A 126,932-nucleotide genomic window follows, 5' to 3' on the forward strand; every position below is an offset into this window, starting at 1 on the left:
CTGAAAAAAATTTACTTCTAATTTAAAAAATCCATACCTTTGGTGTACGTCCAAATAATATCCTGGATACATCAACCATACACATGTAGGAGTAGGACCACATAAGAGGTATCAATGCGTGTCACCTGAATTTTTATTTTATTTTTATATTTAATTTAATCATTAAACTATTCTATTAAAAAGAAAATAAAGTCAGAGTCTCAATTTTTTTTTCTTTTTTCTCTACTTCTACTTATCTTTCCCCATTTCTCCTTTTCTTTTGCCTCTCCTCTCTCCCTGATCTTCTTCTATCCCCCACCACCGTGCACCACCATCTCTCCACCGCAGGCAACCGCACCACGTCACCGCTACCACCACTCCACTATGTCGCCGTCACCGACCAAGGTCACGGCATCTCCACCCACCCCTTTCACAAAATATATAAGCGTTACGAAATGGGGCCCCAGTTGGAATCGCTGAAGATATGATGCTCCGGCCAGATTTCGATGTCGAATACTTCGATGGTGATGTCAGATCTGTAGTCAATTTCTGACCAGAGGTCGCACTAGTTTCCGAGACAAGCGAACTGAGGGAGCTCATAGTGTGAAGGTCGCAACGACAGTCCTCAAAGACGGCGAACATGGAGGGTGGTTGTCCGAGAGAAGCGACTTGTTGGTGCGTAGAAGCCGTGGAAAACTCAGTGTTTATTTAGTTAGATATGTGTTTTATTTTGATAGATTTGAGAATGAAAGACAAATATATGTTTAATTTTGTTAGATCTATGTTTTGTTTTGTTAGATTTATGCGATTTGGGTTTTATCTTTGTTAGATCTGTGCGATGCAGGGCATGCCTTCCACCGACGCCACAGTGTCGTGAAGTAACGGCAGAGCCAGTCGGAGAAGATAAAGGTGGACGCCATCGGGAAGTCGTCGTGCCGAAAACAGCTCCAGCGGTCAGAGACCTTGAAGCGAAGGGAGAGTTCACAGGAAATTTTGTACCCATCTCCTTTCTTTGTTCACGCAGCGCTGCTTCTCTAAAAGACCTGAAACACGTCTAGGGTTTTCTTCATTTTTCCTTTAAAATTATTTCTATTACACGTCTAGGGTTGATATTACATGTGTAGTTTCTACTCTTTGCTTGATTCTTTATGTATTGAGATTTATGGTTGTATTCACCAATACTGAATTGGGTCAATGTAGCATTGTAATGATTCTGTTTTTTTTTCCTACTGTATTTGTTAGTATATAGTTTCCATGTAAGATATACTTGTATTTGTTTTGCCTAGACACTTAGTTTATAAAGGCTTGATGGTGCTTCCCTTCTCTGTCCCCAAAGGTGAAGGATTCAAGGTGATTAAAATTGTTCTGTAAATTGGGTCGATTTATGGTGGATTCAGTGTGTTATATGGTTGAAGAGAATCATTTGTTCGGGACTTTGGCTTGGATCATGGGTGGGTTTGTGTGAGAGATCGGAGAGCTGTTGAGAAGGGTAACATCCCGTTTTTTTAAAATAAAAAAAAAGAATTTTATTTAAAAATTAACAGAATTTTTAGAAATTAAATAAATAATAAAAAAGGATTTTTTAAAATTAAAATAAAGGTTTCATAGCATTAGAAAATAAATAGAGTAAAATGATATTTTAGAAAATAAAGAGATGTTTTAATTGGTTATTTATTTAATAAAATATTAAAATAAAGTTTTTTTTTATAAAATATAAAAATAGAATAAATAATATGTTCAGAGTATTTTATTTATAAACAAATATATATTAGATCAATTTTTTATATTTACAATGTTTTTATATTTTTTCTTCTTCTCAAATTCGATTTTTTTTCTCATAAAATCTTTATTTTTTGCATATATTTAAATCTGTCTCAGTAAAATTATGATCTTGGCATTTTCACTGTTGGGATTTGTAAAATAATATCTGGAAAAAGAGAAATTCATTCACTTTGTGTGGAGACTGGGAAATTTCTTCTTTCTAACACTTGAAAATTCTCATAACAAGAGAAAAAGTTTGAGGAATCTGAGAGAATTGCTAGACGTTATTGCTTTTCGACTACACACGAGTCCGCTTAAAGGTAAGAAATGAGTATATTGCAATTAGGGTTAAAGTGAACATATATAAGATCTTTAGATTATCAAATTAGAGTTAATTTTGGGGTGTTTATGCGTTTTAATTTTGAGCGTACAATGATAACTACGAATTGTTCATGTTTGACGGATCAATTGATGTCATGATGCGAATTGAATAATTTAATTAAGTGTTTGGCTTTGAATGCTAGAAACCTATAAATTTGGGAATTTTTTATTCTTGCATGTTTTCTTGAAATTCATTGAGGGGTTTTGTTCCCCATGATATGATCATATGTTTTATGCTATTAACCAAAGGAATAAGTGAATGATTATATGCCCTCAATGATGTATAAGAAGTGATAATGTGTTAGTGGGAGGTGTGATGAGACATGTTTTGTGAACAAGTGTGGGATTAATACGTTCCTCAAAGTGATTATATATGTTATTGTGAAGTGTAAAGTGATGGCATTAAGTTGTGACCTATGACCTATGAATTATATAATCACACGACTGTAAGACCCTTTAAGGGCGATGAGTTAATGCGCGACGAGTATTGTGATGGGATCCACTGTGGGAACCTGACGAGTTGAATCACTTTGAGGCGCGACGAGTTAAAATGATTTTGAAAACAATTGAGTAGTTGTGTGTATTGCATAGTTCACAGGTAAAGTCTGTGTTTGTGTCAGTATATATTAATATTGTGTGATGTGTATATCATTCATGAGGTGTGATAACATATTGCTTTAGGATTATAACATTGTGATTGAGATTGGGTGTATGTAATAAGTTAAGTATGTGTTAAATTGTGAGATCACACGTGTATTGAGATGTTGTGTGCATTGATTTATGAGTTATAAACTGTACAATCACACGACTGTAAGATCCTTTAAGGACAACGAATTAATGCGCAATGAGTATTGTGATGAGGTCTACTGCGGGAACCCAACAAGTTGAATCACTTTGAGGCACAACGAGTTAAAATTATTTTGAGAATAATTAAAGAGTTGTGTGTGTTGTATAGTTCATGGATAGAGCCTTCGTGTTAAAATGTTTTCTGGGTTGGATCTAAATCAAAAGGGAGAGGCCCTAACGAACTCTTCGGAGTCTAGGTCTTGGGAGTAAATACACTTGGTTTGAGTGCTCCTTTAAGCATGTGTCGATCTCACATGGTTGGAGCATTCTGGCAAAACAGCGTGACCCTAACTGGTCTCTTTATGATTTTACTTAGTGAGAGTGACCTAACTTAGCAGTGTGTGGTCTATCTTGTCATTTACTCCTAGGCATCCAACAAGATTTTTTACTGACATGGTATAACATTGCATATAGGATTAAGTCTTAGTGTATCTATTGCATAGCGCATGTGTAATGATCATTGTGACTTGGTGCGTGATGGTAGGTAATGAATTGTATGAGTGCGAGATGTTGTGTTGTACTTGATATTTATTGTTATGAACACGTGATTAATACGAAGGTGTGAAATATGATTTTGTGATTAAATCCTTGGGATAAGTGATGTTATGCAATAAGTGGTAAAATAATGCGAATTGTGCTATGTCAAGTTTGTTATACTTATACTATATATATGTGTGTTTTCGTTTATCTCTACCTGTCTAGGAATGTAATAACTCACTTCCTGTGTATTGTTTGTGTTTGAATTTTGTGATGATCTCAAACCTTGTGTTCATGGGAACAGATGACTAGATGAATTGCTTTAAGTAACCTTGTGCTGGAGGATGTTAGGGCACAATTTTCTAATAAGATATGACATTGGGACATTGGTTTTTATATTATTTACTTTAAGGAACCTCGTGCTGGATTACTTTATGTCATTTCGCTACTTAACTTCCTTTTGCAGAAAAAAAAAATTGACAACCTTGTTTTGGGCCAGAGATTTTTTATACCCTTATTTGATAAGTTTTTAATTTGATGATTAATGTGGATGTGAACATGTTACCCGCGTTAACTCTTTTATGTTTGAAAAATAAAATCTCTTTTATGTAATTTCGCATTTTCATGTATTTTATTATATAAATATGTATATCAAATAAAGGGTGTCACAAGAAGTGAGATTTAAATGTCTAACAAGCTGATGTTTGAAGTTAGCATAAGAATGAGTTGCCAGAGGATGCAGAATTGACAATGTAGACAAAACACAAGATGGAGATGGAGAAGAGATGCACCAGAGAATGGAGACAAAAAGGGATTGCTTCCTTGTTTCACTGCAACACACTCACCAACTCAAGACTTGGTTTAGTTTTTTGGAAACATTTTTAGATAAACTCAACAAACTTTAACTTCATTTTCTTTTTTTAATAAAATAATTTATTAAATTAAATTAAATAAAAAAAAATTTAGGTGACATGTCTTGTCATTAATACCTTTGACATGACTTTGCACGTATAGTGCTCAACTAATGAACACATCATGTTTTGAACCAAAATTAACAACTAAGATCTCTTATAAAACTTTGAAGTTTCAAAGACCTAACAAGAAATAAAAAATTTTCAGGAATCAGTTTTGAAATTCAAATATATATCAGAGATCTCCAACATATTTAAGCCATAAATAAATTTCAAGTTCGAGCAAAGAATCCTAGTACCAAAAGGTAAACCTAGGAGGCTGATATGCAATTTCTTTAACAAATAATAAGAGTTACAGTTCAGAAACACTCACATTAATACACTCACATTTTTAACATCAATATAAATAAGGGGGGGAAATGACACAACATATATCCTATATCTAATTGCTAAAACAATGGGTAAACAATACTAAAGATACATCTGGAGAAATGACACGTGGAAAACCTAACAAACAGATTTGACAGCTAACACCTATTACCAAAGAGTGCAACTGTTGAGTCAAAACCATTGTGTGACACTCATATGACCATCAGAGTTGTCTTTGTAAATTAATTGTCAGCTGTCAGTCAAGCATGAGTGAGAGCCTAAATGAGGTTGACTCTGCATAACATCAAACAATTCACAGGGAATTTGTTTAGCATACAGCCTCAGCATTTGATTGGCTTAGGTTAGACTCCTTTTCAGGCAAAGGATCTTTGTCATCAACTGATGAGTTTCTATAGTCTTGACCATTGTTAAAAGAAGCAATATTCTCTTCTTGAAAAGCAGCAGGTGTCATAATAGGCTTTACTCCACCGAAACTGACTATTATTTCCTCACTAGTGATAAGATTAACAGGTGAAGGGCTAATAGTTGATACATGCCCCACCCTTTGCTTCTTGGTTTTATGCTCCAACTGGTGACCAGGAAGAAAACTGGCCACCACAACCTGATGCAGAAGATAGTGACATAAGTGCTTACTGAAATGTCCACCATACACATAATTTTGTTGTCTATTCCTACATTTCCGGGGTTATTGACATAGCATAAAAACAATTCATAATAATAATTCCTATCAAAGAGCATTGTTCATCTAACCAATAAAACAAATTAAAACTAGCTTTATGATAATGGGAAAAATTTGAACAACCAGCATTTGCACTGATTTAATATTGTCATGTTTCCTTACAAAGATTATAAAAATCTCAGATTAACAATTTCATAAGGTTCTACCTGCACTGGACCAGCAGCTACCAACAAACCAGCAAGTCCGCCCCCCATTACTCGACCATCTGGACCAGCCAAAGAGACACTCATCCCTCCAGATCTGCTTCTGGTAACTCCATTCTCAGTTGGCATAAAGGAACCAGACAAGGAAAGAATCTCAAACCGTCCCTGTAGAAACAAAAATTAAGTATGGGCATATTTAATGTATTCATTTCAGCCATCACTCAAATGAAATTGGAAGATATATGTAATATCAGTTTGATGCTAGTGAATTAATGGCAAAAGATGAGTTATCTTTGTTTATGAAGTTAGTGATTTAACCATGTGTCAAATCTCGGATTCCAAAAGCAATGTAAATTTTATCTTGAAACCATATATAATTATAAACATGCAAAATAAACAACATTAGTTGTCAAAGCACAAATTTAGGTCCTAAGTGGTTTTTGAAATGTAACAAGCATGCAAACATAAAAGTAATTGTGTGTTTGGTCAAAAGTTAGCATGTTTAGGTGGATTGAAGAGAGTAAATGTGTGGGATATGTGGATGCAAAAACAAACACAATATAAGGGATTAATCCAGACAGAGTAGTCATAAGTAAAAGATGTTGAACACTACATTAATAGCGTTGAGCTATGAGGATAATAACAAAAGCCTTACCCCAGTTAGTGAAGTCAGCTACACAGACCACACATTCACACAACACCATTCGTTTCAGTTAAAGACCAAATCTTCAGAGATATTATGGTAAGCTATGAGGACAATTCAAAAAAATAATTTGGATAGAAATCATGAATATATAAAAACAAAACAGCATCCCAAATATAGAATTTGTAAATGAGAAGCAAATGTCACTTCAAAATTAGTTAAACAAGAATATCATAGCAATCAATTAGCTGACAACCCAAGTATACTGTAACTAATAGCATCTGCAGTTACAGAAAATTTAGCAAGAGAAGCTTAATCACATAATAAAGGTCATTATCCGAGTACACTAGCCAAAATCAGATCTAAAGAAAATGTTTAGCCAACAAAGCCCGGATTCTTTAATTTATTTTGAGAAAATTTAAACGATCTGCATTTGATGGGCATCCATTTCCACTTAATATCATCTAACTGCACTTCTTTCTAAAGTAGAAAAAGCATTTAAATAAAAATTAACATGGAATATCTAATATAAATGCACACCATGGAAGACAGACAGCTGCATACAAAACATGTGCATCAGTGACTAGTGTTACGTATTTTGCAGTTGACTTAATGTAGAGGAACATATAACTGAACTTATTTTTCTTGTTGTGCTGATGTCATAAGTTGGGACTCACCTCATATGTTAAAGTACCACCACAAGAAGACGGTTGACGAAGTGTAACATTTGAAATTGTCCCCGTTGCTGATAGAATGCATATAGCACGTGATCCTTGTTGAGAGAAGGACATAATCTTCATAGTGACATCCTGAGATGAAACCATAAGAAAATCACAAATACAAGTAAGCACACTGCACAACAATAATGAAATTAAACAACAAAACTGGACAATAAGTAGAGAAATGAATGCGGAGTTTGGACAATAAACATACATCTAAGAATTTAAGTGTGGGCTTAACTCAACTTCACAAAATTGGCTAGTGAGGTGAAGATTACCCCCACTTACCTACACTAATTTTTCCATATCACTAGTTGATGTAAGATTTCCAACACCCCTCCTCATGCTGAGAACTGAACATCTCGAGCATGAAGTTTGCATAACTAGACATCTGGGTGGCCTAATAGGCCTAAAATAAATGCTAGGATAGACTCTGATACTATCTTAAAAATTTGGTTTGGGTCTAAATCAACCTCAAATTCGGCTTATGAGGTGAGGAGTGTCCCCCACTTATATACATTGCTCTGGCCATATCACTAGTCGATATGAAATCTCTAACAATACAAAATAATATATATATATATATATATATATATATATATATATATATTACATTTTTTAAGTTATTACATTTTAGAGATGAGATAATTTGGTTTTTTTTCTGTTTTCATCAAAAATTATTTTTTATGAAAATGGCATTAAAGTCAGTGTAATCAAAATAAATGGCCTTTACATTCCCAATATTAATAAACAAGTTGTCTGGATTAAAACTAAAATCTTTTTAAACTTGAGCATATAGTCCTAAAAGGAAATGAGCAGAATACCTCGCCCGCATTTACTGTGAGCACATGTGGTGTGAAATTGGCACCAACTGAGTATGCTATTCCCTCGCCTATAAAAATGCATGTGGAAAGATAAATAGGATAAAAAGGAAAAGAAACAAAGAAATTGCAATAATCAGTTCATCATATAAAAGCAATTCATGAAATTAAAGAAAACAAGTTTTAAAATAACAAGATAAATTTAGGGAAATAAACTATGTTGACCAACAGGCTTTCATAAGAAAACTAACAAATAAAGCATTTTATACACTGTAGCCAGAAACAGAAGATGCATTCAACAAGCCACATTTATGTCTTAACTTCAACTCTTTCATATTAATTGGACAACAAAGTCAACTGCACACATCAAATTATTACATGATAGAGAATCAACCACATAAGATACCTAACACTAATTTCAGATTCATTATTGATAACTGCGAAATTTGAGTTAATTTGATAGTTAATCTTGGCTAAGAATGATTGCAATTTCTTTGATTTATCATTGTTTTTAATGAAATAATAAAGAAATTAATATCTTTGCAGTTTTTGATTAGCAGAAGTTAACAGAAGAAGATTTCAAGTGCATTGGAAGAAAATTGATGCAAAAACTTTAAGAAAAAGTTAAAGATTGGGACAGCTCGTTTAGCGCGCAAGACAAGCCCAACGTGTCTCCTCGCTTAGCGGTCAACTCACGCTACGTGAAGAAGACCCACGAAGTAGCCCAAAGACGCACTTAGCATGAAAGCCCACGCTAAGCGCGAGGTCGCATGGAAATTAAGCTAAAATTAGGTTACCTTAGGCCTATAAAAGGAGTAGGAAGGAAATGAGAAATACACACTGAGATACCAATCCCTATACAACGAGACACAGAGACTCAAAGCTCTCTAATGGATATATCCTAAGTCTGAACATCTCTAATAGGAGAAACCTTCTTTCTATGTTTATTGTCCCTTTCTCTTCCTCTATTCATTCATTTTCTTCTATCCACATCAGCCCCTAAAGTGTAAAGCCTCTTATGACAATAAGAGACTAAAACTCTCATTGTTGGGAGCCTAACAGCCAAATGCCCTTGTAATGTAACCTTTTTTTATTATCTATTTAATGCAATGTCAATTTTTATTGTTTCTTTCTTATGCTTCATTGATATTGTGTGGCCTGATCATCCATGTATTAGTTTTAGGGATTATACATTATTGGAAAATGGTAATTTCTAAAGAACTAGGAAAGGACATCTAAACACTTCATTGCTAAGGATAGAGTGACTTTGTTTTGTCTCTGTATACATCTCCATGCTTCATGCAATTTACTATTCTATCTTTGCTAAAGAATTTGGGAGAGAATACATAAATTAGGCTCTTTATCGTGAGTGATCAGGGTTGAGTGTCTTAGCAGATGAGGGTGGAAATTGGAAAAACATTAAATAGAGAAAAACATTAATATTGCATCAAGGATAGCTAGGCATACTAGACCCCAACATATTTTAAATTTTGAATTCATCTTTTTATCATTATCTTATATATTTTATCTTCTATATTTCTTATCTTTTACTTTAATCTCTTATCTTTTTAATTTTTATCTTATCTCTTGATCTTCTATTTTAAATTTTTTATCCTTCCTCTCTCTTAGTCTCTTTAAATTTTACATTTAAATTTCATATTTCTTGCTTGTAAATTGGGTTTACATCAATCTAAGTACAAACAAAGTCCCTGTGGATTCGACACTTAGACTTTCGACTACTTTACTACTTGAGAGAAATTGGTGTACTTGCCAACGAGTTAACAATCATTAAACTGGATCTACTCAGTCACCACCATCAGTCAAGTCTAGAGCATCTGCCCTTCTATGTGTTGTTTATGAAATTCTAAACCTCTGCTATATCTGCCCTTCTATGTGTTGTTTATGAAATTCTAAACCTCTGCTATGCCATAATATGACAGAGAGACTAGAAACCAACACCTATCCAACCCCACACAAGATACCCTATAACTGTGGTTCCAAACTTGAAACTCTATTTCACTAATCAAGTACATTAAGTCATGTCCACAGCCAAGCTACATGTAGCACACGCATTTCTAACATCTTAAACAAAACAATTCAATGCTCACATGTCCCATTGTCACGATGTGGAAATGAATCCAGCACAAAGGGCTATGTTTGGATGTCAACAGAGAAACAAAAGAAAAAAAACCAAAAAAACAAAAGAAAAAAGGCAAAGAATCAATGAATAATTTTCTTTCCCTTTGATTCAATGTTTAAAATCACCAAAAATTGGAAGAACATTTTACTGTTCAAAAAGATGAATAAAGTAGAGTTTAAGATTATCTAATCAAAATCCTACATTTCCTAACTTTTTCTTTTTATTATAATTCCACACATGGGAAGGTCCACCCAAAAATCTTCAGTAATCCTCCGTCCAAACATCAGCCTAGGAGACCACAAATCTCCTGCATGAACTTTAAAAGTCATTTCATTGCATTTCAATGGATCCTATGGCCCTCAAAAGCCATTCACATCCTTTAATGAATAAGTTCCACTTTTTGAAAGTATTTCCAACCAAAATTTCTATTTTGAAACCCAGTTTTCAAATCATGCCAATATTGAACAAGGCACTTAGAAGCTGCTAAAAATAATTATTAGTGTACACTTTAGATCAGTCCAAGTGTGGCACATCATCTAATAAACACTATTAGGCTAAACCTACTAAATTAGACGGTCCCTCCATTTACTCTCAACAGTTTCCTTGGTCAGATAATGCAATCCTCTTCTCCTCATAATGGAAAATAAAGAGTACCATATGCTACTCTAAAACAAAAAACCAACCTCACTGTCAACCACAAATATCCCTATCCACCTCACAATTTTGTATTTAGATCTGAAAAGGAATCAGAGCTTAGGGTCCACTCATACCCCCCCCCCCCCCCCCCACCCCACCCCCTATATAAACCTCTCTCACAAAAGCAAAAACCAAATCCAAAAAAGTTCACTGCACACTAAAACACAGATCATTGTAAATAACTCACTATCCAAAATCCAAATGATTTACCCCAAATAAATTAGCACCCAAAAATTGAAAAAAGAAAAAACATTTATGATACTCCTCCATTAAAGAGCTAAATGACAAGAGCCACCATGCTAGAATGCAACAGTAAAAATAAAACCTTAGCAACAGATGTAACAGTAAAACCTACAAAGATTAAAAACATAAGATTAAAGGCATCAATTTCAAACTTTCAAAGTCTTAAATCAAAAGATCAAAGAACTATATAAATACCTGGTCCTGGGCTTTCAACCTCAAACTTAAACGATGACTTCTTGATAGATTCAACAGGCCTCCCTCTACCCCTCTTCCAAGCAGAAAACTCGCCCGTCAACGGAATCGACGACGAAATCGGCATCGGCGAAAGCGCCGTCACCGCTCCCAACGCCGGCTTCCCATCCGGCCCATACTTCCTCGGCCTCCCTCTCTTCTTTTTTCCCTCCGTCGGTGGCGCCGGCGCCGGCACGGTCGCCCTTGAAAAGTCCAAGTTGTTCTCAATTCTAGGAGCCACATGGAAGCTCTCTGGAGCCTCATCACCCACCACAACACCAAAATTCTCTCTTCCCTCCATTTTTATGCAAATCAAAGAAAAAACTAAGATACTCCAAAACCTCAAAACTTCACTTAAACCCTACCCATTGAAGATTCAGATACTTCTACACCCAGTCAACCAAAAAAATCACACAAAAAATTGAATTTTTTAAAGGGGGTAAATGCTAAGTTTATTTAAGAGACAGATTTGGGCGCAGGAAAATTTTACAGTCTTACAGGAATCTTTAAAAACACAATTTTTTTGTCTGAAATGGTGAAAAGATGAAACCCCAGAAATGAAATTGGATCAGTTTGAGCTTGGCCACCGAGAAAATCGCAGTGATGTGAGCTCAAATCTGCACCATTACAGAGAACACAGAAAGCTTCGAAATTAACACAAATTTTTGAGAAAAAATTATAGAATTACAGAGAAAAATACAAACTCTGGTTCATTAATTCTCCAGAGTGGTATTGGGAATTTAGGGTTTTCCAGGAAAAGGTGGAGTAAATAAATAAAGTTGATAAAAAAAAATTGAAAATTAAATAAATGTTAAAATAAAGTAATTAAATATTGGGAATTTAATTATGAATTAATATTTTAATTGTAAAATTGAAAGTATACATTTTGGTTAAGAAATTGGCTCACGTCCGTCTTGGAAATTTAATAAAGGTGATTTAATAAATGACTGTGAAAGCAGATACTTAATTTGAATGCATTAAAAAAATACGTAACATTTTTGAAAAGGAAAGAAATTGGCTTTTTTTTATATAAAACCGGCATTTATTTATTTAAAGCTTTTCCTTAAAAAATAAATATTCAAAGCTGTAAAGCTAAGATAGGAGCCATTACATTTTCCCAACTACTGACAAGTTCTTTGTCTTTTCAGTTAAATTAAATTAAAGTTGACCAAGAAACTCAAATTCATGAACTTAAAAGAAAAATAAAATAAAATTGAAATGCCCTCTTGGTTTGGTTAATCTACTGCAAATGCCACTGTAAACAATCGCATGCTCACTGCTCACAGGCTTCTGTTGACCAAAAGGACTGTCTCCTAAATTCCACTTTTTTCCCTCCTTGTCAGGAAAAAACAAACTAAACAGAGGAAAAAAAGAGACAATACTATGTTTCACAGAAAATTTTGTTGAGATTTTGTAAGCCAAGATATAATTTTTGAAATTTATTATGATTTCTGGCTACTGTACTGATGGTATCATGGACCCGTTACAGTATGTCAGGTTTTTCAAACTCAGCTGCTACATGTATATAGTACTGGAAAGTAATCAGATATGTGAGCTAATAATATTTGTTACAACTTATAATTATGAAAGTGATTTTAATTTTTAAGTAAGCAAACATTATTATGATTTAGTGTATTTATGAATTACATTATTTTATGTTAATATATCAGTAATTAAAAGTTTAATAACTTTAAAATATGTTTAACTTCAGTCCAACTTGTTGTGAATTTTGAGATCAAATAATGATCTATAAAATTCATTTTACATAAGAAAGGATAAAAATTATTTTGCAAAACTCAGTATGTTGTAAACGATTGTTTCTAACTGAAATCCAAACATGTATCTAATTTGATTTCTTATTTTTTTAAACATGTCACCTTGAATGAGCAGGAATTATATGTCATCCATTATTGTGTGTGGCAAAGATGTTACATGGTCCTCAAATGACCTAATGATTTTAGCCTTTTAAAAAAAAACTAAAATCAATTTTTTTTACATATTTAAAAGGATTAAAATTAAATTTGTACATATTTAAAAGACTAACAATATAATTTTTTTAATCATAATAATTAGGTACTTTGGTTATTTTTTAATCTCAAAATATTTCTATAAACTTTCGATAGTTTTAGCTAATTATGAGACTGATTTTTAGTTTAAGATTTAGTCACACTTGTAATTCATTATTGAAAGCAAATCCATTCTATGATAATTTTAATAATAGTGTAGTAAATTGACATTATATAGTCATATATTTCATCATATATTAATTCAAAAAGGTTGGTGTCTAACAAGATTTGGTTTGTTTGTTATCAAGTGTTCATCAACTATTTAAAAGTCATTCTTTATGCAAATTTAGAAATTTGTGGAAGTTGTGTACCTGAATATGCTACTTTATGTCTTGTATCAATAGTTGAATTATCTTTTACTTATTATATAATGAGATGAAAAGATCAGAAAATTATGTACCGCTTTATTAAGCCTTTAAAAGACTATAGATAAATTTTGTTACCCTCTTTTTTATGTTTTCTTTTTATCCAATATCAATACTGGCATGTGTAATGTGTTTGTACACCTTAGTCCTTACTTATAGCAACAAGTTCATCATTGTTCTTACCCTTTGGCTATGACAAATTTTAGAATATCGATCAAATAATGCATCACTAAGAATGTTTCTAGTCATTCGTTTCTAACCTCTGAAAATCCACAAAACTCCCAGCTATAAGGGAGTAAGGAATATTCTGTCAAAGTTAATGGTTTGTAAATGAACCACTAACCTCGGGGACTTGATTACAAAATTTGGAAAACATAAAGGACCCAATTACAAACTTTTATAATTTAGGGACTTAATTGAAAATTGTGTAAAAATTCAGAGACCTACTGATGTATTACTCCTTAATAAAATTAAAAATAAGCTATTGACTTTCCTTTGGGAGAGTTCCCCTTTCCAAGAACTAATATGCGAGCAAAACACGCTCACCATGAATAATATTTTGCAAATTTTTTTATTATGATTTTTACCTAAATCAATTGACAAATTTTATGTATGTGCGAATCACTCAATATTGATTCATTGCTCCTCAAAGCCTACCTCTACGTTTTTATTTATGTCCACGCGTAATTTTTTTTTCCAATAACTTTCAAGAGTTGTCTAATATCGACCACTTAGACAAATGTAGTAGCTTTCAAGGCGACAAATCAAGAGCCCGCATGAAAAATGAGTATGTTCGATGGCATTATAATCAACATTGATTGAAGTCAACAATAATAATTTCGATGATACAAGCCGAGAAAGTGGCAAGACAAAAGAAAAAGCTAGAGAATGAAGTTAACTTGTATGGGACACATTCTTGCCAAACGCCTTATTTGACGGCCTCCACTTGTCAATCATGGCTCCCATTGAAATTTTAATCACCGAAAGAGAATTACAATAAGGCAAGTAACTGCTAAATCTCATGATGAAATATTTAGAATTCAAAGTATTAACAATAATCCATCTCCATAAAAGTGAATATCCAATACACCAAGGCCCCACTTTTAGATGAAACAATCGGAAAGTAATGAAGAAAAGTAAATGGCAATTAGACCGCAAAATCTGTCGCCATTAGTAAGTTTGTTCCACATCCTAGTCTACCTCCACTTCTCCAAATGTACACAATCAGAAAGCCAATTACAATTGACTTATGATTATCCATCACAAGTAACTACAAGAAGTAAAATGAAACACCAAAGAAAAAAATCATGCTAACATATAATAACTGAGCCTTTTTTCCTCGAAGGAATATTCAGCCTCTTGAACCATGTCATTTCCATGAGGAACTGATGTGGGAGTTGTTGAGTTCAAGCTTATGTTCTTGAAAATTGAAGAAGGAACTGGAGTCATGGCCATATTCATTGGAACTGATACTGTTGAAGGGGTAGCTGGGACAGGAATAGGTATTGCCTTTGGAGTTCTATTCTCTTCATCTACCACAGTAGTAGCTGTCTTGGAGGGAGTAGTAAATGGCACATTGTTAAGCGACAGTGTTCTCTGCAACTTCTCACTCTGTTTATTCTGTTCATCTGTAGCATTTGCCACATTAGATTTTGAAGATACACTGTTGGAAGAGATGGGAGAAAAAGGCTGTCGTAGCAGAGGAGATTCTTGAGTCCCAGCACCAAATGAGTGTTTTTTTACAGGAACGCCAGCAATGTCCAGCCCTCTTCTAGCTGCTCAAACATAGGGAAAACCAAAAAAGTTAGAGTTCTAAATGTGTCCATGTACTATAGAAATGAGAATGTGGTACAACTGTACAAGAGAATGTGTACATGTACAAGAGAAATGAGAATGTGGTACAACTGTGTTCAAGAGAAATGAGAATGTGTATATTTCACATCTTGTGTGTGTAACTTAAAGTGAAAACAGATAAACATCAAGGGAAAGAAGAGCTGTGCCAAATAGACCAACAAGAAATCATGCGAATATCTACCAGCTGTGATGTGGCTTTGACTTCCTCCTTCAACATCAAACACAAGAAAAATGCATAAACAGATCAAGACATGTACTTTGAAGAATCTGTTGGAGCATTTTTTTTCTACAATACATAGAGGTGTACAAATTTGAGGCAGCTTTTTTGGGACAAGTTGGATACAAGTTTGAGGCTGGATAAGTTTTTAATGAATTCTAACCGAGATATCCGTAACTAACCCCTATAGTATATATCTGAAAAGGAGAGGGGAATAGTAGAGTTTACAGAAACTACCTGCTGATAAACCAGCAATGCCATCATCCAGGTAATTTAGATGCTCAATTTGGTGCGCTTTGTCAATCTTTCTTGTGGCACGTGAGTGAGTAGCTTTTGAATCAGGTTTTGGAGTTTGAAGCATCGCTCCTCCCAAAGAGACTCTTCTACTAGCTGCACCTCCAGTTGACATCCTAGGTCCCTTTTTAACACTTTGGGGCTTTGAAGGGCTTGGCTTTGACCCATAGAGTGCCTCCTGTTCAGCTATCATTTGTCCCTGGAGTTTCTTCAGATCCTGAAACAAAAAAGTAACATCTTAATAACAAGTCTTGGATAATAACATTAAACGTCTAGAAAATTTCTCTGAGATGCATATTTAAATGCAATTAGAGGATCTTACCCGCTGCCTACGACGTTCTTGCTCTTTCCCTTGCCGTAATATATTGTATTCTTCAAGCATAGAAAGAAGACGAATCTAGAAAGTCGCACAGAAAGAATCACTTTGAAGCATATTTGCTAGAACAACCAAATAAAAGACACTAACTAACATTCAATCCACTCCCCACCCCAAAAAATTCATTATGAAACTAGCTTCTTGAAGAAAGTACTTACACCATCATATGTGAACTCAATGCCTTTTTCCTTCTCCCATGCAATAGTTTTTGAAGTCAGACCATCTACCATTGCTATATACATAAAAAGAGAGACCGTTTTAAAATTATACACGAACACTGTGGCAGGAAAAGAAGTTTCATCCGACAAGCAGAACCAGATGGCTCGGCAGAGGAATGAAGTTAAAAGATGAATGTAGTGTAGGAACAAGACTTGAAAAAAACAATATCAACCAAGAAAATAACTAAACTAGCATTCTAATTACTCCATAATTGCTTTTGGAACTCACAAGCAAAATCAGAACTATAAAGAACTATCACGACTTCACACATCCAAATTGGCACCTTTGAAGAAGCTACGCATAAAATGTAATCAGTAACCCACTATAATGCTGGTTCGTGATTCAGTTTGATGTTATTATAACATTTAGCCCTAATGGTAAAGGTTTAATAACAAATTAATGACAAATATGGCTAACTATTATATACCTGGAATTTTGTTAACCAAGGCACGAGCTTTCTCAGCTCGCTTAAGAGTAAGATGAGCACCTCTCCCAGCATTGTATCGATTATCATCCTGGAGGATAAACAAAACAAAACACAGTTAAATTGTTAAAATGTAGCCAAGATTAAAAAGTGAGTCAAAATGGCAATGTTGAAGTAGGTTACAAATTACTAACCCTGTTGTACTCCTCAAGCCAAGACTCTTCATCGCATGCTGCCAACCATTTCTCAACCTTTTCAAGTATCTCTTTTCTGCCAAAAGCTTCCTCTTTGACTTGGGAAATCTGAAGTTCAATTTGTTCAAGAATGCAAGCAGGGTCCACAGATCCTGCATCAAACAGGAAGAGGCAGACTTTTAAGTTTGCGTAAGAAATAATTGCAATTGACTTGCTAGAAAGCAGAAAGCTACCAGATTCTATGGCATCAACAGCGGATTCCACTGCATTATCTATTTCTGGAATCAAATGAGTCTTTCGACAAATCTCCTCCAGCTCTGTTCTTTTCTTTAATACAAGCTCTTTCATCTTGCTTGATTTTAACGCTTCTAACCTAGCTACTTCCGCCTCAACCTGCATGACATTATTACTTCTACATGAATTGTGAACCATAAAAATCAAGAAATATAGTCCCTCCCAATTATACTCAAGTAAACTCACCAAATTGATGAAGTCCACGGACAAGGTGTTTGGTTCAGTTACTTCATGTTCTGAAGCAGCTATATTACATGTAACATTCTGAAACATCTGTTGCTCTTCAATAGGGGTATCCATCAAATTCCAGAGCTCCAACATTGTAGTGGCAAGATCTTGGAGCTACCAAACCATAAGTTATTACAACTATCACGAGAGAGAAAAAAACACAAAATTTTAAATAAAAATGACAAAATTTATTATAAATCAATCTTTACCTTCTGCATTCTCTGTAATTTAACTTCCCGCAGTTCTTGTATAGCAACAGCTAATTGCTGAATGGTGTCATTACTTACACTCTTAGATCCTTCTGAGTCCAATAAACTGGGATGAATTCCATTAATTGTCTGCTTAAAGTCAAAACCAAGCACTAAACAAAGAGAATTTAATGTATACAGGTGCTCCTGGACTTGCTTTAAGCGACTACTCTGCATAAAGAGAAGATACAAGCATAATTACTAATAGTAACAAGGAAGGAACACAAAAGGTGATGCAAGTTGATGGAACCGTTAAAAGAACTGAAGTACAAGTAGATAATTGACCTTCTCAATCTGAAGTGCATGCAGCTGCCTATGCAATTCTTCTAGTTTTCTCAAGGATAAATCAGTTTCATCTTCGACTGCAGGAATATATTCTCTAGGACCATATATTTCAATTGAAATGCTTTGAATCTGCTCTTGAACTTCTATAAATTGATTTCTACGCTCAATTTTCCTCTTTTGCATCTCCTCCAACTGCGGAAGAATTCTTGCATGCTCTTCCTTCAGGCTTCCAGCATTTTGATCAGCCTAGAAAAACGAAAAGAGACAAGAGTGTAAAAATCCTATTAGCAGTCTAACTGGATAACAAATTATCTTGACGGAAAAAAAATCAAGAAAATAGCAAATAATTATACTTTTAAGCTATATATAGAGTGGTAATCCAGTAATCCACTTAGGAGTGCAAATTTTTTTAACGTGGATTTTACCACTTCAAATTTTTTAAGCACTTTTTCCACCCCATTCAGGTAAATACACAGGCACGTCCTAAAACAACAGCAAGCAAAATATAGCAATTCTTAAAACAACTAACCTGACGAATATGCACTGGTCTCTCTCCCATTGATGAACAAATGGCGGCAAGTTCTGCCTCACAATCAGCAATTGCCTGCCTTAACTGAGCTCTAGACCGATTTGCTAGATCTACCTTCCTTCGGTATACTTCTAGACACTCTTGTTCAAGCTCAAACAGCATTCTATCTCTGTCAGACTCAGCCTCCCCAACTTCGTCCCATATTATCTATTAAATAAGTTGAGACAAACAATGAGCAATTCTCACAGCAATATTGAATATTATTCCATTCACCTGCTGGTGAGGAAGGGGGGGGGGGGGGGGGGGGGGGGTAGGAAAGACAATTGCAGCAAAACTTAATATATACCTGAAGTTCATAGAGAAGTGTTCCACAAGTTGTTTCCGATTGCAAAAGGGGATCATTTTGAGGTTTGGACATTTTGGGGCTCTTTGTATCTGCCAGAGACATTCTCATTCAAATTCAGAAAGACCAGTTTCAAAACAGTTATAATTCCAATTTGACTATACATATCAGCATATCATAGATATAGAAACTAACAACATACTTGCAAAAGAAAACTTTTGTTTACAAATAGCCTCCATTCAAGAGGTACCAATTTAGAAAAGTATTCTGACTTTTGATTGATGGCCAAAAGCAAATTCTGACTCTACAGTTACTCTTGACTTAAAGAAACACCTCTGAAACCTAAAATCCACCACACCTTAATCACCCAAGTATAAAGCCAATGGCTCAGCAAAACAGCTTAAGAGAAATACTACATGAGTGACATTCCCCTACTAGTGCTGAAGTAGTACATTAATTTTCTCAAACCCATCGTCTCAAAATAGAAAGAACTAAACATAAAAAAAAAAAAATTGAACCCATAATAATTCAATCAGAACTCAAACTCGAACTCGTAAAAGAGGGAGGAGTAAAAAGCTTTGTTGTATAAATCCGATTCAGAGAAACGCTACATCGACCTCAGCTGGAAGAAAGGGTGAAAGCAGCAACGCAATTCAAATTTCAAAAGAGCGAGAAACGAAGCAAGAAACAGAGTAACCGATTTGGTACCGACATATTGACTGAATGTGAGGGGGATTTGAGTTGTTTCAGTTTCATAGGAATGTGATGAGAGAGTGAGAGAGTTTTCACTGACCTGAACAATGCAAGGGATCTACAAATTGCATCGTGTTGGGAATGATTTTCCGTCGTCGTCGCTGCTGAGAAGAGGAAATGAGTTGATTTTGTGGAGAGAATGAAGAAAGTGAGAGTTTTTTGGTTTGAAATGAGAGTTTGAATTGTAGAGAGAGAAAGTAGCCGTTTTTAAGGAAAGGGACCGTTGAAGAGCGCTCGTTGTGGATTTGATTTCGATTTGGATTTATTGTTCTCTGTCTGCCCTTTAAATAAAATAAAATGATAATTTTGTTCTTTTATTTGTGTGGGGCTTCGGATTCTAAGAAAAGAAAAGACGTTTGAATTTCAAATTCAGAAGAGAGAGAAAGTCATAAGATTTGGACTTTGGATTTAATACTATTATTACTATTTATTAAATTAAATATACTTGCAACTCAACTCTTACCAATTGGAAAGCTGTGGACTGAGAATCGAATTGGGATTTTCCTTTATGGTACAAGTACATGAACTGGGATTCTTTTTAATTTGATTGATAAAAATAACCAAACTGTATCACATGAAAGATATATATATATATATATATATATATATATATATATATATATATATATATATATATATAAAGTTACAGTGGGAGTTTAATTGCAACTTTATGTAATGCAATTTGAATATTTGATACCAATTGAAATTTTAAGTTTTTAGAATAATTTTAGTTGCTTTCTCGTTAGATTTTGTCGGGTAAAGGTAAACTTACTTACATTATGCAAAATTATAATTTTAAGGAGTAACTTGGGACATATTTTGCGGTGACATAGGTTTCACTTGTAACCGTAAGATGCACTACAGTTTAATTTGTGTTTATGAAACCATTTCATTGAATGTAATTATCGCCATTTTTTCAAAAGTAATAAGGAAGTTACTTCTATGTCCGTGTCTAAAAGTAATAAGGAAGTAATAATGAGTTTCGAACGGATATTCAATCATGCACTTAAAGATAAATTTAATGCAAAACTACAACCTTAAAAAGTAATTACCTGTAAGATGGACTACAGTTTAAGTTGTGTTTATAAGATTGTTTAGTTCAACGTAACGATCATTTTCTAAAAGTAACAAGGGAGTTACTTTTGCGTTCGTGCCTTAAAATATGTTTTTTTTTCATTGAATTAGTTTTCAGTGCATATTCACATATGCACCTGAAGGTAAATTTACCTACACTGTGCAAAACTATAACCTTAAAGAGTAATTTGGAGGCATGTTTTGCAATGACATAGGTTTTACCTCTAAAATGGACTACATTTTAAGTTACATTTGTGAAACCGTTTCATTGAACGTATTAGGCGTTTTTTCAAAAGTAACGAGTTACTTCTGCGTACATGCCTAAAAATGTGTATTTTATCCATTAAACAAGTTTCTAACATATATTCAAACATGTGTTTGAAAGTGTATAACGTTTAAAATTTTTCTGATGGATGCTATTTTTGGCACCAACAAAATACAATTTTTTTTAGAGGAACGAAATACAAAATTATTCACTATGAAATTAGTGCTGATGTTTTTTTTTTTTTACTGAATTAGTGCAGGACATTAATGGATATTAATATGTCTATTCGCACTTTCTAAATAATGTTAGCCCTATTTTTTCAAAAAGTGTTGAAAATATTAGTTCATGGTTCATTAATTCAATTGGGATTTATATCGGGGTTAAAGCAGTAATAACTAGATATATATTATGATATTTTACATCATTAAATAACAAATTAATGTAAAATTATAAAAAAAATATGTTAAGTAAAATTATAAATGAGTACAAAATGTTAATACTACATGTCCTGCAAAATAATAAAAAATCTAATAAATAATTAAATAATAGTAATATATTTTAATTTCACGTATGAGCTTTAATTTATTTTTAAAGTATATTAGAACAAAAAAATTAATTGAATTAAAATGTTTTAAAAATATATAAGTGTTTTATATTGTTGCCGATACCGAGTGTCAAAATATTTTGAAAGATTATTGAAAATCCATCCGTCTCTTCATCTTTCAGACAATTTCCCAAACAAGAACAATGTTTAGCTTAAACCTTAAAAGCAACTTGAAATTTTAAATTTTGTCAATATCATACATTATCCTCTCCAATGAATTAGTAACAACCACCAAATGCAAGAAACAATAATATAAGGTGATATTTAAAATCAGAACTTGCTCATGATCATATTACCCAAGTAGTAGTACTGATGGCTTTCGATGGTTGAGGAATAACCTAAAATCTTATCATCTCAATGTTTAAAAATAAATTAATTTCCCTGTAATAAGTAAATATGTTATGCTATGAAAAGATTCAAGTGGACTACTACTACTACCTTTACCCCTCCCAAGACAGTCACATTTCTACAAAAGTCACAGCATATTGCCTCTTGAGTGCAGAAGCACAACATAGTGAAGTCAAAAAAATAAACACATCTCATGATGCACTTCCACCTTCATATTCTCTCCTAATGATTTCAAACACAAGTTCATTCCATGTATCAACGGGGCCTGGCATGCACCAGTGCAAGCAATCCTGTGGTGGTGGCCTTCCATCAGGTCCACGTTTCGTAATCTTATTGGGATCAGGACTCCTGTAAGGACCAGGGTGACCATCATGCCTGTATTGAAAGGCTTCAGTGATATCCATTAGCCTCAACTTTGATCCATTTGTTGCCCTTTCCACTGCACGGTTAAAGCCCGTCACCTGTTGCTCATGCATTATATTCGTGTGCACATTTTCCACCAGTTCACCAGGTGCAAGAGGCTTAGCCTTCCCAGTGCACGATCCACCTGTGTTCCATGCTCCACCCTCATAATGGTCAGGTGAGTAGGATCGCACTATTGTAAGCCCTTTGTAATTTGGAATTGTAGCAATAGCAGTTAGAAATGTTTCAACAGATATGCCATATGCTTTAACACTGTCAATCTTCATCTTTCGAGACTTGTCAGGCCACCACAACTGTCCTCCCACTATCTCATTGTTCAAAATATACACAGACTGCTTGGCAAACCAATGACCAGAAGAAAGAACAACCACATCAAAGTTTGGGATGTGTTCCATCAACTTCTCATCAGGGGCATCAAGATGGAGCTTATCCACACCGCCGGGAGCATAGTCAAATGGTTCGGATGTTAGTTTGACAAGCCACGAGGACCATATCCTGACAATCATAACAGAAGTGGACCTAAAATAATATCGTTGCATGTTACGATTTCCCCGATTCTTTGGTGTCTCTACCTGAAAGTACAAGATTTTTAGTTAAGCTTCTCATCATCATAAAATGGATGCTGACACATAACCACCCCTATGTAGAAACCTACGTAGGTATATATAATAACAACAAAGCCTTATTCCACTAGGTACCTACGTATGTGTATACGAATATTTAAAGTCAAATGCATGATGCTGACTGGCAACAAACCATTTGATCATGAACATGGCATGGTGCAGTTGCAGCTGCAGCACCAAGGCCACAAGAAGACAATTCTTGACCTACAGCAAAAAGATGCCTTTTTTCTTTTAATTTTATTATGGTTTCATTAACCAATAAAAGGGAATATTTTTAAGAACAGGGACTAAGAGAGAAAGTTTTTGTAACTATAGGAACTACATGAGTAATTAAACCTTTTAATATTATTTGGATGGGAAAGGCTGTGGAAGGCATAAATTTTCAAAACAAAAGTTATGATGACACTGAAGACCTGGAGGAACATCTCCTGCAGTTTTATAAAAATAAATAAATAAATAAAATATTGAGACAAACTTCATCTCACTTGGAGCTTGGTTTTACCTTCTAAACATGTTTATTAAGGAAAAACATCACAGATAGATATATCAAATAAAAGAAATCAGGGGTTGCTTCAAGATGCCAAAAAGGATGTATTTGAAAAGTGCAAGAGGATTTTCTTGAAATTTTTAAATTCAAGCTAGTATTGCGTGTAACTTTGACAAAATGTTGATAAATTAAGGATTATCATAATAAACTCAAAACTATGTTCACATGCTGATGATAGTAACATCAAAAGCTGTCCCATCTAATTCTTTAAGGAATTATTGTGTTGAAGTCCTTCCCTTGAAGCAGGAATTTCCTTTAGGTTGTCTATAATTTGCAGTGAACTATCTATGATTCAGTATACAAAATTTAAATATTCGAGATGTATCCCTATTTCGAGAAAAATCATAATCACAAAAAACATGCAGCATCCATAAGATATTAATAATGACAAATCAGCAGTGAATACATGAATCATCTTGGAATCATTTTATTTTCCCTGCAAATCAGATCAACAAGGAATAAAAAAATAACCTGCCACAGAATACATAGCATTGATTCCATCTGGTTTCGGGCTACTGAATCTCCAATGAAAGCCAAGGTCTTCCCTCTCATCAGCTCCAAGAACTTTTTGGGATCAAATCGTGGGAGGTCACATTGAAAGGGCTTCCATCGCCAATTTTCATAATCCTTATCAGGCCTCCCATTACCCTGGCAATTCTGCATCTGTGTCAATACAGGGCACGAATTGTTTGTGTATAACGGTCCCAATGGATCATGTATCCAATTTCCACGGTACAGATCACAGCCTACAAAAACAGAATGAGAAACAACAATTAAAAAATTCAACACAGTAATTCCAAACAATATTGTTAAGAAAAAAGGTTGTGCCTATTTATATGAGAAATTTTAGTAACAAGATACAACTACCAACAATTAACATATTTTGCAAACATTTAAAAATATGTAGCAAATAGCAACACAAATGAAATCTCCTCACTTTAGAAAGAGCAAGATCAATGATTCAAACTCAGTAATCTATGTCTGTCTGTATGTGTCTGTGTCTGTCTTGTTTATCAACCTAATCCAGACTACAGAGGTCCTAAATTGTAGTATGTTTTTGAGTCTCAAACAAAATAATTGAATTATATGTTTCATATTTGAGTCAGTAGTCCACACAGCTAAATATTACAACCCAAAGTCAAGATATGAGTCAAGCTATGGATTGTGCAGAAAATAAACCAAAACTGTGGCTTGTTTACTCTAGTAGAAATAAAACAAAAATAGCAGTCCAGAAATAATAATAGGACAGTTACATGGTAGGGCAATTATACACCTATGCAGCAATTAAGAAGGCCAGAATTAATAATAGGGGAGTTATGCACTTATGCAATATTATTTAATTGACTAATAATAGGGCAGTTATGTAACAGTTATCTAATTGTATGCGGTGAAGTATAGGAAAGGGAGTGGACAGTTTCTTCTGTACAGTGTTTTTTTCAGTTTTGGAAGGCTAAGAACTGTTTTCTCAGAGAGCCTTGGCTGTAAGGCCAGTATCGTGTTTGTGTACTGTTTCTGTTTAAAAACCTATCACTAAACTACTGAATATTCCAACTGATTTTAAAAAATTAGAATTATAATATGTTTCATATTTCAATTTATTCACAGGCTAAAAACAGCATTAGCACCACAACAGCATCAAAAGCTAGGGGGGCGTTCTGCAGCTATAGCGTTCTATTTAAAACCCTGGAAAAAATGGGTTTTTGAAGCATATATCAGGTGAGTGCCACTACAGCGTGCTATTGACTACTATGCTCCACATGCCAAAGGAAAATAATCTTAACACTCTTAATTAACCCTATTGAAAATCTAAACAAAGATCAAAACAACAGGAAGGTTACTAGAAAATCATTCTAGACAATGATACATCGACAACAAGCAAGTGCAGGTGAAAAGATTACAACTGCAACCTGAATCTACAGAACCAGCTTACCAGCAGAGGGTGTGTTATTTGGCTTCTCTACTGATGCTGGAACAGCAGTTGAAGTGGAATCACCGGAAGAGATAGAGGTCTCATTTGGTGCTGTACTTACAGCACTGGACGGATTGATCGAAGCCACTGAAGTGGGTTCCTCCATTCTAATATTATCTGTCTCATTAGAAGAATTGATACCTACCAATGACGTAGTTGTTTTTGAATTCAAATCAACTTGTGAATTTTCTTGAGTAGGCAAGCTACTATTGGCTACATCTGTGGCGTTATTATTCACTTCCTTGGTCATTGTAAGGTTCACTGAAGTAGAGTCACTCAAGTCCACTTGTGAGTTTAAAGTGGTATCAGTTTGTTCTGTCTTACTATCGCTAGGCACCTCAGTGGAAATTGTGGAAGATTGCAGATCCTCAGAGGGAGGGTTTTTATCAACAAGATCTAAACTCGTATTCGAGTGACCATCATTAATAGAAGCTTCATTCACTGAAGACACAGGCAAATCTAGCTTCTCTGAACTACCTACACTATAAAAATATCCCTGAACCGTGGCACCAATTGGGGATGATACAAGAACCCAGGAAGCATAAATTAAGAAAAATGCCAGTGCTCCCACCATAATCACAATCCAAGAAAGAGGCCTTGGATGAGAAGACATTCTGGGAGAACCTTTGAGGGTTGTCCAAGCCATGTCATATATTCAACACAATCAAGCCCTACTACACTAAACCCTGAAGCATGAAATCATTCAAAACCATACAAAATATCAAAGCTTCGAGTGATCAAAATCACAGAGATTCAGGTAACTAGTGTCTGAGATGAGATCAATATCCCCCGAGAGCAACCCTGTCATAACCACAAAAAACACAAAATAATCAATATGATACGAAGAATTGTGACTGAAAACGTGAAAAAGCATAAATATCTAGAAATTATTATTTTTTAAACAAAAATCAAGGAAATGGACATACCCAGAAAAGAAAGTGTACAAAGAAACAGATTTGAAACACAGAATGAACGAAAAGCAGAAACCTTGGCGAGGAGATTTTCTGGGTATACAGTGGAGAGAATGATGAAAACGTTGGATCAGCGAAAGAACGCGGAATTTGGGTGGAATGGCAACAAGTTTTTGCCTCTGTTTCTGATGCTTGTCCCACTGCGCAAGGAATGGATAGCGATTCAAGAGAAAGAGTCTCAGATGTGTTTTTTTGTTTTTGTTTTTGTTATCAACAAGAACCTCACCTAAAATTCATGGCACTTCTAATTCTAGGTCACATGCATGTCTTTTTTTACTTTTTATTTTTTATTTTTACTGATGTTTATTCAAAAAAAAAAAAAATAGAGCAAAGTTTTGAATTTTGATAATGGACAAACTTCAAATTCAAAGGACACGGGTAGACTGACTCAAATACCCAATTAAGGGTCAATTAATTATTAAATTTCCTCAAAAAAATTATCAATTATTAATTATTAGAATATAAATTGATTTAATTTTGGTTCTTTAGGGTAAGTTAAATAATGAACTAACCTGTTTATGGATGAATTGTCGGTTGTTAAGATTTGCTATTTGCTACTGCTACAAAAGAGTTTCTTCGTACACGCAATTTATTTTTCAGGAATAATTTATGAATGAAATCAATGAATTGCTGCTATTTGCTTTGGGTTTTTTTTTTTTTTTTGGCTTACGAGATATAAAATTTTTGTTTGTTATACTTTCTTGTGTCAGTATTTCAAGTTATTCACATAAATTTGATTAAAAATATCTATATGGGAGTATATAGGAATAGTTTAAAAGACTTTATTATTTCTTAGTATGACTAAATTTCTTAAAATATCATTATCAAAGAAATTTCTTAAAATATGTAATCATGGATTATGGTATGAGAAGATAAAAGTTTTCTATGCTCTCACGCTGAATCGTCAATTGAAAAGAAACATCTTGATTCACATGAACCGATTCAAGTAAAGTGTAAAATGTTAATTATGTCGGAAATTTATTCTTCTAGCTGATATTTTAATATATTCGTAAAAAAATAAAGGAAACTTACATATAACCTCGTTATATTGTTTTACGTTTTTTTCTGGAAACTTACATAAAACATGAAAATGAAATGGTTGGATTCTAGTAAAACTAATAAGGGACGAGATAAGATTACATGCCCTAGTTGGCAAATCCTTGTTTTATAAAGTATCTAAGGTTGAATACGAAGGGAAGTTCAAAATTGATTTGCCTCTATAGTCTATACAATGACGAATTGTGCAATAAATAATAGAAGCAGAAAGGCTAACGATCCTCTTTTTTCGTCACTTTTTTTTATGTTAGAGATTTATTAATAATCACTTATTCCAATGAATTTCATGTTTAAATTAAGAGAAAATCGTTAAATAATAAGCTGATTTCATCAAAATTAATGATTTTTAATAAATCACATAGAGAATATCAAAAAGAAAATATTAGAGAAAATGTTGGTAGCATTTCTCTTCAAATAAATGTATGCAACCTTTAAATTTTCTTTTACATTTTTTCCCAAATGTATGCAACCTAATTTAATCGCTTGATATAAAAAAGAGTATTCCGAAATTACATGCAAAGCATTTGTGAAGTATTTAGTTTTTTTGGGTTAAATGGTATTTTTATTTTTATACTTAGTTTTTATAAGTTGTGCTATTGAGTTTTATATTTTGTAAATATTCAAACTTTTATTTCTATTATATCAAACTTGGGTCTCTAACATGTTAAACCAATGATATAAAAAATAGACTTAATTTCTACTTGATCAACATAAGTGATTAAGGATTTGAAATGAACTTTCATATTTCTCATGATGTGAGTTCAAATTCCCTCAATGTCACTTTTCATACTAGACGGATAATTTTTCTTCCGGAGATCTCTTGATTTCTAAGAATTAATTGAGTAGTTACAATTAAGTAAAACAATTTACAATTCAAGCTTATTTAGTAATTTTCTAGGTGTGGAATTTTGCTAGCAGCCCCAACCCCAACCCCGACAAGCCATTGGGCATTAGTGCCCTATTTGATAGTTACTTAGAGTGTTTTATGGTTCTACCATTTTTTTTTCATTAGAAAAAATATCTTATCATAATCTCATATATTGGATATTAATTCCTTTTAAATATATTACTTAATTTTAATTTTAAATTTAATTTAGCAACTAGCTCAAAAATATTATTTTCAACTTTCCTCTCATCCTTATATTTTTTTTCATCTTTATTTATAATTTAATTTTGACACTTTTTATTAAAAATGATCAAATAGTTAAAAAAATATTGTATATAATATAATTTATTACAAATTCAAAATATATTTTATTTAATAAAAATGTTAGGTAAATTAGATCACAAAACTCATATCTCTAAGTTTAACCAAGTGTTTATAAATATATTTACAAATTATTTATTAACAATGTTTTCACATCAATAGCAAAAATCAAACTCATATCCTTATAAATATAGGTTTATTCCTTTATAACTAAACTAACCTCTACTCACATATTGTGTAAAAATATGAACTATTTTAGGAAGAATCTTGTTTATTTTTACATAAATGTCATTTGACAGTAAAATATTTTCACTTGTAAACAAATTATAATTTTTTTACATTTTTTATTAACAAAGAGTAAGTTTCTGCACTATTTTTTATAATGAAACTAAAAAAAAAAAACACTTTTCAATATTACATTTTAACAAATACATAATCACCAACAAGAACAATTATATTAGCTTATTTCTACTTTTATTTCGAACAAAAATGTATTGGGCTTATTATCACAATTTTGGTCTGAGTGTTGCTAGGTGCATTCAACAGTATTGCTGATGCACCCAACATTTTTTATTAATGTCCAAAATGTCTCTGGCTTATTGTTCTTTTTTAAGTTGTTTTTTCTAACTAAGTGGTGATCCGTAAGCAGATTTTTACATACGGATCAACTGAATTATACGAATGAAGTTGATTTGTATAAAGTATACGGATCAAGTTTATCTGTATGTTTTATACGGATGAACTTCATCCGTATAAACCATACGGATGAACTTGATTTGTATGCTAATCATACGGATGAACTTTATCCGTATTGGTTTTTGGTTGGTCCATATGAAGATGATCTATATGAGGCCTATGAATCATCTTCATATGAAAAGGTAAAATTGGAAAAATGCAAAATTGCTGGGTGTACCATCAATTTCGCTGGGTGTGCATAGCAGTGCCCTTTCTGTCCACATGTATGGACTTTCCATTTTACCAATATAGGCTGATTATACTGGGCGTTTTGGTCCTCATCTATACAGGCCCACGTGGATGGACCGTTTTTTCGTCACTCAACGCCGGCCTTAGCAGTATGCAGCACCCTAAACAACCCCACTCTCTTAAATTTTAAATAATAAAGGTTTAACTTATATTACTCCTATATCCAATTAGTCACTACTACCATTAATCTCTCCAGGCATTATTTATTTGGTCCTTGTATGTATAGTGTACTTTTAATTTTTTCTTTATTTAAGGATTAAATTAATAATGAGCTACATTTATATGAAATAAATTAATAATGTGTAAGAAAGTTAACGGTTAACCGTTAACATATGATAACAAAGACTAAATTAGTAATGTTTACACATATAAAAACCAATTTAACAAACTTTTATATACAAGAACTAAATTAAGAATCCACTATACATACAAAAACTAAATTATATGTTTAACCATAAATAAAAATGCCTCTTCAAATGGCTAATTAAGCAAAGCTAATTGGTATTGTCCCGCGTGTGTTCCGGTTCATGCACGTGGTTGTGATTTGTGAGATTGAATAATTTGGTCTACCACGTGCCTACAATGATGATGACACACGTGCACATTATAGTTCACAGTGGGGGGCAAAAGAGGAAAGGCAAAAAACTCAGAGAGAGAGAGAGAGAGAGAGAGAGAGAGAGCATCATCTTGCTCATTTGCTATGTTTTCTCATTCTTCAGTCTTTGCTTATTCACCTTTATTTTAGTTTGGGGACCATTTTATTAAAGGAATGTCTACCCAAAGTGGGACATAAGCCCTTGAATTCTGATGAATGAGAGGCCATAATTAATCCATAACCTTTCTCAACATGGCCAATGCCTCCTCCATACCCCCCCTAAAAAAATATATACCTTAAATTAAAAGAGAATTGTTTTAATTTTATTATAATTCTTACATGACATAACGTAGCATACTTATTTGGTCAATTTGAACCTCTTAATTTCCAAAAGCACTCATAGTGGGTTCTTAGTAAGGCACACTTAGGTCTCTATCAAATATGGGGATAGAGAGAGAGAGAGAGCAAAATGAGTGTTATTGTTTGACATAAAAAGAGAGCCTTTCATTTCTTCAAAATGTCTTTGAAATGCTTTTATCATTTGGGCACTGGGTCCTGTCTAACACTATCCTCACCAGTGGATTCCATTCTAATTTCAATTAATTAATATTAATGTAGGTTTTAAATTAATTTGACAAATAAATCCACTCGATAGCTGTTCTTTCTTCTTATACCTTTTTCTTTGCCCCCTTTCATTTTTGTTTTCCACAAGTTTGACGGTATTTCCTTTTTCCATTATCATTAGCTTTTCATTATTTAATTTCACAGAAAAAAGCGTGAGTATTATATTGCAAAGCTATATGTTTCTTTTCTAATAAATAAAAGTTGAAAGTTGCAGTACAAAATAAATAAATGAATAAAATATGTTTTAGATCCTAAATATATATTCAAATTTTGTGTTTAATTTTTTTCATTTTTTCATTACATCAAGTCTCTAATAAAATAATAATTTTATTTTTGATTTTTGATATTTTTTACTCCCAAATAAATTAATAAATTTTATATTTGTTCTTTCATAAATTTATTTCATTTTTTATTAGTCCATTTTAAAAAAACTAATAATAAATTATTTTTTTATTAAGGAATAAACACATAATTTGTTAATTTCTTATAAACTAAAAAAAGTGTTAACAAAAAAAATTATTATATTATTAGGAACTCAACTATTATATTATTAGGGATTAAATTTTAAAAAAATTATTATAAAATAAAAACATAAAATTTAAATATTTATTAAGAATTAAATACATATTTTAACCTAAATAAATAAATAAAAATTGAAATAGACAAACAGCCCAAGTCCAAGATTGAATAATGTCACAGAATAATGTTGCAAATTCCTCAATATTCTGAATCGAGAGCTGATTAAAACATGTAATTTGTGTTTATAATTCGTGCACTTTACGAGTCACAGAATAATGCTGCAAATTCTTTAACGAGCTTTCATGCGCACGTTTGGGTGTATTTATATTTGTATAAAAAAATTATTGTTTTTTATATTAAAAAGAGAAAGAAATTAAATTAAAATAAGTAATGTAATAGAGAAAAATAATAATATTAAAATTAATTTGGTTTTTTTACTGCGATTTCGCATCTCGATTACAAGTTATGAATAAAAGCCAAATATTTTGACCTCGATCATATGAAAGTGAATTAAAACTTCAGGAAAGCTAAACATTTCTGACTTTTTTTCAAGTGATTTCTTAGGTAAATTTTAATATTTATTCATTAATTTGTTAATCCATATATACCTATACTCATAAATAATAGGTGTTGAAGGGAAACTTAGAACATGTTTGATTTTCTGATCACTTTTTCATTTTAGTTTTTATTCTCCAAATTATAATTCAAGTAATTATTTTCTCATTCATAATCTATTACATTTTGAAAATTGTTTTCAACACAGGTGTTTAAAAACTAAAAAATAGTAAAAATTAGGAGTTGTTTACCCATTTATTTCTTTTATTCTCATGTAGTTCATCCTCTTCGGCTCCCCGATAATTCCACACTCTATCTTGTACCTTGCACCCCTCCACCAATTATTTGACGAACCTTATTTAATTATACTTTGAAAACTAAATACAATTTTTAGATCATAGAAGTCAAACACAGCCTTAATTAACTTTTTCCCCAGTTATTCTTTTGTTAAATGCTCTATGCATGAATTAATTTGCTACACATGTTTTCTTTTGATATAGTCTTGCTTTAGTCTAGCTAGTTCAGACTTTATCCATGTATGGCTTGGTTTATATATGTGTGATTCAGAATTTAATAGTACTTAATTAAACATCGGAGTTTGATCAATAGGGATAATGTTGGTATTTGAGGCAATTTGATCCTTATAAGTCCACAATTAAACATGTTAAACTAAACTGATCATATGCAAATATAAATGTTAGACCAGATTGATCCGCAAAATAAATGGGCTAGCATAATATAGTTATTGGTTTTTAATAATGTTAAAATAAAGCTAAATAAAGATTAGATGTTGTATTTTTTGTGTAAACTATATAAAGATTTTTTTTACTGCACTATATAAAGATTAAAATAGTACTCTTTATCTTTTAATATATTTAATTTTTCAGATGAAAAATGTAAAAAGAAAAAAAATCACATGGACTTTTGATTTAGCATATTAATTAGCTAGTGTGCCCCAATAATTAAGACTAGAAATAACACAGAGTTGACATATTTCAACTTCAATTTTGGTTTATATAACAAACTTGGCATGTTTAATTAAATAATCTATGTAATTATCAGGTGGGATATATTATATGCAATTGGTATATAAAATAAACCGTTAGCTTGCTCTAAGTTTCTGTAAGTTGGTACTACTGGCACCTTAGTATTTCTAATTTGCTGATTTAAATATACATATATATATATATATATATATATAATGCTAATTGTAAACTGTGAATAGGTTTTGGTCCATAAATATAATTTAAGATTTTATGAAACAATACCGCAAGGATTTTAGTTATAAATTAATTATATATAAAGCCCCCAGCTAACTATATAATGATAGTGGTTAATTAATAAACTAATTTTGATCTATTGCCTGAAAGATACACTCATCAATGTGATTTCCTATAGCCGAAAGTATAGAAGACATGCTTAAAAACATGTCCTGGCAAAGACTTTTTCCATACATGGAAACCCACCTCATGCCCCAAACCAGTCCTTATGTTTCCTTAGCTTTCACACTGATATGAGCTTTAATTGTGTGTGACTTTCTCAAACACTTGTTTCCATGCCCCACTTCAATCTACCACACATCTGGAAAATTAATTAGAGTAATCAAGTGAGGTTAATTATATGTTCTTATAGGAACTATAGTGACATCATGTATCATCACCCATTATGATAACAAACTTCACATTTTTCTTCACCAATTGTATACATGCTTTTCAATATTGCGTATACTCATAGTAGCTGTTTTGGATCACCCTCCAAAAAAAAAGGCACTTTGTCCCATAATTTTTTGTTTGAGGAATTGGTGGTATTCGTGGCATGCTAGCGTGCAAGCCAGCATGCATGCTTGCTATATGTAGCCCCACGCATGGAATCAAATTAGGATGTTCGCATGGTGCAACGAATATGCACACCCTTTTGTGTTTATCATGAATTTGCAACGAATTTGCTTGCTACATAGCCCAACGCATGGAACTAGATTAGGATATATGCATGGTCGCATGAATTTGTACCCCCAGCACACACTACACCTTTTCAAACTTTGTTGGTGCATTCAATAATGTTGGTGCGAGAGAGTACTTCTATTATGCTTAATTGTAAACTGCTAAAAGATAAGCATAATGAAAACACAGAAACCTCCACTAATGGCTCAGGTGGTCTGAAATATCAAAATGGATATTTTAACATTTATTATTTGTGTATTATTGGAAACTGAAATTACTCATAGAACATTTATGCTAGCATTATTATCAATTGATTTCATATTTCTATATATGCATACAATATTGCTGACCAAATTACAGTTTCAAAGGCAGAAAGTATATAATTTGGTAAAAAGAAAGTTATACATCAATAAAACGTCCTAGCTAGCATGATTTCCATGTAAACATTTTAAAAATGGTCAAATTATTTTCAGTTTTATTTAACTAAATATACAAGTGACTATAGATCTTAGAGACTTTTTCGTCCTCAATTCAGGAAGATTCCAACAGCTAATTGGGAAACCTCCTCAATTGTACATTACAACACATTTACGTTTCAGGAAAAAATGATAAAGGTGGGTCTGGAATGCTAGCTCTTTCGTTAACCACACCCAATTAAGAAGATTTCTTTTTTGCTTTCCTTTTTACTTTTTGTGGGATTAATTTGATGCTCATTATATTGTTAATGGGCCATTAATTATGTGTTTCACAATGTTTTGTCATAAGTTAATAAGTTAAAGATGTACTTGGGTACTTCCCATAATCGGTTTGAGAATCTAATATCTTCCTAGATTGTGCAAATGAGGATGCTGGTTCGTTGCATACATACAAAAAGACGAAGTAAAATGCATATTCTTTGTTTCTCGAACACTCTCAAACTTCAATCCCTTGTTTTCTCTTTATCGTTATTGATTGACTAAGATTTATGAAGGCGACAATAAATCAGTTTAGGATTACAAAACAGGTTTGACTTCATTAGCCATTTGCCACATGACACGTGTCACATTCAAGCTCGCATCAGTCAATGGATGCAAGAACAATGGGAGTTACCTTTCCCAAAATTCTCTTGAAGAGCTATATACATTTCTCTAGGATTTAACAAAGTCAATTTTTGTGTTTCTTCACTGCATATCCCTATAAATGCTATATTTGCCTTTATATATTTCTCTCCACCTTGGCTTCAAGCAATTAATGGGACATATTGGATGTCATTTTAATTGAGGGAAACATATAGAATATAGCACGGTGATGATGAAATAAATCTAATTAAGATGAACACAAACTAATTGTCTCCAAAAGAAATTATAATTATAATCATTTTTGGGTATCCCAATACTAGTAACATAAGGCTCTTTTATTTTTACCTTTTATGCTCCAATTTTTCCCTCCATGTGCAAAAGGGTGAATGAATGGATATAATAATAGAAGTAGCAGCCTGTCTTTGTAAGACCAGAAGAGAAAAATTATTACAAAGTTAGAATAACTGATCAGTGAGAGCAAGGGTTGAAGGAATGCATGATCGAGTTTGCTTTTTAAAGGCACCAATATCAATGCAGGATGGGCTCATGGCTGCTTATTTATTTTCCGACAATGCAACATACAAATCCTTCATTGCCCTTCCATTGGTTGGCTAAAGTTATGGCAAAGGTTGGAAAAAAAAATAACACCCTTTAATTTGGACTCCGTTTACTTTTAGCCTATACTCCATCCCGTATCATCCTAATCTTTAATTTATTGAAAATATTGTCACCACCAATTAATTTTCCCTTCCAAGACTCCCAAATTAAATGCTTAATAAAATTAAAGTATAGTTATAGAAAAATCTTATCAGCATTTGATGGCTTCCAATATCAAATCCGACCAATTAACACACACTTCCCACTAACCATGTGATGTGAATGAGTGACCTAGTTTCCCAAGATCGCTGGGGAGGCTAGGGGGTATTATTTCCACTATATATCTAAAATTAATATGCACCATATATGTCAATATATATATTCGGAAAATATCGTTCTCTTAGGTATACGCCACTATCTACATGTTTCTACCACCTTCCTCCATATATATCTGTTCCTCTCATAACTATTCAGAGTCAAAGTTGATCCACTAATTAATTATTCACACAAAGTGCACTCAGACCACTGCTTTATGATTTTAACAATGGAAATTACTTGCTTGGAATGCACATAATTGTTTGATGCAAACAAAATAGTATTTCAAACAAATTAATATCGTTCAGACATTAAACTTCTTAGATGTTGAACTTCTCAGACCACTGCTTTATGATTTTAACAATGGACATTATTTGCTTGGAATGCACATAATTGTTTGATACAAACAAAATAGTATTTCAAACAAATTAATATCATTCAGACATAAAACTTCTTAGATGTTGAACTTCCCACGCCTATATTTTGGATTCATAGGACAATCTAGATTTATATATATGGCAAATTAAAGGATGGAAAAATAATATCCTTCAAAATTATGCATAAAATAATAATAGTTGTAAGATTTTTCTTCTTATTAATTTTGGTCTCAATCATGACAGTTCTAAGGAAAACGTTACGCACAGGAAATTAAACTACTACAAGAGAACGAAAATTAACTGGGTATAGACAATTTTTTTGTACCTTTCATGTGGTAATTAACCAGTCAAACTGTCAACGTAGAATTCATAGGCACATGCATGCTAGCTATAGGATTATTCTATGCTCATGTATAGAATAATCATAAACACATAAATGATTATGTTACGTTTGATGTTATATATAACTAATTTTGATAATGAATTTTCGCATTTTTTATAGTATTTATTATTTCTAAATATGATGTGTAATCCAACAAAATTACCGTCGGAGACCACTATATCTCTTCCTGGTTTTATTCTCATCAATGATGATCTCACAATTTTAAATAATTGAAATTGCCATCAGTGAGCCTTGGACATCTAATTATAAATATTTAAGAAATACTACCAGTCAATGGAATTGATCATGAAGGATCTTTGGACCAATGAATACCGACTTTTGCTTAAACACTAGAGCATTTTCACAGATCATTAATTATTATCACTCACTACCCTATCAAATTTCATTTCATTCGTTATTTTAATTGGCCATGTACACTGCATCATGTGAGAGTAATTTTAGGGCATTATTCTCACAAACAAAACCACTTGCTTTAATAAACAAGAAAAAGGAAGAAAAAAGGAGAGCTAAGCACCAATAATGACATGGCCCTCAATCCTAAAAGAATACAACAGCATTGAAACAAAAGTGTTTCTTTGCATCCAAACATAACAGAAAAAGTTTCCTTTACCAACAACTATATATCAATCAATAATTCAACAGCCGAGAATCTAAAAATCCCACAGAGTAAAAACCAAAGCATAAAATCCCAGCCCACCCCAAAAACTTAAACACAGAAAAAAACACATTGGAGGAGCTTCAATTCAAGCTTTCATAAATCACAATCACAAGTTAAGCCTCTTCCACGCGCTTCTAAAGCGGCTGAATCTTAAACAAGAAACAACACCATCTATCACCCCCTGCCATTGCATGTGGTTTTAAATACTTTAACCTCACTCACCTTTCTCTCTCGTTGATAAACACAATCACAACTCTTGTTCAAACACCCCACGAGCTTCTCCAGCATTTTCAATCCTCTTCTCTTTTATCCTTGTCGCTCTGCACCAAAACCTCCCCACTCCTCAATTATTTATTTATCTATCTCTTCCTCTTTTTTCTCATACACATTTTCTCAAACACATGGTGCCCTCACTCCTTCGTCACTTCGCTCTATAGCTTAAATAACCCAACAAGTTTCCCTTCAAACCTCAACCATGGCCCTCGAGACGCTCCTCGTGAAGGTCAAAACCGCCATATCAAACAGCATCGACTCGGTTCCGCCGAAGCTCCTGAAGAAGAAACCTTCTTTCAAAGCGAAGCAGAACGTCGGCGTTCTGGCATTCGAGATCGGCGGCGTGATGTCGAAGCTCCTCCACCTCTGGCACTCGCTCTCCGACGCCACCATCGTGCGCGTCCAAAACGATGCCTTGAACCTCGAGGGCGTGCGGAAGATCATCTCCAACGACGAGTCGTTCCTCCTCGGACTCGCCTGCGCCGAGTTCGCCGAGTCGCTCCGAGTCGCGGCCAACTCGGTGACGCGGCTCAGCGCGCGCTGCGAGGACCCCGCCCTGCGCTCCTTCCACTGGGCCTTCCTCGAGTTCGCGGACTCGGGCCGCGACCCGAACATGTGGGCCCTCTCCGGCCCAAAAGATACCGATTCGAAGCTCAAGAAAATGGAGCGTTACGTGACCCTCACGGCAACACTCTACCGCGAAATGGAGGAGCTCACGGTTCTGGAAAACTCCTTCAGAAAAGCCCTGAATCACGCTGACGGCAACAGCAAAGATCAGCAGAAACTCTACGAGCTTCAGCAGAAGATCTTTTGGCAGAAGCAAGAGGTGAAGGATCTAAAAGAAAGATCTTTATGGAGCAGAAGTTTCGACAGTGTTGTTGTACTCCTCGTGAGGTTCAGCTTCACCGTTTTAGCAAGGATTAAGGTTGTCTTCGGAATCGGTCGCCACATGCCTTGTCTATCTTGTACTTTGTCGGCTTCCGCCACTGTTTATCCATCTGACCAAAACCCTAATGGGTTTGTTTATGAGTCATTGGAAGAAGAAGAAGATTTGAAGCTTGAAGAAGAAGAGGCGAATGGGTTTTTTGCGGCAAACTCGAAGCTTTTGAGGCCACCCGAGAGCACGTTGGGGGCTTCGGGTTTGGCTTTGCATTATGCGAATCTGATCATAGTGATGGAGAAGATGATAAAGTCACCGCACTTGGTTGGTGTGGATGCGAGGGATGATTTGTATGGGATGTTGCCGAGGAGCATAAGGTGGGGTTTGAGGGGAAGATTGAGAGGGGTGGGGTTTTGTGCAAGTGATCCTGTTTTGGCTGGTGAATGGAGAGATGCGTTAGGGAGAATATTGGGGTGGTTGTCACCTTTGGCACATAACATGATCAAGTGGCAAAGTGAGAGAAGCTTTGAGCAACACAATTTGGTGCCCAAGACTAATGTGTTGCTGTTGCAGACTTTGTTCTTTGCTAACAAGGACAAGACTGAGGCTGCCATCACTGAACTGCTTGTGGGGTTGAACTATATTTGGAGGTTTGAGAGAGAAATGACTGCTAAGGCTCTGTTTGAATGCGCCAATTCTAATGGGTTATTGTTAAAGTTGAACAAACCCAGTCAATGAGAGCGTTCATGTATGATATATATGATGAGTTTCTTTAAATTTCTTACTCTTCCTTCAAGAGGCTCGAATTGTGTTTCTCTTGAAGTTTAATTATATGGGGGTTGATCATTTTAGATGTATTGAAATTGAACCAAGTGATCGATCGATGATAAGGTCCTTGATCTGGGTTTGTTTTGCTACTAACCCACCGGCAGCCACCAGGTCTGTAAATGGAATATCAGTGTCTGTAAATGCATATATGATTTTTTTTAGTGACAAACATCTACTACAAGAAGTGTGAATTGGCCTTCATGATTCATAGTTCCACAATCACGAGAAAATATTCCTTGTGTTCAATTATAATTTGACCATAAAACTTGTTATTGATATATTTATATTGGAGGAATTAATTTGTTGCTGTTGTTTGTGGCTGCATCACTAATTCCTGTGTGTTTCATTTGGGAAGTGATAAACTACTAATTATACTCAATCTTTTCATATCTTGGAAATGCATTCATTTCATATTAAAAAACTAGCTACAATGGGCCCTGCTATTATTCATATACAGATATACTTATGTTTGTGTGTGTGTATATATATATATATATATATAGCGAGACGTGAATTTTTCCAAATTGAGGGGACACTTTTCCGCTCTTGTTCCTACGCTTTTTATGCAAGGTCGTTTGCATGCGTTTTTTTTTTAAGAAAAAGATAAAAGACTCAAAAAGTTGTTTTTATTGAAATATTAAAAGAGTATGTTACAATTATTTTTTTTAAAATATATATAGCATAGGGATATTTAACATAGATAAATAGTTGTAAGCATCGAAAGAGAAGGTCATTTTTGTGTAGGGATCTATCTCTATTAAATAAATAATGCATTTTAAAAAATAGAGTATACGTAGTTTTATTTTAGTTCATTAGAAAATATTCATCAATATATATACATATAACCGTTTTATTACAATATAAATTAGCCATTTACTATTTGCTATAATTTCACATTTTATACTCTAATTACTACACCCCTCATTTTATAAGATCTACATTATTGGTGTAGTAATGGGAATTGATCATTTTGACAACAGAAAAATATTTAATTGATAAAAAAGTAAAACAAGGGGAAAATAGTAAAAAGAAATTCAATATCTGGCATCTGAGATAATATTAATTAAAACTCAACTGTTAGGGATTTACTATATATTAGCTAAGAAGTTGTGGCCACGTTATCGTAAACTCCCAAAACTGTAATCCAGTTTGGTCTCTAAAGTACTATAATGAGAATAAGAACCTAAATAAATTAACAGAACAGTTATTTGATGCGAATAAGCATGATTTTTTAGCCTCCTGAAAAAAAAGCATGATTTTTTAGCCAATTAGCACACTAACAAATAATACATAGTAATTGGAGTTAATTTAGTTTTCTATAAAAAAAACACATATTGTTTCATAATTGATTTGTTAATGAATTAATCAAAATTATTGAATAAGATCGAAGATTTATCCTTCAAAAAAAGATCGAAGATTTATATACATTTTACTTCAGTACATTAGACCTAAAACATACATTTAATGTTTTAATTGGCCGATTTTATTTTTAAGGAAATCGTCCGATTTTTTATCCAACGTTTTGATTCATATATATGTAGAAAATCTAGGAAACTCATATCCAGTATTAACATAAACTTTGCAGTCTTTCATTTATCAAAACGAATCAAGCCAAGGGGAAAAAAATACGATTCTATAAATTGGTGAAACCATCTTAATAATTAATGTATATTTTACTCAGTATATTTGGAAATAACATATTTTCTCTTTCATCAGTTTTTTTTAAGAAAACTAGAAATTGATTATGTTTAAAAATGACCAAATACGCATGTAATCATTTGATTAAATTATTGAGGATCGAGCTAGGGAGCATGTATTATTAAACGACGCGAGGGTAACTCCTCCCCTTCCTCCCTCGTCTTCTAGCCATCAAACAACTTGTTCACATCCTTTAGCTGTTTTTTAGTTTCCATTGTTCTCTTTCTTTGGTCCCTTTCTTCTTTCATGTGGATGAGGGATCTTTTCCCTTTTAGTGATTCACGCACCTCAAAGTAACAACTAGATCAATTTGTCCAGTATAATAGTAAATATCGCCACCTTTTATGTCTGAATGTGTGTGTCTACATCTACATATATACAATGAAAAATGAAAAAAAAAAACAGTAAACCTTAACCATTAAATTAATTATTACATGATCATATGATCAAAATTTAAGTAAAAGAATCGATATAATAGTGTACAATTCTGTTACATATATGTAAGAGAATAATTTATGTAATAAAAACTTAGACATAAAATTTCATTGAATTAATAACCGTCACACATCACAAATAAAATTAATATCTGATCTAATGTGTTAAAAATTATGATTAAGAATCACTCGTTATCTTTAACTCAGAAAAAATGATCAATATTATATATATATATATATATATATATATATATATAATATAAATTATTATATTTTGATGGATATTCTAAAAAGCAAATCACATTACATAAAGGACTTTCTTTTGGAGTATTTATATATTAACTTGTAATACGAGGTTGCAAAATAGTTAACAAAGAATGAAAGTATCAGGCGCATTAGTTTAAACCACATGAGATTGATTGTCTTAATGTAAATCTGTTTATTTACCCCGACGTGTACAACAATGGGTTGTGCAAATTTCTTCAACATGGTTTTCAACACATACGTACATATCAAGTAAGAAATGTGAGAGACATTGAAAAATTTATCAAAAGAAAAAAACTGAGAAGCTCTTTGAGATCTATGAGAGGACCTTGAGCTTTAATTGATTGCATTTGTCCCCGTAAGGTGATAGCATATTGATTCAAGTGCAAGTAGATCCTCAGTTAGGAGTTTGTCCAGATAATTGTAGAAAATTCAATCCAATTTGGAATGGCATTCCCTTTCGAAACTCGCTACTCCTTCCTGTCACACATTTTAGCCACATGTTTAATAATCTCATATTATATTTGTTTCCTATTAAAAATTTAATGGCAACAGAATTTTCAATATTTTGAATTACATGTTTTTATAAGAAATTTTATTATTTCTTTGGTCCCTATGAAATCAAACTTTGTCCAAATTTTCTCTCTCTATTTCTATAGGATGTGTGTATTTTTTTTTTCACTCTGTCATTCTCGCCATGTTTTTCAAAAGGTTCGCATTTTTTCGGTTCTGTTATTGTAAATCAGTATCTTTGTCTATACATTATATAGGATAAATGTCTATTTTATATTATTAAAAATTATAATAAATATATATATTTAAATATAAATTAATTATACTGTGGATTTATAATGAATAATTTTAATTGTGATATAACATAACATTATTTATAATACAAGTTCTTTTTAAAAAATTGAAATTCAATTTATAATAACGATAAAAGAAAATAGATTAAAAAATATAAACTATTAAAAAAAATCAAATATACAAATTAAAAAAAAGTAGTTTGAGATGATTAGGGATAATTTTTTTGGCTAATTACAAGAAAAATGTGTGGATTGCACTTTTGAAGGAGTGAAGAGAATAGATATGGAAAATCTAATTGAAAGAATGAAAAAAGTGAGAGACTTAGGAATAATTAATCTTTTTATTGTGTATTCTAATCTATAATATAAAAATAAATATTTTTATCTTTTATCGTGCGTTCTCTTAGATTGCAAATGAAATAGTTTTCACTCTAATTGATATCTAGGAACTAGTATACAACTTTTCGTTTGATAGGTTATTGGACGAACTTAAGACAGCAATTTAAGTATGTGTTTGTGTGAATTAGGCGTGTGTTGTACCATCTCATTTTTTTAAATAAATTAAAAAGGTTTTTTTAAGATAAATAAATAAAATTTCAAAAAATAATGAGATTTTTATAATTAAATAAATAAGAAGAAATATTTGTATTATAATAATGGTTTGAAGGAAAATAAAAAAAATATTATTTTTATAAAATAATAAAAAATAAATAAATAGAGTAAATAATAGGTTGTGAGTATTCTTTTTTTAATTTTTCGTTTTCTTTTTTCTCCTCCTAAAATGCTCTTTTTTTCCCACATACATTTAAACATGTATTAGTAAAATGACGATCTTAGACTCGTTAATCGTTGGATCGTTGTGATACTTCAGAACCAGCTTCGCAACTCAATTTCTAGCATTCTCACCGATGGAAATTTTGAAATAATGTTGGAGGTGAGAGAAATTCCCTTTGCATTGTAGTTTTTTCTTTTTTCGCTGAGACCCAAACCTCTCCCAGTAAAACTATGATCCTGGACTCGTTAACTGTTGGAATATCATGCAATTTTGATACGTGGTTTGAAATTCAATTCCTCACATCTTCACCGTTGGGATTTCCGAAATAATATTCATAGAGAGAGAAAAGTGAATCGCACGAAAACAGTGCAAAATGAAGGCTTTAATCTCTTTTCCTTTCCTCTAACGCTTGGAAACTCTATCAGAGCAAATTAGAGAAAAAAACTTAAGGAATCACAGGAAACCACTAGAGATGCTGCTATCACTGTAAAAATACACATGTGAGCCGGCCTAGAGGTAAGGGATTAGTTTATCGCAATTGAGGTTAGAATGAACATGTGTTGGGATCCTTAGAGAATTAAATTGGAATTTATTTTGGGATGTTTATTGAATTATAGTTTTTCCTTTATGTTTATAAATATAATATTGATGTCCTGATGTGAATTGGTTGATAAAATTGAGTGCTCTTCGTGTTTTTGTTTTTTTATACCCATGATTTTGATTAATTGATTTTGATATAATTGTATGAAATTATTTGAGAGGTTTTACTCTCCATGTTGTGATAAACCTTTTGTATAAATTGTTATATTAAGATTATGAAATTGTGCTTCAAATTGTGAGTATGTGATAAATTGAACCTGTGATGAATGGAGAAATACATATGTATTGAGTTATGAGCTATGAATTCTACAATCATACAATTGTAAGACCCTTTAAGGGTGACGAGTTTTTGCGTGATGAGTATTGTGATGGGATCCACTGTGGGAACCCGACGAGTATAATCACAAGCGCGATGAGATAAAATTATTTTGAGAATAATTAAGGAGTTGTGTGTATTGCGTAGTTCATAGGTAAAGAGTATATGATTTATGAGGTGTGATAGCATGTTAAATTGAGATTGTACCATTGTGATTAAGACCGAGTGTATGAGATAAATTAAGTGTGTATTGACTTGTAATATATGTGTGCATTGAGATGTGGTGTGCATTGAGTTGTGAGCTATGAATTGGACAATCACACGACTATAAGACCCTTTAGGGGCAACGAGTTAATACGTGATGAGTATTGTGATGGGAACCACTGAGGGGACCCAACGAGTTTAATCACGAGCACGACGAGATAAAATTATTTTGAGAACAATTGAGGAGTCATGTGTTTTTTACAGTTCATAGATAAAGTCTGTGTGTTAAAATGTTTTCTGGGTTGGACCTGAATCAGGAGGGAGAGACCCTGACAGACTCTTCGGAGTGTAGGCCTTGGGGGTACATACACTCGATTTTTTGAGTGTTCCTTTAAGCCTGTGTCAATCCCACATGGTTGGAGCATTCTCGCAAAACAGCGTGATCCTGATTGGTCTTCCTATGATTTTACCTAGTGAGAGTGACCTGACTTACTAGTGTGTGATTTGTCTTGTCATGTACTCTTAGACACCTGACGAGGTTTTTCACTAACATAGTACCACATTGCATATATGATTGAGTCTTAATGTATCAGTTGCATAATGTTTGTGTATTGATCGATATTGATTGATTTAGTGATATTGTGTTTTGATCCTTGAGTGCGTGAATGATGTGAAAATGAATGAGACATGTTGTGTTGTGATGTGATGTTACGCGATAAAGTGGTGGAATGACGTGAGCTATATTTAAGTAAGTTGTATCTCATTTATATGATATGTATATCTATGTTGTCTTGTTTCCCTCTATTAGCTAGAAATATGATAACTCACTCCTCGTGTGCTATTTTGTGTTTGGATCCTGTGATGATCACGAACTTTGTGTTCGTGGGAGCAGATGGTAGGTGGATGACTATGGAGAATCTCATCCTAGAGGATGCGGGAACATAATGTTATGGATGTGACATTGGGGTATAAGTTTCTATATTAATTGCATGAAGTCTGTGACGGCCTTGTTTTGAGTCGAGATGATTTTATTATTTATTTGGACAAATTTTATTATGATGTTAGAAAAATGAATGTGAGTCTTTTATCCTTTTGAAATGTTTTGATTTAAATGTTTTTAAAAATTATTAATTAATTTCGTATTTTTTATTCCTTTTATTATTAGTATATATATGTGTGGGGTAGAGGGTGTCACATGTATGACTAATGTGGAAATGACTAATAACCAAACAAGATGATTGACTTGAGAAAAAAAATTATATATATATATATATATATATATATATATATATATATATATATATATATATAACTTTATACAACAACTTTGGGATAGATATGGCTACCATGTACAAATGGTGTTAAAATCTCCTACAAAAGATAAAGAGATTAGCAAGAATTTTGACTCAAGTAAGCATCCATTACATGTACCATCCCACTTGATTGTCACTTGATTAAAAACTCGTAGTAGTCTGCTTATGAACAAAGATGGTTTGTATAAAACTGTCTTTGTAACATACACATCAAAGGCGGTTTTATAAAACCATTGTTAACGCCTTAACATACTTTTAATTTCAAAAATACCAACGCATGTTTTACTACAACAGTTTTTTAATAATCGATGTAGATGAGACGATGTGGAATCATCATTTTGTAGTAGTGCTTGTTTTCTTCACATTGTTATAGGGAATATATAAAGGGTATTCTTGAAAATATAAATAAATACACAAGGGAGGTAAGTTAGTAAGGTCTATATATCAACTGAACCTTTTGTTGCGCCGCACCAAGGAGGAAGAGCCTTTATGTCACAAGAGGTTAAATGAGTTCTGTAATCCGACAGTCATGTTAATCTTCCCTATTTTCTCTTATGTGTGTGCAGATACTTATCATAGATAGACCAGTGATAGCTTACGGCTATTTATCAGTTGTGTACTCACATCGCGGCACTAAGAACTTTTTTGGGCACATTAATTGTATCATTATAAAACATAGATGATAAAAATTAGTAATACAAGAAAGGAGGAGATGATGTATATGTTTTCCGTTACTTTATCATACGGACAAATGACTCAAAATGAAAGATGAAAACAAATAGGATAAAAAAGATGGAAAGGAAGAAGCTAAATAATAGTTTTGGCAACAGGACGAAATCATGCAGGAGCATCTGCGCATTTGAGGATACACGAATCATGTTTCGAGAAGGATAAAGGGGTTTAGCTGGTTTGTATAGTAATTTTATAGCTTAATTATCAATTTGGTAATCAAATTATTTTAAATTATTTAATTTAGTTCTTAATTTAAAAATGTTTAATTTAATTCTCAAATTCTTAAAAATAATTAATTTGATCCCAAATTTTTTTAAAAAAATTAATTTGAGTCTCAAATTTTTATAAATGAATTAATTTTGTTCTCAAATTTTTTAAAATTTGATAATCAAATTGAACCATTTGAAATAATGTAAAGACCAAATTAATTCATTTTTAAAATTTGAGGATCAAATTAATTTATTTTTTAAAAATTTGATAATCAAATTGAATATTCTAAAAATTTAAAGATTAAATTGAATAATTTAAGATCAAATTGATAATTAAACCTAATTTTATTCTCACTGGCAAATGAGATTTTTGCGAATGTTAGATAGTCAAGACGTTGTTTTCAATTAGTCTCATGCATTGTAATTCGGTGGTTGGGTATGGATACATCTAGTAATACATCATGGTACAACATATATAGAACTTTGGTTTGGTTCTTTAGAATTTTGACTTTGGAATCTTTTACCTTGCAGAGTTCTTGCTTCTTTGTTAACACTTACTAACATGACATTGCAAATCAGGTCAAAAGTCTTACTGCCACCAACATGAAAGCCACAGAATGGTAAAAATTAAACAACATCAACTCATCAAGTTCTTTGGCTCCACAGTTGACAAGTTAGATTCTTCAAGAGTTCAAGTTCAACAGTGCCACATGAAGTTAGATCGACAAGTTTCTGTTTATTACATTTGAAGGCTTTTACTTTCTACCTGAAACAGAATATTTTTCAAATATATATATAGTAGTTTGTCTGTATTTCCAGTCCATGTTCAAATTCAAACTACATGTTATCTATTGTAACAAGTGACTGTGACGTATTTCAATAAAGACTTCAAAGTTTAAATAGTAAAAGTATCATTCGCATTCCATGAGCTGTGCCTTCCATGTATTTTACCAATTCTTATCCACTGTGAAATCAAATTACTATCATGGCTTAAAATTTGTGCAACATGTAGATTCAAGACCAAAAACATTGAAATGGACTTGGCCTAGTAAGAAAATGTGTGTTTCTAAGTAAGGCAATTATCCAACATGCTGCTCAATAAAGAGTCTCTCACAAATAAATCAAGTTCAGAATTAGCATTTGTGTTCTTTCCAAAACAGAAGATATTAACATGCCTAGTGACAAGATGCCTCAAACTCAAAGCAAGAGTTTGAGGGGTTTCGTTCAAACCAAATATGTGAAACTGATTCTGCACGAGGAAAGAGTTCAGTTCCTAATTATACTACATCATTCTTGTTAGTTGTTATGCTCCTTTTCCTAGATAATGCGTGACTTCATTTACAAAAACCAATTAAAAACTAGTTATGATCCCCAAAAATATTGGTTTAGAAATCTTGGAATAGTCATGGTTGTTGAAACATCAAATATGGTATCATCAACAATTCAACATATTAATTACCTGGTCATGTCATGGGGCTATAAGAACCTGGCTTTGTGTCACTTAAATAAGATAAAATGGCTTAAAACTTAAGTGTCAGATTTTAATGGACTCTGTTGTTAATAACATTTGAGAACCAAACGTAAGAAACATATATATTAAAAAGAAGAGCCACCGGCTGCATAGCAAGAGACGGCTAATTTCAACGTAGTTCAATTCAGGACATGAGCTGTTTGCAATTCCATTATTGGGATCACCACGATGCTTTCTGAGTTGTTGATATTATTATCTTTGTGTATAACAACTCAAGAACTGTTTATATGCCACTACATGGAAAAGAATGAGTCTGCAATTCCTTAAAGTCAAGAAAATGACCAACCGAGTGAATTTCTAGAAGTCACGGACTCATGGTCAAGTCCAAGGATTGGTTTTTTCGTCAAAATCTAAAATTAAAGCGTGATTCAAAAAGGTGCTAGATTTTTATTTTTATTTTTTATTTCACTGACAAAAGGGTGCTCCAAGTTAGATCATGGAAAACAAGAATCAATCTTTTTATTATAAATTTAATGTAGCATTAAATATATGTGCAGGTCCATTTTCCAAGTCCGTGATTCAGAAATTTTCTTAATCCATGGAACACACCCACCAGCCACCATTTGATTAAAGTATGAGAACTATGGCACTTGGTAAAAGTCATGCATAATTAATGGTAGATATGCTCCTTGGGTTTCTTACTCTCGGAGGATAGAAAATGTACTGAACTAAAATTACAAGAATAGTAATTTAATTTTGGAATGGATCAAATGGAATGGGGGTGCCAATCTACTGCTTGGTCATTACTAAGTACAAGTAGAATAATAGTACAATACAACAAACAATAATAAAGAAAGAACACTTATTTCTTGGGAGGTTGGAAGCCAATGAATTTTGAATAACAAATCTGTGTCCAATCCAATTAATTAGGTGAGAGTGTTTCATCGAACGGTCATCATCATCTTGACGAATTCCTCATAGTTAACTTGGCCATCACCGTCCAAATCTGCTTCTTTAATCATCTGCTCCACCTCTTCATCGGTTAGTTTTTCCCCTAGATTGATCATTACGTGTCTCAACTACACACAACACAGAAAGATATATTAATTTTACTATCACATATAGTATACTGGTAGCTATGTGTATGTAAGTGTGTGTATACACTTATATACGTAGAGAGAGAAAGATAAACGTAAGATTCTCTACAGAACTCAAATGTCAATACCCAATTCATTTTCTAATCAAACAGCTATTATTCATTGCATGCGGAAACGTACGGTCTACTGTCCTAGTTGTTAATTTTTACATATAAAAATTGCAAAATTTTGCATGCCTAAGTCTAAATAGTAAATAATACTAAAATTAAATAATTTTTAAAATGTGGAAAATAAAATAAAACTCCTGTAAATGATTCTGTGGTAAAAAAGGCCATGACCTTTTTTAACTCCTGATATATAATTGCAAATTGCATTCGTTATATTTAAAAAATGGCAAAAATTGAAAACTCTGTCAATATATTATTAAGGTAAAGAGAAAAAATGGCAAGAGCTCTGACACTTTAAAGAAAAAAATAGCTGTAAACTAATTTGCAAGCATATCCTGGCCACTTGGTCCTACCTGCATTGTTCACGTTAGCAGAAACCCTCAGCACTTTATTAAATTTTTGCATGTTAATGAATATGTTTTTTTAAAAAAATTTGTTAATGAATATTTGAAATGACGTTGACATCAAAGAAAGAAAACTAATGCCACCGAAAAGAAAAATAAAATGTATACCTCACTAGCTGATATGTAGCCATTTTGATCTTTGTCAAAAACCTTGAAAGCTTCTTTGAGCTCCTCCTCTGCATCAGTGTCCTAAGTCAAAAGGAACACATAAATGAACTTAGTCTATGGTTATTGTATGATGAAAAGGTATATGAAGCTTTTGCAACACATGCAAATATAAACAAATTAGGACTTATTGGCATGTTATGTATGTATAACAACGAATGGAAAATAAGGAACATAATTTACTTTGACTTTCTTGGCCATCAAGCTCAAGAACTCGTCAAATTCAATGGTTCCATTGCCATCTGCATCGACTTCGCTTATCATATCTTGGAGCTCTTCTTCAGTGGGGTTCTGATCCAATGACCGAATGACAGTGGCAAGTTCTTCCACAGTAATGCAACCTAAGAAGATGCACACAATATTCATAAACAACCACCAACATGCATATACATACATACATACATATATATATATATATATATATATATATATATATGATAGAGATGAGAGAATTGCATCAATCTAAAGAGGAATTCAACTGAATAAGAAAGCTTGCTCACCATCTCCATCTTTGTCAAACAAGCCAAAGGCCTCTTTAAAATCAACAATCTGTTCTTCACTCAGGATATCTGCCATGGTGTATTTGTCTTTCAAACTTCAACCAGAAAAGAGACAGAGAAAGAGAGATAGAGATAGAGAGGGAAAGAGAGAATGATGTGTTGAGTTGAGTATAGCTCAATCTTAGCTGGGCTATATGTAGAACTTAGGTGATGCTAGCTAGCTAGTCTTGCAAGATTTCTTTTAAAATTTTAATTTACCGAGTCAAATTAAGTACTATATGACTTGCATTTTGTTGCCATACTCGTGGCTTTATTGTGTAAAAAAGAATCACATTGTAATTGTAATTGTTACATAGTAGTATAGTACAAATGGGGTGGGGCACGATGGTTTAAATGCGCTGAATGATTTTTTAATGTATGATGATATTTAATTTGATTAGTATAATACGGAGAAAATCTTGACAGCTGGAAGGGTTTGGTGTTTAGGGGACAAAACAAGAAGGGATTAATTCAAACTTGAAAAGGGTATGGAGTATGGAGTATGGGGAGGTGTGTAGAGTCTGCGTTCTCATCAATATCCAATTTCCACACACCACCCACCCAAAGACCACGCTAGCTGGTTGCTTTGCTTGCACCAGAAGACTGACTCAGACACTAATAAAGGTTGTCCTCGGTAAGAAACAGACTCATCCGGTAAGTATGTGAGTTTGATTTTTCCTACAGAGGTAAGAATCTTATCAATGAGTAATATGTAGAATCCAATTCAATTAAACTTAAAATAAAGAGGCCTCGGAGGGAAATAGAAATTTAATGAAGTTTTTTTTTCTTTTGCGTGTTCCTTGTGATATGGGTAATGTGTGGAGATGAGTCAGATGACAGTGTCAACGCGGTTGAGGAATGAAAATGAAAAGAAACACGCATACATACGCGTTGTTTGTGTTGTACCAAAGAAAAATGGGATGTACAACGTGTGAAGAATGTGTTACTTAGGGGTCCCCTCATTCAAGAATAGACTGACTTATGAACCTTTCTTTGGTTTGGTTTTGGTTTAATTTTCTCTGTTTTTTGTTCAAACCCATCGTTTCCCACCCCCTCCTTACTGTGTCATTTCTTAATTTTGAAGATGGGTAAGTGCGTTTTTCTTTTCTTCATTGTTTCTTAGTCTTAGTCATAGACAATAACAACAAAGTTATTTTTGGAGGACAATGATTCGTTTCTTTCTTGTTATTGGTTGGCAAAATAACTTTTGCGAGCCGACTATGTGCCTTTCGACATTTCACCGTGAAAATCTTTTGAATATTTCTTTCACAAAAGGTGCGGGCCACCTTATGAATTTAACGCAACAATAAGTCACAAATTGAATTTCGGGTGACGAAATAGAGTTTTACAAATAGGATTTGCCTTCTGTGAAGTTACCAATTCACTTTAGAGAATAAGGTTATAAATTTTAATAGTTGGTAAGAAAATATCAATTGTAGACTTGTATATATAATATAATGAATTATGAATGTATCAAAATATTAATCATTATTTTTCTTATTAACGTCTGAAATTATTTATTTTATTCCTTCTTAATTTAGAAGAGTTAAAATCCTTATAGAAGCTTGACCTTGTGAGGTGTACAAATTTTAAATGTTACATTGTATGCAGAAATTGAAACAACTAAAGAGAGTTCAACCGGGACTCAAAAATACACTAACCCTTGTTTGATTAGAGAAGAAATGAAGGAAAAATTAAAAAATTTATGTGAATAACTTCCTTTCATTTTCCACCATTCTATCAAACCAATCCTAAGTACATATTTGATAAGATGGTGACTTGAACTCACTTATATAATTTTCTGAAGCAACAAATAATTGCTTTTAGTAATTTTACAAATCATTTTGTTCTCAACGTGAATTCCTATTGTCAATCCAAATATACCAGAAATTTAATTTATTATTTAATTACTTTGAGTGAGGTGTGTTATTCACTTATTGGATCAGAGAAGTATGGCAGCTGTTGTTGAAAAACTCATACGCATATCAAATAAGTAGAAAATAAAAATTGAGTTGTATTATTTATCTATTTTTTTTATATCATCTCACTTTTTCTTCTTATCTATCTATTTAGTATACAAATACAATTTCTAATAACAATGTTCGTAAAGGATCTAACAAGAGGTGTCGTACCAATGTACCAGTTGGCACTTTGAACTGTTGGGTTGGGGTCGTGGAAATTAATTAGTAGTATATTGATTATTGATTTAACATAGAGGATATAAATATGGAGTTATAGACACACTACCACATACTAATAATTGGATTTTTATTTTTGGAACATTGGATGAATTGTTTACAATATTTCTGATCCTATGCAATTGCGATTTCCATTTTCCTTTCTTCCCGGAGGGTGGAGATGTCTATGAAATACATGTGTTAGGATTTTTTTTTTGAAACGTTAAAAAAATATAATATTTTTAGAGTGTCATTTTAGAAGTTATTTATAAAAAAATATCTAACTAGTATTAAAAAATTTAAACACATTATTTTTTTTTGGAAAGGAATTTAAACACGTTATTATGATTTTTTTTCTTTATCCACAGACAGTGAAGTCCAGTAGTCCACTATCCAAAATATGATCAAACTATTAGTTTCTTATGCTTTTAAAATACAGTCGCATATTTTAAACAATAGATACAATTAATGTCCTCTAGCAAATAGCAATGTTATAATTTAAGCTAATATTGATCCACGTCTATGAAATAGGATCACCTAGAATAAAATACAATTTGATAATTGTTGATGGTAAAAGAGTGAGCATATATTTTTTAAATCTATAGATAATGAGGTTTACAAAAGTACAAAATATAGTTCGTTAGTTACTTGCGATCAAATAAAATATCTTTGTGAATCCAGTAGTCTCGGCGTGGATATACTGCCTTTGATCAGAATAAACAAATAAATTTGTAAAAATATAAGTTAGGTTAAGTGATCTAAACATTATTAATCAATATCATCCTATAGGTTATAGATTAAAATGTAATTTTTGATTTCTCATTTTTTAAAATTTATGTTTCTAGTTTTTCTATTTTCTAATAGAGTCATTTCATTTTCACTTAAAAAAATTTTACGATTTTAATTCCTCATTTTTTAATTAAAACATTTTGTTTTCTACTTTTAAAATATTCTCAATTTTAATCATATTTTAAATGTTGATATGTGTATAACATAAACATTGACTAATAATTATTTGTTTATTATATATATGATAAATATTTTTTTTAATTTATTATAAAATAATTAAATAAGTATACAATGGAGAAGTTTAGAATTGATCAACGGGACTAAAATTGATTTTTTAAAAGTGAGAAATAAAATGTGTCAACTAAAAATAAAAGGACTAAAATTATAGATTTTAAAAAAAAAACAAAATGTTTTAATTAAAAAATAAGAGATTAAAACCACATATTTAAAAAAAATAAAAGAATGGAAATTATACATTTTAAGCTATATATTATAGACTCATAGTAGTAATAATCTATCCATCAAATCATCATCCAAAAAATTTATCCATTAAATCTATATTTTCTCTTATAACTCAAATAGCTTGGGCAACCGAAAAAATATAGTTTAGTTGACTAAATGAGACACATGTATTATTATAAATCTCTCATTATATGTTTTCAATTCCTATGACTTAAAAAAACTTCGACCTCCCAATTTACAAAATTATTTAGAAAAAATTACATTGAAATCTTTCGGTAGTGGTTTTGCATTTATGTCAAGATATGAGCTATGTAGCATAAGTATATGTACAAATGAGTTTGTGTTTTAAAAGTAAAAATAATTTGCAAAATGAGGGAATTGTTTAAGTAGTTCAAAAGATAGGGGACATTAGTAGTGTAATTCTTTTATGAATTGAATGATGATGTAATTTTATATTCTTATTTAATTATAAATTATTTTTTATATTTAGACTTTTAAAATATAATTTTTAAAAGTTAAAAAGTTTAACATATATAATATTTTATGATTGAATGAGAATGTAAAATTATTTTTATAATGTATAATTTTTTTATTGTATGTATAGATTTTCCAAACTTCAAGAAATGCCATTGAAACTTATTTTCTGATTAATGTTAGTATCTTAAAAAAAAACAGCTTGCATGCATGAAACTAGCTAATAGAACAGCAAGTTTGATATATTCGATGGATGGGAATTTAATTATGTGTCCCCTGACACGATTACTGTGTTAATGCCAATGAAGATACGATGATATTAACATTAGAAGAGAATGAAATCAAGTACGTAAGAGATTCAGATTCAGAAATACTATAATGGCCATTAACAATTCAGGAGTTACGCTTCTATAATTAATCAGGTGGTACGTGACTGGCATGTTTGTTATTGCATTAGCTGGACAATGGCTGTAATGCATATATTAGTCTTTCCAAAAAGTGGGAGATCAAATCCTTTAAAATCAAGCCAATGAATTTATAGCATACCCAGGAATCAGGATTCACTAATAAAGGAGTATCAAATAAATTTCATATACAACTAAATTGTCATAGAATGTGTATAGTTGAGTTGATAACATAGATAAGTTTATAGAAAAGAATTTGAATCTGATTTCCATAAGATATACTTTCAGAAAAAAAATAATCAACTTTAAATATGATTAAGTTTTAATTGATAATTAATCTTATAACTGATCTAAAGAATCAAAGTTTCTGAGATACTTAATGTACTACTAAATTGTGTTAGATTAGCCGTTCAACAACATTGAATATTAATGAGCCGTGAAAGTGACATTAACGTTTAATATATGTCTCAGAAAGTAGAAAACACTGAAAACTAACACACCGAATATTGCTAAGGAGGAGAAAAAAATCACACACATTCAAAATAATTATTGAAATTGAACTCTCCCAGGCCAAACAAAGTCCTTTTAATTATAGTTTTGGAGTCAGTGACATGAAAATTAGAATTTAATCAAAATGTAACGATAATGTAACAATTTAGGTTTTTTTTTACTGCTAAAGATTTGCTGTTCTATTTAAAAGAATGATGCATATAATAAGAGTATTAATTTTATAATTATTACTTTAATAATTTCTAATTATTTATAATATAAAAATATTTATCTAAGGTAACAATGAATCAAAATTAAAATGATTAATTTAATTCCTAAATTTGTGAGGTGATATTAGATTAGTCTCTAGATCTAAGGAAATAATAAAAAATAATAAAAACTCTAAAAGTTGATCGGATTAGATGCTAGTGCGACACACTAAGTGTCACACAGGAATCTATATTTCCATTTAACAAGACTAAATTGAATGTTTTCTATGTGTAAAGATAAAAGGCATTAAAATATACTATTGGGAAGGGGTAAAGGATAAATTTTTTAAATATGATTAAACTCCAATAAAAAAATTAATTTCATAGTTAATCTAAATGCTAGAAAACCTAAATCGATAGTACTAAACCCAAAAAAAAAGGCATTAAAAACTAAATAACTAAATTGAATGAAATGTTGTCATATTTTTTTTAACTTTCCTTTGAATTCGTAGCCATCTTCCGTGAGCCATATTTAGAAAAAGAAGAAAAAAAATCTTACGTGAGCCCTTACCCCACCTCCCTGTTTTACCACGTACCCTTTTCTTCCTCCATCCCCAACCTTTTTTTTTTTATTTTTGTTCATAATCCCAAGCCCTAGTGTTTGTTGTAACACCCGTATTTTTAATTTACGATTAAAGATAGAAAACAATTATAAGAAAAAAAATACATTAGTATTCCTAAAATTAAAACTTAATTAAAAATATGTATAATTTTCCTATGTCAGTTTCAATTGAGACTGCTGCAAACTGGTAATGCAAGAGTTCACTGTTGAGCCATAAAATATGATTACTCTACATTTTACAATGAAAAACAAATCTCTCGAAGAATTTAGGTTCATTAAAGGATTTAACCATTTTTAACATATGTTTTTTATACACATGAACTTTAGAATTGAAATTTTAACCACATAGTTATAGAATATAATTATCTATCCATCTTATCACATCATATTAATATTTAACAAAAAGATATAATATGTTGGTATAAACAGGAGAAGTGCTACTTTCATTAGTATATTTTTAAAAAGGAGATTAGTCTTTCAAATATGAGCATAAAAAGTTAAAAACAAATACTCTAACGTCTTGTTCAAATATTATCAAATGTAATCTTTATTTTCTAGCTGATAATTTAAAAAAAAAATACACAACACATGGCATAAAACTGTATCAACTTAGCAAACATATTGTTAATTCAAATATAACCAAAATCAATCCCCTTAAATAAGGTCTTAGTATTTAAGTAAAATTAAACATAAAAATTACAAACTGTAGTTGGACTGGGCTAGAAAACAATGGCACTTGCTATTTACATTCCATTTTTTCTAAGCACACCCATCCCTTCTTTTTATACTTTAATTATCCATTATAATTTTTTCCTTAACATATAGATATTCCAAAAATATATTTCTAGAACTATGAGTTTGTATGAAAAATTATATTCAAAACTTGAATTTTGTTATTGTATAATAAAAAGTGTTATTGACATGAGGAAGATAAATATATAATTTTTTTATATAAAAATGTGATAAGTGATAATTCTTAAAAAAGAATTTAAATCATTAGTAAGTTTGTTTACATTTTTTTAAAATTATTTTTTCTAAAAGGTTTGGTTTTTTTACAGAAAAAGTGATATTTTAAAAAGAAACATGATTTTTTTAATAAAAAAATATTTTTAAATAGTTTAGACAAACACATAAAAAAATAGAAAATTGCTTATCTATAAAAAATACTGTATTTTTTTTAAAAAATAACTTAAACAAAGAGGCCCAATAAATAAAAGATTAAAATTTTGCTTATAGCTGACGTGTCCGGCCACTCACACTCTTTCATACGAGGAAGGAAGCCTCAATGTTTTGTTTATTAATTCTGAAAAGTAGTAAAAAATACAACAAAACAAAAATTGAAAAATTCCAAGTTGGGGTTCTCACGATTTCGATTAACCCTTTCTCCCACAAACTCCGATTCTTCTTGTAAACAGCGGTGCCAGGTTCGATCTTTGCGTTCGTCATGTTTTTTGCACGTTTCATCGATCTGCTAACTTGACATTTGATCCGACGCAAGCTCGTTGCTTTTTTTATTGGAAATCAGATTTTCAGATACCCTTTTGTGTTCCCAATTAATGGATTTTGTCTGGTGATTGTATAGGTGTTAATCTAGAAGTTGATATAGGATGGGGGCAATGATGTCGAGGTTCTGGTTCATGTTATTCCCTGCAAAAGAGTATAAGATTGTTGTTGTTGGATTGGATAACGCTGGAAAAACCACTACCCTTTATAAATTGCATCTGGGTGAGGTTGTAACAACCAATCCTACTGTTGGTAGCAACGTCGAAGAGCTCGTCTACAAGAATATACGATTTGAGGTCCCTTCACTTATCACTTTACTACTTTATTTATTCATTCATTATGTTTTAAGGTGTTGATCTTGCTTCAAGGGTTTAATGTTACCTGTATTTGTTGCCGAATATATGTACGATATGAGGACTTGTCTTGTATTAGTCTTTCATTAGTCTTTATTAGCAATAGTAGGCTCTAAGATGTTAATTTTATCAGCACTCAAATTTAATTTTAGAACTTCCGACAATCTTAAAACATACATAACATAGTTTTTGAGTTCTGCCTTAATGTTTGTTAGGTTTTGATGAAAATTGTATTTTCGTGGTCCTTGGACCAGACATGAAACTTTGTCTTGGACATTGTTTACCTGTCTTGGATGAGAATGAATGTTCTTGATTTTGTAAATATGATTTTGGTTAAAAATGATTTTGGTAAAGGTAATGTTCAAACTTCAAACATGTTGATAAATGCCTGATTGGATAAACCTCATCATATGCCTGCTCAATGGTAATTACAAAATCAACATGTTCTCATCCATCCTATTTGTGTATAATTACCACTTTTATATGTGCAAGTATACAACAACAAAGTCCTTTCCCATTAAATTGGCATTGGGTCAGCTACTTGGACCATATAAGGCCATAAAGTTTTGTCATGTATTAAGTGCAAAGTAGGTCGTTTACTTGTAGATGTCTCCCAATTGGGTTTGACAAGTTTATCTTCAGTCTCCCTTGAACTATTAGACTATCTTCCATCGGCCATTCTTCCTTACTGCCCTACTGTAGGTCTTCCCCACATATGTCCAAATCATCCAAGACAAAAGTTTTACCATTTTTTCTACAATGGGAGCTACCCCAACTTTCTCTCTAATGACTGTATTCCAAATTCTATCTTGTCTTGTGTAACTACTCATCCATCGCATTATTCTCATTTTTTGGCAATATTAAACTTGCTCATTCATCCTAATAATGATATATAAATGCTATTAAATTATGGAGATCATGGTTTTTTTATTCACTGCAAAAGTGACATGTCAAAACTGTGATTTGGAGTGCAAAACTGATTCTTCACAATTTTGCCAAACATGTTAGCCCAATAAACGAAGTTTGTTTGTATACACTGAGCAAGCTTTTTAGGACGCAAATGGTTTTTGAAATACAGGCTAATGCTTGGCTAGTGGCTACCCTTGATTCTCTACAACTCCAACCACAATTTTAGCATTCGATGTTATATGTTAGGCTTCTGTATGAACATGGGATAATCACATTAATATATTCTTTACTTTGTCTTGGTAACAAGTGTTTTTTGGAGAGCACAATTGCATCAATCAATTCACGTAGCTGACCTCACCTACAAAGAAAATACTTGATCATTTTTTTTGTGAGAAAACAGGGAGGGTGCCAGATGTTGGTAGAATTTATTTCTATTTCTTTAGACTTTGGTGTAGGCAGACATTTTAAACCTTTTTGAGTCCTTTGTTTGCTTCCTGGTGAAAGGATGGGTCTGGTTTGCATAGAAATCCACATGAATGTTTTTAACAACATTTGATATTGAATATTTCTAAGCTTTACCACTGTGCAGGTTGAAACATTACTCACTCCACTTATCATTCATTTCAGGTCTGGGATCTTGGTGGACAAGAAAGACTGAGGACATCATGGGCAACATATTACCGAGGAACTCATGCTGTTATTGCGGTGATAGACAGCAGTGATAGAGCCAGGATCTCTATCATAAAGGATGAACTTTTTAGGTTGCTGGGGCATGAAGATTTACAACATTCTGTCATTCTTGTCTTTGCTAATAAACAAGATATCAAGGATGCTATGACTCCTGCTGAGATCACTGATGCACTCTCACTTCACAGCATCAAGGATCATGATTGGCATATACAAGCTTGCTGTGCTCTCTCAGGAGAAGGGCTGTATGATGGTCTTGGATGGATTGCCCAGCGAGTAACTGGCAAAGCCCCAACATGATGTTGTGCTGCTGGAAACCTGGGATGAGATTCATTTTTATTGTGTTGAATTTATATGACAAAGGACAAAACTCTATGTATCATTTATACTTCAAAGAGTCAAGCAAAGATAATGTGTTTGATTTGCTATGAAGAAAAAGATTATTCAATAATCTGATTAACACATTTTTTTATCCTTAGATCAAGTTTATTATTCAAGTAAGATGAAAGCATAAGAGGAGTGAATTTTAATCATATTTGAATGATTAAGATTAAAATTATTTAAAACAATTTTGATCATTCATATATAGTTGTCTACTTTTTTCTTCTTATTTTCATGAGATGCTCTACATGTGAGTGTGTGTGTGTGTGTGTTTGATGGAAGTTACTTTAATATTAGAAAATCATTCATGTTACTGTTTGGTTTGAAAACTTTGTAAAGATATAAAGAATTTATCCAAGTTTTGTATATTTCTTGATTGCTATAACAAGAAGCTTATGTACTGCACCTTCTGTGCAGTCACCAGTTGATGCAATGAACGATTGCATTTAGCTTACAATGATGTAATTTACAAGGTACAAAACGGCAACATGTAAATGAATTTAAGCTAATCAATTATGATCAGGAGTCATGTTAACCGACTCTAGAAACTAAGTATTTGTTAAATACTGATCTCCTCTTTCAGTAGAAAATGGATTCTGCATATAAATGTTACATAAAAATGTTCTTTGTTTTTATAGAAAAAAATGACCCTGATATGGAAGAGTCTCCGAAAGTAAAGACTTCGGGATCACATGCTCTAGACAATAAAAAATTTGTTTTCAAAATTATTCAATTCATATGGGTTTCGTTCAAAGATTTTTATTTTAAAGAAAAACACTTTCCCTGGAAAAATAAGAAGTGTGAGATAAGAATGGAAATGTCTATCACAAGAGCGGTTCTCTAAACAAATATTAAATTCATGGTTTACACTAATACCGATGAAAGAGATCCAAGTTCACTTTTAAAATTGACTTAAGCAAAAGCTAATGTGATTCTGCAATAATCAGAATTATTTTTAAGACCGTGTAAATGAAAATTAAAAAAGAAACTCATCAAAACACATTTCTGTTTTTTGGAGGTCACCAAAACTTAATTATGTTAAAATAATTGTTTTTTTAACGTAGTCATCACTCTGTCTTCAGTGTCTTATCCGTAGGCAAAAAGAGCACACTATTTTGTTTGATTCCTCCAGACAATGCTGAGGCAACCTGGCACATTGTGTATAGTTGTCTACTAAAGGCTTAGCATGTTCACATATTATATACATATCAAATTTGGCATATCTGCTATAAGCTAGCTAGTGGCACAAGGCAAAACGGTTTAGATGCAAATATGTCAATTCTTCCCTAATAAGTTGACAAGACGGAAAAATGCAAGAAAGAATCATATGTTACCATCATAGTTATTTTAGAGATGTACAACTCCAAATCCTACCCCAACTTCATTTTCCAATCTTAGATGGGTATGCCCTTTGGAATAATTTTGCCCTTGATCCACATGTAAACTGAAACTAGTACATAGTAAGTAGCTGCAATTGTACCAAGAATGAACCGCGAGAGAAGCAACAAGGGAATTACTGGCTTCTTTACATCCTCTGTCTTAGGACCAAGCTGCATAAAGACATAATCACACTTCAAAATTGCACTAAACAAAAAAAAAAATAGAGAAAACAAGCTCCCAAACAAAGTATATTACACTCTTGGTGAACATTGTCTTATACAGTAATCTTTGACAAAAAGTATACGGTGGAATTATGGAGATATAGATTTGGTTGAATGGTTAAAAAAAATGAAAAAGTCACAGGTTTAATTCTTCTGCTAATAAAAACTAACAAACTAATAATTAATATTTATTGATAAAAAAATTATGGTGGATTTATGGACGTAATGCTGGCTGCTAAAGAAACTGTATCTAACAACGAAAATCTCAGAGCTACATCGTTAGCCACCTAAAGTAATATGCATAAGGGAGTGTTTATAAGAGTTTGTAGACAGCTTATTTGAACTTGTAAAATAACTTGTAATTTCAACAAGTTTTTTTTTTTGTGTAACTTATCAAAATGCTTATTTTAATAAGTTTTGAGGTAAAATTTTACAACGCAAAAATAATACTTTATTAAATAAACATTTAATTAAAGTGTATATCCAAACGCACCAAAGTCATTGGCTCATTGCTTCACATTGTTTACCTAACACCCTTAATTTGGCCCCATAATATTCATTGAGAGAATCAAATTGATTCCCTCAGGTAATAGTGTAATACTCTGAAGTCTGAACTGTTAAAACATAGGGTTGCTTTCTCAGTTAATTAATTGTCCTTTTCTATCCATCTACATTTAGAGACTGTTCCTTCCCTTTCAGTTGTTGCTTCTACAAGACTAGAGAATATAGAAGGGCAGCGCAAAAGCAGCTGCGACACACAACAAAAGTTCAACACAAAAACAACAACTCTGGATGAATGGTGACTTCACACCTGTATTTCCGATATATACCCATCATTGCAAACTGAAAAGGTTTCAAGTGACTAGGCAATGTTTCTTTTCCAAAAAAAATCTTCTGGTTTTTACTTAGCTCCGTACACAAAATAGCATTCAAAATCCCAATCCAATTAAAAGTAAGCATTGTTCTGGTTAAAGGAGAAAGCAAGCAACTAAGTCCTTCCAAAGACTAACAACTTCTAAACAAACATGTATGCCTACTTCTAAACCAATTCTTTTCAACAAAGGTTCTATTTTTAACTCTAAGAAGCATCTTAGGCAAAAGTTCAAGTCTCCAGTCAACAATACACTTAATCCATTTCAATATAACCGTGAATCTCATTTTTCTGGTGTACAAGATAATTATTCTCATAGGTACATTTTTCTTGGTGTGCAACATAATCCTACTGTGAGGACAATATAATAAAAAAGTTCACAACAAGGATCTGAGCATGGTAATTGTGTTTAGAAGGAAAATTTTACATTACCTTGAGGGGAGAGTCCCCAGACAAAGGTTTGATTTCAGTCACAGAACAACCCATGTTGAGGCCATGTCGTGTTACGCCACGATACCATTTTGGACCTATCCTTTTCAACTTGATATCTCTGAAATCAGCCTTTTAAACCATTCAAGATACTCTTCCTCTTTGGGGAAGTTCATCCACATGTCTGCAAAGAATCTGGATAACCAAAAAGTTGGGTATACAGGACCTATGATACATGCTTTGCCTCTTATTTTCAGCACTCTGTATGCTTCCTTAATGCCACGCTGTGGGTCAGGCCAGTATTCAATACTGAACAACATAATCATATAACATGAGCCATTTTGTAAAAGATGCTAACATGCTATCATGAAGAGTGAGACTAGTTTTTTTTTTTTTTTTTTTTTGTTATTTGACTAATGATAATGAAGTTTAAGACTTAGTTATCATAAAAGATGCTAGCAATCATGATTCATGAATGAAGATTAATATTTTAATTTGTTTTATAAGACTTAGATTTAGTCATAGTCCATCTTATAAAGCCCAAGTTAGCATCAGCTATCCACTATTCTATTATAAATATCACTAAAACTAGTAACAGTTTAAATGCAAAAATTTACATTAATCTTCCCACGAGCATGACTTATATTTCCAAACTCCGAATCCATGCATGAGAACTCATAACATTAACTTTAAACAATGAAGTTAAATGGTTTGCTCTGTATAAATACTTTTATTAGAAAAAAAAAGGTTTTTCCATAAGTTAAAATAAGTTTCTCATTAATTAATTTATAGATGTCCTTATCTTTTAGAGAAACTATATTAGAAAGCTTCTAAAAATTAGCTAATAATTAATTAATGGTCATGAATAATTTATTTTAGCTTTATGAATAAACTTATTTTCTTTTTCTCTTATATTTTCTCTTAGAAGCGTGTTTAGAAAAATGTCAAAATTACTCACATCCATAAAGGATTATGAGAACACAACAAAGATTATATCGTAGGAAAAATAATAACAAACACAAGAATTTAACGTGGTTCAACATCTTTTACCCACGTCCACAGAATCATCTCAAAAAGTATTTCATTATTACAAAAAGGATTACAAAATTATAACTCATTCCAAATAGTCTATCATTCTACAAACCCGAGTACCCTACTCAATGATTACAAGAAATGATAACACTCTCAAACAAAGATACTTTTCTCTCAACAAAGTGACTTTATTTCACAATTTCTCTTATCACAATCTCTCTCTACATATGGGTTGTTTCTTCACTAATTCTCTTCTCTATTTATAGTGAAGATTGTTACTAACTATAATTAATAAGTTCTCTTGAAAATTAAAACAAAATTAATTTTTAATGCATTCATTCAAATAAGTTTTATATAATAAAATGCAATATTTCACTTTGCATTTAAATTATTTAAACGTTAGTGGTAAAAATTCATTTCCCATTATACATTAAATGTACCTTATCTTTTGACTTGGAACCCTATTCCTCTAACTCACTAACACAACCAAATCTTAATTGCAGTAACAAAATTCTTTAAAAGAAAGAAATTGTCACCACATGCTACCTTCCAGCAGAAATATATGATCGGCATAATCAGTTGGAAATGGAAGATTTTCTGCATCACCCTCAATTATCTTGCATTCTTTCAAGGGTTCCTTTTGCTTGGTCTTGGCTAGATGGTGAGGGGACTGGTCAAGAATTGTAACATTCTTAGCATCCACATGCTTCACTATTCCAAGAGTGGTGAATGCAGCTCCTCCCTCAACATCCACCATTCTCACTTTACGGTCATAGACATCAGCATGATCCAAGGCATTATCTCTCATGTCTTCAGTCCAATGCCAAGGGTTTATGACATGATCATACACAGTAGTAGCCAAAAACTTGTAGAACCAAAATGCCTCCTTGTTGAATCCAGGTTGAGAAGCAGGACTCAATGATGAGATGCTGCATCTGGGTGTCATGTATTTGTTACCATATGACACGACATTCCTCTTCAAGAAGTCACCTCTTATGAAAGTTAAGACCAACCGAGCCAAACCCAGATGGAGCTATGCCACTACCACTAATGAGCTTTGTACTTTCAGCACCACTTAGCATTAAGTAGGCCATGAAGTGACAACAACAATCAGAAAAGTTGGAGAAACACTATGGTTCAATGTGGTTTATATTATAGAAACAAGACAAGGATGGTATGGAGAGATTAAAAGTGACTTGGAAAATGGTAAGGCTTATTAAGGATTATGCAGTGAAAGATAAAGACACGGAACTTGGTGCTGCTGCAATGAATAAGTGGATATGCACCACATAACAGGAGCTTGCGCTGATCAGTTTTACCTGGCACTACTTGTTACTCTCTTGTTCTATTCATCAACGAACAGTTGCCATCGTATGAACTATGAAAGCACAATTTCTTGGATTTTTCTTTTCTTTTCTGTTTTTGGTACAGTTAATAAGCACAGCCAATGTTTTAAATTGCTGTTACTGTTATGTCACCATGCTTGATATTGCAGAAAAATACGGATAAATGCATCTAATTTGGGAGAAATAGTTCTAAAAATCGGTAAGTGGACTTATTTATGAAAAGTTTTACTTAGGTAAAATGTTTTAAATTTATGAAAAACTAAGCTTTTAACTTCTTGATGAAATATAAAGAAAAAATTACTTACTGATTTAATTATGTTAATGGTTAACTATTTTTGTTACCAACTAGGCTAAAATCCAATATGTGTGATAGTTCTCACAAACCCAAATATAATTAAGAGCGAAAGACTCGTTATTTGATTGTGTTTGAACCTCAATTTTTATCTCATTTTGTCTTATTTTTTACTTATTTTGTTTATAGAGCTCATGTGCATGTCTTAAGTGTGTACCGTTGAGTAAAAAAGACAATTAAGGAACAAAAAAACCAAAAGAGTTAGGAGAAGGAGAAATTTTAAGCATTTTTATTGAGCACGACTCGTGCTGACCTAACACGACCCAGTGGCGGAGCCAGAAAAATTATAAAGCCTGGGCAAAAATTTAAAGATAGCAAATTCACATTGTATATAATATGTAAATAGTAATCAATCAAAATAAAAGAGACTCGTCATTTTGTCAACAAAAATATAGTTTAAAATAAAAGAGATAAACATAATCTTACAATAGCGGGTTAAATAAAATTACGAGGCAAGTGTCCTTTCCGAGACTTCTTTGCGGTAAATGTTCGAATAATATCAATATCATCAAGTGACTTGAATATCTCCCGCTCGGTGTAACATACCATCAAGTCATTGAACCACACATCGTTGATCTTATTGCGCAATTTAGACTTGATAATCTTCATTGCTGAAAAAGCTCTTTCAACGGATGCTGTCGACACCGGCAATATCAAAGCTAGCTCAATAAGTTTATAAACCAATGGAAATACCAAATGTTTCTCAGTTTGAACCATCTTCATAGCCAAACTTTGAACATCTTCACAAGTGGAAAAAGAAGCATTTCTTCTCACTTGAAGCACATAAGTTTCAAGTTGATCCCTAATTGTTCCTCGGTCATCATCAGAAAAGTCTGCATGATAAATATCAGCAAGACGAGCAAGCTTATCAACATCAAACTTGGAGAAAGAGTTCTTGGGGTCAAGACATGAGAAGCAATCAAGTATAATGTTACTTCCTTCACTAAAGCGGTGATCCATCTCCTATGAATTTTATGGGAAAAAATGGGTTTGACACATGATAAAAAAAAGGGTTGTAGAAAGGTTGGTTTTTTCTTCTTTTCTTCTTTTCTTTTTCCTTTTTAGAATTGGTTGGTTTTTACTAGTGTAGAAAGGTGATTGTAAGTTGATTGCAACATGAAGTTTCCATTAGAAGAGCTAGTCGTATTTCAACATCAATTTTTTCACTTGATAATTCATTTAACATGAATTTATAAATGTAATATATCAACAAATGAATTAACAGTCAAGAGTAATATTTTTTTATCATGTGCCAGAAATTCATTTGAATAAAAAGAGACATGCATGAAAGATATTAATTTTAATTGATTTATGAAAATAAAAAATATTATAAACAAATACTACACAACTATATAGAATTTTATAAATATTTTTTAGTCTCTTTTAACCTTAGATTTGGATCGTTGCCCCTCTAAACAAAGCTTAGGATCGGCTTTTTATGTAAAAACAAAAAGTTAAACAATTTATTTTGCCTTTATGTAAAAACAAAGAGTTAAACAACTCAACAATTAATAAATAATAGTGAAGCAAGAGAAACTTCTTATATTGGAGAAGAAGACCTCTCAAATGAAGTAAGACACTAAGACTCTACCCGTGCACTTGTCTGGCTTCAATAGACCCACTTTCATTATCATTACAAATTTACAACCTCTAGTTGCAAACAAACATATCCACTCCACGTCAGATTTTCCTCATCACGATTCTCCCACAGCACTTTTTTCTTTTTTTTCTTTCCCTCCTTCCTTTAGTCACCACTATTTTTATCTATGCCAAATTAATATCCCATTTACTTTCTCATTCACCACCACACCACATCATGAATTTGGGCCAGAGCCTGGGCAATTGCCCAGGGTAGCCGGGCCTTGAAACCGCCCCTGACACGACCTGTGTTGAATTAACACTCCCATTTCTCATAGAAGACTATGCTGCCAAGCATGACCCATGCTCAGCCAACACGACCATGCTACTCAGCATGTCTTGTGCTGACCCATCACAAGCCATGTTGAATTTCACATTACAGTTTATTTTGCACTTTATAAATAGAATTTTAGATGGCCTTTTAGGTTACACTTTGTTTTATTTACGAACAACAAGAACTTTTGAGATGAGAATTGTATCAGGAAACAATGGAAGTCCTAATTTGTAAAGGTTTCAATCTTTTTTATTTTGAATGCATATTGTATGCTGTTTGGCTTTTCTATGACCATGGTTCGCTAAACCATTTAGGCCTCAAATTGTGATTAGTTGTATTGGGTACCCTAATTTCTCTTTTAATGAAAGTTCTTTGATGTTATTCAAATGATTGTGTTTTTTTACGGCTTTCTATTTTATGTTAGAATTGATCACTCTAATTCTTAGTCAATTGCATGTCAATGACCATCTACTAATAATTCACTAAAATGTAAAATGATAGGGATTATAAAACTTGCATGACCAAACTGGTGGCATGAACCTCCTTTATACAAATCTCTCTAATGTTTATCCTTAACAGTAAATTGAATCCCAAATGATCAATATAAGGTTAATTTAGGGGGAAGAGTATTCTAAGACTTTAACCATTGGCTGACAATTAAATTAAGAAGTTCTAAGCAATTATTTGATAACTGGAATATTTGAATTGAATTAAAAATTAGTAGAAAATGGTACATGCAAAATTATAATATGAGTCTTCACCATTCATACATATCTCTTCTTGTTGTATGTCTCTAATTTTATTTTTTTGAATGCAAACATAAACATTTCCTAACTCAAAATAAAAATTTAAAATTATTTAGTCTATGCTACTAGATTACTATACTAAGAAAATATACAATTATGCATAAGTGGCCTTAGACCCTGCTCCAATAAAGTCGACTAGCTTTGAATTTTGATACTTATATAAGTACATTAACATTATCATAATAGGTATGTATGAGTGTGTTCGTTTGGAGAAAAAAGAAAGTAAAAAATGAGAGAAATAAACATGATATCCACATTATTGTATTCTATTTTAATTTAAGAAAATTATCTTAATTTATTTTTTTATTTTTTATTTCACTCTATCGAATTAGATCTTAATATTATATTTTTTTATAAAAAAAATACTACCACTACTAAAGAGAAAGGGGCAAGCAGGCAACAGATCCATTGTTTTACATTTTTATAAGCTTTTAGAAAAATAAATCAGATGAAGATGATATATATAGTATTTATTTTTTCAAAAGCTAATGAAAGAAAAGGAAATGGAGAGAAACAACCGTATGAATAACAATTTTTTCAAACAGTATTTATGATTTTACATAAAGCAAAAAGGAAGATAGAAAGTGTGCAATTTGCAGCAACGTGCCAAGGTAAAATACTGAAGAAAAAACTGTCTTGTAAGGAAATTAATGATTTCAAGTTACATGAACAGTTAACAGGTGTCCCACATACCACATTCAAGTGTGATAGTTAAGACTACATAGTATTGGTGATGAGGACGATGGTAGCGTAGACCAAGCCAATCACAACGAAGATGAAGGCTTTAATTCAAGAAAGGCTACAATTGTTTGACTCTATAAATAATGACACAGACTTAATTAACAATTTAATTGGATATGCTATGCTTTCCTCTTTCACCTAATTAATGCTATGTTGTTAAGATTAGTAAGCGTCACGCCTGGTTTTTCTCAGTTGACCATGAAGAGGACCACATTGCCCACTTCACACGCCATGGACTCCCCATCGTATGGCAACTAATCTCCCTCCTTTTTTTTTTCTTTTTTTTAAGTGTTGGACTTCAAACTTTTTAATATTACATTTGTTATTTATTTCACTTTTTTTAATAGGATAAAAAAATTTGTAATTAAATTTTTTTTGTCATGTTTATAATATGAATAGAACATATTTTATTCATTTGTTTCGATAAATCTAGTTGTAACAAATTTGATTATACCAAATAATTATAGCTAGAAATTAATTTACAGGAAATAATTGTAACTCAGACTATTATAGTAAATCTCATTGAATAATATCTTATTTTTAATTTGTATTAATTTATTTTAAAATATTATGTTGATGATATTAAATTAATCAATTTTACTACTTTCATACATTTGATAATATTGTATTAATTATATTGGATATTTGGATAACTCATAATATAAAATAATAATTCTAAAAAAAAAGGATCAAATTTAAATGAATAATTCATTGGTCAGAACCAAATCAAACTGTTCATGAATAGATTGGATTTTAAAAAAATTGTGAAAATCGAATCGATCAAATTTGATTTGATTAAGTCTCAAATGTGATCAAAATCGATTTGAATTTATTAGTGAACATCCCGACAAACAACATTAACATTACACTTTTAACATTGAATGAAATTTTTATAAAATTTATCATATAAAAAATAAGAACCGCATTATTTACTCATTTCTAAATAAATTTATTCAATATAATTATGCTTAGGAAAAGTTTAAATATGTAAAAAGCAAAAATATTGTATAAACCTATCCAGTCAAAATACACATAAAAGATCCATTCAAATTGTATGTGGCACTATCCAATTGGTGGGATTTAGTACAAGGGCAACTTCTTGGTAAATTAATGTCCTTTTACCGTACCACTTGCAAGGTGGAAATTCAAACAGTATAGTAGTAACAGGGTATAACGGACGAAGGACAGACAAAAACAGAGATTTAATTCTTACGGATAAAATATGATATTTTATGATTGATTGACACTAATTAATGCAGTTAGAAAGATTACACACAAAGATAAGTTTCCTTTGTGTGGTAAGTTAGAGGTGAGAGTGTCACTTTTCAATATTCATTTTTTTTTTCAATCCTCAAGAACATATTTTTATTGTGTTATTTTTTTTAGGTAAAAGAGTGAAAAATTATAATTCAAGATATTTTAATCTTTTTTTATTACCCTATTATTCATATAAAATATTTATTAATTTTATTAATAACTAATATTTATTAAAAAAATTGTCTGTCATTTTTTTTGAAGTTTTTTTTCTTTCAACCATTTTTTTATTGATAAAACTCATCAAAAACTTACTTTAAGATACAAATTTTGTTGCACACATACTAATAACATAGCATTAGTCAAGATATTTTAATCTACTCTCTTGTTCCCATTTCTTTTGATGTTTAAGTTTATTGAACATGGGTTAAAAAAATATTTAATAGGACTAAAATATTGTTATATTTGGACTAAAATGTCCTAATTTAGTACATTGATCTTTGATTCTTGTACCACTAGTAATGACTATTAAATAAGAGTATATTTGAGGGAAAAAACATTAATTATACTTCCAAATTCAAAAACATCAATTGTTTTGAAAAAATAAAGACTCAAAGCATTGAAAAAAAAAAGGGAAAGAAGGAGTATAATATAAGAGTAGATATTTTTGTGATGAGTAGTGTTGTATTTTCATTTAATTTTTTTTCTATGCTATGGAAGAGTATTAAAAGAAATATAATAAAATGGTGTTTGAAATATGATTTTGAATTTTTACTTTTTTTAAAGCAAATGGATTTACCTGTTTTGTGTTGCAAAAATCCGGGTTCAAATTTAAAATACCTTGGATTTGAGATCGTTTGGTATACGAGAAATTAAAGAGAAACCATAAAAAAAAAAGAACATAAACAAAGGAGAAGTAAGAAATTATATGTGATTTGTCGGATGTAAATAAAAGAGAAAAAAAAATAAAAAGATAAACAAAGGAAAAGTTAAAATACCTTGTATTTGAGATCGTTTGGTATATGAGAAATTAAAGAGAAAAAAAAATAAATAAAGGAGAAGTAAGAAATTATATGTCCCAATGATTGACTGAGAATCAATTATCACAATTTTTATTAAATGATAATCTTTTATTTTTTAAAGAAAGATGATTGTTTTTCTTTAACAATCCAATCTTTATCTTAAAAATTAATTTCAAAAACATTTTTTTAGTTTGTTTTCTATTTATTTTCTTATTTTTAAATTAAATACTATTTTTATTTATTTTATTTTTCTCTTATATATTTTCATTTACTCTATTTGTTTTCGTACTTACAAAATCGACAGCTAATCTATCTATCCTTAAAAACTGAAAAATCTCACTTGTCCAATCCCAATATGAAGAGAAAAATGGAAATTGGAAAGCAAAAGTAACATGTTTGCTTGTTGGCATAAAATAAAATAAAACCAAATCATATTAGCCAGTGAGAGAGCGAAACGGCCACAGTAAACAGAGTGTAAACACTGTCACCGCGTGACACTGCTCAAAAATCAAAACATAATCTCAAAGTCAGAAAGTAAGAGAGAAAAAGTATTTTTTGGAAAGAATGAGAAACTCGAAAGAAAACCAGCTTTGTTGTTAATGTCTTCGAATTCCAACACCACCCAAAAACGACAACTTCCACTTCAACACTTGAAGCCAAATTTTCTTTTTCAAACTCCAAACACCCCCTCCTCTCTCTCTCTCTCTCTCTCTCTCTCTCTCTCTCTCTTATATGCTTTCTTTCTTCACCAAACACAACACCCTTGTGATCTGTCTGTCTCTGCGTTTTCAGTACGCATAGATCCTGCTCTATTGTTTTCTGAACCCACTCTTCCACTTTCAATTCCTTAGCCAACACTTGATTATGGGGTCCATCAAAGATTTCTTCTTCAATGCACTCTAACTTAATCACCTTTCTTTCATAATCATAACCAAGCTATGGATTTTAAGATTTTAGATTTTCCACTGCAACCAAATTCACTCTTGGAAAATGGAATCCGGTGGGCCTGAATCCGCAAGCCCCATGACCCACAGGGTTCAGTCTCTGTCCTCAGCAGATACAAGAGGGAAACATAGGATACATGCTGAACTCAAACGCTTGGAGCAAGAAGCACGATTCTTAGAGGTACGTACTCTTTTTTTTTCTTCTCTTAAAAATCATCATTATAATATCTTGGGGTTTTGTTCGTTGGTGGGGTGGTGATTTTTTTTTTTCTGTTTGTTTGTTTATTTGTTCTTTTTTTGTGTCGTTTTTTTTTCTCTATTAGCCTTTGCTTTGCTTTTTGATTGGTGTACTTTTTTTTGTTCTTCTGAACGAGAGATGCTAAAATGAGTTTGGGAAAGGTTTTAACTTTTCTTTGTTGGTGTGTCGGTATTATCAGAGACAAATGCTATCTGTGAACCTGATGACGTTGCCTACAAATTAACAAAAAAAAAAAAATATTTGGTTGATTGCTGGTGTATTCTACTATTATTCTGTCAGCTTGATTTATGAGTTTTGTTTGTGGAAACACTGTTTAAGAAATTAATGTTCAGATTGGAGAAGTACAGTACATGTTATTGTGGTCCGTGATTCTCAACCATAGGGTGGCCTCCTTATAGTTAAAAGGGTAGTTGTTTTATTAAATGCATGGTTCTCAAAAGATACACTTGCATTTACACCAATTTGGTCCTTCAAAGATTTTTGACAACCAATCAGTCCTCTGAATATTTAAATTGACATGAAAATGGTTCAAGTTGATCTCATATATAGCTAGACAAAAGAGTTGATTTTGTGTATTTTTTAATCTAAGGATTCCTAATTTGATGTTGCAAATCTTTGGAAGATCAGATTGATGTCAAGTGTATCTTTGGAGGACCAAACTGGTAGTTCAGTTATTGTTTCCCCAATGAATACATTCCAGTAATCATAATTAATGTTTTGATAAATTAATTGTTTACGCCGTTATAATGGTGTTTGAGTATGATTATCAGTTATTCTTGATGAACAAAATGCGATTTTAGCTGACAAAATTGTCTTTTGAAATATGTGTGAACATTTCAGTTAAAGATCCATCAACTACCGTTCCCAAGTCTTCGCTTGTCAACCTATCATTACAGTGGCCGAAGCTTAATGATTGATATAGTATAATTAAACTGTTGTTGTCTTTTTTACTTTAATTTGTGTCGTTTCTTGCTTACTCCTGTCGTAAGTTACGGTTTCGACAACTTTGCATTTTCATTTTGTAGGAAACTGCCAGAAAGTCCATTTAGTTGCACTCAGGCACCGTTTTTTCTTTGAGATGAATTCTAAATTTACAATTTACTTTATCACTCTTATTACCAGTGGCTACTTTATTTAAAACGGCAGTAGAATTTTAAAAATCATATGTGATTCATAATTGTAATTGTGCAAAAATGGAATATGCACCTTGACTTTTGAATGGATTTGTTGAAACTCAGCTGCTGCGTTTCAAAGGTTAGACGTTGTAAGACCTGATGAGAAGAATCACATTTGGAATATGAAAACTATAACTATTAGCTTCTTAAAATCGCATCCAAGATATGGAACCTAGCATGCTTTTAATAACTTTATCCAAGTTATCATGACTGATAACTGTCTAACAACAAATATTGCCGGTTGAAAATTTTATGAAGTTTTCTGTATTAAAATTTCAGTTGATTTTTCCAAATGTTTGTTTATGCACAAACAAATTTATCAATGTTGGTGGATAGCCAAAATTCCGCCCTATATACACACCATTATGGCATATGACGCCGCCATAGTGGGCTTCCCTTCATAGATTGCCTAAGGCAAAGGGGTTGAAAAATGTCACGTGATAGTGTTATGGCGGCACTAAGATGGTTATTTTAACAACAGTGTGCACAAATCAACTTTAGCATTTTCTGTTCATGGGAAAAAGTTAAACAAGTCGGAGAAATTTAGCTAGTCTACCTCCTTTTATATATAATTGCAATTGACATAGTTGGCTTAATATATGAATGTACCTTCTTTGTTAGGTTATTTTCTGATGAATGTTTATTGGAACTGGGGGATAATAATTTCATGAAGTAGGACATCCATTCCAAAATAAATCTTGTTGTTTGCATTTGCTTCTCATTTATCAATAGTTTATTACTTCCCTACTGTTTTGATTTACTTTGTACAGTTATAAGCAATTAAGCATCAATTACTCAAATATTTCAACCATGCTTTTGGAAATAATTGAGATTTGAGATTCCATTTCTCAACTAGCAATCTTTAAAACATGGGACAAACTACAGAGAGAATATGATTTTTCACCAAAATCCTTCCAATTCTTGGGTTCTTATTCTTTGATATGAGCCGGTGAAGGTATAGATAATGAATTGTAAGTTCTATGACAAATTAGAAACCAAAATTTGATATTTTAGATCACTTACAAGAAGGTTCTGCATATTGAATTGGGGAATGGAGAGAAGGCTCTAAGAACTTGATTTAGATTTGTTGCCTGCTTTTATCCTTACCAACCTAAAACATTCAAATTTAGGTGTGAAGGAAATTTAGAAACATCAAATTGAGGGTTTGTCAAACTGTATAGATCATTGCTAACACCTTTTTGAGCTCCTGTTCTGCTTGGTTAAGGATATGCAATTAAGCAATCATATCATTGAGTGTTCAGAGAACTAGCAAAATTCTGTGCTATTAACTTCATCGGCATCAAGGTTACTAGGAGTAATATAATGTTGCCGACATCATTCACTGTCCCCTCCTTTGGCTTTTTCGGTGATTTGCCAATGACCAATAGAGTTGATGAAGGGACGCTTCTAACTTTTTAGTGATCATTTGTCTCAAATATTATTATCTTGTTTAATAACAGTTTCATGATCTGGAATATGCTATCAAGTCCTTACCTGGTTAAGATTATTTGGTATTCATCATCTGGCCCACTTCATTCATGGAGAGGATAGAAAGAAGCAACCATTAATTTCTTAGATATATAGGTTGATTTTTTTGTTAATGCTTTAAGTGGTCAAGGTCAACTATGTAGATCTGTTCTTAAGTGGATTGCACCGTTGGACAGGGAGGATTAATTTTTATTTTTTTTACTATATACCTATGAAACTGCTTCCTTCTCTGTTTATATTATATCTCTCATAGTTGGCATAAGCTCATTGTTAGGAGTCTTGTATTGGTTTGATTATTTTCCCTCTGTATCTTAGTCTTTAGGGAGATGGGATATGAAAATTCCAAGGACTTGAAATCTCTTTCGTGCATATTTTTTGAAAGGTACAAGTTTCAAAATACCACGTGGAACTGAATATTGTTTTCTGATCAAGATGACTAGATATGGGTGAAATGGGAAGGTAATTGTAGTTGTAGCACTTGACCAAAGGGTAGTCCAATCCTCTTCCATGTGGTCTTGTTTACATTTCCCTTTTCCTTTTTCCACATTTTTTTCCCTATGGCTAGGTGTGACTGAGTTCAGGAGAGGGGTGGTAAGGCTAGGAATTAGGATGCAGGAAACGCAGCTTGCGCAGGATTCCATCCTGGGATCTAGAGCTTACAGTAAGGGATTTGTGCCATTTGATCTATGGCTGTTTGGCATGCACATTGCCTTTCAGTTTCAGTATTATTATGTTTGTATCTTCACTATTTCTGTAGGATTAAATTCCTTAGTCTTTGATGAAAATGTATGGGAGGTCTAAGAAGCCATCTGGTGAGCTTTTCATAGGAAAGGCTGATTGTGGTTCTTAGGCTCTCTTATCCATGACTTGTATTTAGTTCTAGTTTTCAAATTTGGGTTGCAAGTGTTTCAATGCTCAATAGTCATTATAAAATGAATGCAGGAAGAGTTGGAACAACTTGAAAAGACGGAGAAAGCATCTACAACGTGCAAAGTGTAAGCTTAGAAGTAGAAAATGATTTGATATTGTTAATGTGTAATGTATATAATTTGTGTTGGTTTAACTTTGAATTTCCATCCGGTGTTTGTTTTGCCAGAATGCCCAGCAATGTAGAAACAAAACCTGATCCATTACTACCATCGTAAGATCTCTTATTTGAACTTCCTTTATTTATGCTGCAACCACGTGCTATCTTTGACGTGTAACAATTTTTTTGGGGGGGTGACAGAACAGTTGGTCCCCTAAGTCCTGCATGGGATCGATGGTTTGAAGGCCCCCAAGATTCTAAAAGCTGCTGTAGATGCTGGATTCTCTGATGATGATCAATGCTAATTGCCAACCCCACCCCTTCCCCCCCTTTTAATCCAATATTGGTCTAAATGAGTTTTGAAAAAATATTGTCATTGGCAAATTTTCATGAATGCTCCCTTGTGCGGATGACAATTATAGCAAATACATAGTTTTTATGTTTCAGATGACAGCTTGATTGCTGAGACGATGATTACCAACACATGATGACAATATATATATATATATATATATATATATATATATATATATATATATATATATATATATATATATATATATATATATATATATTCCATTGCAAAGCGTGTGGAATAAGGCATTTTCACAGATCTTTGGTAAATGATATGTTTGATTACACAAAGTGAAACTGCAAGAATCTATAATCTAGCTTGGCTCTTTGAAGTATAAATGATACATATAATTTGTCGCTTATGACAAATTCAATACAAGAAAAATGAATTTCATTCTAAGTTTTCAGCAACCTAACATCATCTTGGTGTGTTGCCGGTTACTCTCTGGGCAATCCATCCCAGACCATCATACAACCCTTCTCCTAAGAGGGCACAACAAGTTTGTATGTGCCAATCATGATCCTTGATGCTGTGAAGTGAGAGTGCATCAGTGATCTCAGCAGGAGTCATAGCATCCTTGATATCTTGTTTATTAGCAAAGACAAGAATGACAGAATGTTGTAAATCTTCATGCCCCAGCAACCTAAAAAGTTCATCCTTTATGATAGTGATCCTGGTTCTATCACTGCTGTCTATCACCGCAATAACAGCATTTGTCCCTCAGCAATATGTTGACCATGATGTCCTCAGTCTTTCTTGTCCACCAAGATCCCAAACCTGAAATGAATGATAAAGTGTAATGAGTAATGTCTTAATCCTTCACTACAGTAAAGCTTCCAAATATTCATACCTAATGTAGTTTAAAAACAAGTATGGATTGTTAATGGAAAAAGGGGAAAAATAATTATCTAGCAACCCAGATAAGGGAAGTAGAACGATGTTTTCAACTTCAGACATCTCTTCCCCCCTTCCCATACTGCATTTGGTTCAAAGGAGAGGGAAGTAGAGATGGGAATTCCCTTGTTTGGTTTGCAAGAGAAAGCAAGGGAAAATACGAATAGTATACTGTTATAAATATTAATAGAGAAAATTGGATATAAAAATAATATCTCTAAGCAATCTTGATTAGCATAGTTCAACAATTATTAATAATTTACTAACCATAACACAGTAGCATTTGTTTACTATGACAAAGCGAAGGGTCCAAGACTAAGTTCATACAGAAACGCCTAGGATTCAACATCAGATGCAAATTGAAGGTTGGAAATGTCGAGAATCAAGGTTAGCCAAGCATTTTAAAAAAATAGACACACAAGTAAACAATGTCCAAGACTAAGTAGGGGGTCTAGTCTAATAAGGGCCAAAGGGTGCTGTTTCGGACGTTACTTTGATTAGACTAATGAAAGATTAAGAATAGACAAGTCCTCGTACTCATACATACATATTCAGCAACAAATAAATATAACATTAAACCCTTGAAGCAAGATTAACACATTAAAACAAAATATATCAATAAATAAAGTAGTAAAGTGATAATAGTAACCTCAAATCTTATATTTTTGTAGACGAGCTCTTACACGTTGCTACCTACAGTAGGGTTGGTTGTGACAACCTCACCCAAGTGCAATTTATAAAGGGTTGTGGTCTTTCCCGCGTTGTCCAATCCAACTACCACAATCTTATACTCCTTTGCAGGGAATAACATAAACCAGAACCTCGATATCATTGCTCCCATCCTTTATCTGCTTCTGAATTAATCACCTAAACAATCAGCAGACCAAACCCATTAATTAGGAACATAAAGGGTATATTAAAACCTGACTTTTAACCAAAAAAGCATCGAGCTTGCGTTGAATCAGAATGTCAAGTTTGCATATTGATAAAATGAGCAAAAAACGTGAAGAACGATTCTATCGAACCTGACACCGTTGTTTCTGATTAGATTGTAAAGAGAATTGGAGTTGTTTGCTGTGTGAATTGGAACCGTTGAATTGAAAGGAACCCCAGTTTCCGATTTGGGAACGAATTTACAATTTTGATTTGGATATCCATGGAGCAAAGGAACTACGTCTTGAACTTTAGAATGACGTGGAGCGCATTGATGTCGCTGCCACGTAGAAAACTTTAATTATTTATTCAACAATTTTCGTTTGGTGCAACCAAACACACACACAAAAAATATCATTTTCTTATTTATGTTCTAATTTGTAGTTTAAATTTAATGGTTTTATTATAAATTTTATCCTCATATACTTTTTTATGCGTGATTTATTCAACTTTTAATTTCATAAAATACATCTTGTTTAAAAAAATTAAGCAAAAGTAAATATAACATTCTTTTAAGACTTAAGAAGTAATCTTTAAAAATTCTGATATTTATTTAAGAGATATATTTTATCTAATAAATATATTTTCAAACATACAAACTTAACCGTTGAATTCAAACCTTGTGAGTTATGAGTGACTTTGAGAAAGATGACAAGGTTATCTCACGTGGTCACTTGTAGTCTTTAATAAAATGTATTTTCAATTTACAATTTTTTCACCCAAAAATATATCCTTTATGTCGTGTGTCTTTTACATTTTAATGAAATGAGATGAAAACATGGTCATCAATATAAGCCTAGAATATGATGTGGGTTGAGATGATACTATTGTTGCTGGTGTGAGATTCACTCAATTCAACATTATCTTATTTTATTCACAAATTAATGTCACCAATTAACACATTTAAATGCTATTCTACTTCCATTACAAATCTTCATAACATTTGTTCACAAATTATTTCTATTTATATTTTTTTTGTTTGCATATTCCTATTTATATAATATCAATAGTCCCCCCTAAAAAAAGTGCAAAAATATAAATAAAAATGAAATTCCTACTGACATTGTTCATTAGCTAACACGGACAACAACGATCAACACACATCACACCACTTTTAATATCCCTAATAATAACAAATTTAAATTTGAAAAATCTTAAAAATAAGTTATACGTATTTTTAGAAATATTTTAATTTATATTGATAGTATATTGTATTAAAATTCTTCTTAGTTTATATTTTTTACTTATACAGTAGTAGTACTAGTAGTAGCATAGCATTTACCCTAATGAAAAACACACTTCTTGCCAGCACATCACAGTACTTCACCTCGTAGTCTCCGCAGTTGGGGTTTAGAGACAACTGCAACTCCGTTAATAACAACACAACACTCAAAACCCAAAACACTTTATACTTTCTTCACTTCGAACTCGCACTTCGTTTCCCTCTCTATCTCTCCGCCACGCGCCACCATGTCAGTCTCACACTCCCTCCAGCTCCGCCTCTTCACCCCTCCCCCCACCGCCATTCCCACCCACAACCACCTCCCTCCCCCCACCCTCCTCCTCCCGCGCGCCGCCCACCGCCGCTTCCTCTCCCTCCGCGCCTCCTTCTCCCCGGAAACCCTGGTCTCCGACAACAACGGCGCCCCCTCCCCCCCGCCCCCCTCCGATCCGAGCTCCATCGAGGTGGACTCCGTCACGGAAGCCGAGCTCAAGGAGAACGGCTTCCGCAGCACGCGCAGGACCAAGCTCGTCTGCACTGTGGGCCCCGCCACGTGCGGCTTCGAGCAGCTGGAGGCCCTCGCCGTCGGAGGCATGAACGTCGCCAGAATCAACATGTGCCACGGCACCAGGGAGTGGCACAAGGAGGTCATCGACCGCGTCCGCCGGCTCAACCACGAGAAGGGCTTCGCCGTCGCCATCATGATGGACACAGAAGGCAGCGAGATTCACATGGGCGATCTCGGCGGCGCTTCCTCCGCCAAAGCCGATGTACTATTACTACTATTAATTAGTTTCCCCTTTTTGTTATCATCACTTCTTCAATTCAATACTCATTCACCAACAAGGCTCGGGTTCGAGCTTTGTGAGGGAAAAAATGTGGTCGGATACTCTATACCAATAACATGGTTACCAAATAAAAAATTCAGTACTCATTGTCATTGTATTGTGTTACTCTCTTGCTTGCAGGACGGTGAGATCTGGACATTCAGTGTTAGAGCCTTCGATTCGGCTCTTCCCCAACACACCATCAATGTCAATTATGAAGGCTTTGCCGAAGGTTAACTAACTTCACCAAATTTTATCTATTGTTTGTTTGTTTGTTGTTAGACTCTAATGATTGCAATGTGATTGTGATGTGGCAGATGTGAAAGTGGGGGATGAGCTTTTGGTGGATGGAGGAATGGTTAGGTTTGAGGTGATTCAGAAGATAGGTCCAGATGTTAAGTGCCGTTGTACTGATCCTGGCTTGTTGCTGCCGAGGGCCAATCTCACATTCTGGAGGAATGGTAGTTTGGTGCGAGAAAGGAATGCCATGCTTCCTACTATTTCTTCCAAGGTTGTCGATTCCTCCTTTGCCTTTTGCTTCCTTGCATTGCATCTCTTCATTGCTATTTTTTTCCGGCAAAGAATAAAATCTATTTTTGTCATCAACTTTGCCTTAAGTGAAGAAATGAAGCTTGTCGATGCTATAGTATTACTATTGTTGTATTATTCAATCCTATTCCTAGGTCACAGTTGGGAGCTACTGGTGTGCATAGGTCCCTAGAACTCTAGCAACCATGAGTTTATCGAGTTATACAAAAGGTTTATAGTTATTGTATACAGTTCTTATCAGGCTACTGACCTGGAATATCATGCAGAGATTAGGAATTTAGAATAGATACTATCATACAGAGCCAATGGTCTGACAATGAAGGAACATGTTGGTTGTGATGATTCTAAACTGTATGTGTTAGGCACTCTTATATGGGGAAGGGAAAAAGAGGGATTTAGGCTATAACAAACTTGCATGCATGGCAACAAGTGTAGGAAGAATTGTGGTAAAGTTAGATGCTGGCTTACATGTAAGGGAAGAAGCGGTAAATGAGAGAGGAAGGCAATCATTTGATAGTTTCAGAATGATTGTAGCTACAGGGCAGAGAAGTTTTCCTTCTCTGTTTGGTTTTATTTCATTCTCATTTTCTATACCTGCAAATTCCCTTGTAACCAGAGCCCTGTTATCTAAGTTTTTTTCGCTTGAATAGTGAGATTCCATTTCCTATCAATTGGTTTCAGAGCTCTGGTCCAGGAACCGTGGTACTGGGTACTGGATTCTATGATGAAAAAGTGGAAAAGCATTGAGAGGTTGAAATTCTTGAAAATTATCAAGAGGTTTGAGCGTTGGAGGAAGGAAGAACAAGGACATTGGAGAAGATTGAAAATTCTAGAATTTGAAGGAAATGAAGCATATGGGTGTGGTTGATCAAGGTGGAGGAGTACTTTGCTGTGACAGGAACACTTGAGGCAGAGAGGCTACCAAGGGCTGTAAAGACTCTTAGAAGCTGTGCTTTCAACTGGTGGCTTCGGTGGAAGTTATGCAACCCTCAAGCAACTTTGTTTGAGTTTGTAAGGCAGTGCTCAAGTGATTCCAGCTTTAGTATGACTCCAATATACCAGTCATGTACTGGATGAAGACCCAAAATTTGAGCAATCTAATGGTTTTGGGAAAGATTATGATAACCATGTTGCTTGATTCCTCAAGGGATTAATTTAGGCTATATTCCCCCAATTTATCTAACTGATCCCCTAACTAATTTTTCTAACTGTCCCTTACTAACTATCCTTAACCATTTTTCCCTTCTCTAACAGTATCACCAAGGGCAAATTGATAACTTTTTTTGCACTATTATCCACCCATTGTGTGGTCATACAAGAAATGTTAAAATGGATGTGTGGTCATACAAGGAAAGATAGAATATAGAATGACGTTATGTGAGAGAAGATTGGTGTAGCACCCATTGAGGAAAAGATTACAGAAAATCAGTTAAGGTGGTTTTGGCATGTACAAAGAAGGCCACAAGAGGCACCAATTAGAAGAGTAGATTGCATGATTTTTAGCTCGGGGAAAAGGAGAGAGGGAGACTGAAAAGGATGTTGGAGGAAATCATCAAGGGAGATCTTAGACTTAATAATATTTCTGAAACTTTGGTTTTTAATCGTACCAAATAGCGTCGTGTGATCCATGTAGTCGACATCCCCTAGTGGGATAAGGGTTTGTTGTTGTTGTCCACCCATTGTAGGCCTTGGGGGAAACATGTGGACTATGATTTGTATTGATCTTGGATCATGACAAGTTGATGACAAAACCACGTCCAAGATCTTAAAATTTTTTAACCTTTTCAATGTATATGGTAATGGCAGGTGATTTACCATGCTGCATTGTCGATCTGTGGTGATTTCTAAAGTCTAATAGTTATCATGCAAATTTGGGGGGCTTTATGCTTTTAACCATTCATGTTAGATTTCAGGTGGTTCATGTATTGATGCCAATTTTCCTTTAATCAGAAAGACCATCTGTCCCAAATAATGTAATTCATTTATCTGATTTTCCATGTGCAGGATTGGTTAGACATTGATTTTGGTATTTCTGAGGGTGTTGATTTTATTGCTATTTCATTTGTCAAGTCTGCTGAAGTTATTACTCATCTTAAAAGCTATATTGCTGCACGATCTCGTGATAGGTATGCACTGAGCTTTTATTTTATTTCCTTTTAAAGTTATTAGCAACACATAATTTTTAGTACTATTATTTTATCACCATTGAGAAGTATACTGTTATTATTTACCCCTTTTGTTATATTAAGGAATCTTAATTAACAAGTAACACCATTGACAGAGTTTCATGAATTATGGAATTATATCAGATTCAGTTTCATCTCCTTTCTTAGATTTATGTCCATATATCGTATCCTCCAAATTTGTGTCTCAATATTTGAATGTGCCTTGATCCTTTTCTGTGGACCTACATATTGAGTTAGCTTTTTTGACAAATGACTTATCTGAACCAAACAGACACCAGAGGTGCTATTGACAGGTGTGTTCGAAGGGCCTTGCCTCAAACACCAGATGATCTAATCCTCCTGGTGCTTCTTGCCCTTTTGCATTTGGCATGCTTTTTGAACCCTTTAATGAGACTTCCTTTTTGTGTTGAATACCACATGAATTTCAGTGAGGTGCAAAGTCTATCGCCTTACCTGAATCTAAAAAATATAAGGTGGTAAAGAATGCAAATGAGTAAAGGGGCCTTCCCTTCAAACACCAAGAGGTTCTGACCCTTTCACTGGTTCTTCATCTCAATTCCTTTGGCATGCCTTTTGCCACCTTTGTGGGGTTGAGTTAGGTCCTAAGTCCAAATTCTAAGATAGGCTCAATAACAGATTTGGCCTCCTTTAACTATGCTCTAAATGTCTATTTCTTGGTGTAAGGTGGTGTGTTGAGATCCCACATGGACTAGAAATATTGCCAATGTGGTCCTTATAAGGCATGCCCAAGCCAATGTCACAATTTTATCATCTTTGCCCAAGCCAAAACCTCTAAAATGAATCAAGAGGAACTGATGTAAACCCTTAGAACTGACCCAATATTCTCCAAAAATCTCAAACAGCTTATTCCAAACAAAAATAACTGCAGGACAGTGCCTAAAAATATGGTCTCGGGTTTCTGCACAAATACCTGCATATACCAAACATGTTGGAGGACAAAGTGGTGAAAGTTCTGTGCTTTTGTAATATGACCTTTAATGTTAATCCTGTTAAGATCAGCACTTCATACAATTTTATGCACTGTTTTCAATGTCGCCTTTATTATATATATTTTTTTAATATGCTAACATCGGGAGTTGTGATTAACATACTGTAATGTGATGAATCTGGTGACAGTGATATTTCTGTCATTGCAAAGATAGAAAGTATTGACTCATTGAAGAACTTAGAAGAGATCATTCTAGCGGCAGACGGAGCTATGGTGGCACGAGGAGACTTGGGAGCTCAAATACCTTTAGAACAGGTTCCATCTGCTCAACAAAGGATTGTTGAAATTTGCAGGCAATTGAATAAGCCTGTCATTGTTGCCTCTCAGCTACTTGAATCCATGATTGAGTACCCTACACCTACCAGAGCTGAAGTTGCAGATGTTTCTGAAGCAGTCAGGCAACGAGCTGATGCTTTGATGCTTTCTGGTGAATCAGCCATGGGCCAGTACCCTGAGAAGGCCTTAACTGTTTTAAGGAGTGTCAGTTTGAGAATTGAGAAATGGTGGAGGGAAGAGAAACGCTATGAAGCTATGTTGCTCCCTTCGGTTGGGTCTTATTTTTCAGAGAAGATATCTGAAGAAATCTGCAATTCAGCTGCTAAGATGGGTAAGCCGTCTTTAAGCCTTAAAACTTCTTTGTTTTCCTTATTTTTTTTGACTTTCACTGTTGCATATTTGATTTGATTTGCCGCATCAGTGTATACTGTTTAAAAGTTCAAACTTAAATTATTTTTTATAGGTTGCTTTACTACTTTCCTATTGTTAAAAGTTTTATAATCAAGGCAATGAGCCTAAAACCATGATAGTTTCTGTAAGAATGTCTGTTTAAAGAAATGTATATGCTTCCTCCAAAAAAAAAACACAAAAGAAACGTATATGCTGGAAGTCTTTAATAACAATTCATTATTGTTTGTCTTTTTCATACCATAATATAAGAGGCTGATTGTGTTCTTGACCATTGATATTCTTTGACGACCATTTCACAGTATATAGTTCTCATATCTGAAACACTATATAATGATTAATGACTGGTTAAAACACTTGTTTTACTCATGTAATTTTCAGTCTCTTCTAATGTTCAAGAGAACCCGAAAGCTCTTCTTAATTTTCAGTTTTGTTTGCTTTTTAGTTGTTTCATGATGTATGCTAACTTGAGATTTAACTTTGGCAGCCAATAATTTAGAGGTGGATGCACTTTTTGTGTACACAAAGACAGGGCACATGGCATCTCTATTGTCACGCTGCCGTCCTGACTGCCCAATCTTTGCTTTTACTACCACTCCATCTGTGCGTAGGCGTCTGAATCTTCAGTGGGGCTTGATACCTTTCCGCCTGAGCTTCACAGATGATATGGAGAGCAATCTCAACAGAACCTTTTCATTGCTCAAGGCCAGAAATCTGATCAAATCAGGTGACCTTGTCGTTGCCGTCTCTGACATGTTGCAGTCAATACAAGTGATGAATGTTCCTTGAGAACATGTTCATTTCTTCTGAAAGCCAACATAGCCGTTTGTTCAAAACCTGGGATGCTGCTAGAGGACTAAAATGGGGCAGAGACTACACGAATGAATTTTGTCGTTCTGTCATTTTAATTTATAGGACGCTACTGAAGTTTGGGAGAGTTAATATTATGGCCTTGAAGTTCTTTATTTTATTGCATACACCTTCAAGCTCTAGATGTCTTTTTTAGTCGAGTGAGATAGTATAGCGTAGTTACCCTTTTAAATTGTAAGGCACATATGCATTTCCTATGTTTATATCATGATATTAGCTGTCCACTTCAATGTTGACTAAAATGTGAAGGTTGCAATAAGGATTCCATTGTAGTTGCCTATCATTATGCACAATGTATTTGTCCTGTGTAAACTAAATGTTACAGTGCATATCCGCAGCAGTTAAATGAAGCAGTATTTGGTACAGCAAGTAGCTCATTGGTGAGTATAATACTTAAACTATGCACCTGAACACACTAGATCTTTTTTATACATATCCACATTTATTTTTTCTCATTTATTTTATTATTTTTCTCTATTTGGCCGTGATTTCAGTTGAGATTTTATGTTCTTCAAATTGGCAGTGTGTAATATACTATGTTTTATTTATTTTAATTCCACTGACGTGCAGTTATTGGAATTATGCTAAATTAGTATATTCTTAGACCAGAAACCTCCCATGATCAGATGAAATCAAACAATGTATTCCACTTTTGGAAGCCTTAAACACCATACCCAGTAGCGTGAATCCTGTTTAAAACTTTAAGGGATTTTTTAGATTATCAATTATAGAAAACCAACAGAATCTTGAAACTTATGATTCTCACAAACAATAAATAAACAGATAATGCATACTTTTCTCCATAAGAAGATTTTTCTCCGGTGTACTTTGATTTTCTTGGAAAAGGAAATAAACAAGATTTTACTTCCTTAGACTATTCTTTTTACCTCTGTACTGTGATGGCTATAGATTAGAAATAACTTTTTGAAGGGATCTTGTTTCACGTTAGTGGGTATTAACTCCTTTTTATATCCAGCAGTTACTTTCAAAAACTTCTCATATTTAATCCAATTATAATTTAGTCTTTAATTCTTAATTATTTATTTATTAGTTCTTACATAAGTCACATGTACATAGACTACTAAACATTATGAACTAAATAAATAAATAGATTAAACTAACATAATGCGCATTAAAAAAATGACTAAATCGTTTTATACATTGGGTACATAATAATTTCATGATTAAAGATAGGAACCAATTCGAGTCATGACGATTGTACATCATCTAATCGACATAGTCCCTTCCATGTACTACAAATTAGTCTTTTCCTTAATATGATCATTAGTTAGGAGTACATAATTGGTCCAACATAATGTCTTCATTCAAGACAAAACCTATTAACATTACTCTAACACAAATATGCATGAAAACATAGAGAACAGGTAATCAGAAACATATCATAATTAAGCTTAGAGTGTCACTAAAATGCATAAGATAAATTACACTTAATGATCATCAATGACAATAATGTCCATACTTTCAACATGTTCTATAATGTCTTGGGCGGTAATCCCTTATTCAAAGGGTCAGCTATCATAAGGTTTATGCTAATATATTTTATTGACACTCTTTGTTTCTGAACTTCTTCATTCACGACAAAGTACTTCAATTCCGCATGTTTAACACCCTTAAAGTACTCGTCGTTCTTAAAAAATCTGTTGCAGAGTTATCACAATATATTTTCAGCGGTCTAGCTATACTGTCGATAATTCCAAGCCCTGAAATAAAGTTCCGCAGCCAATTAGCTTGAATTGTAGCCTTAAAACATACTACAAATTCAGCTTTTAAATGCAACAACAACTGATGCATACAAAATTGCTTCCATTTATTTTCGTTCCATATCATTTATAGGACATTGTGCGAGACTAAATTTGTCTCCTTTTTAAATTAGAACAAGTGATGTTAAACACCTTTCCATCTTGAATCTCTCTAATACTTTATTGATATATGCTTTCTGAGGTAAGCCTAACAATCCTTGTGATCTATTACAAAATATTTTTATCCCTATCACATAACTTACCTCACCCATATCTTTCACTTCAAAGTTTCTAGAGAGAAATTTCTTAGACCAAGATCGTTAGTTGCAAGCAAGATATCATCAATATACAAAATTAAAAAATAACATTTCTCCCACTGACCTTCAGATACATACACTGATCAACAATATTTTCCTTAAATCTAAAGGAAACAATGGTATCATTAAACCTCAAATACCATTGGCAGGAAACTTGTTTTAAGATTGTATATTGGTTTCTTTAGTTTGCACACCATGTGTTCCTTTCCCTCAACTGAAAACTCCATTGGTTGGTCCATATAAACATTCTCTTCTAAATCTCTATTAAGAAAGGTAGTTTTCACATCCATCTGATGTAACCCTAAGTCATAATGGGCCACTAATGCCATGATAATCCTGAAAGAATCCTTTCATGAGATCGGTAAAAACGTCTCTTTATAATCAATGTTATCTTTTTGAGTAAATCCCTTAGCAACAAGTCTAGCCTTGTAACATTTGAGGTTGTCATGAGTCATGTTTAGTCTTGAAGATCCACTTACAACCAACTTTCTTACAATCCTTTGGTAATTGTACAAGGTCCCAAACATCATTATGTTCCATGAAATTTATCTCTTCTTTCATGGCATTTAACCATTTCTCATAATTATCTCAGCTTACAGCTTGTGAAAACGAAATTAGATCATTATCATTATTGCTTAAGTTTGTTTTTGTTTCATGTAGGTATACCACATAGTCATTCGAAATAGCTGGTCTCCTTTCTCTTTTTTGAGATCTCCTTAATGTTACTTCTTGCGATTCTTTCATAATAGGTTCATTATGTATCATGGACTCATTATTGTGTTGTGCTTCTTCATTATTGTTTGTAACAATAACTAAAGGAGCAATCATCTTACTGCTAGAGGCACAAGCTAAAGGAACTTACACTTTAACTTCTTTAATTTCCACTTCTCATGGAACTGTACTCCTACTAATTTCACCATTTTCAATGAACCTTATATTTCCAGTTTCGACATTTCTCATACTATGATTAGGACAATAAAACATATATCCCTTTGACTTTTCTGGATAACCAATGAAATATCCACTGATTATTCTTGCATCCAATTTTCTTTCTTGCGAATTATAAATCTGTATTTCTGCTTAACAACCCCAAACATGCAAGTGCCTTATACTAGGTGTCCTATTTGTCCACAGTTCAAAATGTGTCTTTGGAATTGCCTTACTAAGAATCTTATTCAACAAATACGTGGCAGTTTTCAAAGTATACATCCACAAAGATACGAGTAAATTTGAATTGATTAACATATTCCTAATCATATCCATTAAAATTCTGTTAAGCCTTTTTGATACACCATTTTGTTGTGGTGTACTAGGCATTGTGTATTGCGCATAAATGCCACGTTTCTAAAGAAGTTTAGCTTATGGACCTGGGTGTTGCCCAGTTTCATCGTATCTTCTGTAATACTCACCACCTCTATAAGATCTAATAATTTTCACCTTTTTGTCTAATTGTCTTTCTACTTCATTCAAGTAAATTTCTAAGGCATCCACTACCTGAGATTTCTCATGCAGTAAGTAGACATAACCATAACGTGAATAATCATTAATAAAGGTGATAAAGTATCTTTCCTTTCCGAAAGAACTAACATCAAAAGGTCCACAAATATCAGTATGCAAAATTTCAAGAAGCTGAGCGTTTCTTGTAGCTCCTTTCTTTGTATGTTTTGCTTGTTTTTCCTTAATACAACCCACACAAATATTTAGATCCGTAAAATCTAGATAAGGAATAATTTCATTCTTTATTAATTTTTTTCATCATTTCTCTAGAAATGTGAGCTAAACGTTTATGCCACAAGAAAGCATATCGTTCATTTACTAAACTACGTTTAGTGCCAACATTATGATGCAGAGTTAAAACAATTTCAACATACAAACCATATAATTTCAATTTATATAAACCATCACAAAGAACACCAATACCAATGAGATGATTATGCTTAAATAAATTGAAACATTCATTACCAAAATTAAAAAAGTATCCAGTAACATCAAGTTTAGATAATGAAATTAAATTCCTAGATAACTAGGTACAGAAAGAGTTTCCAGTAAATCTAAACGATGTCCAGTGTCGAGTTTTAAATAATAAGTCTTGACTGCTTCCACTAGAGCTTTCACTCTATTCCCCATGAAGATGAACTTCTCATTTGGGCTTATGGTTTGGATTGTAAAGAATTCATGCATAGTGTTAGAAACATGAGTCATACATCTAGAATTAATTCACCATGTATTATGGGGAACTTCAATTAAGTTTGATTCAAAACATACATGAGCATTAAGCTCACCTTTCTTTTCGAACGAAGACTTACACTTTGGGCAATCCTTTTGGAAATGTCCTGATTTCCTACAAAATTGACAATTATTGCTCTTCGATACCTTCTTCTGGATTTGCAAAGAGTCGACATTGATCTTTAATGACCCTTTGCCTTTATCATGCTTCTTCATAAATTTCTTTCCAACTCCTTGATTCCCTTGGTGGCTTACATAATGAACTGAGTGACTTCCTTGATTCTTAAGTCTCGTTTCTTCCTGAACTAACATAATGTGCAATTCATGCACATTCCATTTATCTTTCATGGTATTATAGCTCATTTGGAAGGCTATACTCAGACGATAATGAGTTCAAAATAAACTGAACAAAAAAGTTCTCATTCACAGTCATTTCCAAGGTCTTTTAGTCTTGTTTTAATGTTTGTCATCTCAATGACATGTTCATACATAGTATGTGAACCATCAAACTTCATGGTGACCAATGTACTCATTAATGTCCCAACAACAAACTTATCAGTTGTTTAAGAGCGCTCTCCCACTAATCTCATAAAATTTTTAGCACTTTCAATTTTAGGGAGAGTTGTCTTAATGTTGTTTGCAACAGTAATTCTCATTCACATTAGACTGAGTCTGTTAGATCTTTTCCAAGCTTTATAGTGGGTTTCTCTTCATTGCTACTAACATCAATAATAGTAACAAACTTCTCTTCCAACATAGCAAGATCAAGATCCAAAACACCAAGGTGAAATTGGACTTGCTCATTCCAATCGGAGAATTTAATCCCATTAAAATTGACGCAAATGATACATGAGAATTCAGTGAATTAGAAACACGTATAACATAATAAAATTCACATAAGTGTTTTAAAACATAAAATACATGTCATACATATGATTCATTCATATAACAATCAATGTATATTGATATTCTCATTTGGGTGATACACCAACACACAACATACAAACATGATGATGCTAATAAAAATTCGTAACATTATTTGACAATTAAATATGCATCAATTAGTAGTATCTATTTCCTTTGGGTATATAAATAAAACTAATGATACACACAAATCGCCTACAATTATATTCATTAATTATAAAAATAATTATTCAACCTTTGGACGATTCATAAATGCCTTATAACAATGAATTTCAATTACCCATAAATCAATAATCATATAATTTAGCATCCATTATTGTATGAGTAATTGAAATAATAATTAATTTGGAATTAAATAATCTTATAAATTTGGCCACTTTGGTGACTAACAAATTCAACATAATTTAATTCCAACCAAATATATATGGTCTGCACATACTTATTGCTATTAATAATTCATATTCATTTTATTAATTTTATTCCAAGCCATAAAATAATATTCATATTTATTTGTGTTTTGCATTCAAACACGTTCAAAGAAATATGCAACATATATATATTTACTGCTACCAATAATTTCAAAGCATTCACGTTAATTTAATTACAGGGTATAAACTTTTAATCCTTTAATCACGTTTAATAATAATTTTTGTGAAAAAAAATAAGCAAGTGGAATTGAAAATAGCAAAAAAGGGTTGCAAATAGCAATTTCAAAATTCCTTCACCAACCACGAACGCACATGTTGATGGCGGATGCTTTCTCCATTACTGGCAGTCTTTTTTTCCACATTCAATATATGTTAAAGGAAAAATCAACACTAGTCATTATAATCAAATTAAATTAGATAACACAAAACGATAAATCTAAAATATTTTCCCAAATTTAATATATACAATTTGAAGTACCCATACAAACATCATAAGTTTTTCTTCATTGAACGCAATCAAAATAATATAATTTTTCGCATTCATACTTGTGATTTGAAAGCTAATTTAATTGATACCCTTTTGAATATAAGGCTTCATACTTACAGCGGAAAAAAAAATTCCTAAATTTCATAATTAGGATTCATGCATAATTGGGAGAAATTAAATTATTCTTGAAAAATCATAAATTTCATAACACATGTTTTGATACCACATGTAAAACTTTAAGGGGTTTCCTAAATTATTAATTATAGAAAACCAACAGAATCTTGAAACCTATGATTCTCACAAACAATAAATAAACACATAATGTGTACTTTTCTCCATAGGAAGATTTTTCTTTGGTGTGCTTTGATTTCCTTGGAAGAGGAGATAAACAAGATTTTACTGCCTTAGACTATTCTTTCTAACTCTCTACGGTTGTGTTGATGACTATAGATGAGAGATAACTTTTCTGTCAGTAAGGGAACCTTGTTTCACGTTAGTGGGTATTAACCTTCTTTTATAACCACTACTCACATCAAGTAGCAGAGAAGGTAGGGTTCCTCTACAAACCATTTGAGCGAAAATAGATTAGTGTTGTTATACAGTTCGAACTATTTATGGGGTTTTAGGGATCAAAGTTTGGATATTTTCTAAATAAATAAAAATATATTATTCTTTATCTTAAATGTGCTATGTGCTATATTTTTTTTAGAAAATGAAAAATGAAAAATTACTCAATTTTTATTTCTCCAAAATGATCAATTTTATAAGATTGAATCGACTAAAAAATAAAATGAAGCATTTCATATTGATAGTATTGATAGCAGTTACCTTCAAAAACTTCTCCTATTTAATTCAATTACAGTTTAGTTCTTAATTATTGATTATTTATTTTTTAGTCCCTACATAAGTCACATGTACATGAGACATTAATTCTAACATCTTGACCTCAATAAGAGAACTTGAAGCCTACTACTAGTTATACCAAGTCACTTAAGCTGTATAATGAAACGTAACGTGTTGTTTTATTATTAAACCTACAATTCCTTCTTTATGCTGTGGAAATAATAAAATAAATGTGAGTATGCATAAAAAAGAGATCTAGTGTGGTCAGACTTATAAAGTGTTATACTAACCTTGATTTATTGTGCCAAAGATTGCTCCATTTGACTGCAGCAGATCTGCACTCTAAAGCGATGAAGATCACTTGCAAGATTCTGACATCCAAGTAAATATTTAGAAGTATAACTGCAACATTTAGAAGAAAATGTACTTAGAAGTGTAATGGTTATTTAGCATTTAAAGGTGCAAAATTATATTACTAAGATCAACCTAGTTGGAGTAGTATGCAAGAAGGCGTAACAATTCTTCACACTTAAATTCCTACGATGACATTATCTTTAATTTTTATTGATAAAAAAAGTATGCAAGAAGATGTAAGTTCTAACTTTGTATAAAAAAAAGTGCAAGATGAAATGGAGTGGGATTCGTGTAATTACTCCAATTCACACATTTACTATCAGACGAGTTTCAGGCAGTTGCATCCTACATCTAATGAATGGTTTCTTGCATCCTTTTTACATTCCATAAAGGTTAATCCGAAATGTAAGATTATATTCTGAATTGGTGCAAGAAGCACATGTGGTGCAGGAAGCAACTGCCTGAGTTTCATACTAATGACAATAGCGGTCTGAAAATACATAAGGATGGGGCATCATGGGTTGTTGCTTGGTGCACCCAGTAATATTGCTTGTGCACTCAGCAATTTAAGTGAAGTGACAAAAATGTCCTTCACTTAAATTTTAAAAACCCTCTCTCTCTCATCTCCCTTGCGTTATTCGTACATGCTTCTGCCATAACGCAGTTTCTTCCTCCTCCGTCTCTGCGTTATCGTTGTTGCGTCATCATCGTCGTCAATCTCCATTGGCTTCCTTTAGGCCGTCTACACCACCGCCGTGCTTTTTCGCCATCGAGGTAAGGTTTTTTTTTCCGTGGTTTAGGATCACATTTGGCATTCGTGTAACAGATACGAATTACCTAATCTGTATGAGTTATATGAATTAAGTTAAAAGGATTAACTAATTCGTATAACTCATATGGATTACCTAATCTATGAGTTATACGGATTAGTTAATCCGTATAACTCATACGGATTAGTTAATCTGTATGTTTTTTTTAATTTATTAATAAATTGATTTTATTTATTTATTTAATAGTAAATGTTTTTTATTTATAAAAATATTATTTTGATTTTTTGTTTTTAAATGGTTATTTTTTTATTAAATATAAATATATTGTTTTGTTTTTTTGTAAATAGTTATTGTTTATTTTTTAAATAAAAATATATTATTTTGTGTTATGTTTTTAAATAGTATTTTTTTTAATTGTAAATATATTAATTTTTTTAAAATAGTTATTGTTTCTTTTTTAACAATCATATTAACATATTTATAATTTAAAAAATTCAAAATTTTAATATTTATTTTAATTAAAAAAATCATATAACTCTTATGAATTATATAATTCGTATAACTCATACGAATTAACCAATCCGTAAGCTATATAAAAAAAATACTTAAAAGGAAGCATAAAACACTTAAAAATATTTTTGGAATTTTGTTTTGATGTTGGGTGCACAAGCAATATGCCTGGTGCACCTAGCAACACGGGCATCATGCCATTGCCATTTGCCAGGCAGTGTAGTTGGGCTTCATTGGGCTAGCTAATGGGAGGATTTTATTGGACTTAGGGTAGGCCTAGATATCCAGAACAGTATTCATGCTACAAATTTTTTGTATGCACCTCATGTTGCTTCACTGAGCAACATTAGATTTGATACTTTTGGGATACTCCTAGTGTGATTGAAGAATTTTAAGTCCTTACAGTAGACTGAGGAAAGAAAATGAGTAACTTTACCAAAGCAACGTTTCTTCATTTTTCGTATTGTTCAGAGGATTGGCTTTGAGTAGAACCTCATTTACTTCAGTTTTTTTCTTTCGTCTTTTTCTTTTCAGGTAAAAGCATGTAGAATGCACGCTACAAAGTCACTCAACGATTAAAATCATAAACGGACAGGTGCTAGCTCATTCACAAAGGAACTGTTAAAGGTTTGAGTTTGACAAATTTATTCTTCCAAGAAACTGGTAACACGTTGTCCATGCTTTTACATAATGTAATGCTTACCTTAGAACATTCTTTATTAGTCAAGTTTAAGAGTTTCCGTACAATTATGCATAATACGGATAAAGAATAGAATTATTCAATGGTTTTCTTTCTTATGTACCCGACCACAATATACTATACGGCAAAGGAAAAATCAACATGATAGGTTATGCCGTAATAAGTGAGAGCATAGAAAATAGATGGGGGCATAATGTCATTACTACCAAATCTTGTCCTCTAATTATTATTATTATTATTATTATTATTAAGATTCATAAGTTGGAAATCTGAAATTTGAAGCAAGGTGTTGTTGTGCCTTCTGCACACTTAAATTAAAAAGCGACAAAGCATCTACTCAACGGAAAATAATGAAAATCCCTGATCAAATTTGATGGGAAGTTGTATTGTCCCACTTAAAAGATTTCATTAAGGTGCATCAGTTAAGTGAACAAAAATCCCGTCAACAAAATTTGTTAATTTTTTTTATATAAAAACAAAAATAACATTTAAAATTATTATAAAATGTTACATCAAATGTAATGTACTAGTACTATAGTACTAGTATTTTTTTAATCTATTGGGTACAGTACTGAGTCCTATAGTATAAATGAACTTATTCAATGTCATCTGTCTAGTAAATGAACTTAATTGCAGTGGGTAATTAAATTGTTTGACTGAGTCATTTTTTTAAAATTGCTATATTATATGGTCCCTTGAACTGTTGAACAGGTACCTTCCTTGGCTTGTTTGTCTTCCAGGGCAAGGGCAACCCCACCCAGAAAGGGGAAAGGGCCAAAAAGGAAGAGAGAAAAAAAGACGTGGGATGCGTAAGTAACCTTAACTACGTTGATAAAAGTCATATATATGTGCAGTATTATTATAATGCTTTTAAGCTACTTCCAAGCAATGCAAAAACTCCAGATGTGGCTATTTAACTTTTACAATTAAAATTTGAAGGGGTACAACTGCTCTTTTTGTTCCTTCTTTATTGTTCTTTTCTCTTTAACTTGAACCCGGAAAGAACCTAAAGATACACAGAACAAACGAAAGAAGAAATTTAATAAATCAAATAGAGCCCACCATCTAAAAATCCAAAAAAAAAAGGGAGAGAAGATGCTCATCTGCATACCAATTTCACATGTATATCCAATGCATTCATGAACCAAATAATATCTCTCAGTCAAGTTAAAGACACAACCTATAAGGTAAGGTACCTTATTCTCACATCATTTCGCGCACATTGCTTACAATTAAAGGCATGTTTAGTTCATCAATTTATTTTTTAAAATTTAAATCTTTTAAGAAGTTATAAGAAAAAATTAACTGTTTCTTGAGAAGAGCTCGGTCCTAACAATCAATGCAGTACATTTATAACATCTTGAATTTGTTTAACCAGAGTATACTGAATTTATATGGTGCTGCGCAGCACCAAATATGTATAAAATAAGTGGTGCAAAAATTATCTTTCTATCTGATACAAGAGTAACTAGAATGCTGTGTAATGAGTCAGAAGTATCCTAGTGAAATCAATTGAAACCACATAGTAGTAAAGTGGCCTTCAAATTACCACACAAGGCCAACAGATTCGGCTCAAACTATCAAACTCCAAACTCCATAATTCAGTGGACCCGCAATTGCAATTTCAAGTTAGGGAAAAAAGATGTAAAGGTGACTTGAAAACTTGAAAGCACCACCATATAACACCTGCTACACTACCCATTATTATTTATGGTCACTGACAAATGACATAAGGTCCTCATAGTCTTCAAGTTAAAATTCCTAGTTGGGTTTGGTTAGTAAATATCTACACAAAGAGATCATCCAAAACTGAACATTTGATCATCACACGTGAGAAGATATTTATTGCTGAGGTTAAAATCACTTGATTCAAACGGCCGGTTAAATCATCTAGGAAAAAAAGAAAGAAGCTGTTATTTTTTATGGATTTTGTAATATTGTGAAATTCTTATAGCATCATCACGGATGGGCCCCATTTGGAAAACCATTATGTGGCTCACAGATTCATCATCAGCCATGACTCTTTCAGCCCATGATGTGTATAACATCATCATACAACAGTTAAAATGTGGCATTATTTGAGCACAATAACCGAGAGCTCAAATCAAATCATAGGGTACAATCTTGGTATGAAGCCGAGTGTTTGGCTTTTAACATGGGAAAAAAACTCAACCAGAAGAGTAAATATCGTATGTAGTTAAAGTGTTAAGATTTTTGTATTGGTATTCAATTACAATCATGTAATCATGGATAATGCATGTAGTTAAAGTGTTAAGATTTTTGTATTGGTATTCAATTACAATCATGTAATCATGGATAATGCGTCTATTAACTTTTATAATAATTATATTAAAAAAGTGATAATTCTTTGATTGATTGATAATACAAAAAAATTTATGTTAATAGGATGTGAAAATTAAACTCAAACCGAACAAAAATCTCACCACAAAATCCCAAAGATGGTTTTGCTGGGGAGGAACATGGTCTGGGGTCTGGGGCATCATGTCATGTTTGGCCTTCCTTATCAAACACTTTGTGTCCTTATCAGTCATCATCTGCAAATTTATTTTATTTATCTGCCTAGAAAAATTAGTATGGTTGAGACACCAACTTTTATTGCAATTGATACAAACAAATGCTAATTTCTCTATAGTTAGAATAACCCACAGTGAAGCGGCCATTTATCGTGATGATAAGCCACACATTTGATTGTGGTGTGTTATTTATCATATTCACAACAAATACACTTATAACTTGATTTGATTAAATAAGGAAAACCAACCCGCAAGAGGAGTTCAAACTTCCCGTAAGCAAGAAGATTGAGCAAGTACACTCATAATTATTGCATTAGAGCCATTATTATATAATTCACAAAATTTATATCAATAAGGCACCGCAATAAAATAATAAGATAGACCGATAAGAAAGAGGGTTCGAATAATTAAATGCTGTCTTTGGACTATAGCTGCTATATCCATATCAATTAGTGGAACTAACTAGGTCAAACAAAGCATTCTTTATTATTTTATATATACAACTCATAGGAAAATCAAATGTTTGCAATGAATCAACAAAAGTGGGTCCAATCTCATGTGGCACATTGCTTCAAATTATACAAACATGACATTGCAATCGGTTCTCTTAGGTGAGCAAGATATGTACACTTGACTAGGTATACGGGTAAATACTAAATGATGCAATGGTAGGCCAACTATTGAGGTACTTTTGGGGAGTGTGGACAGTGACCAACATGTCTGCCAATAGCCTCTCTCTATTTAGCTAAGTGATTAAATGGTGGATGGCTCTTCTCTAATTTTCGGTTGCTTCTGTTGGGTGGTCACCCACATTTTTGACTCTCTACATGATCATGCTTTTTGATCTAGCAATTATTTGTGATGTATGTTGAACATGACTTTGTATTCTGATTGGGTTAGTTGTATCAAAGAAGAGTGTAAGAATTGTGTTGTGTAGGTGTATTAGATTATTAGATAAAGATAAGGCACATTTATATTTTTCCAATTTCTATTATAAACTTTACTCGGGAAAAACGGTGCAAAGACCTTATGTATTTGCAATTTTACCTATTGGAGAAGGTCAACTTATCCATAGAAAGACTTTCATGGAAAAAAAATTGAAGTAAATTATGGAATTAATATATATATAAGAACTTGCGTAGGTGTTAACGGTGTGTGTTTATTTTTCGTGAGACAATGAAAGTCACATGGATGAATCTTAAATATGTGTCTTCCCGTTTCTGTGAAAGTTATTAAATTTAAGAAAGTGCCAAATAAGTTACTTTGCTCATTACATTGGCAATCAATATAAAACAGGCTAGCTAGTTTACTTTGATTGATCTGGACATTCCATGGAAATTATGACATAAAACCTTCCTACGCCGAAAGTTAAGATTGAAAGAAACGAAAACATTAAGTACGTGAAAACTAATCTAAACCTACTAATGGTTAAGTAAATTGAAAAATGAAAACAAGAGGTCCCAAAAAGAAATTGATGCATGCAAATTACCGTTCTCTTATATCCTTCATAAAAATTTTGTTTTTCTTTCTCTGCGGCCGGGTAATTGGTACAATTAAAAAAAAAAGTGGTGTAATTAAATTTCTCTTGCTTGCTACATCAACCTCCGCATTTTTATTGTTTAAACAAAAAATTCAGCATTTTCTTTTCCCTTTTGGTTCTATCTTAATTATAATTAAGGTTCTCCTTTTATTTCTTTTTAATGTGAGATGCTTAAGGTTTTCTTAGTTTTTTTTATGGAAGGCTTTCTTAATTGGATATTGTGCCTGGTCATAAAATTCAATATATATGTAATTTTGGATCCCATAACTGAAGTTTGATTTTTGGTTTGAGCATGGAATCAAAATAAGAAGTAACATTTTATCTCAAAATAATCTATTCTTTTAGAAATTAAGTGTCAAATAAGAAATTTTACATAATTACTCCAAAAAAATGTGTATTCTTATATAATTATGTACATTCATGAATTGATAGTTATTTTTATGTGATGTGAAAACAAGTCACATTGATATAATTTATATATTATTCAATTATGTGATATAATTTGATTTACATTATTACATCAGACAATTTAATTTAATATTTTGGTTTTTACAATTAAAGTTAAAGTATCTTTTTACAAATCTAATATTTTTATGTTTAATTTAATATTTTCTTAAAATACATTTTTATCCCTAATTAATTTCTATTCTTCATGATTCTAAATATAGTCTTCTCTTTCCTATTATAATCTTTCTCACCATCGTGGCATCGTCAATATTAGAGCACTTTTCACGTGCCAGCCTCCTACTTGGCTAGCTAGCACTGACCACTTGTAGAAGAGTCCTCATCTCTTTATTTCCTATGAAAAAGTTGAGTGTTATTAATATATTTTTTTCTTTGTTTTAAAAAAAATAAAATGTTCTAATTATATCTAATAAACTGATTTCATAATGATCTTTTATCTAACATTACAACAAGTATATTTTTTATTCAATATTAGAATAAATATATCTAATAAAATTTCAAAATATTTATTTTTTATCTTTATCTTGATTAATTTAAAACACGTTAGAGAAAAAAATATTTACAATTTTCCTTGTCAAATGCATAATATTTTCTCCCTAACTTGTTTAAAAAAATTATATATTTTAAAATTATATTAGATATACTTTTTCTAATCTTGGATAATACATTAATTAGTCATACGAATATGATTTTGGATAATACATTAATTAGTCATACGGATATGACTTATTTTTAGTGAAGTAACGCCTTAGGAATTTGGGGTTTTTACATTAAAAGCATCTTATTGCTTTCGATGGTACAGGTTTTTACGTTTAATCTACTGTACACCATAACTGTATCTGTATATGTTGGTATGCAAGGTAAATACTACAAATATTAAAAGAAAATACATTTCATTAATTATAAATCGCTTATGTAGACTTTGAATTAGTAAAACCGAGTTCGTCCTCTCAAAATGGTCAAGGTTCAAGATTCTGTCATTAAGAAATAATCAATCTTAGTTAATAAATGAGGATCTTTTCACCTCTCTATTATAATAGTCATGGGTGGGTAAGCGGGTCGGTCCGTCTCGCCCGTCCGTATAAGCCCATATTGATAGTGGACCGGGTCAGTCCATCCTGCATTCTTTTATGGACCTAATAAATTGATCTGTTCCCATCCCGCGGATCCCGCGGATCCCGCAGATCAAACGGGCCAGTTTGCTGGCTTAATTCTAAAAGAATTTCAATACTAATGCAACACAATCAAATTAAGTTCAACACAAATATAAATAAAATATCAACAATTAGTCAATTACATCAATAAAATAAATAATGTCGTGACAAAAAAAATCCAAGTAATAAATCTAAAATATGAAACTTAAACATCTCTAACAACAAATAATTTCATATTTGAAGTAGCCTAAACCTTCTCCATCTCCACATCTTCATATTCTTTTCCTAAAACTCAAAGCGATAATAAATATTCGAATCAACTCAAGTTAAGTGATTAAAAGACAACAATTATTACATATTATTTACCTTGCTCATCAAATCCTAGTAACTAATTTTTAGTACATATCAAGGCTTGCACATTATCACCAATAAACCTAGTTCGATATTTGTCAAGCACCCATGATCCAATACTAAATACCGATTTGGAAGTCATAGTTGTAATTTAGATGCTCAAAATATCATAAGTCAACAATGAAAGATTTGGATTAAACATAATTCTTAAGGTATTGTAGTTGGTGAGATTCTCAAACCATGGATTAAGCGGACTTATGGGCAACCCGTGAATTTCACGGGCCAAACCCCCACAGTCCGCGGGTTAAGCGGGACGGACCCAAAAATATTACATAATTATGGACTGTTTAAAAAAATTGGTCCGTTACCCACGCAGACCGCGAGCCCCATGAGCCAATTCACAAACCATGACCTGTTTACCTACCCTATTAAAAGCATCCACTAAAATTAAGCACCAAGATATCAGAGGCAATCCAAAATGAAATATTACAAAAATAAAACGAATCTTAAAACTATAGCTTTGTTTGTACTTTTCATATTTATCATCATGTAAATTCTATTAGATGTGTGACAATCATATAATTTGGCACATAAATTACTTATCACGTGATTTTCATATGGCAAAATGTCATTTGTATTATTTTAAAAACATTAATAGTACTTTAATAAAAAAAAATGTTAACAGTACTGAAAAAATTCGTAACTCTCGATTCGAGTTATCATAAAATTCAAATTTTGATTTTTTTTCCTTCATTAATTTTGGTCTGGTTAGTTTTTCTTAATTTCTAATCTCTTCTTCATCAACTTCCATCTTTATCTTACAAACATTTTTTTTTGTTAAAACTACTATTAAGGATAAGGAGTGAAGATGAAAATAGAACCATGTATTTTATTATAATTATCTAAATTTGAATAAGGTATAAGAATCTCTAAGACATGTTTTCTAATATAGCTTAGTGTGTGTTTGAAAACCAGTTGAATTCAATGTCAACGACTTTTAGATGAAACTTATAAGTTGTTTTTAACTTTTTGCATTAGAACATTTAATTTTTTTGTTTAACGTGATTTTAATGTTAATTCAAATACATTCATTAAACAAATTTAATTTAATTGGTTAAATAGAGTGTGTAAGTATTGTAACTTTTTGATATTATCTTATATCCTTAGGGATAAAACCATAACACATCCTTAGTAGTTAACATAGCTCTAACTTAACAACTTCTATAAACTCTACTAATATCAAGAACAAGGTTTCAAATTTCTTTAGTATCAACCTTTTGCCAAGCCTAAAGGGTAGCAATATCCAAGCTAAACTGGGATTTTTCACTATTGCACAATGTGTCAACTACAATGAAGCAAAGCAAATTATTTCAGGAATATTGCACTCTTTCATTCCTTTTGGGATACCTCATCCTTAATTGGGTAAAATCTACTCAATCTTTTGTTGTTGTAATTGACAAATTGACATTGTGTAATAGTAAAAACATATCATGCATGTCATACACCAACTCCAAAGAAATATGAGACATTGTCGTTAATATTAGTACAATATGCAAAGATTATTGAATAAAAATATCCATGTGTAGGAATTAATTGTTGTAAAATGTGTTTTAGAGGTTCTGATGCCTGGTTTGGATATGGGTCATCCATTTGTCGTCGTCAAAGTACGACACATATTTAGACTTTCATCTTTGCTTCTAATTGTTGATAGCAATTTTAAGGATATTTTACGATCATTTTGATAAGATGAATGTAAGAGAGAATGAACAAGATATTAATGGTTACAAAAACTAAAAACAAGACCCAAAACAATTATTAGGATGAAAAAAATGAAATATAAGTTTTGTAAATATTTAAACTGAAAGATTATAAATTTTTTGAGTCTAAAAACATTTTTAAAATAATACATAATATGTTTTCATATGACTACCAGTACCACATTATGCTAGTAATCCATTAGAAAAGTTACATAACTGTTATATTATTGCTTAGTGAAGTTCACTTGACCACAGAAACAAAAAAATATTGATGGGAAATTAAAACAGTCAAGAAATTTTTAGAAGAGTAAAACTCGTGTATAATATGAATGTAAGAAATAAAATGATATTAAAAAAATAAATTTAAAATTAATCTACCAGTAACGTTATTCTTTATGTATTTTTAAACATTACAGTTTGAAACGTCAAACCCGAAGTCGGAGTTTGAATGAATCAATACTCAATAGCACATATTGCTTGCACCAAATGAAATCTTAAATAAAAGAAAAAATATTTCATTTTTTATAAATTTGAAATTCAGTCAAAGTAATGTAGAAGTCAATCGAGCTTTAAATAATTGAAACAAGTAAAGGAGAAGAAAAAAAAAAGAGTGAGATAGAAGGAAGACATTATTTTTTAATTTCAGTTTTAGGTTTAAAATTTTGAAAAGGGGATGAGAGGATGGAAATTTCTCTATTTTATATTTATGTCTCTTTTAATATTAGAAAGATATGTATTGAGAACCAATAAATCTAGCTAGTTAGTCAGTTGTTGTAAATTGTTAAGATGGATCTGAGAAGGTTCAAATATACTTTCAAATCCAAATGACTTAAAAATTATATAAGATGATTTTAAATATTTATTTCATAACTTATAATTTTATTTTATTTTTATATATTAAAAAATATGATGATGACACTTGGATAATTATTATCCATTATTGACATCACCTAGAATTATATAACTGTATTTATCTTTATTTATCATTATCAACAAAGAAATATGAAATTTATATTTTTTTTTAAAAATCTATGCTACACTACTCCTAATATTCTACCATTAAAACAATAAGAAAAATTTCAAAAAATAGAAAATAAGACTTAATATTTCTTCATTCACAGATAATAGGTAAATATGAATACACTTAATTAAGTAATCTTATAATTGTCATTTATTTATATTTTAAAATTATATATTATACGCTAGATTGAATATATTTAATGATGTATTAAATTGGTTTGAAATTTTATAAAAAAAAAAAACTTGTAACCTTCTTGATTTATTTAATAAGAATTTTTAATTTGTTGTATTTTTTAATATACAGACAAAGTCATTAAAAAAGTAATTTTACCAAGAATTATTCTTAGAATAATTATATATATATATATATATATATTTTATTTATTCTTATAACATGTGGTTAGTGTCCATCATTAAGATTATGTTTGAGAAAATTAATTAAAAAAAAAACTAGTTAAAAACTAAATAATGAGCCGTGAATATCAATTATTAAGTGGTTTAGTGATTGTATTGAATTATAAGTATTAATTTAATAAATTATTAGTTAAAGTAATTGATAAATGTGGGCAAAATATATAAATATTTCATTAAATTTGAACATATTAGATGCGCATCTCCTTTGTATTTAATGTCTACACGAACACCCATTATTTTGGAATTTCAGCTACACTAGTATCATTTTTTAAATAATGGTGTTAATTTGGTTTACCCAAAATAGTCATGTATTAGTAATATGATCCTTTAAGAGAATTTTTATGATAAAAAAATTCATGCCTTCTCCACATCAACAGTTTAAATCATACATTTTAGAAGTTATTCATGCTTTTTTTGGTTTTTGTTTGATTCTTGTTGTCCAAATCAATTTCTTCATATTCTTGTTTGATTTCTGCATGTGCTCATGAGTTATTGGTCATGGGTCGTGGGTTTAATTTACTTTTGTATTCAAGGTTTTACAGTTTGACACAACATGGTTGGTGCATTTTTTGGGTTAAAGGTTTCTATTGTGGGTTGTTGGGTGTTGTTGTTCATTGTTTCCCAAATTCATAATGTTATATCATTTTGGTGTTTCAAAACATGTGTGAGAGTCGCAAAATGAGGAATTTCAGAATTATGAAGGATAACTATGATCTTTCACAAACATACTAACAATATTAATTAACGGATTCAGTCAGAGAATGCACAAAAAAATGTGTAATATATTCAAATTTGAAAGAGTATTTGTATAATTTGCTCTAATTTTTTTTAGATATGATAAATATAAAATGATATAAATAAACATATTTATATGGTATTTTTATATAAATTTTAATTAATAAATGATAAAACAAAATTTTGAATGTTAATAAATGAAAAAAAACTAAAAATATTTTTCAAACATACTCTACCATCTAAAGAAAAAATAATGTGTACATTAATAGTATAAAAGAATGTTATGCTATTATTTAATTTTAAATTATTATGTATAACAAATTATTAACTTTAAAAGTCACACCTTTTTAATTCATCGATTGTATAAAGTATAAACTTTTAGCACAATAGCTCATGGAAACTATACTCTAATCTAAACTAAAAAAAAAAACTCCAATATAAACTATAATACGTTCACGATAATTTATAGTAGCGCAACACTAAAAGGCTACGAATGAAAACTTTCAACTTGCTTAGTTAGATAACCGGAAAATTTACAACACTTTTTATTTTGGCACTAGCATTACTTTGGGGTCTAGTAAAAAAAAGCATTATTTTGGGGATTTGTATAAGGATTTGACACCTCATATGAAAAAATATACAAATTCAAGGCCCCACTATATCAAGAATTAATTTATAGGACTGCTTCAATTGTAATGTCTATATGGATAATGACACTCAGCTACAGCAATTTGTTTCCTCCACCCTTTCCTCTTCACTTATCTTTTTCTAGGCCAATACAAGGCTAGTCTTTTCCAATCAACAGTTTCATGTATGATGATCAGCAACGCCACTAAGAAATATTAGGTAAGATTTATTATATATAATGTGTTTTATTCCATAAGGTAACAAGCATGGAAGGTTGGGAAATAACAAAATGTGTGTTTTGAAAATTGAAATTGATGCAAGCCCAAAAATAATGTAAAAAGGTGAAGCATTTCAATCCATTTTTTTTTACTGATATTTAATTATAGCAAAATAATTTGTCTGTTATAATAAGGACAATTATTTATGCTTTATCCCCGGAAGATTTATCTTTTAAAGTTGGACCTAAGGTAGTTTTACAACAATTCCTCACAATATAATGAACTGATGTGAATGATTGCTTTTCATGTTTAAAAAAAAAATGAACCAATGTGATTTAATTTTCAATTATTTAGCCTAACGAAAGAGAATAATTTCTAAAATGCGGAAGCGTTTAGTACAGAAAACGTTTTTTCACATCAGAGAATCATTGAATTCTCGTAATCATGCCTCTTTGATAATCATGTTTTTTTGGAACGAATAAAATTTAATAAAAAATAATATGATATTTTTCTATAATAAAAAAAATTAAATTCAATCATATTCTCACATCTTTTATGAGAGAGTTTTTATGAAAAACTTGTTAAAAACATCTCTAGAAAATATTGTTGCCCATAAATCTTAGGGTGTGTTTGATTTGCATTTTCATTTTCAGTTTTCATCTTTTGAAATTTGTTTTTATTTTCAAAAGATTAAAATTCTGAAAATATGTTTGGTTCGATTTCTTATTTTCTGCTTTCAAAAAATAAAAATACTGAAAATGCGTTTTCTAAAGGAAATATATTTTTAGATTTGTTTGAAATTACATTATTTGTCACCGCGTTTTCATTTTACCCAAAATAAGGTTCCTGGTTTCAATTGAAAACGATATTGTATTGTTTCCAGTTTTTGGTTCGTTTGAGAAAATATTTTCACTAAAAATATTTTCAAAAATCCAACCAAACACATTTTCATCACCATTTTCTATTTCGAGTGAAAATAAAAACAAAAAACAGTCAAACCAAACACTTCCTTATTTTTTTATATAAAAAAATGATAACAAACATGAGAAACTAAGGGTCCATTTGGGGTGTTTGCAAGTTTTTGGTTTTTGAGTTTCAAAATGTAATTTTCAAAACAAAACGTGTTTGATGAAAATAGAGAAAATAATTTTTATAACATTTTTATACTCATTTTCAAAATAAAAAAAAATATTTTGTGAATTTGATTTTTAGTTTAAAAACACATACATTTCCCCCAATTTGACAATAACACTTTTTTTGCCACCACCGCTACCATCATCACAATCATTGGCACTATTATCATCACCATTGTCACCACCACTTATACCACCTCCGTCATTGCCGCAATTACATCATTGTCACCATCGTTATCATAGCTATAACTGGTTGTCACCATCATCACCATCACCACCACTATTATTTGTCATCACCATCAACCTCATTGTCACCACTGAAACCATTAATATTGTTACCACCACCACTAATACTGCTTCCGTCACCACTACCATCACCGTCGCCAATGTAATATCTAAAAAATAATCCAATAATTATTTAGATAAAGATTATCTAAATATATCTTGTAGTAAGGGAAAAGATGGATTAAATTGTTTTAATATATTAGATTGTTATATTTTTTTAAAAAAAGATGTTAATGTAATAATATATTAGATTGATTAAAGATAATAATAAGTAAAGATAATAAAAATATGAGATAAAGGAAAGTTGATTAAACAAATCTTAAAAGATATAATTTCAAATTACATACAATGATTATATAAAAATAAATAGTTCTTTTTCTTAGAATCACAAACATAAACAACAACTTGTCTTGGTACTAGTGATAAGGAAGACAATGAGACATTATTGTATGAAGTATGAGCTCGTATATCCTTTAAAGAATATGAGATCCACACTAGTTTCAAGAACCAAAAAGAATGAGTTTAGTGATTCTGGAAATCACTAAGTTGTATCTATTGTATTTATTTGAATGTATTGTTATCGTCTATTTAAATATTTTATTTATTTAGAACATCATGAATTATGATTATTTTAATGTGATTTTTTTTATTGGAGTTTATATATACCTATATAATCTTATTTTAAATTCATAGAAGATATCATGATTGATTTTTTTGGATTACCGCGCCGACTGAAAAGAATATTATTTACCAACACTCTAGGTTTGTTTTATTTACTAAAATTATCATCTCATTAGAAGTGTTGTTTTCAAGGTACCAGAAAGAAGCCGCTAGAATTGAGGAAGCTTGAAGACTTAGTTACCTTTAAATACATTTTTAACTTTGTTAGTATTCAGAATAATATGTCAAATGTGACTGATTTGACTGATTACGTTATACTTTTAATGTTAGTTATTTTTAGATGTTCATATTTGAGAATAATATTTTTTTTTACTTATGTAAAGACTTATTTATTTGACTTTATTTATTATACATAAGATATTTTCAAACTAATATAATTTTGAGATTTTATATTCTTTTTAGTATGAGTTGTTATTTTAATGAAAGACGTTACAACCAACTTCACCACCAATATCGTTGCTATCACCACATTGTCACTGCCACCATCATTTGTATCACTACTACCATTGACGTCACCTCCACCATCATCGTTGCCGCCACTACCATTATGACCAACATTGATATCTTTATTGTTGTTGTTGCTAATATCACCATCATCATTATCATTGCCGTCACCATCACATAAAAACACTCTTAAACTTATTTTAATACAATATCAAAATTTTAAAATGAGTTTATTTGAATCTAATATTTTAAAGACCGGTTTAGAAGTTTGTTTAAAACTAAAATTAAAAATTGATTATTATTTTTAAAATTTTTGAAATTAAAAATTAATAAACACCACAAACAAGTCCTAAGATCCCCCATCCAAAATTTTCTAGAAAACTCAAAATTTCTCCCCTAAATACCTCCATATTGTAATGAACCAATGTTAGAATTGTGATAGGGAGATGTACTCTCGTTTAATATCCAATTTTACTTGGAACATGACTTTTTTTTTTGTATTGAAGATACATGTAAAGAAAAAAAAAGTATGTTTTAATTAAAATTTGACAAAATTATATTTTTGGTCCGCCAGTTTATTTCCAGTTTCGAATTTGGTCCTCCAGTAATTTAATTCATGAATTGGGTCCTCCTATTTTATAAAACCGTGCAATGTTGTCCCCCATGTCACAATTGGACGTTGACCATTAGCAAGTGATGTTGACTGCCACGTATCATGTTCTTATTGGATGATGACTGTCATGTATTATGTTCTGATTGGTTAACGAAAACAACAATGCATTTCATCTTTCATGGAGTTGACATCCAATCAGAACATGACACGTAACAATTATTATCCAATAAGAACGTGACACGTGACAGTCAACCCACTTGTTAACGGTCAACGTCCAATTATGGCTTGAATGACTAACATTGTACGATTTTATAAAATAGGAAGACCCAATTCATGAATTAAATTACTGGGGGACCAAATTCGAAACTGGAGATAAACTGGCGGATCAAAAATATAATTTTGCCAAATTTTAAATAATGTTTTTGTGTGGTAGCTTACAACAAAAAAAGAGAAACAAATTTTAAAAAAAATCAACCTTCAAATATGAGCAACTTTTAGTAAGATATTTTTCTTGTCTATAAACTTCGGTAAATGCTAATTACTGTTCTAAAGATACTAAGTAAGTGGCCAGAAGTGAAGAATTTTTATTAAAAAAATATTATTAGTACACTTTATCATAATTTCTAATGAAATATTTATTTTTCATTCTTTTAAGCCTTGCCAAACATGACCGAGATACACTTACACAGTTCCATTGTTCATATTTTTTAGATTGCTCATACGAAACAAACTTATAAATCATGCCTACTTCTCCTTCTTAATTAGCTGGCTTCTTCCTTCTCTTTAACCCTTAAATTTGATTTGTTATTTTGGCAAGGTTAATGAAAAGTAAGGTGTACATGATGCTTAAGGATAGGCTTCTAGGGAATAAGAATCAAGTACCAAACAACAAAACTCATGTTGATCTTATAAATTATGAAGGTAGGACCTCCTTAATGAAATTCTTTAAACTTCTCACCTAACAAAAGGGAGCGACTTTTCCTCAAGTCACACAAAAGCAAACCCCTAGTATAATTAAAGCACTTGCATCTATAAAGCAAATAACAATCCCGTGTTCTCTAAAGATTTAGAGTGGCAATGATGGCCTTTTTTTCAAAAGAAATTTCAATACATCATCAAAAGAAGTTCACTAAAGCAGCATCAATAGTCTAGCTAAAATTAAAGTTCTAAGATGGAAATTAAACCCCCATAGTGTTTAATGACAAATACAGTAATCCATTGAACATGATTGTGTTTCCCTAATTGCAAACCTTTGCCTTTTTGGCATCTTAATCATACAAGAGCAGAAAAGATACTTTATTTTAATAATAAACAATCCAAATGAAAACACTTAACAAGTTTGATGTTTTGAGATTAAAAAAAAAAGACTTCGGGTGAAAACTCTATTGAGGTTGCTACTTTTTTTTGTTTTAAAAAATAGTGTCATTTCTCGGCCTAATAGTTCTTTATTTATTTCAACATTCATAGTAAAACGTCCATCAATTTTATGAATGTCATGAAAATATCTATGTTGAAAGAAAAAGAACATTTAGTTTTACAGATTCAGCGATATGTTAAACTTCGTGGGCCGGGATCACTTATTTTCTTCTAATTTGGAGAAAATATATTCCTTATAATTACACAAGTATATTTTATTTAAATAAAATTTGAAAAGTACAAATCAACAGAAAAATGTTTAAAACTATAAAATAATTATTTGAAGAAAGAAGGAGCAAAATTTGTAAAATTCTGAAAAAATGAATTAGGAGTAAATTACATTCTACTACCTCTAATATTTACTTTTATATGACATCAAACTTTGACATGACCAAAATAAATATATCTATGAGTATTTACCTGAATTCATCCTAACTTTGATAATTAATATCCGTCTTGATCAAATACGAATATAGATATAGATATTATCCAACTCTTTAAAACATGGATGAAGATGAGTATGCAACTATTCGCTTAGCTGAACTGATTGCATAGATTTCTGTTAAGAAGAAATAATAAATAAACCCTTACATAAGGTGCTTGATGATCAATGATAGATAATCTGATAACTAATGCAGCTTCGGAATGTTGCCTGGTATGCTTTGTCTTTGGATTACATGAACACATCTTTCTGTGCAGTGTACGCTATGGCAACTGCTTCCAACTTACGGATGTGATTCCCAGCTACTCTAAAGTTTTCCCATTCATATCGGTTATCCGCTTTTGGGAAGAGCAAACCAAATTCTTTCGATAAATTATTGTAGGATTTAAGGATCTGTATTGTGTTTTGTTTATATTGTAGTTATTGCCAATCATGGAACTTAGGTTCTTTACCATATTCAAAATAATTTCATTTTGTATGCATAACTTATAAAGAAATTTTGTTTTAAAACAAACTTATAAAGAAATTATCATGAAAATTAAAGCATTAAAAAACTTATTTTATCATACATAACATGCCATGATTGGATGATATGCGATTGATATATCACTTATTTTCTCGTATAATTTTTTTATTAGTTATTTTCTTTATAAGAGTCTTAAACCATGGTATAATTTTCAAAAAAGAAAAAATGGTGAGTAGTGAAACAAGTTTGTATTAATTTAGTTAATTAATAATTGAGTAAATTAATTTTAATCGTTTAACTTGGTCAGTATTATACTAGTTTAGTTAATTTTTATCCAAAATTAAAATTTACTTGTATGATTGAATCCTATTAAGCTAAGTAGCAAAAATAAAGAATCATATTATGTTAAATTTATTTTTTTGTGTGTAAATTACATGTATTTTTTTAAAGATAATATTGTATGCTAATCTTTACCCCTTTTGAAAAAGATTAGACTGAAAATAGCTATAGAAATTAAAAAAAAAGCATAAAAATGAACAGAAATGTTTTTCTATTTTTGATCTATAAATTTAAGAAAATTTCCAAAGCACAAAATAAATACTCAGTCACATGTTTTTTGTTTTTTAAAAATTAGAATGCAAGAAAACCTTTGTCTTTCCACATGTTTCCAATTTCCAAACGCCTTGATCCACCATAATACCATGGTCTTCGTACACTCCTCACGAAAAAATCCCCATATCTGGTTTCACATCACAGGTTTCAAATTTCCTCCACCTTTTCAATTTAAAATTTCAAAAACAACAATAAAAATGGCACGTAATAGCGTAATGCATAATCGCCACGATCGCTCTGCACTGTGGGTGGTTTTCAATAACCCCAGAACACGAGGGGCATCTACCCGATATTCGACGTAGTGGCAAGGGCACTATCGTAAATTCCCCCCTTACAAAAACCCAATGCGTACAGCGCACGATAATCTTCTCCGACACGCGTCGCCAACCCAAGTGCTCCGTGACTGCCTTGGGTGCCCAAATCACCCACGCCACGTAGGATCCCACGTGGCAGAAACAGCCATGTCAGCAACTCTGCCTCTTCGCTATAAATACCAATCCCACCCACTCCTTACACCTAATCCAAAACGCTAAACAGCGAAAATTAAACAACAACAAAAAAAAAGCTCTTCCATCCGAAACCGTAACTCACTGCCGGCGACGAGGATCTCGCCGGGGAAATGAACATTCCGGCGAAACTCTTTTCTCTTTCTTTGAGCAATGCACGTCTCTCATACCATCGTCGCCATGTTTTTCACGAAAGCCTTGACCTCGAAACGTTTTTCACCTCCTCTTTCTCCTCTACTCGCGTAGTAGTCTAGAAGTTATTCGATCCTTCTTCCCTCAAAATGGAACTTACATGATAGAGTAGTTGTAGTTGAAGTCGTTAGAAAGAGACACAGGTTTTGAGCGGATTTTTTTTCTCTTGCGATTTCCCCCCCTCTTTTTTTGTCAGTCATGCCTCCGATGAAGATCCAACCAATCGACGTCGATTCACAGAAGCTCGCGGTGATCCGAAACGACGCCGTTAAGCCGGTGCTGAAGTCGCGCCTGAAGAGGCTCTTCGTGTTCGACCGTCAGTTCTCGAATGTGCTCAAGACTTCTTCGACTTCCTCGTCCGAGAAACCAGCCGCCGGCGAGGCTCCCCAGTCGAACACCAAAGACGGAGCGGCGGAGTTTGAACCGAGCTCCGTTTGCTTAGACAAAATGGTGCAGAGTTTCATCGAAGAGAGTAACGAGAAGCCCGCACCGGCCACCGCGAAATGCGGTCGCAACCGCTGCAACTGCTTCAACGGCAACAACAATGACAGCTCCGACGAGGAACTCGACATCTTCGGCGACTCAGTTTCCTCTGGCTCCTTCTGCGACGCCAGTGACGCACTCAAGGTAACTAACTAGCTCAAAAACCTAACTAGCTATAGTTCACGATTTTCTCAGCATCGAAAAAGCTTTAATAATTTCAATTCCGTACTTTTTTTTTGTTTTTGCAGAGCTTGATTCCTTGCGCGAGTGTTATGGAGAGAAACCTCTTAGCTGACACATCGAAGATCGTTGACAAGAACAGCAAGGTTTATAAGCGGAAAGACGATTTGAGAAAGATCGTCACCGAAAGCCTTTCCTCTCTCGGTTACGATTCCTCCATTTGCACTTCGAAATGGGACAAAACCCCAACCTGCCCTGCCGGTATTCCTTTTTCTTTTATTTTCCCCAAGTTTTCTGAATAAATATTTTGAGGATTTTTTTTTAATTATTTGTGGTTTTGATTAATTCAGGTGAATATGAATACATCGATGTGGTTGTGGAAGGTGAGAGGTTGATAATTGATATCGATTTCCGATCGGAGTTCGAGATAGCTCGATCGACGGGAACCTACAAGGCGATCCTTCAGTCTCTGCCGTTCATTTTCGTTGGAAAATCGGATCGACTCTGCCAGATCGTCGCCGCCGTGTCGGAGGCGGCGAAGCAGAGCTTGAAGAAGAAGGGGATGCACGTTCCGCCGTGGAGGAAGGCGGAGTACATTCTGGCCAAGTGGTTATCCAGCTCCTGCACCAGGGCGAATCCGCCATCGTCCTCCGCCGTCAATGACTCGACGGAGAACTTGATCGACGGCCGGGAGAGTGAGTGTGGTGAATTGGAACTGATCTTCGGCGAAAAAGCATCGTCGCCGAAGCCGGAGACTTTTCCCGGCGGTGAGAACAGCTTGCCATCGGTTGTGACGCCGACGTGGCAGCCACCGGCGGTGAGAGTGAGGAGTGTTGAGAGAGGTGCGAAGGTGGTCACCGGATTAGCCTCTCTTCTCAGGGACAAGCCATAGAAAAAAAATTTTGCACTTTTTTTTTTCTTTTTCTTTTTTAAAAAAATGGTAATTAAAATATAACAAAAAATATTTGGATAAGAGCAAGACTTTTTTCTTTCTTTCAATTTTACTTCTTTTCTTTCTTTTAATTTTACTTTTTTTTTTTTTCGGTCTCCCGGGGGACTATGATGTAAGAAGCAACAATAGATGAGGTACTTGTAATAAAATATCAGGAGATAAGAGTAAATATTTGCAGAATCAATTTAGAAGTAAAATACAATGTTTATTTGAAGTTAAAAAAAAAATGCTAAGTGCTTGAGCATACATTCATGCATTAGGGCATCATAAACATTTCTCTATCATTGTTATATTATGAGGAAAAATATTTGTTTAATTGTTGGTTGGAATTATTATGTGCATAGGTGACATACATAATTTTTTGTTATTTCTTAAGACAAAAATAGTTTCTTTGTGCTATAAAAGGAAAAGGATTTCTTAACACCCCAGTTTTTGCGTCTGTACAATACAGTAATACTGTACTGTCTTTGTATTGTGTAATATCAACTGTGGTTGGGTTGTTGATCTCTGAAAGGGAAAGCAGAGATAGATGAGTTGCAACATTTCGGTCCCTTGAAGGGAGACAACGGGGTGAAGCTTTTCTTTCTTAATTTTTTCGCATCCTTTCGTGAAATCAGTTTAATAGGAGTACTGTACTACTAGAATAGATTAATAGAATCTTTATTTATATTTATATATCTTATCCTTTAATTTTTTTAAGCAATTTTATCACTTAAATACGAACACAGTTCTGAGAATTTTATTTTACTTTCACTATTTTTTTGACAGAATTTTACTTTCATTATAGAAAGCAGGGAATGAGAAAACTGAGAATAGTTTAGCGGTATTGGTGACGCCAGCAAACGACGCAGAAGGAAGGTTCGTGCCATCTTGAAATAAACGAAAACAGGAAATCCGTGACCAACAACCGAGAACAAAATAATAATTAATATTTACCAGAAAACTCAATATTATTATGAAAATAAGGAAATATTATTTAAAATATTTATTCTGCTAATGTTTATTCAATCTGTGCACCCCATTTTCATCATAGTAGTTTTTCTCTAACCCAGAATTGCCTAATTTCCTATTTTTTATTGATTTTTTATGGTACAAAATTACAAATATAATATGGTTTGTGAATTTATAACCCAGCTGGTAAAACATAACACGCGGCAGTGGATCATGAATTGCGACCCCACAGTAAAAAAAAAAAGGACGTGAAAGTGTGAGGAGCAAATTTGACTGTGACTGAAGGCTGTAACTTGTAAGTTGGCATTGGCAATAATGGCATATTATTCCACTTTCTCAGTCTGAGCCTGAGGGAACTCAGGGAAGGTACCTTACTACCTTGGAATGCATGACACGTGTGAGCCATCACATTTGGTTTTGGGAAGGTTGAAAATTGTGAATTTAAATATTTGATTATCATATATAAAAAAACATAAATATTTTGCAATACTGAAAAACTAATATATTTTTTTATAAAATTACTTTTAATACTTTTATAAGTCATTTTCAAAATATTATTTTATAACTTTATAGCATAAATAAACCCTCCTACATCGGCTTCTTAACAGAACCCTGCTTGATTCGTACCAAATTTGGTGCCTTTGTAAATTTTCTATGCCTCAGACTGACTGATACTCTCACAAGTCACCACAACCTTCTGAGTTAGTATTAGTTCTGACCACCGACCAGTGTTTTGATTTTCCCCTCAAACTTTTCTCTATTTTGGGTCAAAATCACGAAGAATTTATCTATGAAAATACCTGTTCAAGCACTTTGGTGAAGATGGAAAAGTGTGACAAGTGAATGTAAAAAAATTACATTAGACTATAGAGATGTTTTGCGATGCGTAAATCATTTAAATATTGTGAATTTCAGAACAAGGATAACTTTTTTTTACACTTGCATAAAAGTTCACTTGTGAATAAAAATAATATTAACTTTAGATTATTTATTTTTCTTGTGTCTGGATTATTTTCTTGACAATTTTATATATTTCAAACATTTTTATTATAGGCCAGTTGAAATATCGTAGTTTCTTATTTTTACTCACCCGTTTTTTGTCCTTTGTTCTTGATCTCATAGTTGTTAATTATCAACTATGACTTTGATTGTTGATCATAATTAATGTGATGGTCTAATTTCCTCATAGACTTTTACAAAGTGAGAGTAGACGAAAACTTGTACTTGATCCACTTCAAATTTTTATACTTAATCCCAATTTGAGAGAGTTCTACTATATTTATCAATTTATTTAAGATTGTTTGTCTATCTTTTTTTTTATTGTTTTCTTAACATCCATTCCAAACATGTACTTAACTCGATCTGGAAAGGTTCAGTTATATTTGTTAGTTGATATTATTTGTATTATATTATTTACATATCCTTTCTTGCTTTGTTTGTATTGTTTTCTTAGCACCTTCATTTGTTTCAAACATGATTTATAACATTAGCATTCAAACCAAGTCCAACTTTAAATTATCAAGTATGAGATTTTTTTTGGTTAAATATCGAGTATGGAATTTAAAGGTAGGCTCTATTCATTTAAATTTTTTTTATTTCTCTTAATTAATTAATTTTGTTGTTTTTATAAATGAGATATAATTAATTTGAAGAGGGGTATAACGATATAGGTCAAGTGAATATGAATAATGTTTTCTATTTGTATTCATATGCTCCTTGTCCTTTGTTTTGAATCTCCTAATCGTTATCAACTATGATACTAATAGATGATCACATTTTATAAGGATTGTTTGAAAAAAATCTTCTCGTTAACTTTTTCATATTAGAGTAAGCAATTTATGTCCAGTCGAATATGAGAATTATATTTATTAATTAATTTTGTTTTTATTAATTATTTGTTGTTTATTTATTGAACGGATTACGAAAGTAAAACTTTTTTTTTAAAAAAAATAACACTAAAAATAGATAACGAACTATATATAATTTTTGTCCTCAACAAATTCTCATCACTTGCTTTTTCTTTTTTATACTTTTTATAAAAGCAAAATAAATCTTTAAACGTTTTTTTTTGTGTTTGTGTGTGACTGGTTGATATATTTATCTGGATTTTATGTTAATTAATGTAACCTTTTCTCGAATTATTATAAAATTTTGGCATTGTGTAACTTAAAAAGAAAAAGCTTCCCATAAATAACATAATCCAACTAACGTTTTCCTCTGTGCATGTATACATACATACACATAAAAATGATAAAATTACTCTCAATCATTGCGGTGGGCCTATGTAATCCGTTGTGCTATACATACCCTACAAAGCAATATTCTAGAATTTGAAAAGAATTTAATGATCATAAAAAATAGTTTTATATTATTATTCAATTATAAATCATCATTGATATAATTTTTAAAATAATTATTATAAAAGTAAATAATTTTATCAAACATGATAAATTATGATTGGATGATGGTGTAAAAAATTTTACATTGTCAGGGTATAATTTTTTTCCCATTTGAAAAAGTTACTAACTTATTATTTTTTTCGTATGGTGTAAAATAATTTTACAATCATCTAAACACAAATCATTATTTGAATTACTTTAAAAGATAATTATTTTAAGAGAAAAAGGGTTATACATTGATACTGTAAAATATTTTACACAGACATCCAATCACAATCCATCATGTATGGTAAGTCTGTTGACTTTTAAAATAATTATCTTAAAGTAATGCAAATAGTTATTTATAATTGGATGACAGTGTAAAATTATTTTACACGGTTAGTACATAGACATTAATCTCAGAAAGAGTCAACAAACTTATCATATATGTATGTTTTGATTGGATGATTGTGTAAAACTTTTACATTATTACTATCATTGTATAATGTGACACCCTCTACCTAATATATATATTTATATAATAAAATACATAAAAATGCGGAATTACATAAAATAGATTTTATTGTTTAAACATAAAAGAGTTTACATGGGTAAAAGGTTCATATCCACGTTAACCATCAAATTAAAAGTTTATCAAATAAAGGTATGAAAACATCTTTGATCCAAAACAAGGTCGTCTAATTTTTTTTACAAAAGAAAAACAAGTTAAGCAACGAAACAACATAAAATAATATGTTCAGAACATTATGCAAATAATATAGAAACTCATGCCCCAATGTCACATTTTATTCTAGCATTGTATCTCAACATCCTCTAGCACGAGGTTCTTTAAAGTCATCCACATAACTATTTGTTCCTACGAACACAAGGTTCGAGATCATCACATGATCCAAACATAAACAACACACAAGCAGTGAGTTATCATATTCCTAAATAGGTAGAGATAAACAAAATAACAAGCTCAACTTAGCACAATTTGCATCATTTTACAACTCATCGGGTAACATCACTTATCCCAAAGATTTAATCACAAAATTATTTCACACCTTCACATTAATCACGTGTTCAGAACAACACATCTTAAGTACAACACAACATCTCACACTCACACAGTTCATTACTCACCATCATGTAATAAGTTACAATGATCATTACTCAATCCTATATGCAATGTGATACCATCTCAGTGAAAAACCTCATCGGCCACCTAAGAGTACATGACAAGAGACCACACACTGGTAAGTCAGATTAGGTAAAATCTTAGAGAGATCAATCAGGGTCACACTATTTTGCGAGAATGTTCAAACCATGTGAGATCGATACACACTTAAAGGAGCACTCAAACTGAATGTATTTATCCTCAAGGCCTAGACTTCGAAAAGTTTGTTAGGATCTCTCCCTCCTGATTCAGGTTCAACCCAAAAAAAATTTTAATATGCAGACTCTATCTCTGACATATACAAAACACACGACTCCTCAATTGTTCTCAAAATAATTTTAACACGTCGCGTCTCAAAGTGATTCAATTTTTCGGGTTCCCACAGTGGATCTCGTTGTGTATTAACTCGTCGCTCTTAAAGGGTTTTACAGTTATGTGATTGTACGATTCATAACTCATAATTCAATGCACACAACATCTCAATACATGTGTGATCTCATAATTTAACACATACTCAACTTGTCACTTACACATAATTCATCTCACTTTCATAATCCCACTACATCATGTTATCATGCCTCATGCATCATATGCATATCACATAATAATAATATTAACATGACACGAAAACGTATGTATTAAATTGAACTATATTATTTTCAATTAAAAAGAGTTAATAAATAATTAAACTAAAAATGCATTGAAAGTATTTATCGTTGAATCTTAATATATTAATTTGCTTCGATTTAATTTTATTATTTGAATTATTAATTCCTAATTTATTTTAACAATTCATATACATATATATGTTTTATATTCATCAACACATAATAAGCTTGTGAGACTAAAACATGATAAAGAACGTTTCCAACAATCTAATTCTTACACTAATATAGTAAATATTGTCCAAATCACAAACAAATTATATAGAAATGCTTCTCACGACATGAGGAGTAAAACCCCTCAACTATTTCACATAATCATATCAAAATCAAAAGAATCAAAATCATAGGTTCAAAAATACGAAAACACTAAGAACACTCAATTTTATCAACCAATTCGCATCGGGACATCAATTGGCTCGTCAAACACAACAATCTCGTGATTATAATCGTAAAGGGAAAATTAAAATACAATAAACATCCTAAAATAAACCCTAATTTAATCATTTAAGGATCCGTACACATGTTCATTCTAACCTCAATTGCGATAAACTCATCTCTTACCTCTAAGCGGGCTCACATGTGAAGTCTGAAAGTGATAGCGACATTTCTAGTGGTTCCCTAAGATTCCTCAGGCTTTTTCCCTAGTTGCTCTGTTAGGGTTTTCAAGCGTTAGAAAGAAAGAGAAGGGATTGAAGTCTCAATTTCACTGTCTTTGTGCGAGAGAAATTTCTCTCTAGAAAAATTATTTCACAAATCCCAACGGTAAAAAGGTGCAAAAATGAGTTATGAAGGCGGCAAACAAATTTGAGGATGAGCTAACGATTAATGAATCCGGGATCGTAGTTTTACTGGAACAAATTTGAATGTATACGAGAAAAAAATAGGATTTTAAAAGAGGAAGAGAATGAATTTAGGAGAAAAAAAGAGTTTATAAACATATCATAAATGTAAAAATTGATATAATATATCTCTATTTGTAGCTAGGATACTCGGAGTCTATTATTTATTCTATTTTTCTTTATTTTATAAAAATGAACGTTATTTTATTTCCTATCAAATGAATAAATAAAAATATATTTTTTTATTCTCTAAAAATAAATATTTATTTTATTTACCTTAAAACCATTATTTTAAATAATAAAACTATTTCTCCTTATTTATTTAATTAAAAAATCTTATTATTTTTCTAAAAACTGAAGGTTACATATAACCTTTTTCTCTGGAAAAAAATATGCAGGGTCCCCTCTACTCTCATTTGTTTTGGACTTTTGCTGATAACAATTTCTTTTGTATATATAATTTAGGATAATTAAAGCTAATTTGACGAACAACTAATATATTTAGGCCAAAACTTGTACGTTGTATATATATATATATATATATATATATATATATATATATATATATATATATATATAAATTGAATTGATGACCTTTGATATTTGTTAAATCAAGCTCACCACGTTAAATTCTATAACTCATGACGAGAGATTAGTTTCTAACTTTATCCTTTTTTATTTTTAAATTTTAATAGTAGTTTAACTGAATTTTCTTAATAGAATATCCAATTTTGCATTATAAATTAGAATATATAACTTGGAAAATGAATATGTCACTTTCCATCTTATTTGGAGATATATTTCGTACACTATCACCGCAACTATTTTATTTTTAATTTTCTATTAGTATTTGGAGTATTTTGTTATCAATTTTTAATCATTGCCTTAATATCAATGGTTAACAAAATCGCTATTAATGCCTGTGTGATGTGGAGGTCATCAATAACCATTTATTGGTCCACTTTGGTGCTACTTGGGCCACAGCCCATTCGGTATGCAAGACTTTGACTAATTAATGTTATTGGAGAATGGGAATCAACGACTGACTCATTTAATCATATATGTGACAAAATTGATGACAAATTGGAGAAAGAGAATGCAGCTTCTTTGAAGAACATGGACAATGAAATTAATGTTACTCCTTCCAATTTCTAACATATGTTTTGCTCTATTTCTTTAATCTTTATATTTGTTTTTTTCTTTAAGGATGGTAGTTCTTTAACTTTAAACATTTGTCAAGCTATAAGTCACCATTTGAAATGGCAAAAGAGAAAAGTGTATGTGTCAAACCTCTCATTGAGAAGCTCTAACCAATTAGTTGCATGCAATGAGTGAGAGCAAGATAGTAGAATCTTTTTTGCATATAGTATTTTGTGAGAAGAAAATGGTTCTTTCACTTCTGAGTTTTCAGATATTGCTTATTGTTGTTCTTAGAGGAAATTAAATGCTTACTAGTATTTGTTAGTATTATCTTTCTGCCACTGAATCATATATTTATTATATACTTTTATTTCCTTTACTTTTTCTCCTTGGATCTGCCTAAGCAAAGTTGAAATTGAAGCACCCATTCTTATGTGTTGTTAGTGTGGTGAAGCAGTAATTATGAACATCAAGAAGGAAATAGCAAAACATTCATTAACTTGTTGAGTAGAAGACAGCTTGCATCAGTGCTTTAGGAAAGGATATATCACAGGAATCAGAGAAAACCAGAAAAAGTAATGATATTAGCCTTGGCTTACTTGGATCATGAGCTTCAGCATATAATGCTTGCCTTTTAAGTTTTGCTTCCCAAGCTGAAGGAATCCTAGAAACTAGTTGTGTGATCTCAATACAATAAATGATATTTGCAGATAGCAAGTAAAAAATTCAAAAGGGTCTTAACAAACTTAAAGACACCACAGAGATTTTACTCTTTGATTTATTATTTTATAGGCCTTTTATTTCTTTTTATTTGTTATTTAAAGTTATACTACATAAATTAAAAAAATGTAATTAATAATTTTATTTATATTATCAAAATTATTTACATTTTCATGGCATGCCTTTTATCTCTTATTTTCAAAATTTACTTCTCTAGCGTGTGTATGTGGCATAGTAAGATAGTACTAGTGCTTACATTGTGGTCGTTTGTTTGCATTGTGCCAGTGACATGTTTGTCCTAATGAAATGACCATTATCTCATTAATAATTTCCTAATTTAGGCCTTTCGCTTTTTTATTTCCCAATTTCTCAAGGCTTATGATGGATCTATTTATTTCAGTTAGTGGGAACATGCCAAAGAAGCAGTCATGTCACATTGACACAGACCAGAATTGTTTTAGCAGCTGCAACTATGTTATACTGTGTGATTGCCTTTTCGGGTACTCGTAGTGCCACCAAGATTTGATAAGATAACAAAATTTGGAGTATTCAACACTCTGAATTAAACCAATTACCTACAATACAACTGGCTAAGCTTCTAATTTGTCATAATGTGGACATCATCGTCTAGTTACTAGTGGGTATTTTATTTATTTAGGAAACTATTCTTTTGAGGCACTGCTTAGCTGGTACTACAATGTAATTGGTTAATTTATCTCCAACTGATTAGTATAATTGTACTCAATGTTAATATGTGAGGTGGTTAAGCCAATTATTCAACATTAAACTTACCTCGAACGAAGTTTCTAGGTGGGTTGAAATTCCTTACAAATACTCCATTATTTTACTATTTATTTATTTGAAAGCAATTTAACAAAGTGCATTTTGAACCAAGAGACAAACTAATTCATCCATAATATACTTTGAGGGAAAAAGTATGAAATTCTGAAATTGAGGAATATTGAGAAGCAATTAGTGTCTTAGCCAACAGCCAACCCAACTAAATTCAAGAGTTTTGGTGAATACAAATTCAGATCTCAGTGTTGCTATTTGTAAGGAAAGTATTTGCACCAATGAGGACGTGCTTTTTAGCAGAAATCATGATGATTAATCATAGAAAATGAAAATTAACGTTTCACAGAAATCACAGTATCTTTCTGTTTGTACCTGATTCCATGCATGAGAATTCTTTCGCTCCAAAGAGTATTTTGGTTTAGATTTAACCCGTGCATGGCACAGACTGAAACACTAGCTAGTAATAGTACAAAGTAAATATTTTGTGTTGTCCAGAGCATCTTAAATTGCCCATCGGTGAGTTTGGAATCTCCCCAATAAAATATGTGATCCTATATATAAAGGACTAAAATAATTCTTCTCCCAACTAATGCCTCTGATGATTTGAAAACCACTTTAACTTAAAAGTTCTATTATTAAAGCTAATTACTATGCTACCCCACCCATCATACAAAAACAGATATAGATAAGGACAACAAAGATGTATGATTGTGGTTTTATGTTAAAGTGTATAATTGTGGTTTACTGAATGTAAAAATACACATATTTGATCCAGTAATAGAAAAATCACAAACTACATGTAAGACTAATGTAAAAAATCAAGAACATCAAGAAACAGTTTTATTGAAATGTTATTTAACAACTTCTATAAAAATATGTAATGAGTGTGCAAATGTAAATTTATACAAATAGCATTGCTCTTATGACATTAGCGTGATGGAACAGCTAATACTATAAGATTTTGCAGGGTCAAGGAAAGTACCTATTGTAGAAGCATTAATCTGCAATAGATGGTGTGAAAAGCCCAAGTTATAATGCACTATCGACCCATCAACCAGCGGATAGACGAAAACAAGGTTCGAATAATTAATATTGCAGAAGATAGGAATAAAGCATGACAATACATTTTCCTGTTTCATGATTAACAAACAGATAAGTGGTCCAGATAAGATAATCCTTCTTTTGTTTCCCCTCATTTACTCCCATAGTTAGTAGCTGGCTGGGTCCTGCTCTCAAGAAAGTGATGTGAAAAAACTGAAAACTCTATTACTATTAACTATGTGTATACATAATACAGTTTTATAATCCTTTTAGGCAATTAAACAGTGTTAAAGAATGCTCAGAAAACAAGCTTACAAGTTAGTACAACCCATGTAGAGACTGAGCTAATTTATTAAACTCTACAGGAATCATAAAAGCATAACTTACACCCTGCAACCTAGCTGACATTAATACTGTGCACCAACTTTGTCACTTCTGAGTAAATATAAGAAGTGCCATAAACTTGGTACATCTGTATCTGCTTTAAGCTCATGCACACCCGAGAATATCAAACACCAAAACCTATTGATATCAAATTGCCTAGCCCTTAACCAAGGCACTAAAGTAAATAACCCCACTAAACAAAATTTGTCAGAATAAAATAATAAAAGAGCCCACTAGTGACAAAGCCAAAGAATGTATAAGACAGTAAATTTATCATTTTTAGTATTTTGCTTCTACTATATTCAACAAGTTATAAAAAAGGTTCAGCAGCTTTAATTTTTTTATAGCAATATCCATTATACTGCTCAATATCAATTAACCCAACCCAAATAACAAATCCCAAGATTCCCATGTTACGGATGGGTTCTTTTGTAATGTTTTATAGGTCTTAACTCCTAACAAAACAGCTAATGATGAAATTTTAGCCGTTTCTGAAGTCCTTAACTGGTTTAACCATAACCTGCAGTTGAGATCTTGGCATTTTTTGGTTCCTTCTATCTAATGCAAACCAAATTGCTTACTAGAGCTAATTACTGTCTTAAATTGTATTAGTATTTAAGTACTATATATATATATAATTATATATAGTGCATTCTTCCTAATATTTTAACTTTTCAACTCAGTACTGATTTAAAAATTAAAATTCTATACTAGGAAATAATAGCCACGTACGTTATCTAACTTTCAAACCAAACTATTGTAAACCAAACTAGTGTATGAATAAATTTATTAACCTAAAAATCCAGCATCTTCACATAATAAATTAAACTACCAAATCACCAATAGTCTTGAAACACTAGTTAACAGGATTTTTCTTAACAAAAGTGAGTCATGTGAGAAGCTTACACGAAGCTGTAAAAGGAAGGAGAGAAAGAGAAGAGACAGAATACAATAATACATTGCTTGTTTAAATAGCACGACCTCTTTCCGTAGTACACACTTCATTGTTAGTACTTAGTAAGTTGAATTCATGTTATAGATTTCATTTTGGGCTTAATGTTTGGATCCTAGAAAAACCCAGATAGAGACCCCAAAGGTCAATTAACGTATACCTTTCATTGGGTTGGCAATGCAATAATACCCAAGGCCCATGGGTATTGATGCATTTGAACCCTACATTATATATAATGACTTTGTAACCATTAACTTTTAAGGAAGATTTTAAACAACTAAAAGTAAAGGATTTTTGTTAAGAAAAAATATTCATTGTGTATTTTTTTAAAAGTGTAAAACATACATACTCTCTTTATCAATAAAATTCTATACTTTTTTACACATACAAAGCCTATTAGAGAAACATAATTCTGATAAACACAAGTCATTAGAAGGCTAAAATTAGGCAGATCACCAAATGTAAAATAAAATTGTGTGGCCCACATGTGTTGGCTAGAAGGAGAAAATATCTACTTTGGTAAAAATCAACCCCTAAGATCACTCACTATGAGCCAAGAACGATGTCCTTGCTTCACCTTTGTGTCTTTATTGGAAAACAAGGTAGTCCCACATCAATTAAAAGAAAGTAACGCTTACATATAATTTGGAGTGCACTAGTCCATGGAGCTCTAGATTTTTTTTAACAGAGGTGCAACTCTCAAGCAAAAACTAAAAATACCAACTCACAATCCTATTCTAGAAGACTGAGATTGGACATTGGACCCACTCTCTAATTGTCAATATGGTATCAGAATTTATATAGCATCACAAACGAAGAGGTTAAATGTAAGTCACAATTAAAAAAATTAACCTAATTAGACTTTGAGGTGTTAAAGTGAGTCGTTTAGTTCGACCCAACGGATCAAGTGGCAAAAGTGGGCTGGCTGAATTCATTATGGGAGCATTTTTTGTCATTCGGCCTCACTCAATGGATAATCAAACTAGACCAAGTTGGTTTTTAAAAATATCAAGAAAGCAAAAGAAAATTTAAAATAAGTGGGATGTGAAGAGAAAATAAAGGGTTATAAATAAAAGGAAACTAGCAAGGGGTCTAGCTCACTCAAATAATACCATTAACTAATGATGTAACAATTATAATTCATTGACTAACCATAAAAAAAAATTGACTGGATATAATCACGTGTTTTGTTTTTGGTAACCTGTTTTTTAAATCCCATCATGCATAAATAATGAGGATTGCAAAATGACAAAGTATTTAAAAACATCAATGGAAGAGATTTGTTGTTTCAAAAATAAAAAAACAGTGAAACAATGACTAAAAGTAGCCTTTAAGTCCCAGGAAAACAAAATCCAATAATCCAAGTCATATAATCCTCCCAGATCTCAAACCTATCACTGGAACT

The 126,932-nt window shown here is 32.1% G+C and overlaps 10 protein-coding genes, 1 long non-coding RNA gene and 2 pseudogenes across 13 annotated transcripts; 6 read left to right on the top strand and 7 right to left on the bottom strand.

The window, feature by feature from the left end:
* Positions 1 to 210: 210 nt before the first annotated feature.
* Positions 211 to 1,398, top strand: LOC114369997. 2 transcript variants are annotated; one of them, XR_003657747.1, is made up of 2 exons: positions 211 to 654; positions 809 to 1,398. It is a non-coding gene; the product is annotated as an uncharacterized LOC114369997 (long non-coding RNA). The 2 variants fall into 2 exon arrangements; XR_003657746.1 differs by having other exon boundaries at positions 824 to 1,398.
* A 3,234-nt stretch (positions 1,399 to 4,632) lies between these two features.
* LOC114372502 (AT-hook motif nuclear-localized protein 6-like) lies at positions 4,633 to 11,873 on the bottom strand. The gene is made up of 5 exons (XM_028330086.1): positions 11,085 to 11,873; positions 7,814 to 7,881; positions 6,948 to 7,079; positions 5,631 to 5,792; positions 4,633 to 5,346 (listed from the first exon to the last, which is right to left on the bottom strand). Exons 1-5 carry the CDS (start codon positions 11,419 to 11,421, stop codon positions 5,053 to 5,055), a joined length of 993 nt encoding a protein of 330 aa, XP_028185887.1. The 5' UTR covers positions 11,422 to 11,873; the 3' UTR covers positions 4,633 to 5,052.
* Positions 11,874 to 14,557: 2,684 nt separating this feature from the next.
* On the bottom strand, positions 14,558 to 20,062 carry LOC114369374 (65-kDa microtubule-associated protein 3-like). Its single transcript, XM_028326594.1, has 13 exons — positions 19,850 to 20,062; positions 19,060 to 19,148; positions 18,714 to 18,920; positions 18,185 to 18,430; positions 17,861 to 18,070; positions 17,610 to 17,765; positions 17,363 to 17,522; positions 17,130 to 17,281; positions 16,939 to 17,026; positions 16,451 to 16,524; positions 16,239 to 16,313; positions 15,860 to 16,133; positions 14,558 to 15,326 (listed from the first exon to the last, which is right to left on the bottom strand). Exons 1-13 carry the CDS (start codon positions 19,878 to 19,880, stop codon positions 14,857 to 14,859), a joined length of 2,232 nt encoding a protein of 743 aa, XP_028182395.1. The 5' UTR covers positions 19,881 to 20,062; the 3' UTR covers positions 14,558 to 14,856.
* Positions 20,063 to 22,005: 1,943 nt separating this feature from the next.
* On the bottom strand, positions 22,006 to 26,870 carry LOC114372093 (protein trichome birefringence-like 18). 2 transcript variants are annotated; one of them, XM_028329492.1, is made up of 4 exons: positions 26,650 to 26,870; positions 25,624 to 26,463; positions 24,165 to 24,439; positions 22,006 to 23,095 (listed from the first exon to the last, which is right to left on the bottom strand). In XM_028329492.1, the coding sequence occupies exons 2-4, from the start codon at positions 26,306 to 26,308 to the stop codon at positions 22,292 to 22,294; spliced, it is 1,764 nt and encodes a 587-aa protein (XP_028185293.1). In that variant the 5' UTR covers positions 26,309 to 26,463; positions 26,650 to 26,870; the 3' UTR covers positions 22,006 to 22,291. The 2 variants fall into 2 exon arrangements, with proteins under 2 accessions (XP_028185293.1, XP_028185294.1); XM_028329493.1 differs by having other exon boundaries at positions 26,589 to 26,870.
* A 10,591-nt stretch (positions 26,871 to 37,461) lies between these two features.
* On the top strand, positions 37,462 to 39,748 carry LOC114370041. The gene has a single exon (XM_028327333.1). The coding sequence runs from the start codon at positions 37,997 to 37,999 to the stop codon at positions 39,410 to 39,412; it is 1,416 nt and encodes a 471-aa protein (XP_028183134.1). The 5' UTR covers positions 37,462 to 37,996; the 3' UTR covers positions 39,413 to 39,748.
* A 9,162-nt stretch (positions 39,749 to 48,910) lies between these two features.
* LOC114369550 (calmodulin-like protein 11) lies at positions 48,911 to 51,384 on the bottom strand. The gene is made up of 4 exons (XM_028326778.1): positions 50,658 to 51,384; positions 50,341 to 50,498; positions 50,101 to 50,181; positions 48,911 to 49,403 (listed from the first exon to the last, which is right to left on the bottom strand). The coding sequence occupies exons 1-4, from the start codon at positions 50,731 to 50,733 to the stop codon at positions 49,266 to 49,268; spliced, it is 453 nt and encodes a 150-aa protein (XP_028182579.1). The 5' UTR covers positions 50,734 to 51,384; the 3' UTR covers positions 48,911 to 49,265.
* A 6,221-nt stretch (positions 51,385 to 57,605) lies between these two features.
* On the top strand, positions 57,606 to 60,271 carry LOC114369596 (ADP-ribosylation factor-like protein 5). Its single transcript, XM_028326828.1, has 3 exons — positions 57,606 to 57,746; positions 57,905 to 58,121; positions 59,715 to 60,271. Exons 2-3 carry the CDS (start codon positions 57,930 to 57,932, stop codon positions 60,072 to 60,074), a joined length of 552 nt encoding a protein of 183 aa, XP_028182629.1. The 5' UTR covers positions 57,606 to 57,746; positions 57,905 to 57,929; the 3' UTR covers positions 60,075 to 60,271.
* A 1,047-nt stretch (positions 60,272 to 61,318) lies between these two features.
* On the bottom strand, positions 61,319 to 65,182 carry LOC114369379 (annotated as a pseudogene).
* A 941-nt stretch (positions 65,183 to 66,123) lies between these two features.
* Positions 66,124 to 66,896, bottom strand: LOC114369577. Its single transcript, XM_028326813.1, has one exon. It carries the CDS (start codon positions 66,744 to 66,746, stop codon positions 66,222 to 66,224), a length of 525 nt encoding a protein of 174 aa, XP_028182614.1. The 5' UTR covers positions 66,747 to 66,896; the 3' UTR covers positions 66,124 to 66,221.
* Positions 66,897 to 72,036: 5,140 nt separating this feature from the next.
* On the top strand, positions 72,037 to 76,880 carry LOC114372537 (guanine nucleotide-binding protein subunit gamma 2-like). The gene is made up of 4 exons (XM_028330141.1): positions 72,037 to 72,646; positions 76,330 to 76,382; positions 76,484 to 76,528; positions 76,616 to 76,880. Exons 1-4 carry the CDS (start codon positions 72,512 to 72,514, stop codon positions 76,701 to 76,703), a joined length of 321 nt encoding a protein of 106 aa, XP_028185942.1. The 5' UTR covers positions 72,037 to 72,511; the 3' UTR covers positions 76,704 to 76,880.
* A 125-nt stretch (positions 76,881 to 77,005) lies between these two features.
* Positions 77,006 to 78,854, bottom strand: LOC114372536 (annotated as a pseudogene).
* A 1,035-nt stretch (positions 78,855 to 79,889) lies between these two features.
* Positions 79,890 to 86,312, top strand: LOC114371219 (pyruvate kinase isozyme A, chloroplastic-like). Its single transcript, XM_028328664.1, has 6 exons — positions 79,890 to 80,588; positions 80,787 to 80,877; positions 80,963 to 81,156; positions 83,199 to 83,320; positions 84,518 to 84,996; positions 85,561 to 86,312. The coding sequence occupies exons 1-6, from the start codon at positions 80,067 to 80,069 to the stop codon at positions 85,860 to 85,862; spliced, it is 1,710 nt and encodes a 569-aa protein (XP_028184465.1). The 5' UTR covers positions 79,890 to 80,066; the 3' UTR covers positions 85,863 to 86,312.
* Positions 86,313 to 112,701: 26,389 nt separating this feature from the next.
* Positions 112,702 to 114,666, top strand: LOC114369201. Its single transcript, XM_028326396.1, has 3 exons — positions 112,702 to 113,494; positions 113,599 to 113,791; positions 113,881 to 114,666. Exons 1-3 carry the CDS (start codon positions 113,066 to 113,068, stop codon positions 114,420 to 114,422), a joined length of 1,164 nt encoding a protein of 387 aa, XP_028182197.1. The 5' UTR covers positions 112,702 to 113,065; the 3' UTR covers positions 114,423 to 114,666.
* Positions 114,667 to 126,932: the final 12,266 nt, after the last annotated feature.

This window comes from Glycine soja, chromosome 10, assembly GCF_004193775.1.
Source record: "Glycine soja cultivar W05 chromosome 10, ASM419377v2, whole genome shotgun sequence".
Lineage (NCBI taxonomy): Eukaryota > Viridiplantae > Streptophyta > Magnoliopsida > Fabales > Fabaceae > Glycine > Glycine soja.

Excerpts from the sequence above, each read along its gene's own strand:
- LOC114369374 (XM_028326594.1), bottom strand. The coding sequence starts at position 19,880 with ATGCAATTTGTAGATCCCTTGCATTGTTCAG. Across the intron at positions 17,766-17,860 it reads AATTACAGAGAATGCAGAAG|CTCCAAGATCTTGCCACTAC; the intron begins GTAAAGATTGAT and ends ATGGTTTGGTAG. Across the intron at positions 16,314-16,450 it reads TTGAGTTCACATATGATGGT|ATTCGTCTTCTTTCTATGCT; the intron begins GTAAGTACTTTC and ends GCGACTTTCTAG.
- LOC114369577 (XM_028326813.1), bottom strand. The coding sequence starts at position 66,746 with ATGGATCACCGCTTTAGTGAAGGAAGTAACATTATACTTGATTGCTTC.
- LOC114372502 (XM_028330086.1), bottom strand. The coding sequence starts at position 11,421 with ATGGAGGGAAGAGAGAATTTTGGTGTTGTGGTGGGTGATGAGGCTCCA. Across the intron at positions 7,882-11,084 it reads GGTTGAAAGCCCAGGACCAG|GCGAGGGAATAGCATACTCA; the intron begins GTATTTATATAG and ends GCATTTTTATAG. Across the intron at positions 5,347-5,630 it reads TAGCTGCTGGTCCAGTGCAG|GTTGTGGTGGCCAGTTTTCT; the intron begins GTAGAACCTTAT and ends CTTCTGCATCAG.
- LOC114369596 (XM_028326828.1), top strand. The coding sequence starts at position 57,930 with ATGGGGGCAATGATGTCGAGGTTCTGGTTCATGTTATTCCCTGCAAAA. Across the intron at positions 58,122-59,714 it reads ACAAGAATATACGATTTGAG|GTCTGGGATCTTGGTGGACA; the intron begins GTCCCTTCACTT and ends CATTCATTTCAG.
- LOC114370041 (XM_028327333.1), top strand. The coding sequence starts at position 37,997 with ATGGCCCTCGAGACGCTCCTCGTGAAGGTCAAAACCGCCATATCAAAC.
- LOC114369201 (XM_028326396.1), top strand. The coding sequence starts at position 113,066 with ATGCCTCCGATGAAGATCCAACCAATCGACGTCGATTCACAGAAGCTC. Across the intron at positions 113,495-113,598 it reads ACGCCAGTGACGCACTCAAG|AGCTTGATTCCTTGCGCGAG; the intron begins GTAACTAACTAG and ends TTGTTTTTGCAG. Across the intron at positions 113,792-113,880 it reads AACCCCAACCTGCCCTGCCG|GTGAATATGAATACATCGAT; the intron begins GTATTCCTTTTT and ends TGATTAATTCAG.
- LOC114372093 (XM_028329492.1), bottom strand. The coding sequence starts at position 26,308 with ATGGCTTGGACAACCCTCAAAGGTTCTCCCAGAATGTCTTCTCATCCA. Across the intron at positions 24,440-25,623 it reads AAATAACACACCCTCTGCTG|GCTGTGATCTGTACCGTGGA; the intron begins GTAAGCTGGTTC and ends CTGTTTTTGTAG. Across the intron at positions 23,096-24,164 it reads TGCTATGTATTCTGTGGCAG|GTAGAGACACCAAAGAATCG; the intron begins GTTATTTTTTTA and ends TTGTACTTTCAG.
- LOC114371219 (XM_028328664.1), top strand. The coding sequence starts at position 80,067 with ATGTCAGTCTCACACTCCCTCCAGCTCCGCCTCTTCACCCCTCCCCCC. Across the intron at positions 80,589-80,786 it reads CTTCCTCCGCCAAAGCCGAT|GACGGTGAGATCTGGACATT; the intron begins GTACTATTACTA and ends TCTTGCTTGCAG. Across the intron at positions 83,321-84,517 it reads GCTGCACGATCTCGTGATAG|TGATATTTCTGTCATTGCAA; the intron begins GTATGCACTGAG and ends ATCTGGTGACAG.
- LOC114372537 (XM_028330141.1), top strand. The coding sequence starts at position 72,512 with ATGGAATCCGGTGGGCCTGAATCCGCAAGCCCCATGACCCACAGGGTT. Across the intron at positions 76,383-76,483 it reads GCATCTACAACGTGCAAAGT|AATGCCCAGCAATGTAGAAA; the intron begins GTAAGCTTAGAA and ends TTGTTTTGCCAG. Across the intron at positions 76,529-76,615 it reads CCTGATCCATTACTACCATC|AACAGTTGGTCCCCTAAGTC; the intron begins GTAAGATCTCTT and ends GGGGGGTGACAG.
- LOC114369550 (XM_028326778.1), bottom strand. The coding sequence starts at position 50,733 with ATGGCAGATATCCTGAGTGAAGAACAGATTGTTGATTTTAAAGAGGCC. Across the intron at positions 50,499-50,657 it reads GTTTGACAAAGATGGAGATG|GTTGCATTACTGTGGAAGAA; the intron begins GTGAGCAAGCTT and ends GCATCTTCTTAG. Across the intron at positions 49,404-50,100 it reads GCTACATATCAGCTAGTGAG|TTGAGACACGTAATGATCAA; the intron begins GTATACATTTTA and ends TGTTGTGTGTAG.